Source organism: Triticum urartu, chromosome 6A (assembly GCF_056163025.1).
Source record: "Triticum urartu cultivar PI428250 chromosome 6A, HENAU_Tu73, whole genome shotgun sequence".
Taxonomy (NCBI): Eukaryota; Viridiplantae; Streptophyta; class Magnoliopsida; order Poales; family Poaceae; genus Triticum; species Triticum urartu.
The window spans coordinates 598,265,885-598,376,706 of record NC_141878.1 but is presented as its reverse complement, the minus strand read 5'-3'; the positions used below and the strand labels follow the sequence as shown (position 1 = coordinate 598,376,706).

Genomic DNA, 110,822 nt, shown 5'->3' with positions numbered 1-110,822 from the left:
CCCTAGTGCAGCGTGTTGCAACAATATAACGAACACCCCATCATCCCCTCCGCAGCATGGGCTGTCCTATTTCCCCTTCTCTCCTTTGTTCTTTCGCGTGATCACCACGAATGACTGACATGCATTATCATACATATATCGGATACAATATGTTGTACGCATAGCAAAACTCTTTCCAAAATAAGGGAACTCTTTCCATAACACATCAACAATTTTTAAAGCACATGACTATTCTTTTAAAATACAATACTAACATAAGTTTTTTTAAAGCATGAGTATTTTTTAATACATGAGCAATTTTTTCAAAAATACCTGAATTTTTTCAAATGTATGGACTCTTTTGTAAAAATGGACACTTTAATCCTGAAACACTCGAGTATTTTTAACATGAGTACTTTTACTACTCCTATTACATATGCATGTGCATTGTAACGGTAATAATTATGGCACTTTCCTATAACACAACAAATATGGCTTAAGGAAAAATGAATAGTACTGCTATTTTATTTATGACTCACATCAATTAGCATGGATGGCCAATGGCAGGTGGCGCCTTCCGTTCACCTTTTTCTTTGTTGTGCCGTGTGAAAGTCAAAAAGCACCACAACTCGCGGCTGCCCTTTCACCTTTCTTTGTTGTACTGCCTCCGTCTTGATGATTTATTAGTCTCTTTTGTATTATGTGTCAATTTTAACCTTAAATTTAACTAACAAAATATGAATGCATGTCATAAAAAATAATATGAGCAAAAACTATATTCAAATACGAATCTAACAATATTTTTTTTGTGACATACATTAATATTGTGATAGTGCATGACGAAAGTAGTAATCATGAGTGAGAGTGAGGAAACCGAGGTTGGAACAGCACGAGGAAGGTTCAGACTTGAGAGACGTGTCGTACTATTTCGTATTTGTCCCTCTCACATGGGCCGCCCTCTAAACGAGCCCACTCTGGCCCGTGAAAGTCTCCTGCCTGCTACTCCCTCCTTCCCAGGAAAGTACAGATTGTTGGGTGACATCGCTAATTAGAGAGTGCTCCTTGCAGAGGAGGTCATTCCCGCCTCTTGTTGGGTGACGTTTGTTTTATCTCTTGAATCATGTGTTCAAATTACGAACCATTTTCATCACTAGATTTTTTGTCGACATCTTTGAAGCTACATCCCATGTTAATAGAATTCGACGAACCTTTTTTCACGGGACAAACAAAAAAACGAAAAATAGAATAAAAGGAAAAATCATAAACTAAATAAAGAGAGATAGAAACCGGAAAAAATGGAACACAAAAGCACAATTGTGTTTTCCACTTTTTTCTGGGAAGCAGGCCTGTGTTTTTCACTTTTCGGGAACAACGGTTGTGCTTCTCGTGGAAACACAAGCTGTGCTTTTCCTTTTATTTTTGAAAGCACAGTTGTATTTTCCCTTTTCACAAAGCACAACCGTTCTTCTCGTGAAAGCATGGACTATACTTCTCACGAAAGCACAACTGTGCTTTTTGTGCTTCTCACGGAAAAGAACTACCTTATGGGAAAAAAACAATAAAGATTTTCCACCAAAACCTAGGGAAGCCTAGCAAAGCCAAAAAAAAACCCCAAAATGTTGCAAAAAAAAAACTAGTTCCAAAGATGCACTAGCACGCGACACATGCCTATAACTGGGCACACCAAGTGGCGTGCTCCCGGGCCACCAAAAGTGATAGTTGAGTTCCCCAAAAAGGGCACCCTCTAATTAGTCAGTTTTTTTTGTTTATTCCAAGGTTTTATGTTTTTTTTTCTTTTTCGTGTTCTTTATTTTTTCTTTGTTCCTTCACTGTTTTTCTTTGCTTTTTCATCGGTTTTCACTTATTTTTAAATAATTATTCAACATTTTTTCAAATGCTTGATTAACCTTTTTCTATACATGATTAAAAAAATCATCATTTTTTAATACATGGTCAAAAAAAATTCTATACACATTGAACATTTTCCAAATGCTTGCTTAACATAATTAAAACACTTATTCAATATTCTTTTAAACGATTGATTAAATTTTTGAAATACATGATCAAATTGATTCATACATATTTTATTTTTTATACCTTTTTCATTATTCGTGATAAAGATTGTCTCTATACACAACGGACATTTTTTAAATGCTTGGTCAACATTCTTTAAATGTTTTTTGTAGAGTGATTTTTGTAATGTATTTATTTAGAATATTTGGATGGACAAACAGAAGTAAAAAAAAGAAAGAAAAACATGAAAGAAACAGAAAAAACGAAGCTATTGTTTCCCTCGCGCCTGGGCCGGCCCTACTCGCGGCACCCAACCTTCAGCGAGGGTTCCTTTGTCTCGCTGAATGCGAGACATACGGCCGCTGTCAGTGTACTAGAATAGGGGTACCCTAGTATCCCGAACTTGTGCACGGGCAGTCGCAGCATCCCGTGGCAAGGCTTGCCGGGTGACCGCCAAGGTCCTCCGTGGTTTCCCTGGAGCCATTTAAGGAGACAAGACCCCGGCAAGCTCCTCTTGCCGGGAAGGCCAACTAAGGCACCTCAAGACCCCGGCAAGAGGAGCTTGCCGGGAAGGCCGCCCAAGGCATCTCAAGGAATTTGCCGCGGCGCATCACGCGTCCCGGCAAGGCCTGGTGAGCGACAAGCTCCCGGACGCGACAAGACAACGACCGCGGCAAGGCGCTTGCCGCGGCAAGCCACCACTCCGTGCCCGCGCTCCAGCACATCCACCAACGTGTCGCTCTGGGACCCTTCCCAGCGTACGTGGCGGGAGGCTGTGCAGCCAGCGGTGAGCGGTGGCAAGCGGCGCTGACAAGATTGCCGCCGTGGCGTCCCTGACGGTCCCTTTTACACTGTTTAGGCGACGCAGACGGGCATTTAAGGCCCTTGTCCCCTGCCGTCAGGGTTAGGTATGATACACTGTAGCAGGTGGCTGTACCAACCGCAGCACCTTTCCCTTTTTGCCCTTGTCTACGTTGCCACCTGTCGGTGACCCCTTGAGCATATAAAAGGAGGCCCGTGCGCAACATAGAAGGGGGTTAGCTAGTTCGAACATTCACGCTCGGTCTCGTTAGCTGTTGAAGTGTACTATAGCACTTCGCGCTCCCGAGCAAGAAATCAATACAAACCACAAAGCAGGAGTAGGGTTTTACGCATCCGTGCGGCCCGAACCTGGGTAAACTGCTCGCGTGCTTCGCCTCGATCCGCTCTTTGCACGACCTCCGCCCCCGCCGAACCGAAAGGGACTCGGTCCGCCGGTCCCATAGGTGTTCGTGGATTAATCCCCCGACATCTTTGGCGCGCCAGGTAGGGGTCGAACCTACGGCCTTCCGCTTAGGAAACGGAAGACCTCCCCGCGGCCGCGACAAGGATGACGACGACGACGACGAAGACATGGATGATGTTGAAACCAGTGAGCAGGAGTTCCAGAAAGCCACAGAGGTCTTGTGCGTTGACGGCGGTGCTTCTCTGCATACTTCGCACCGCCAACTCAAGCAGTGGGTGCGGGAAGTCAATGCAGCAGAACCACCTGTCGAGTCACGCAAGCTTCTGAAATGGTCCAGCACGCCTATCATCTTTGATATTGAGGATCACCCTGACCGCACAACTGAGGTCGGGTGCTTGCCGATGTTGGTTTCACCAACTATCCGCAACCTCAAGGTCACTAAGATGTTAGTTGACGGCGGGGCCGGCTTGAACCTGATCTCCTCCGCTGTACTCCAAAAACTCCAGATCCCTGACAGCGAGCTTGAAGAGACCGGCACATTCCAAGGAATCAACCCGGGAAGGAGCAAGCCGAAGGGGAAGGTCACGTTGCCAGTAACATTTGGCAGCGAGCTGAACTTCAGGACTGAGAGGGTCACTTTTGACGTTGCCGATATTCCATTGCCTTACAATGGGATAATTGGCCGTCCAGCACTCGCCAAGTTCATGGCAGCCTCTCACTACACATATAACATGCTCAAGATGCCAGGCCCGATAAGCGTCATCTCTGTCCCTGGCGACAAGAAGGATGCTCTTATCTGCGCCGACAAGATCTACCGGGAAGCCGCAGCCGCAACAGACCGCAAGTCACTTGCCGCTGAAGCTCCCGGGGGGAAGAAGAAGACCAAGTCCGGCAAGAGTTCTGATGCCCACTCCGGCAAGCGCACCTCCTCGGAGTGCTGCGCTGCCGTCGAGGACGCACCATTGAGCTCCACCGACAAGTGTAAGAAGACAATGATAGCCCCACCAGAGACGAAGAAGGTGTCCGCCAAGGAGGACGGCACTGGTGGTACCTTCACCATCAGTGCCACTTTCGACCCTAAATAGGAAAGCGCGCTCATTGCTTTCCTGCGGGCGAATGTCGACGTGTTTGCGTGGCAACCGTCTGACATCCCCGGTGTTCCCAGGAAAGTAATTGAGCACCACCTTGCCGTTTGTCCTCATGCGCGGCCCGTCAAGCAGAAAGTTAGGAAGCAAGCAGTGGAGCGCCAAGAGTTTATTGCAGAAGAGATCAAGAAGTTGGAAGCAGCAGGCCTTGTCAGAGGAGTGCTCCATCCCACGTGGTTGGCCAATCCTGTAGTCGTGCGCAAGGCAAACGGAAAATGGAGACTTTGTATCGATTTTACCAATGTTAACAAAGCTTGTCCCAAAGACCCATTTCCTTTGCCGCGCATTGACCAGATTGTTGACTCCACAGCCGGATGTGATTTGCTTTCATTTCTTGACGCATACTCAGGATACCATCAGATCTTCATGGCAGAAGAGGATGAGGAGAAGACCGCATTTATTACTCCATGTGGCACGTACTGTTTCGTACGGATGCCTTTTGGTTTAAAAAATGCTGGTTCAACATTTGCAAGAGTAGTCCATGTCGCTCTGGAGCCACAAATACACAGAAATGTGGAAGCCTACATGGATGACATAGTGGTCAAGAGCAAGGACAAGGCGACTCCGATTCAAGATTTAGACGAGACCTTTGCAAATCTGCGCAAGATCAGCCTCAAGCTCAACCCCGAGAAGTGTGTGTTTGGAGTCCCTTCCGGCAAGCTTCTCGGGTTCTTCGTGTCTCAGCGGGGAATTGAAGCCAATCCCGACAAGATCAAGGCCATTGAGCAGATTGAAGCACCAAAGCGCGTCAAGGATGTACAAAGACTTGCCGGTTGCGTGGCTGCTCTCAGCAGGTTTATCTCTAGGTCTGCTGAGCGCGCCCTGCCGTTTTTCAAATTATTGAAAAAGGCAGGTCCAATGAAATGGACTCCGGAAGCGGAGGCTGCGCTGCAAGACTTGAAGAGATACCTGTCCTCCCCTCCAATACTTGTTGCACCTAAGCCACAAGAGAAGTTGCTGCTGTACATAGCGGCAACCAATCAAGTGGTTAGTGCTGCGTTAGTAGCAGAGAGGGAGGCAGATGACGAGCCAGCAACCACGGCAAGCGCATCCAGCGACAAGCAAGGGGCTTCCCCGGCAAGCTCTGGTCCCGACAAAGATGGATCTGCGCAGATGCACGACGAGACACAGAAGAAAATGATGCAGCGCCCAGTTTACTTTGTCAGTTCCCTTCTGCAGGGGGCTAGGTCGAGGTACTCTGGCGTGCAGAAATTGCTTTTCGGCCTTCTCATGGCCTCGAGAAAGTTGCGCCATTACTTCCAAGCACATGAGATCACAATTGTCACTCGCTTTCCGCTGAAGAGGATACTACAGAATCCAGAAGCGACAGGCAGGATTGTTGAGTGGGCACTAGAACTGTCAAGCTTTGGCCTCAAGTTTGAGAGCACTTCAACTATCCAAAGCAGAGCATTGGCAGAATTCATAGCAGAATGGACGCCAACACCAGATGAAGAAATTTCAGAAACGAGCATCCCCATCAAGGAAGCAAGCAAAGAATGGCTGATGTACTTTGATGGTGCCTTTTCGCTGCAAGGCGCCGGCGCTGGTGTGCTGCTTTTCGCACCCAGAAATTTCAGAAACGAGCATCCCCATCAAGGAAGCAAGCAAAGAATGGCTGATGTACTTTGATGGTGCCTTTTCGCTGCAAGGTGCCGGCGCTGGTGTGCTGCTTGTCGCACCCACCGGAGAGCACCTCAAGTACGTAGTCCAGATGCACTTTCCCAAGGAGCAAGCAACAAACAATACTGCAGAGTATGAGGGATTGCTTGCCGGTCTTAGGATCGCGGCAGACCTTGGGATCAAGAAACTCATTGTCAGGGGTGACTCACAGCTTGTCGTCCGCCAAGTAAACAAGAGTTATCAGAGTCCGTTGATGGAAGCCTACGTCGACGAAGTGAGAAAGCTAGAAGAGCACTTTGACGGCCTACAAATGGAGCATGTTCCAAGAGCTCAGAACGCTATTGCTGATGGCCTATCAAAGTGCGCCGCACTTAAGTTACCTGTGGTACCAGGGATCTTTGTGCTCAAGCTGACTCAACCGTCCGTAACACCATCAACTGGACAGAGCAAGAAGAGGAAGTTGATTTCTGGTGACTATTTGCCGGCAGAGCTTCCCGAAGCCGTCGCCAAGAAGGTCCCTAAGATCAACGCCGAAGGCGCTGAGGAGCAGTCTGCTCCGGCAAGCCCCAGGGTTTGCTCCGTTGAAGCAGAAGCTCCCGATAAGTTTTGCTCCGGCAAGCTTGTCAGGGAACGTCAAGCTCCGGCAGAGACGCAGTTTGTCGCCGTAGAAGCGGATGTTCCCGCAGCAGCTGAGACCAACACCAAGAGCGCTGAGGAGCAAGATGCTCCGGCAAGCCCTAGGGTTTGTTCCGTTGAAGCAGAGGCTCCCGACAAGTTTTGCTCCGGCAAGCTTGTCGGGGAACGTCAAGCTCCGGCAGAGCCGCAGGTTCTTACCGTAGAAGCGGATGTTCCCGCAGCAGCAGATTTGCCTTTAGTCCTTGTTGTCGAGCCACAGGCTCCAGCATGGGCGCAGCAGATTGTCCGTTTCCTTCAGACAGGAAAACTTCCCAAGAGCAAGAAGAAGCGGAAAGAGTAGCCCGGCAGTCAAGTATGTACCAATTTGTCGACAAAACACTGTACAGAAGAAGACTCAACGGTGTGAAATTGAAGTGTATTCACCGGGAAGACGGACAAAAGCTGTTGGCAGAGATACATGAAGGCATATGTGGTCACCACATTGGCACAAGAGCACTTGTCGGCAAAGCGTTCCGGCAAGGTTTCTTTTGGCCGACAGCCCTCCAGGATGCAACTGCGCAAGTAACCAAGTGTGAAGCGTGCCAGTTCCATTCCAAGCAGATACACCAACCAGCTCAAGCTCTCCAGACAATCCCTTTATCCTGGCCATTTTCGGTCTGGGGGCTCGACATCCTCGGCCTCTTTCCCCGAGCAATCGGGGGCTTTGAGTACTTGTACGTTGCAATCGACAAGTTCACAAAGTGGCCGGAAGTGGAGCCAGTGAGGAAGGTGACAGCACAGTCAGCAGTCAAGTTCTTCAGGTCGATTGTTTGCCGCTTCGGGATCCTTAACAGGATAATCACCGACAACGGTACGCAATTCACGAGCCGCACCTTCATGCAATACGTCCAAGATCTTGGCGCCAAGGTCTGCTTCGCTTCTGTTGCTCACCCGAGAAGCAACGGTCAAGCGAAGAGGGAAAATGCTGAAGTGCTGCGCGGGCTCAAGACCAGGACTTTCGATAGGCTGCACAAGTGCGGGAAAAACTGGATCGAGGAGCTGCCGGTGGTTCTTTGGTCGATCAAAACGACGCAAAATCGAGCCACTGGCCAGACACCTTTCGCTCTAGTCTATGGAGCAGAGGCAGTTCTCCCCACGGAACTCGTATACGGGTCACCTCGAGTGCTCGCTTATGATGAGCTCGAGCAAGAGCAGCTGCGACAAGATGACGCGCCGCTCCTTGAGGAAGACCGTCTTCAGGCTGCTGTGCGAGCTGCTCGCTACCAGCAAGCTTTGCGCCGCTACCATAGCCGCAAAGTTAATGCCCGAAGTTTCGAGGAAGGAGACCTTGTTCTTCGGCGTGTTCAGTCCGTCAAGAATTCCAACAAGTTGACGCCGAAGTGAGAAGGCCCTTACCGGGTGAAACGAGTCACTAGGCCTGGCGCTGTCCGCCTTGAGACCGAAGATGGCTTTCCGGTGAGCAACTCCTGGAATATTGAGCATCTTCGTAAGTTTTACCCGTAAGGCGCGGTTGCCGGAACCTGTTTCGGCAACCACCTTTTGTACAAGTCTTGCCGCTGTTGCATGTAATCCTTTGTACAAAGCCGGGCGCAGACCCCGTGCATAAGTAAAGCTCATGTGCTCCGCACATTTTGTCATTTTCATGCTTTCTATTTTTTGCATGTGTTATCTGACATTTTGTGCAGCACCTACTCCCCGGTAAGCAGTAACGAGCCGCAAGGCTCCATATCTTTATTTTCTCTTCTTTCTTTTTTCCAAGGAAAGGAAGGTTCCCTCGCCCACAAGTTTGCCGGGGGGGAAAGGAGAAGATAATGGTATGGACCAGGCGTCGTTCAAGAAAGTTTCGCCTTGCCGGGAAGCAAACAACAGAAAAGCTAAGTTGCCAAAGTTTGAGCAATCGGATTTTTAAAATTTTTAAGTTATCTCCCTTGAACGACCGCACTTTGTATGGAAAACCTGTGCGCAGAGGAACCAACTCGTAGCTGGTTGCGCCCTTACTTTGTTTCGAGTCCGCTCAACAACTTAAGTGAGCTGCAACTAGTTGCGACAAGGTTTCTTGTCGGTAGCGGCACCGCCAGCAGGCTGCTGACGTCCCGCACTCAGCGCTCGCGGCTCAGGTGCCTGCACCGGCAAGTTCCCTAAAAGCGTAGGGTAAAAAGACATACAAAGGGAGGAATCAAGTAAAGGGAATAACATTGCAATCACTACCCAGAATAAAGTTATATTACAAAGATAGCTTGTCGCAGCTCTAATAGATTGTTTTCATAACATGACAAACAGCGACAAGGAAAGAAGAAATGGGCGGCCTAATCTACGCGATCGCCCTCGATCCTCTTGATCCCGCTCACCTTGTCCACAATGGGTGCGACAAGGGCCTTGAGCGCCTCCAGATCGGCATCCGGCGGCAGGGTCTTGAGGACGTTGGTGAAGTTGAGGCCCGGATTGCGGAAGGCCACCTTCACCAACACTTTCTGAAGAGCTCCCGCGCAGATCTTGCGTGACTCGTCGGCCAGCTGCTTCGGGATCCTCTCCCGGAGTCGCTGGAGGGCCGTCGCCACGCCCTTGAAGAACAAGACGAGCTTGGCGCTGGGTTGGAGGTTCTCGTCGGAGGGATACCCGAGATCCTCCATCCCCAGCTGCGCCAACTCCTTGTCAATATCTGTGGCGGCAACCACAAGACTCTCCGTCCAATGCTCCACAGTCTCCCTGAAGGCGTTTTGGGTGGCGGCAACACTCTCTAGCAGCGCCTTGTCGGCCTTGATCTCCTCCTTCAAAGCCGCCTCCTGCTTCTTGGCGCCATCCAGCGTCCTGGTCAAAGTGGTCAGCTTCGACTCAAGATTCGCGTTGGAGTCCTTGGCGGCGCTGAGCTCTTTGCCCTTCTCGGCAAGATCAGCTTCTAGCTGCGCCACCTTCGTCTCCAACTCCTTCTTGGCGGCCTCGGCGGCGGCGGCAGCGTCCTCTGCTTGCTTGAGGGCTCCGCCAAGTCTTTCCTCACGCGCGGCAAGCTCCTCCTCGTGGGCGTCAAGATTGACCTTCCGCTGCGCCAGCTCGCCCTCCTCCGCGGATAGCTTCACAGCGGCAAGCCGCTGTTGCTCTTCGACTTCAGCCTTCCCGAGGAGGAAGGCCTTCTGCGCTTCGGCAAGTTGCTCCCGCTCCTCCGCCAGGGATCGAAGGGCTTCCCGGTGGAAACCCCCGAGCTCTTCCGCACGCTTCTCGATATCTGCTCCCGCCTTCGCGACAAGCGCCTCGCGGGATTCCAGCTTGGCTTGCCGCGCGCGGTAGAGCGACATCAACTTCCGCAGCAGCCGCTCTTCTTCGGGCTCGTTGCTGCTGCCGCTTGGCGCGTCAACCAGCGTCAGCCCGGCGGAGGCGAGCACTTCCCCGTCGAAGATCTCTCCCTCGACTGGCGCCCTGGAGCTCGACGCCCAGGGGAGGTTGATGAAGACACCTTCGCCGACCTTCAAGTAGACGCCTGGCTGGGGCTCTCTGGAGCCTGGCGCTGCGGCAGCGGCGGACGGGTCGGCGGTCGGTGTAGCGCCTGACGCTCCTGCGGCCTCAGGGCCGTCAGTGCGATCGCCAGACCCCTCGCCAGCTGCTGCGGCGGCAGCCTTGGCGGCCTCTGCGCCGGCGGGACCGCCAGCACCGGCCGCTTCTTCGGCGGCGACCTCGGTCTCCATTGGCTCTGTAGCAGATGGGTCTGACAGCCGGAAAGGGGGGAAGAGTCAAGCGAAAATCCAACGAAAAGAAGATCAAAAGAAGAAGAACCCAAGGGAAGCCTTGAAGCAAGAGGAGTACCTGTGCCGGGGTTTGCAGTCGTGGTCTCCACCGTTGGGGGGCCGCTGGCGCTTTCCCTTGTCGGCGACCTCTCCCTTACCGGAAAGCCCTCCCTTGCCGGAGAATTCTCCCTTGTCGGGAGATTCTCCCTTGGCTCCTGGTGAGGCTGCTCTGCTCCTACACAAGTCAGCAGTCAAATATCAGCAAAAACAGAGTATCCATGCGCACCTCACAAGCGGAAAGCAAACCGTATACTTACGCTGGGGGCTGCTCTGGAGAAAAGTTGCCGGGTCCGGCAAGGTTGTCTCGGGTGTACCCCCCGCTGTCGCCGTGGGTTCATCCTCGATGATAATCACCGGAGCCTTGGCCCTCTTCGCTGCTCTCTGGGCCAGAGTCCTGAAAAGGAACAAGTTCAGGGAAAAGCAAATGAGATACAAGACAAACAGCAAGGATTGAAGAACAGCAAGAGAAGCTTACTCTTCTTCTTCTTCCTCGTCAGAGCTGAACGCGGAGAAGTCGAAGTCCGGCGCGCGCCCGGCGCGGGGAGGCGGAGGAGAAGCCTCCCTTGGCCGCTTGGCGGGAGCAGTGGCGGCGGTCTGAGACGACCCCGCTCCAGCTGTCGTCGCGGCATGAGAAGCGGCAGGAGCAGAAGCGGTGGTCCGGGAGGGCCACGCTCCAGTTGTCGTCGCAGCATGAGGCGCTCCCGCGGCAACGGTGTTTGCCGCGGTGGAGCGTGTCACGCGGCGCGGCGACTGTTGACCCGCTTGCCGCTCCGCTACGTCACCGGCCTTGCGGAGACGCCTTCTTGGCGGGGATGGAGGCTCTGCTTGCGGCGAGCTACCCGAAGACGAAGTAGAAGACGAGTTGATCTCCAGCGAGCCGCTCGTACCCTTGGCGGGCTCGCTCGACTCAACGTTCTGCCCGGCAAGCTCTTTCTTGCCGGCAGGCTCCTGTCGCTCGGCACGGCTTCCCGCCTCTACTGCATCTGCCTCCTCCACGGTGAATCCAAACTCGCCCGCGGCCGCGGCTGCCGCCGCCTCCTCCAGCCTAGTGGCGATAAGTGCCATCTCCGCATCGGTGGTGTCGCGGGTGAGGCCGTCCTTCTCGTCGGCGCGGATCGCCACTTCTACCAAGTCATTGAAGAACTGCCGCACGACGTCGTCTGCAGGCTCCTGCCAAGTTGGCACAATTCCATGCGAGTCGCACTCCGGCATCATTGCACGGATGCGGTCGAGCGAGGAATTGTTGCACAACGGAACGACGCCCCCCGGCAACCTGAAAACTTCGGGATGTTGGGGGTCATACTTGAAGGGCTCCTGCAGCATCGCGTTGAGCTCCAGAACTGTGAAGTTGTAGTTGAGGCCCGGCTGCAGCCTCATGATGTCCGCCGCGTTCTTGAACTCCCAAGTGGGTCTCCTCCGTTCCTGCAGGGGGGCAATGAGGCGGCGAAGAAAGTCCGCGCCAACAACGCCTACGGTAAGCCCGGCAAGCCTGAGGCGCAGGATCTTGGTGACGGCAATCTTCAGCCTGTCGTCTTCCGGGGCCACGTCACTCCAATCGCTGCCGCGAGCTACTGGGGTTTGGCGCCGGGTGGTGAATGGCTGCGGATTCTCCTCGTCAATCCAGCACCAATCTGCCCTCCACTCCTCCCACTTGCCGTGGAACTCTCCCTCCAGATAGGTTTCTTTCTTGCCGGCCCTCGAGATCCAGGCGATTCCGCCGGATAGAGGCTCTCCTCTCTCTACTCGGGGTATGAAGAAGTGGCGAAAGAGGGCTACGTTGGGATGGACTCCGACAAAGTTTTCGCAGAGATGTGCGAAAACTGCCATGGTCAGAACGGCATTGGGGGTGAAGTCAAGGAGGTGGAATCCATAGGTATTCATGATGTCACAGAAGAATTCAGAGAAAGGCGGGCAGAGCCCGCAGTAGAAGAACAAAGCGAAGAAGGGGTATCCATTTGGGGCCTTCTTCCAAGCGGCGGCGGGGAGTACCTTCGTGCGCGGATGCGCTCGCGTCTCCGCCGACCAAAAGAAGTAGTAGTTCTCCCTCAGCTCCTTCGCAGCAAGCTTGGGGGGGGGGGGGAACTGCGCGCTCCTTCCGCAGCGCCGCAAGCCGCTGCGCCTCGGTCGACTTCACGACCTTCCCCTTGTCGGCTTTTGGAGCCATGGCGGAAGCGTTGGGGGAGATTGATGGCGTTGGTGGCGCTGGTGGCAATGGGGGGCGGAGCGCTGCTCTCTTTCGGCTTTGGGAAGACGAGGGAGCGGCTGAGATTTCTGAGATTGGAAGCAGCAACGGGCGAATGTGCGAACTGCCCCTGTTTCCCCTGCTTATAAAGAGGGAGGGGGCGGACGTTCCGCATTTCCGAATAAAATAACCACCCACGATCCCTCCCACGACGCCGCATTCAACGCGTGTCGTTCGGGGAGGGCGCGGTGGATACGGAGTGAGATACGGCGTAACCTAGGCCGCGCGTGCCCGTGCCCTGTTTTGGGCCTGGCCCAACAGCGCTCGGCACCGTGTATGGCCCAGGCCCGGGGGCTCCTGTCGGTGTACTAGAATAGGGGTACCCTAGTATCCCGAACTTGTGCACGGGCAGTCGCAGCATCCCGTGGCAAGGCTTGCCGGGTGACCGCCAAGGTCCTCCGTGGTTTCCCTGGAGCCATTTAAGGAGACAAGACCGCGGCAAGAGGAGCTTGCCGGGAAGGCCAACTAAGGCACCTCAAGACCCCGGCAAGAGGAGCTTGCCGGGAAGGCCGCCCAAGGCATCTCAAGGAATTTGCCGCGGCGCGCCACGCGTCCCGGCAAGGCCCGGTGAGCGACAAGCTCCCGGACGCGACAAGACAACGACCGCGGCAAGGCGCTTGCCGCGGCAAGCCACCACTCCGTGCCCGCGCTCCAGCACATCCACCAATGTGTCGCTCTGGGACCCTTCCCAGCGTACGTGGCGGGAGGCTGTGCAGTCAGCGGTGAGCGGTGGCAAGCGGCGTTGACAAGATTGCCGCCGTGGCGTCCCTGACGGTCCCTTTTACACTGTTTAGGCGACGCAGACGGGCATTTAAGGCCCTTGTCCTCTGCCGTCAGGGTTAGGTATGATACACTGTAGCAGGTGGCTGTACCAACCGCAGCACCTTTCCCTTTTTGCCCTTGTCTACGTTGCCACCTGTCGGTGACCCCTTGAGCATATAAAAGGAGGCCCGTGCGCAACATAGAAGGGGGTTAGCTAGTTCGAACATTCACGCTCGGTCTCGTTAGCTGCTGAAGTGTACTGTAGCACTTCGCGCTCCCGAGCAAGAAATCAATACAAACCACAAAGCAGGAGTAGGGTTTTACGCATCCGTGCGGCCCGAACCTGGGTAAACTGCTCGCGTGCTTCGCCTCGATCCGCTCTTTGCACGACCTCCGCCCCCGCCGAATCGAAAGGGACTCGGTCCGCCGGTACCGTAGGTGTTCGTGGATTAGTCCCCCGACAGCCGCCCTCCCATCGAAGCCATTCCTTGACAAAAATTGTGTGTGTGCTGAAAATTGTGTGCGCTCCCACTGCTAAAGGGCTGCCGGCCAGATATCAGAATTTAAAATACTTTTCAGAAAAAATGAAGTTGTCTTTTAGGCCGAACCTGTCCTGCAAAATATGGGTGCGTTATGTGATATTGATTCATCGAAACGGTGAATAAGATCTCCCAAATTGTTCACTTTAACTTTATGTTTGCACACGGAAATACAAAATATAGGAAGACAAACTAATAGGAGTAATTAACTCATTACTCTTAAGACAAAAGTTATTTCAGATCACCTAAAAAACAAGTTACTCCCTCCGTAAAGTAATATAAGAGCGTTTAGATCACTAAAGTAGTGTTCTACGCCTAAAAGGCAGAGGGAGCATTTCAGATCGATCGAGAACTACATCTGAACCAATAACTATTGACCGAAGCTTGCGGACACACACTAGATTGCATCATATAATGAATAACCAAAGCTCTCCCGGACACACAACGCTACTAGGAGTAGTAGGCTACGTATTAGCTAGCTTAGCTTAGCAACACCCTGGACATGCACATAGTTGACAGTTGATGCTCTACAGAAAGCTGAAGCCCCCAAGCGCAGCCACGAAGACGAGAGGGAGGATGGACACCCAAAGGACCGTCTTCCCGACGGCGTGCCTCTCGCCCAGCTCGCCGGACACCCAGACGCCGACCAGCGCCTCCACAATCCCGAAGATCACCACCGCAATGAGCACGGCAAAGTAGAGGTAGAGAAGCCCCCTGCCATGGTGGAGGAAGATGTCCCCGGGCGCCTTGAACAGGAGGAGGCAGAGCGCCGCCGCGGCCTTGAGGACGCCGCAGGAGATGAGCGCCCGCGGGAGGTTCCTCCGGTCGGAGAAAGCACCGGAGATCATGCCCACAATGTCGCTGAGGATGGCCATGGTGATGAAGTAGTGTTGTGGTTTTGCTCGAGCTTTTTGGTCTTGCAGAATGGTACAAAGTTCGGCCTCCATGGCCTATCTATTTATAGAGAAGTGGCAACCATATAAGAGAAACCGAACGGCTGCTGGCAGCGCTATGAAAAAGAAAAAGACAGAGGATGGCATAGTCAGCAAGTCCTGGGTCCTCTGCTTCACGACCCTGGAAGCTGCCGCAGAATTTCGTCGTCAGCTGAAGGCCTGAAGCAACCCGAACCGAACGAACCTGATCGGTGCAGTCGCCGTCGCCGTCGCCCTCTGCCGTGCTGAGAACCTAAGCTTACTTGGTCCTTGAACCCCCAGCGTCTATGTTACCGGCCGGCCAGTCTCTTTAAGCAAGCCTAGTTTTTTCTCGAATACGCACGAATGTGCATACTATATTATAAAGAAGCCTAGTTCAAATATACGCATTCCAAAATGCAACATTGGTCTGTTATCTAAAATGTACTGCAGTCACATTTTACCCTGTTTATTACACCGGTTAAAAGGATTTGGAGAAACGATAATAATTTGCCCATACCCGTGCCTAATTACCATTCAACAAATAGCTTATGTAAAGAAACAAGATGTTCGGGTCGGGTTCGGATCGGATTCATGGGTTAAGTCAATGCGTCACGTCGCTGTCTTAATCTAAACGGCAGAAAGGGCAATTAGAGCGGGGTTTCCTTTCGGGTTCGGTTCGTGTTTGCCACTTTTCTGTTCGGGTTGGTCTGTATAAGCACAAGTGAACTTTTGGGTACATGCCTATCGGCAACAGCTATTATCTAAGCTCAATACTCTCTCAAACAACGCACTGTAGATACACAAGCCAATGAATTTGCTTGTCAGCATTTTTGGGCTTAATGCACAAACGAAACAGTAGCCCTCAAATGCACATTCAGTTTCCTAATACTAATTTTGGATTTTCATTTTTTTTAGTTCCCTTTACATACGGAAAGAGGTACCCAAAAATGTAGGCAACTGAGTATCCACTATCCGTCACTAATTCTCTACTGTGCAAGACAAAGAAAATGTTCAGTTTGAATGGAATAACAGTATAACATTATCACGAAAGGACATACTTCTCAAACTGACGAGGACTGATGACTGCCTTAAGTATGCATGCTTAGCATCCTACAGATAATAGTATGTCAGATAGGTCTGCATAATATTCTTCGGGTTCGGTTCGGATTCAAGTGGTGGAGCATCTCAGATGAAGGAAAGGTGCATTGACGAAAAGGACAATTGTGTCCACATGCCATGTGTGACAAAGCCACCAACCAAAGGTCAAGCAGTGCGTGGATGATACTTAATTAATCACCTCTGGAATCAAGGAGCAAACCCGATTGGCTTCCGTTCGGGTTCGAAACTCTGTGATAGTTTGCGAATGGTTTTTGTGCTTTGCTCTTATTATTCTTGAATTATGATGATGTTTGTGGTGCCTGAATCATTCTTGTGAATGGCTTTCGTGTTTTGCTCTTATTGCCTGAAATACTTCTGTCCTTCGATTGTGCAAGGCAGATGTGTGTGGATTCTGGAATTAGCTACAGCAGTAAATCCTTGCATATTTAGCAAAACCATCTTCGATAGTGCTTTGACTTTTGACCATTACTCCCGTTGGTTGGTTGCCTTTGATTCTCAGTTGTTTGCTCTGTTTTCAAACAGCTTAATGCAAATTGAAAATACATGAGTCCATACAACAGATTATATTCTTGACTCATGTATGTCTAGCTGTTTGAATCATTAAAGGAAGGGACACAATTTTGCAAAATCTCAGAGTTAATCATTTTGTATTATATTTTATTCTAAAGAATCCCAAAATATTAACTAGATTTCTCTAGTTGTTATCTGCTTCCCTAATAAAGGGACACAATGTCAGTGCTGCAGCAACCCGATCCGAAGTTCCAAACCGAACCCGAAAACTCACAGACAAAAGGCAAGGATGAAGATGCGTTTAGACAATGCATATCAGTTTTCATTTCCCAGGAGTTTGAGAAAGGGACACCCATTGCAATAGTTCTACGGTCAATGATAATGACTCATTCCTTTGAGAATTAATTTCTTTTTTTCTTCCATCCAAAATACTTTTGTTCCAAAGGAGACTTCACATCTTCAGACACTACTTCTACAATCAAATATGTGATGTTTTCAGGTTTGTAGGTTGCTCCTCTTTTTAAAGAAATCATGCCAGCCTAGGTCGGTGCTGCAGTCCCCGTCGTCTTCGCCCTCTGCCATGCTGAGAACCATATACTTCTTCCCCTGCCCTGCTAGCTGCTGTTTACTTAGTCCTTAACCCCTGATAGTATTTCAAAATATTGGCATTCCAAAATGCAACTTTGGTTTGTTCTCTAAAATGTACTACTATCACATAATTCACATTTTTTGTGGTACGTATCACATTTGAGCCTGCCTGTTTATCACATTGGTAAACAGGATTGGATTTTCCCCATTCTAGAAATTAATTTGCCCACACCCCTGCTTAGCACTCCAGAAATAACTTAATGTCAAGAAACGAGATGTTCGGTCAGATTCGAGGGTTAAGTCAATGCATCATGTCACTGTCTTAATCTAAACGGCAAAATGGGTAATTAGAGCCGGGATTGACCACATGGGGCTTCCTTTCGGGTTCGGTTCGTGTTTGCCACTCTTCTGTTCGGGTGGTCTGTTAAAGCACCTAAAGTTGTTTATAGGTCCCATACCTATCACGGTCAGCAGCTAATATCCAAGCTCAGTAGTATCTCAAACAAAGCCGTTTATCGTGCACCATAGGTACACAAGCAATTGGTTTGCTTCTCAGCATTCTTGGGCATAATGCACAATCCGAAGTAGCCATCAAATGCACGTTCATTTTCCTAATACCAATAATTTTTTATTTATTTCCAGTTACCAAAATACCAGGGAACTGAATATCCATCATTGTTCGGTTTAAACGAAATAACACTATGATAAAGGGCATTTCTGAAGCCGCCGCCGACTGATTGTAACCCTAGTATTAGAGTCATCAGTGACAGCATTTGTCAAGGTCTCTAATCATCATCAGCTTCGGGTTCGGTTCGGATTCAAGTGGTAGGGAATCACAGACCAAGGAAAAAGTGCATTGACGAAATGGACAAGATGTGTCCCCATGCCATATGTGACAAAAGCCATGCGTGCATGATACTTAATTAATTACTTTGGGAATCTAGCAAGGAGAGAACCCGATCGGTTCCGTTCGGGTTCAAAACTGTGTGATACTTTGTGAATGGTTTTTGTGTTTTGCTCCTATTATTCTTGGATCATGCTGTTTTTCGTGATGCCAGAATCATTCTTTGTGCTATTTCTTATGAATGGTTTTCCTGTTCTGCTCTTATTGCCTGAAATACTTCTATCCTTGGATTGTGCAAGGAAGATGTGTACGGATTCTGGAATTAGCTATGCCAGTAAATCCTTAAGTATTTAGCAAAACTAGTCTCAGTAGTTCTTTCACCACTGAATCACTACTCGTTGGTTGGTTGCCTCTGATTCTCAGTTGTTTGCTCTGTTTTCAAACAGCTCAATGGAAATTGAAAATACATGAGTCCAGAGAACTGATTGTATTCTTGACTCATGTATGTCTAGCTGTTTGAATCACTAAGGAAAAGCTCATGATTTTGCACATCTCAGTTAATAATTTTCTATTATATTATGTATATAACCCAAAAATATTTAGTAGATTTCTCTAGCCCTTGTATCTACTGTGTTCATCTTCTTACTGATTGTCTGATCTTCAGATAAATGTACTTGTCTAGCTACTTAGAAAAATCAACCAAGAGACATTTAAGTGATGAAGTGTCTTATTGCTTGATGATTTTCCTCAAAGGCGGTTGTGATAGTTAGATCAATTATTTCCACCGCGCATACCTTATTAGCTTTGTCCTGTTTGAGAAAAAAAACTGAGTCGAATTTTTGAAGAATGTTTCATTAATCCCTGTCAGTAGGGTCGTCAGTTGGCGTGTAAGTTGTAACACAACAAGTTCACATACACAACATATTACTAATGAGATCAAATGATAAATGTCACACAACATCACTGCACTGATTATTCTTGCACCAACTGTGCCAAGTCTGACATGCTAGCAAAATGATACATGTGACATTCATATACAGGATGTACTCGGATGCCACAGCCGGCTCAGCTAGCTAGCTAGTTCGCCTTCCTCAGGACGATGAAGCCACCAAACGCCGCCACGCAGATCAAAGGAAGGATGGACACACAGAGGACCGCCTTCCCCGCAGCGTGCCGGTCATCCAACCTCCCAGAAACCCAACATCCCACAGACGCCTCCATGAGCCCAAAGCCAGCAATGGCGACGAGGATGCCGTAGTAGAGGTAGTAGGCGCCCTTCCCGTGGTGGAGGAACACGCCTCCCGGCCCCTGGAAGAAGACGAGGCACAGCCCCGCAGCGGCCTTGAAGATCCCGCCGGAGATGAGGGCCTTGGGAAGGTTCTTCCTGTCGGAGCACGCCGCCGCGATGGACGCCAAGATGGTGAAGATGATGTCCATCAGTCCATGGCTGACCTTTCAGTGGAGCTGCGCATGGTGAGGCGGCACAACAGAGAGTGGTTCAGGTTGGGGCTTTGAGAGCTTGGAGAAGGGAAAGGCTTGCTTTGGCAGGTTCAGGTTGAGGAGCTATTTATAGTTTCATACACATGCACACCCGCACACGGCCAGTCTGAGTGGACGTTTCGCAGTGCTGTGAAGGCAGAGAAAGAGAGGGATGACGAGCCCAGCAAGATGGTCAATACTGCAGCAACCCGATCCGATCCGAAGTTCCGAAACCGAACCGAAAACCCGAAAGTTGACAGCCCTGTGAAGGCAAAGGCGTGTTTAGCCAACCATTCCCATCGATGCAATCCCACAACTTTCCCTGAAAGGCAAAGGAGTTTGAGAAATGGCAGAAGCCTGAAAACATCACCATATTTGGTTGTAGAAATATGTGATGTTTTCAAGCTTGCTGTTTACTCCTCTTTTAAAATAAAGGGTGTGTCTAAATTTTGATTTGAGTCTAGATTGAATCCTTTTGAGATGGTTTGTTGACATGTATGTGCTCTTTGTTTTTAATCCGCTTTGTGGAAAATTTCGTTGGCAGAGAAGCAACCCGAACCCAATGAACCCGATTGGCGTAGTCGCCCTCTGCTGTGCTCAGAACTGCCCAGCTACCTGCTGCTTACTTAGTCTTTGAACCCTCAACATCTCTGCTACCGTCCAGTTAGTATGGTTATGCAACATTTTGTTCTTTAAAATGTACTTCTATCACATTTGACCCTGTTTATCAATTATTATAGGTAAACAGTATTTTGGATTCTCCCATTCTGGAAACTAATTTTCCCACGCCCCTGTTTAGCACTCCACAAATAACTTAATTTAAGAAATGAGATGTTCGGGTCGGTTTCGGGTTGGATTCATGGGTTAAGTCAATGTGCCACATCATCGTCTTAATCTAGACGGCAAAATGGGCAATTAGAGCAGCGATTGACCATGCGGGGTTTCCTTTCGGGTTTGGTTCGTGTTGGCCACTCTTCTGTTCGGGTTGGTCTGTTAAATCACCTGTGAAGTTGTTCTAAGCCCCCATACTATCCAAAAAAACAAGGAACTGTAGATACCCAAGCCATGGATTTGCTTCTCAGCATTTTTGGGCTGAATGCACAAACAACAGTAGCTGTCAAATGCACGTTCAGTTTACTAGTAGTAATTTCAGAATTGTTTAAGTTCCCCTTGCACACAGAGTGAGCTACCCAAAAACTAGGCAACCGAGTATCCATCACTAATTCTCTACTGTACAAGACAAGGAAAATGTTCAGTTTGAATGAAATAACAGTATAATTAGCACGTCCTTCAGGAAAATATTCTCTACAAAAGGACATTTCTCAAATTGACGAAGATTGATGACTGCAGCGCTAAGTATACTTAGCATTCTACAGATAATTGATTAGTATGTCTCCAGCCGATAGGCCTGCATAATATTCTTCGGGTTCGGTTCGGATTCAAGTGGTGGGCATCACAGATGGAGGAAAGGTGCATTGACGAAAAGGACAAGCTGTGTCCCCATGCCATGTGTGACAAAGCCGTGCGTGCATGATACTTAATTAGTTGCCACTGGAATCAAGGAGCGAACCCGATCGGTTTCCACTCGGGTTCTAAGTTCTGTGATGGTTTGTGAATGGTTTTCATGTTTTGCTCTTATTGTTCTTGAATCATGATGATGTTTTTTTAATGGCAGAATCATTCATTGTGCTATTTCTTGTGAATGGTTTTCATGTTTTGCTCTTATTATTCTTGAATCATGATGATGTTTGTGATGCCAGTGTCATTATTTGTGCTATTTCTCGCGAATGGTATTCATGTTTTCTCTTATTGCCTGAAATACTTCTATCCTTCAATTGTGCAAGGAAGATGTGTGTGGATTATGGAATTAGCAAAACTAGTCTCTGATTATGGAATTGCTTTCACCATTGAATCACTACTTGTTGGTTGGTTGCCTCTGCTTGTCAGTTGTTTGCTCTGTTTTCAAACAGCTCAATGAAAATTGAAAATACATGAGTCCAGAGAACTGATTGTATTCTGGACTAATGTATGTATAGCTGCTTGGATCATTAAGGAAAGGGATATAAGTTTGCAAAATCTCAGTTAACCATTATCTATTCTAATTTGTATAATCAAGAAATATTAACTAGATTTCTTTAGTCCGTGAATTTACTGTGTAATTCTTCAATCAAGCTACTTAGATACAAGTCCTTCAATCTATTGTGTAATTCTTGATCTTCTCACTGTTTGTCCTGATCTTCAGAAAAAATGGACTTATCTAGCTACTTAGATAAATCAACCAAGAGACCATTTAATTCATAAGTGACTTCTTGTTTGATGTTTTTTCTTAAAATTGATAGTTCGATCAATTATTTTCTGCTGCTCATACGCTGATTAAAGATGATATAGTTAGTTTTGTCCTTCTTGAGAAAAGTTTTCGAGTTCAATGTTTGAAGAAGGATTCATTCATCCCTGTCAGTAGGGTCGTCACGTGGCGTGTAACATAATACTTCTTTCTTTGCTGATTATTTTAGCAATTGGTGGTAACTCAAAGTTCACATACACAACATAATACAAATGCGGTCAAATGTATATCTCACACAACACTACTGCCTGCCAAGTCTGATAGTCTAGCAAAAGAATGCAGAATTGATACAGCTAGCTAGCTATTTCACCTTCCTCAGGACGACAAAGTCCCCGAACGCCCACGCAGACAAGAGGAAGGATGGATACAACAGCAGTTTTGAGATTTTGGGCTCGGAGAATGATACAACAGCACCTTTGCAGCCACTTCAAGTGCTATTTATATTATGTACACATGGTCGATCTGAAGGGACATTAGCAGTGCTGGGAAGGCACGAGACCGCCTGGTCAATGCTGGGTCCCTGCTTCATGACGCAGCAACCCAACCCGAATGGAACCTGAGCGATGCAGTCGCCTTACACCGACAAACCAAATCTGTCGCCATCCGCACGCACGCAAACAACTGAATTTATCTATCTACTATGTTGATCCGAACCGAACCCGAACAGTTTAGTTGTTGTGGAGCCAAAGGCAAAGGATAGCGACCCATCTGGTTAATGCTAATTCCCCTGCTTAATGACACACTAACCCGAACCGAACCGAACCCGAATGGAGCTATAAAAAAAAGATAAAACATACTTACTGATGGCCGCTACTTTTGCTGAAGCATCTTTTCTCCCAAATCCGCAGCACCGGACAACCTGAACGTTGGCACTTGCAGTTAATCCAAACCTGATCCGAACGCCTGGCCTTCCCATGTGGCTCTGGACCACCACAAAGCCCTGCGATGTGCTTTTCCTTCTCCTACTGAAGAAGGTTGTATTTCTGTTCCATGTAAAATAAGAGACTGTTATTTTTGGAGTGTATCTTTACAGCAGCAGTGTTAGTTGGAACAACATGTACCGCTGTAAATGCAAGAAATTTTACAGAGTTTGTAGAGGAGCTCCACTATACATACCACTGAGGCATAGAATTTTTTTTGTTCTTTTGATGTCAACGACAAAGAACATCAACCAATTTCGCTGAGACAATTAATAGTCTTTTTGTTGTTTAAATGGTTAATGCTTGTTGAATTTTATAGTCGTGCTCTTTTCATTGTTTTATGCTTAGATTCTGACTTCTGAAAATGAATTATTTTGTGTTTTTACAAAATAATCTACTCCCTCTGATCCATATTAACCGTCGCAGGTTTAGTACAAAATTGTACTAAAAGTACTAAAGCTGCGACAATTAATTTGTATCGGAGGGAGCAGTTCATGTTCTAGTATGAGCAACACAGCTTTGAACTCCTCAGAACGTGCCATTGCCATTGCTCACACCCAGGTCAGATCAGAAAAGAAAACTACAACAATCAAAGACGGAACAACAAATATCATCCTGAATATATGACAGATGGAGATGAGAGTTCTGTGTACCAGTGGGTCGATCCTGATTTATTTTCTTTTCTTTTTCAAACCATTGTGCATCCTGTTTTTTTTCTCAACCACTGACCATCCTGATTTCTGAAGAAGTAAATGTGAATCCCATCTGTCCGGGCCTATGGATCTGGTCCGCCTACCATTTGTGCATGGCGTCGTCGAAAGAGAGTTTTTGGACTGGCTTCTTCTGGTCAACTTGTGAACGATCAGCAGAACACATGTATGGGAATGGAAAATAATCATCTTTCTGAGCTCACAACATCATATAAATAAATAAGAAACAATGAAACAGGCAGGTTTACCATCCAATGCTTTGGTTGATATGGCAGAGAGATAGTAGTAACTTGTACATGCATGGAAGCATGACTCCTGGTTTTGCTTTCTGAAATCCAAACAGGTTGAGACTAAAATTAAGATTAAGAGACACCGTAATCACCAACTTGACAGCATGATGATGTGATTTTGAAGGGAACTCAAATCTATGCATAGTCTAGAGCCAAGTGTTATATATCATAACAAAAGGAATATACATTTAGCTTCTCTTTTCTTTTCTTGAAAGTTGAAACACAGTTGGCCTGAGCGTACCATCCAATGATACAACTGCTTACAACTCCAATCCGATAAATGGCAGAAGAATACCTTACAAAGCAACCTGATAAATTGAGCTGCCAAAACAACAAATATTATGGTACAGAGGGAGTATCTTCTAATCCATGATTCCAACAAAAGGAAGAACCAATAGCATCCGGCACTACTAAAGCCTGAGAGGTATCAGGGACGTATCCGGGAAGAATCAGTATCGGATATGGTATCCGATACAGATACGCTAGTTGCTGGAAGTATCGGTTTCTTCTCGGTCATAGTCCTCATAAATTATGACATTTAGCTTGCTTGTTGCTAGCAATCTGCATTGTTTTGCCAACTCAACGCTGCAATAGTCGATTTCCAGTTCCACCAGCGAAGGTGGGAGTTCCTCCTTCAGAAGCCTTAATATGCTGCTACAGCTTCGGATCTTCAATATCTTGAGGGAAGGAAGGCTGTGCAGTCCTGCAGGAAGATGCACGAGGTACTCACAATCGCCAAACACTAGCTCTTGCAGGGACTTGTGGAGCAGAAGCGCGCTCTCTTGATCATCTGTTAGTCTCCTGGCCTTGCACTTCAAATTCTGAATTATTAGGCTCTGGAGACAGGTGAGCCCCTTGCAGATTGATGTGGTAAGGAGGGACAAGTCACTAATTATAAATAGATCTAGTTGAGATCCTAGGTGATAGCCCTTCCCTGATATACCACGAAAAATAGATTTTTTGCATACATTCAAATGCCTAAGTTTCACGAGGTGAAGGCCCTCTATTGCGATGATCCCTCCATAGTCTTCAATTCTCAAATCTTCCAGAGATGTGCAGGAATGCAGCTGTAGAGCATCCAATGGCTTAAGCTGAGTTTCCGAGCTGTGAGCTTTCTCGAACAGATCAAACACCCTAAGTGCACTGCACTTCCGGATCTCCAGTACCCTTAAACTAGAGACCAGATTCCCCAAGGAAGTGCAGGAACATCTCTCCAACCCGGACATGTTAACTAAAACTAGCTCCTCCACAGACGGAATCAGTACTTCTCTTACTCCCCACATGTTGGTTAACTTCAATGTTGTAAGGAATGGAAGGTTTTCCAGAGATAGAACTGCTTGCTTTTCTCTGCAATTCTCTAGACACACATTCTGCAAGGCAAGCAAAGTAGCATTATCCCGAACAGCAGAATTATCATACAAGTGAACTTGAGGCGAGCAGCTCCCCTGCTCACCATGACCATCGAGTTTTAGATATCTAAGATGTATAAGATTCACCAAACTATACCGGAATGAATGGAAATCAGCAGATGTTGGAGAAATTTGCAATACACGCAAATTATATGCCTTTTGGAAAACTTCTTCAAAGAAGGAAGGTTCATACTGCCCAATCAACACAAATGTCCTTAGTTTTGCCACTGATGTAAATATGCTCTGTATTATTTCTTCAAACTTTTCACGACAAGGTATGTTCCCAGTCTGACCATCCGTTACTATAGACAAATGATGTATGGTTGGCAATATTTCATTGTACTGCAGACCATCCATCGCTGCACACTCTGTTTCTGAAACTACCCTAGCCAAATCATGCATAAGAATAGACATAGCAAAGCAAGTTTGAGTATGGCCAGAAGGGAGTTGTTTTCTTTCAACTTGCTCGAAGAAACCCAGGTTTACCAAGTCACACAGATAGCGCCGCCCTTCTTCCTGTATCATACTTGAATGGTCACACTTCACAAATCCCTGTGAAATCCACATACGTACCAGCTCCTCAGCAAGAAAATGATAACCATAGGGGAATATAGAGCAATATGAGAAGCATTGCTGTAAATTGTAGGGCAGATGATCATAGCAAAGCTTCAAAGCAGACATGATGCCACTACTGAGTTGTAGAGATTTCCAGTCTTCGTTCTTCAGAATATTATTCCAGTGGTCAATGGTAAGATGCTCTCTTAACAGTGTCCCTGCAGTTTCTGCAGCTAATGGGTTTCCCTGTAACCTTTTTGCTATCTGCCGTCCAAGCTCACCCAGACTAACTTGCTCTTCATAGTTCTCATCACCAAACGCACACGCTTTAAACATTAGCCAGAAATCATCACTTTCCAAACCATCTAAGTTAATCGGTCCAGTTGTACCCCTCTTTTTGGCAACAGATGGTATTCTAGTTGTCACGAGTATCATGCTGCTCTTTGCATTGTTAGGCTTAAAAGGAGCCAGTAGTTGGTTCCACTGGCAATCACTTATGTCATCCCAAATATCATCCAAAATAAGCAAAACCCTCTTTGATTTAACACGATCCTTCAAAACTTCTGGAAACTTGGGAAACCTGCATTTCCCTTCATGTGCTCCCAGGGCAACAAAATCTAACATCTCTCTTGTGACTCTCGTTTCATCGAAACTGTTAGACACCCAGATCCATATTCGGAGGTCAAACTGACTCTCCAAATCTGGATCATTGTATACAAGTTGAGCCACAGTCGTCTTCCCAACTCCTGCAATGCCTACGATTGGCAGAACAGTCACCCCAGCATATGACTTGCGTTCTTTTATTTTTATTTTTTTATTTTTCGATCAGAGGGGCCACACGGCCCCCATTTTCATTACGAAAATGGAGTCACAGCATACGAATCAAGTTTCATACATACTTAACTTCTCTCGATGCCTAACACTTGCTGAGCCACAGCATACGTTCTTTTATCAACTCTAAGATTTGACTCTTCACCTCAGCTCTCCCATACACTTTCCCTTGAATAAGACTTGATGTCCTTCGGTGTGTGTCTGAGGTGGTTGTACCCCGGCAGCGATTTGGACCTGCATGAGACCTTGGCCCAAGCATCTTGAGAACCCGTCGCACGTTCCCTCGGATATCTCGCAGCTGACCAGTTATGTCTTGTATCCTTTTCGTAATTTGGTCCTTGCTCCAAGTGCCTGTGTTGATTGTCGTGGCACCTGTTGGATCCTCGCCCCTTCTCCTTTTTCTTCTGGATGAACTATCAGCAGTTACATTTTGAGTAGCGCCACCGGTGCTGGATTAAAAAATATGGAGTGGATACAAGACTTTTAGAATCACATTGGATTGTTTACTCAGATGTATAAAAACAGAGTCTTATAAATGTGCAAAGTCTTAAAAACAGAGTCTTAAACTTTGGCTATTTAGAGTCTTGTAAAGCATTTAGTTACCTTGAAGAAGTTGGCAGCTGGTTACTTGGTCCATCGAGTTCGTTGGGATGGTGCCAATGCAATGGGTCTGCACCAGAAGAAAACATCGACTCGAAATTGGTATGGTGGTGCTCGACAAGTTTTTTTGGAAGTGGAGTAGTAATTAACACAAACAGGTGGCGTGCAATTTACCTCCGTGGAGCTGGTGCTGTAGCCTGTAGCGGTCGAGCTCGTCGACCACGTCCTCGGCGGCGTAGAGCAGCTCCTTGAGGGCTGCGAGGGATCTGGCCACCGACCTGTTTCGGATATCAGACTTGGCGTTCACGGCGGAGACGACCCCGTCGACTTGCTCGACCTCGTCCCTGAGCCCCTCCACCTCGCTGCCGAGCCCTGCTTGCCGAATCCACCCGTCCAGCTTGCTGAGCCTGGGAAGGATGGTGTGCAGCAGCCATCGAATCGCCTCCTGAAGGGAACCGGTGTCTTGCACCGCCTCCATTCCGTCGGCAGATCCCGGTGGCGGCGGACGGCCAGGGGAGAAGCCGGGGGCGTAAGGGGGGAAGCACCAGCCCGCCTATATGGCTAGGGACAGAGTTTGATTTGCAGCTAGTACCGATGGCCGAGGGGTTCAGACCTTCAGCTAGTGAGCGGGCGAGCGAGGGGTTCAGAGGAGGAAGAAGTAGGTTTCAGACTGAATTTTTTGTTCTTCATTGGGCCTTTCCCTAAAATGACCTCCACTTGGGATGTTTTTTTTTTCTTAGGCCAAACACACTCTATTTCATTAGTTGGTAAGAATGTTCATGGGAATACATTGGAGATCAGTAGGCTGATGAAGCCAAAGATGGCGCCCTTCACCAAGTCCTAGAGCATGTTTAGCTCAGACTATATTACGTCTAGCACGGTGGTAGAGACCTCCTAGAGTGGGGCTACCAACCAGGGTTCAAATCCTGGTTTTTTAAAAAAAAGGGCCCCTCGCTGCATATAGTTGTGTTGTGCAAGCCAGCGTGTTCTAACCGAGGGGTTCTGAAGCGAGCGAGCAATGGGTTCAGAGGATGAAGAGAAGGTTTCAGACTGAATATTTTGTTCTTCAGCTAGTGACCTCCACTTGAGAGGGAGACTACTGTTTTTTTTAGGCTAAGAGGGAGACTTCTGGTGCACCAGTGCTCAGAGCTGGCCAAACGTGCCGGCCCGCCCCAACCCTAATCGGGCCTGGCACGACATGGTCTGCCGTGGCACGATTATTAGCCACTTCTGAATATTTTCAGATTGAATATTTTCTTCTTCTATAGGTCTTTCTCTAAGGAGATCTCCACTTGGGAAGTTTTTTTTCTTAGGCAAAACGCACTCTATTTTATTAGTAATTGGCAACAATGTTCATGGGAGTACATTGGAGATCAGGGGGTTGAAGAAGCCAAAGATGGAGCCCTTCACTAAGTCCTAGAGCATGTTTAGCGAGACTATATTATGAGCCTCTATATTTGACTCTCTCCCTTCAAAGATAAAGGAACACAAAGCAAACTCCCGAGCCGTTGCAACTATCTCTCGAGTTATGCTTCCATTTAGTCCATCCAAGCTTGATGTTTTGTACTACTTTCTTGCGGTCTGCTGCTATTACAATGTGGCTGAGAGAAAGATCTTTAGCTAAACATGTGCACTTCCGTCATAGGACGAGGATAGGGAGGCGAAGGACGAGGATAAGGACGAGATAGGGGATGAGCGACAACTGGTTGTTCGTCGTGATCCACAGGTTGGGGGTGTTCCCTCACAAGCGACGGCTGATGCGGACCATGAGGTGCAAGCGGCCGAGCAGGCGGGGGGGGGGGGGGGGGGGGGGGTGTCCATCTGTCACCACGACGTCAAAAGTGTGTTGTGTGAGCCTTCCCCAGGCATGTTGTTAGCTCGACTCTTACAAATTACTTGATTCTGCGCCTAGAATATTTTATCACATACAAAATGACTTGGCTTTCCATTGTAGAGGAGCTTCACTCATGTTGTAGACATGCTTCCGTCACACCCGTCGAGCATATCATTGACCTTCTATGTAAGTTACATTACCCTGGCTTGGTCACTTTGTCGAACAATACCACAGAAACAACCTGGTCATGGGAGCACTATAAACACGCAAATGATTAGATAGAAGACAGAGGGTGTATATGACTTTTGATCATTTTGTATTTTTTTCCTTGCCTACGCATAGCTTTGGTCGTATATGATTTTGCTAACACATGCCAAGAATCTTTTCCACGACATGCATTGTGAGGGTCGCATCTGGTGCGTTTTCTAAGAATCTTTTCCACGACATGCATTGTGAGGGTCGCATCTGGTGCGTGTGGTCAAGTGTCACGTGAAACAACTCAAGATAAAGTTTGAAAAAAGGAAGCCTGACAGAAGCATCTTACTCGTCAAGAGTACTTGAAGGCTACAGCAGGATCTCCAACCAGGTAATGTCGTAATGCATTTTATATGACACATAGCTCTAATTTTATATGATTTTGCTACTTGCCGGCGTGTTTTGCATGTGTACGTGTACGCGCGTATTGGTAATGACTATGTGCATCCTAACTATGCAGAGGCCAATGTGGGCTGATTGTGTTTATATCGTCTTGATGCTCCATTATAAACCAATAAATTCATCATTTATCAAAAAGAATTTATATTCCACTAAGTTTATTTTTTCAGAAATAAGAAACACTTTTTTATATGGAGATGAAACAAATTGGTCTTTAACTAACAAATAGTGTGCACATAATATAACTTTTGTTGAGCACCGAAATCATTCATAGTAGACCAGCTAAAATAATAGACTACTAGAAGAGTTGAGCGCGCTTTGTTGTACTGTTGGTGTTGTTGGGTTTCTTAAAAAACGCACTCTGTCTCAAAGTATAAGCTATATAACGTTTTTGAAAATTTGTAGAGAAATATATCAAAATCCATAATATCAAATCGGTATGATAGACTCATAATGAAATGAATTTCTATACTTTTTTGTTTAATAGGTATATAACGTTTTTGAAATGTCAAACTATTTAAGTTTGATCAAATGTGTGGAGAAATATATCAAAATTTATAATATCAAATCGGTATGATAGACTCATCATGAAATGAATTTTCATACTTTTTTGTTTAATATTGTGGATGTCGATATTTTTTGCTCTAAACTTGGTCAAATTTTAAAATTTTGATTTTCCAAAAAAACTATACCCTTTATATTTTAGAAGTTATGGAATATTTAATTTGGCGGGTGATGGAGACGATCGAGTGTATTTATTTTTATTTATAATGTGGTGATTTGATGGGACTTTCATAGTGTTGCATGTGTTATCCACTAACTAACATATATATTTAATTATTTATATGGGGAAATTTCCACGTTAGTGGCTGCATGTACTATATTGGTGCTACATTATCACATGGTTGCTTTCTTTTTTCTAGGTGTTGGTAGGGTGCACGAGATTAATATGTTTTTATAGATCGATTGCTACTGATTGATTTGAAAAATCATTGGTTCGGTCAAAATTCTAAACTACATCTAAAATTAAATACCTCAACTGAATGAAAGAGTTTTAAAATTAGATAACATACAGAATTAAAAGAATTGAATGTGAGAGCTCCTTGAAAAATTATTGACCCGTCAAAATCGAGTGACCCGATCCTAATTTGAAGACCCAATTAACTGTGAGGCCTTAAAAAATAGGAAGCATAGTGTATAGTATAAAATAATTGAACAAGAGAGCTTTAAGATTTTTTTTTGTGAGTACTTTAAGAAATTGTTGACCCAATCAAAATCGGATGATCCAATTCCAATTGAAAATCTCAATTGAACGTGAGCTCTTTAAAATTAGGAAGCTTAGTGTTATAGAGGATATGTGCATTTATATTAATACAAATTTCTTAGTGTTATGTACATTTTCTTGTACCAAGAAATTTCAGTGAAGAATGGTACACGCATTATTGATGTTGCTCGGGCATTTGCGCGGGCCCACTTTGCTACTTAGTTTAACAGTGAGAGCCGTCATTAGTTTGGCACTTGTGCGTAGGCTTTACAGCCATGACCCGATACGCTGACAACATGATAGGGTTAACAATTGTTATGCGCATCCGGACGGAGCCGGTGGAAAACCAACGCAGCACGCCGGTGATAGCAGTCACAGCCACCAACCCTCCAGGCTGGCAGTGCCCTCCCCATTTCGTTGTTGCTGCTTCCGCCGGGATCTGCTCATGGAGGCGGTGGAAGACACCATCCTAGAGGCCGCGATCGGGTGGCTCTCCGATACCATACTTGCAAACCTCCCAGCCGGCGGCAAGCTGGAGTTCGCCAAGCTGGCCTCGGCAACGACATTGGGAAGCTCAAGTCCGAGGTGGAGGAGGTGGAGATGGTGGTCTCTGTTGTGCAGGGGAGGGCGGCTAGTAACAAGCCTCTGACCAAATCCTTGGCTCAGGTCAAGGAGCTGCTCTATGACGCCGACGATGTGGTCCACGAACTCGACTGCTACAGGCTGCAGCAGGAGCTCGAGCCAGGTAATTTTTGTGATCCAATTATCTGCTCAATTGCTTGCTAATTGTTTTTTTCCTGGAGCACGACTAATTGCTTGCTAAATAACTGGTCCATTTTTTCTTCTGCCCGCCTTAGAGACGCTGCTCGAAACGGATGGACAAGGTGGAGCGCAGCAACTTGAGATTTCTAGAGAAAATGCTGTCAATGTACAGAGTAGCGGTAATAGCAGGTTACGGTCCGAGCTATGGAATCAATTTGAAATTACAGCGTTTCTTGAACAAAACGGAGGCCCTTCGCCTGCCAGAGCAAGATGTAAGCGCTGTCAAACAGAGCTTATGTGCGAAACCAAGAAAGGGACGTCAGTTTTGCGCAATCATCTCAACAGTAAAGCTTGTAGCAACAAACGTGGCCCTTCAAGGTACCTAAATTATTTAGTGCCTTTACACTGGCACATTTTTTAGAGTCTTCTTTCATACATCTGCTTTAAGTTTGCATTAAAGTTCTCACTGCCTTTTTTATATATCTATAACTTATTGCAGCACCACTGATGCTACTAGGATTCTTACACCTGTTGCGACTGGTAATTCGTCCAACAGAAAAAGGATGAGAACTGGTCAGGAATCAACACACATCACCGCAGCTAATCCAAACGGTTGGAACATGGATGCATTTTCTGAAAGGATACATGACATTAGTAGTCAGCTGCAAGGCAAATGAGAGGATATCTCAAGGCTTCTCAAGATACTTGCGTCAGACTCTGGTGGTTCAAGTTCAAATCACTTTCAGAGTACAATCTCAGATCCACGCCAAAGAACATCAAATCTTGTTCAAGGGAAAGTGTATGGGAGAGCTGCAGAGAAGAGATCCATCAAAAAGTTGATAAAAAAAACACAAATCAACTGCTGGTGTAACTGTTTTGCCTATTGTAGGCATCGGGGGAGTTGGGAAGACAGCTCTCGCTCAGCTTGTATACAATGATCCAGCTTTGAAAAGTCAATTTGATTATAAGATATGGATTTGGGTGTCTGACAACTTTGATGAAATGAGATTCACAAGAGAGATGTTAGATTACGTCTCCCAAGAAACACATGATGGTCTATGCAGCTTTCCCAAGCTTCAGGAGGTCTTGAAAGATCATATTAAATCAAAGAGGGTTTTACTAATCTTAGATGATGTATGGGAAGACATGGATGACTGCCGATGGAACAAATTGTTGGCTCCTTTCAAGTCTGATGGTGCAAATGGCAATATGATAATTTTGACAACTAGAAAACTGTCAATTGCAAAGAGTAGAGGTACAACTGGACCAATTAACTTAGTGCTTTGCGAAAAGACCATTTTTGGCAATTGTTTAAATCATGCGTGTTTGGTGATGAGAAGTATGAAGCACAAGCAAGTCTAACTGACTTAGGACAAGAAATATCACAAAAGTTAAAAGGAAATCCATTAGCAGCACAAACTGCTGGGGCACTATTAAGAGATCATCTTACTGTGGATCATTGGAGTAACACTTTGAAGAACGAAGCTTGGAAATCCCTGCAACACACTGGTGGCATCATGTTTTCTTTAAAGCTTTCCTATGATGAACTGCCCTACCCTATACGACAATGTTGCTCATATTGTTCTATATTCCCGTACGGTTATAAATTTCATGATCAGGAGCTAGTTCGCCTTTGGATTTCACAGGGATTTGTGAAGCATGATTATTCAAGTAATAGTTTGGAGGAGATGGGACATTGCTATCTGATTGACTTGGTGAACCTGGGATTGTTTGAGCAGATTGAAACAGAAGGATCCTCTTTTTGTAGTCAAACTTGCTATGTTATGTGTGATCTGATGCATGATTTCGCAAGGCTAGTTTCAAGAACTGAGTGTGCAGCTTTGGATGGTTTTCAATGCAATGATTTTTTTCCAACTGTACGTCATTTATCTATAGTCACCAGTTCTGTATACCGGAGGGATGATTATACTGGGAACATACCTCGTAATGAGAAGTTTGAATTTTTCTTGCAAAATATAGTCGCATCAGGGAGAAAGTTGAGGACATTCGTGTTAATTGGGGAGTATGATTCCTTTTTCTTCAAAGCATTCCAAAATGCATTCAAAAAAACACATAATTTGCGTCTGTTACAAATGTCCGCAACATCTGCTGATTTTAATTCCTTCCTGTGTAGCTTGGTAAATCCAACTCGTCTTCGGTATCTAAAACTTGAAGATGGTCACACTGAGCAGAAGGCTTTGCCTCATGTTTTGAGCAAGCTTTTCCATCTTCAAGTGTTGGATGTTGCTTTTTTTATATCATTGCATACGGTTCATCTGGAGGACCGCGGAGAACGGGTAATACTTCCATCTCTGGAAATGCTTCGATTTCTTAAAAGATTGAAGTTGCGCAACATGCAAAGAGTAAGAGAAGTATTGGTTCCATCATTGGAGGAGCTAGTTTTAGATGGAATGCCAGATTTACAAAGATGCTCCTATACTTCCGTGAAGGATATGAAGTCTACTTTAAGGGTGCTGGAGATCCAGAGTTGCCCTGCACTTGAGGTGTTTGATCTGTTTCAGAAAGGTGATAACTTCGAAATTGAGCATAAGCCATGGTTGCCCAGTCTAAAGAAATTCATCATGTGTGATTGTCCTCACTTGCAAATGCAGATCGCCCTTCCACTTTCATCCATATTTTCCGAACTACTAATTTACAAAGTTCCAACAATTATGACAATGGAGGGATCTTCCATGGAAACGTTCACAGTTAAAGGAGATATACTTCTGCGTGAGCCTTTTGGTGCGATGATGGCACTCGATGAAAAAACTTTTGGCATTCCATAATCTTAAGGATATCAAATACTTGGAGATATGGAATTGCAAAGGCCTAACATGTAATTTATTCAAAGGTTTAAGCCAGCTCATTTCTTTAAAGAGTTTGAAAATACAGTACTGCAGAGAACTTTTCTCTTCAAATTTTGTGCCAGAGCATGTGGATGAAGACATGATAACTTCAAATAATGCTGCTCTCCCGTCTCTTGAAAGTATTTGTATTAGAGATTGTGGAATAACAGGGAAGTGGCTATCTCTGATGCTGCGAAATTCACCGGCCCTGGAGGAATTGAATTTATATGACTGCCCACAGTTGAAACAGTTAAAGATAGAAGAGGAAGGAAATGTTCCATCGAAACTTATCTCAACTTCTGAGGCTTCATCATTAGGGTATCTAGATGTTGCATTGCGAAGCTCAGTTCGAGCATCATCAGGATATGTAGCTGATGCACGGCCAATCTCGGTTGTAGATGGAGTCGTGCACATTCGGTTGAATCTCAAAAAGATAACTATTCATGGATGCCCTCATCTAATATTTGACGGGAGTAGGGAACACTTTGCTGGATTTACCTCCCTTGAGGAGGAAGTAGAGGAAGACGGCCAAGAGAAGGGAAGATGTCTCGTCCCGCAATCACTTGAAAAACTTCATTGGTCTGATTATCCCCGAGAAACTCTACGGCCCTGCTTTGTGGGTAATCTCTCGTGCCTCAAAAAGTTAAAAGTAAACAACAAAAGTTTGAAATATCTACAGCTGGATTCATGTACGGCCTTGGAAAAGTTGGAAATTATATGTTGTGAACAGCTCGTCGCACTACAGTGCGTGCAATCGCTTGGAACCCTCAGGTCTTTGGTATCATTTGGAAACTTAAGATTGGAATCACTAGAGCTGCATTCCTTCACAATGCTGGAACGTTTGGAAATTTTGGGGTGTGATTCGCCCGTTGCACTAGAGGGATTGCAATCCCTCGTGAACCTCAAGCATTTGGTAATATTCGACGCCCCAACCGAGGGGATTTCCTTTACCGCACTGGAGAGTATTGAGCCAACTGAGGGGATTTCAAGTTATAGCCAAGAATTATTCCCTGCACTGGAAAGTCTCAACATCGATAGCTTATCTCCCCTTAACACGTCATTCTGCAAGGGCCTCACCTGCCTCCAAAGCCTAACGCTTGAGTTCTTATTGGATGCAACGCGACTAACAGATGAGCAAGAGAGAGCGCTTTTGCTCCTCAGGTCCCTGCAAGAGCTCTGTTTTCAAGTTTGTACGTGAAGGAAATGAAGGAAATATGCCCTAGAGGCAATAATAAAGTTATTATTTATTTCCTTATAATCATGATAAATGTTTATTATTCATGCTAGAATTGTATTAACCGGAAACATAATACATGTGTGAATACATAGACAAACAAAGTGTCACTAGTATGCCTCTACTTGACTAGCTCGTTAATCAAAGATGGTTATGTTTCCTGACCATGAACAATGAGTTGTTATTTGATTAACGAGGTCACATCATTAGTTGAATGATCTGATTGACATGACCCATTCCATTAGCTTAACACCCGATCGTTTAGTATGTTGCTATTGCTTTCTTCATGACTTATACATGTTCCTATGACTATGAGATTATGCAACTCCCGTTTGCCGGAGGAACACTTTGGGTGCTACCAAACGTCACAACGTAACTTGGTGATTATAAAGGAGCATTACAGGTGTCTCCAAAGGTAGATGTTGGGTTGGCGTATTTCGAGATTAGGATTTGTCACTCCGATTGTCGGAGAGGTATCTCTGGGCCCTCTCGGTAATACACATCACATAAGCCTTGCAAGCATTACAACTAATATGTTAGTTGTGAGATGATGTATTACGGAATGAGTAAAGAGACTTGCCGGTAACGAGATTGAACTAGGTATTGGATACCGACGATCGAATCTCGGGCAAGTAACATACCAATGACAAAGGGAACAACGTATGTTGTTATGCGGTCTGACCGATAAAGATCTTCGTAGAATATGTAGGAGCCAATATGGGCATCCAGGTCCCGCTATTGGTTATTGACCGGAGACATGTCTTGGTCATGTCTACATTGTTCTCGAACTGTAGGGTCCGCACGCTTAATGTTACGATGACAGTTATTATGAGTTTATGCATTTTGATGTACCGAAGGTTGTTCGGAGTCCCGGATGTGATCACGGACATGACGAGGAGTCTCAAAATGGTCGAGACATAAAGATTGATATATTGGAAGCCTATGTTTGGACATCGGAAGTGTTCCGGGTGAAATCGGGATTTTACCGGAGTACCGGGAGGTTACCGGAACCCCCCGGGAATCATATGGGCCTTAGTGGGCCTTAGTGGAAAGGTGAAAGGGCTACCCATAAGGGCTGCGTGCCTCCCCCCCCCCTCCCCTAGTCCTATTAGGACTAGGAGAGGTGGCCGGCCACCCCTCTCCCTCTTTCCCCCTTGGGAGTCCTATTTGGAATAGGATTGGGGGGGGGAGTCCTACTCCCGGTAGGAGTAGGACTCCTCCTGCGCCTCCATAGGGCTGGCCGCACCCCTCCTCCTTGGCTCCTTTATATACGGAGGCAGGGGGCACCTCTAGACACACAAGTTGATCATTGAGATCGTTCCTTAGCTGTGTGCGGTGCCCCTTGCCACCATATTCCACCTCGATCATATCGTTGTAGTGCTTAGGCGAAGCCCTGCGTCGGTAGAACATCAAGATCGTCACCACGCCGTCGTGCTGACGGAACTCCTCCCCGAAGCTTTGCTGGATCGGAGCCCGGGGATCGTCATCGAGCTGTATGTGTGCTAAGAACTCGGAGGTGCCGGAGTAACGGTGCTTAGATCGGTCGGATCGGGAAGAAGACGTACGACTACTTCCTCTATGTTGTGTCAACGCTTCCGTTGCGATCTACAAGGGTATGTAGATCAGACTCTCCCCCTCGTTGCTATGCATCACCATGATCTTGCGTGCACGTAGGAAAATTTTGAAATTACTACGTTCCCCAACAGTGGCATCCGAGCCTAGGTTTTATGGTTTGATGTTATTTGCACGAGTAGAACACAAGTGAGTTGTGGACGATACAAGTCATACTGCTTACCAGCATGTCATACTTTGGTTCGGCGGTATTGTTGGACGAGACGACCCGGACCAACCTTACGCGTACGCTTACGCGAGACCGGTTCCCTCGACGTGTTTGCACATAGATGGCTTGCGGGCGACTGTCTCTCCAACTTTAGTTGAACCGAGTGTGGCTACGCCCGGTCCTTGCGAAGGTTAAAACGGAGTCTATTTGACAAACTATCGTTGTGGTTTTGATGCGTAGGTGAGATTGGTTCTTACTTAAGCCCGTAGCAGCCACGTAAAACTTGCAACAACAAAGTAGAGGACGTCTAACTTGTTTTTGCAGGGCATGTTGTGATGTGATATGGTCAAGGCATGATGCTGAATTTTATTGTATGAGATGATCATGTTTTGTAACCGAGTTATCGGCAACTGGCAGGAGCCATATGGTTGTCGCTTTATTGTATGCAATGCAATCGCGATGTAATGCTTTACTTTATTACTAAACGGTAGTGATAGTCGTGGAAGCATAAGATTGGCGAGACGACAATGATGCTACGATGGAGATCAAGGTGTCGCGCCGGTGACGATGGTGATCATGACGGTGCTTCGGAGATGGAGATCACAAGCACAAGATGATGATGGCCATATCATATCACTTAAATTGATTGCATGTGATGTTTATCTTTTTATGCATCTTATCTTGCTTTGATTGACGGTAGCATTATAAGATGATCTCTCACTAAATTATCAAGAAGTGTTCTCCCTGAGTATGCACCGTTGCCAAAGTTCGTCGTGCCCAGACACCATGTGATGATCGGGTGTGATAAGCTCTACGTCCATCTACAACGGGTGCAAGCCAGTTTTGCACAAGCAGAATACTCGGGTTAAACTTGACGAGCCTAGCATATGCAGATATGGCCTCGGAACACGGAGACCGAAAGGTCGAGCGTGAATCATATAGTAGATATGATCAACATAAACGATGTTCACCATTGAAAACTACTCCATCTCACGTGATGATCGGTTATGGTTCAGTTGATTTGGATCACGTAATCACTTAGAAGATTAGAGGGATGTCTATCTAAGTGGGAGTTCTTAAGTAATATGATTAATTGAACTTAAATTTATCATGAACTTAGTACCTGATAGTATCTTGCTTGTTTATGTTGATTGTAGTAGATGGCTCGTGCTGTTGTTCCGTTGAATTTTAATGCGTTCCTTGAGAAAGCAAAGTTGAAAGATGATGGTAGCAATTACACGGACTGGGTCCGTAACTTGAGGATTATCCTCATTGCTGCACAGAAGAATTACGTCCTGGAAGCACCGCTGGGTGCCAGGCCTGCTGCTGGAGCAACACCAGATGTTATGAACGTCTGGCAGAGCAAAGCTGATGACTACTCGATAGTTCAGTGTGCCATGCTTTACGGCTTAGAATCGGGACTTCAACGACGTTTTGAACGTCATGGAGCATATGAGATGTTTCAGGAGTTGAAGTTAATATTTCAAGCAAATTCCCGGATTGAGAGATATGAAGTCTCCAATAAGTTCTATAGCTGCAAGATGGAAGAGAACAGTTCTGTCAGTGAGCATATACTCAAAATGTCTGGGTATAATAATCACTTGATTCAATTGGGAGTTAATCTTCCAGATGATTGTGTCATTGACAGAATTCTCCAATCACTGCCACCAAGCTACAAGAGCTTCGTGATGAACTATAATATGCAAGGGATGAACAAGACTATTCCCGAGCTCTTTGCAATGCTGAAAGCCACGGAGGTAGAAATCAAGAAGGAGCATCAAGTGTTGATGGTTAACAAGACCACTAGTTTCAAGAAAAAGGGCAAAGGGAAGAAGAAGGGTAACTTCAAGAAGAACGGCAAGCAAGTTGCTTCTCAGGAGAAGAAACCCAAGTCTGGACCTAAGCCTGAAACTGAGTGCTTCTACTGCAAGCAGACTGGTCACTGGAAGCGGAACTGCCCCAAGTATTTGGCGGATAAGAAGGATGGCAAGGTGAACAAAGGTATATGTGATATACATGTTATTGATGTGTACCTTACTAGAGCTCGCAGTAGCACCTGGGTATTTGATACTGGTTCTGTTGCTAATATTTGCAACTCGAAACAGGGACTACGGAATAAGCGGGCACTGGCAAAGGACAAGGTGACGATGCGCGTGGGAAACGGTTCCAAAGTCGATGTGATCGCGGTCGGCACGCTACCTCTACATCTACCTTCGGGATTAATATTAGACCTAAATAATTGTTATTTGGTGCCAGCGTTGAGCATGAACATTATATCTGGATCTTGTTTAATGCGAGACGGTTATTCATTTAAATCAGAGAATAATGGTTGTTCTATTTATATGAGTAATATATTTTATGGTCATGCACCCTTGAAGAGTGGTCTATTTTTATTGAATCTCGATAGTAGTAATACACATATTCATAATGTTGAAGCCAAAAGATGCAGAGTTGATAATGAAAGTGCAACTTATTTGTGGCACTGTCGTTTAGGTCATATCGGTGTAAAGCGCATGAAGAAACTCCATACTGATGGAATTTTGGAACCACTTGATTATGAATCACTTGGTACTTGCGAACCGTGCCTCACGGGCAAGATGACTAAAACACCGTTCTCCGGTACTATGGATAGAGCAACAGATTTGTTGGAAATCATACATACCGATGTATGTGGTCCGATGAATATTGAGGCTCGTGGCGGATATCGTTATTTTCTCACCTTCACAGATGATTTAAGCAGATATGGATATATCTACTTAATGAAACATAAGTCTGAAACATTTGAAAAGTTCAAAGAATTTCAGAGTGAAGTTGAAAATCATCGTAACAAGAAGATAAAGTTTCTACGATCTGATCGTGGAGGAGAATATTTGAGTTACGAGTTTGGTGTACATTTGAAAAACTGTGGAATAGTTTCGCAACTCACGCCACCCGGAACACCACAGCGTAATGGTGTGTCCGAACGTCGTAATCGTACTTTACTAGATATGGTGCGATCTATGATGTCTCTTACTGATTTACCGCTATCGTTTTGGGGTTATGCTCTAGAGACGGCTGCATTCACGTTAAATAGGGCACCATCAAAATCCGTTGAGACGACGCCTTATGAACTGTGGTTTGGCAAGAAACCAAAGTTGCCGTTTCTTAAAGTTTGGGGCTGCGATGCTTATGTGAAAAAGCTTCAACCTGATAAGCTCGAACCCAAATCGGAGAAATGTGTCTTCATAGGATACCCAAAGGAAACTGTTGGGTACACCTTCTATCACAGATCCGAAGGCAAGACATTCGTTGCTAAGTATGGATCCTTTCTAGAGAAGGAGTTTCTCTCGAAAGAAGTGAGTGGGAGGAAAGTAGAACTTGACGAGGTAAATGTACCTGCTCCCTTACTGGAAAGTAGTTCATCACAGAAAACTGTTTTAGTGACACCTACACCAGTTAGTGAGGAAGCTAATGATAATGATCATGAAACTTCAGATCAAGATACTACTGAACCTCGTAGATCAACCAGAGTAAGATCCGCACCAGAGTGGTACGGTAATCCTGTTCTGGAAGTCATGCTACTAGATCATGATGAACCTACGAACTATGAAGAAGCGATGGTGAGCCCAGATTCCGCAAAGTGGCTTGAAGCCATGAAATCTGAGATGGGATCCATGTATGAGAACAAAGTATGGACTTTGGTTGACTTGCCCGATGATCGGCAAGCAATTGAGAATAAATGGATCTTTAAGAAGAAGACTGACGCTGATGGTAATGTTACTGTCTACAAAGCTCGACTTGTCGCAAAAGGTTTTCGGCAAGTTCAAGGGATTGACTACGATGAGACCTTCTCACCCGTAGCGATGCTTAAGTCCGTCCGAATCATGTTAGCAATTGCCGCATTTTATGATTATGAAATTTGGCAGATGGATGTCAAAACTGCATTCCTGAATGGATTTCTGGAAGAAGAGTTGTATATGATGCAACCGGAAGGTTTTGTCGATCCAAAGGGAGCTAACAAAGTGTGCAAGCTCCAGCGATCCATTTATGGACTGGTGCAAGCCTCTCGGAGTTGGAATAAACGTTTTGATAGTGTGATCAAAGCATTTGGTTTTATACAGACTTTCGGAGAAGCCTGTATTTACAAGAAAGTGAGTGGGAGCTCTGTAGCATTTCTGATATTATATGTGGATGACATATTGCTGATTGGAAATGATATAGAATTTCTGGATAGCATAAAGGGATACTTGAATAAAAGTTTTTCAATGAAATACCTCGGTGAAGCTGCTTACATATTAGGCATTAAGATCTATAGAGATAGATCAAGACGCTTAATTGGACTTTCACAAAGCACATACCTTGACAAAATTTTGAAGAAGTTCAAAATGGATCAAGCAAAGAAAGGGTTCTTGCCTGTGTTACAAGGTGTGAAGTTGAGTAAGACTCAATGCTCGACCACTTCAGAAGATAGAGAGAATATGAAAGATGTTCCCTATGCATCAGCCATAGGATCTATCATGTATGCAATGTTGTGTACCAGACCTGATGTGTGCCTTGCTATAAGTCTAGCAGGGAGGTACCAAAGTAATCCAGGAGTGGATCACTGGACAGCGGTCAAGAACATCCTGAAATACCTGAAAAGGACTAAGGATATGCTTCTCGTATATGGAGGTGACAAAGAGCTCATCGTAAAAGGTTACGTTGATGCAAGCTTTGACACTGATCCGGACGATACTAAATCGCAAACCGGATACGTGTTTACATTAAACGGTGGAGCTATCAGTTGGTGCAGTTCTAAACAAAGCATTGTAGCGGGATCTACATGTGAAGCGGAGTACATAGCTGCTTCGGAAGCAGCAAATGGAGGAGTCTGGATGAAGGAGTTCATATCCGATCTAGGTGTCATACCTAGTGCATCGGGTCCAATGAAAATCTTTTGTGATAATACTGGTGCAATTGCCTTGGCAATGGAATCCAGATTTCACAAAAGAACCAAGCACATCAAGAGACGCTTCAATTCCATCCGGGACCTAGTCCAGGTGGGAGACATAGAGATTTGCAAGATACATACGGATCTGAATGTTGCAGACCCGTTGACTAAGCCTCTTCCACGAGCAAAACATGATCAGCACCAAGGCTCCATGGGTGTTAGAATCATTACTGTGTAATCTAGATTATTGACTCTAGTGCAAGTGGGAGACTGAAGGAAATATGCCCTAGAGGCAATAATAAAGTTATTATTTATTTCCTTATATCATGATAAATGTTTATTGTTCATGCTAGAATTGTATTAACCGGAAACATAATACATGTGTGAATACATAGACAAACAAAGTGTCACTAGTATGCCTCTACTTGACTAGCTCGTTAATCAAAGATGGTTATGTTTCCTGACCATGAACAATGAGTTGTTATTTGATTAACAAGGTCACATCATTAGTTGAATGATCTGATTGACATGACCCATTCCATTAGCTTAGCACCCGATCGTTTAGTATGTTGCTATTGCTTTCTTCATGACTTATACATGTTCCTATGACTATGAGATTATGCAAACCCCGTTTGCCGGAGGAACACTTTGGGTGCTACCAAACGTCACAACGTAACTGGGTGATTATAAAGGAGCATTACAGGTATCTCCAAAGGTAGATGTTGGGTTGGCGTATTTCGAGATTAGGATTTGTCACTCCGATTGTCGGAGAGGTATCTCTGGGCCCTCTCGGTAATACACATCACATAAGCCTTGCAAGCATTACAACTAATATGTTAGTTGTGAGATGATGTATTACGGAACGAGTAAAGAGACTTGCCGGTAACGAGATTGAACTAGGTATTGGATACCGACGATCGAATCTCGGGCAAGTAACATACCGATGACAAAGGGAACAACGTATGTTGTTATGCAGTCTGACCGATAAAGATCTTCGTAGAATATGTAGGAGCCAATATGGGCATCCAGGTCCCGCTATTGGTTATTGACCGGAGACGTGTCTCGGTCATGTCTACATTGTTCTCGAACTGTAGGGTCCGCACGCTTAACGTTACGATGACAGTTATTATGAGTTTATGCATTTTGATGTACCGAAGGTTGTTCGGAGTCCCGGATGTGATCACGGACATGACGAGGAGTCTCGAAATGGTCGAGACATAAAGATTGATATATTGGAAGCCTATGTTTGGACATCGGAAGTGTTCCGGGTGAAATCGGGATTTTACCGGAGTACCGGGAGGTTACCGGAACCCCCCGGGAATCATATGGGCCTTAGTGGGCCTCAGTGGAAAGGTGAAAGGGCTGCCCATAAGGGCTGCGTGCCTCCCCCCTCCCCTAGTCCTATTAGGACTAGGAGAGGTGGCCGGCCACCCCTCTCCCTCTTTCCCCCTTGGGAGTCCTATTTGGAATAGGATTGGGGGGGGGGAGTCCTGCTCCCGGTAGGAGTAGGACTCTTCCTGCGCCTCCATAGGGCTGGCCGCACCCCTCCCCCTTGGCTCCTTTATATACGGAGGCAGGGGGCACCTCTAGACACACAAGTTGATCATTGAGATCGTTCCTTAGCCGTGTGCGGTGCCCCTTGCCACCATATTCCACCTCGATCATATCGTTGTAGTGCTTAGGCGAAGCCCTGCGTCGGTAGAACATCAAGATCGTCACCACGCCGTCGTGCTGACGGAACTCCTCCCCGAAGCTTTGCTGGATCGGAGCCCGGGGATCGTCATCGAGCTGTACGTGTGCTAAGAACTCGGAGGTGCCGGAGTAACGGTGCTTAGATCGGTCGGATCGGGAAGAAGACGTACGACTACTTCCTCTACGTTGTGTCAACGCTTCCGTTGTGATCTACAAGGGTATGTAGATCAGACTCTCCCCCTCGTTGCTATGCATCACCATGGTCTTGCGTGCACGTAGGAAAATTTTGAAATTACTACGTTCCCCAATAGGAAATATGCCCTAGAGGCAATAATAAAGTTATTATTTATTTCCTTATATCATGATAAATGTTTATTGTTCATGCTAGAATTGTATTAACCGGAAACATAATACATGTGTGAATACATAGACAAACAAAGTGTCACTAGTATGCCTCTACTTGACTAGCTCGTTAATCAAAGATGGTTATGTTTCCTGACCATGAACAAGTGGTTGTTATTTGATTAACGGGATCACATCATTAAGTGAATGATCTGATTGACATGACCCATTCCATTAGCTTAACACCCGATCGTTTAGTATGTTGCTATTGCTTTCTTCATGACTTATACATGTTCCTATAACTATGAGATTATGCAACTCCCGTTTACCGGAGGAACACTTTGGGTGCTACCAAACGTCACAACGTAACTGGGTGATTATAAAGGAGTACTACAGGTGTCTCCAAAGGTACATGTTGGGTTGGCCTATTTCGAGATTAGGTTTTGTCACTCCGATTGTCGGAGAGGTATCTCTGGGCCCTCTCGGTAATGCACATCACTTAAGCCTTGCAAGCATTGCAACTAATGAGTTAGTTGCGGGATGATGTATTACAGAACGAGTAAAGAGACTTGCCGGTAACGAGATTGAACTAGGTATTTGGAATACCGACGATCGAATCTCGGGCAAGTAACGTACCGATGACAAAGGGAACAACGTATGTTGTTATGCGGTCTGACCGATAAAGATCTTCGTAGAATATGTAGGAGCCAATATGAGCATCCAGGTTCCGCTATTGGTTATTGACTGGAGACATGTCTCGGTCATGTCTACATTGTTCTCGAACCCGTAGGGTCCACACGCTTAAGGTTACGATGACAGTTATATTATGAGTTTATGCATTTTGATATACGGAAGTTTGTTCAGAGTCCCGGATGTGATCACGGACATGACGAGGAGTCTCAAAGTGGTCGAGACATAAAGATTGATATATTGGAAGCCTATATTTGGATACCGGTAGTGTTCCGGGTGAAATCGGGATTTTACCGGAGTACCGGGAGGTTACTGGAACCCCCCGGGAGCTATATGGGCCATGATGGGCCTTAGTGGAAAAGAGAAGAGGCAGCCCTACATGGGCCGCGCGCCCCTCCCCTCCCTTGGTCCGAATAGGACAAGGAGAGGGGGCCGGCCCCTCTCTCTCTCTTTTCCCCCCTCCGCGAATCCTATTCCAACTAGGATTGGGGGGAGGAATCCTACTCCGAGAGGGAGTAGGACTCTCCTGGCGCGCCCTCCTTGGCCGGACACCTCCCCCCTCTAGTCCTTTATATACGGAGGTAGGGGCACCCCCAGAAACACACAAGTTGATCCACGTGATCTATTCCTTAGCCGTGTGCGGTGCCCCCTTCCACCATAGTCCTCGATAATATTGTAGCGGAGTTTAGGCGAAGCCCTGCTGCAGTAGTACATCAAGATCGTCACCACGCCGTCGTGCTGACGGAACTCTTCCCCGACACTTTGCTGGATCGGAGTCCGGGGATCGTCATCGAGCTGAACGTGTGCTTGAACTCGGAGGTGTCGTAGTTTCGGTGCTTGATCGGTCGGATCGTGGAGACGTACGACTACATCAACCAAACGCTTCCGTTGTCGATCTACTAGGTATGTAGATCATACTCCCCCTCTCGTTGCTATGCATCACCATGATCTTGCGTGTGCGTAGGAATTTTTTTGAAATTACTACGAAACCCTACAGTGGTATCAGAGCCTAGGTTTTATATGTTGATGTTATATGCACGAGTAGAACACAAGTGAGTTATGGGCGATATAAGTCATACTGCTTACCAGCATGTCATACTTTGGTTCGGCGGTATTGTTGGATGAAGCGGCTCAGACCGACATTACGCGTACGCTTACGCGAGACCGGTTCTCCCAACGTGCTTTGCACAGAGGTGGATTGTGGGTGACAGTTTCTCCAACTTTAGTTGAACTGAGTGTGGCTACGCCCGGTCCTTGAGAAGGTTAAAACAGCACCAACTTGACAAACTATCGTTGTGGTTTTGATGCGTAGGTAAGATTGGTTCTTGCTTAAGCCCGTAGCAGCCACGTAAAACTTGCAACAACAAAGTAGATGACGTCTAACTTGTTTTTGCAGGGCATGTTGTGATGTGATATGGTCAAGACATGATGCTGATTTTTATTGTATGAGATGATCATGTTTTGTAACCGAGTTATCGGCAACTGGCAGGAGCCATATGGTTGTCGCTTTATTGTATGCAATGCAATCGCGCTATAATGCTTTACTTTATCACTAAACGGTAGCGATAGTCGTGGAAGCAAAAGCTCGGCGAGACGACAACGATGCTACGATGGAGATCAAGGTGTTGCGCCGGTGACGATGGTGATCATGACGGTGCTTCGGAGATGGAGATCACAAGCACAAGATGATGATGGCCATATCATATCACTTATATTGATTGCATGTGATGTTTATCTTTTATGCATCTTATCTTGCTTTGATTGACGGTAGCATTATAAGATGATCTCTCACTAAATTATCAAGTAGTGTTCTCCCTGAGTATGCACCGTTGCGAAAGTTCTTCGTGCTGAGACACCACGTGATGATCGGGTGTGATAGGTTCTACTTTCAAATACAACGGGTGCAAAACAGTTGCACACGCGGAATACTCAGGTTATACTTGACGAGCCAAGCATATACAGATATGGCCTCGGAACACGGAGACCGAAAGGTCGAGCGTGAATCATATAGTAGATATGATCAACATAATGATGTTCACCAATGAAACTACTCCATCTCACGTGATGATCGGACATGGTTTAGTTGATTTGGATCACGTAATCACTTAGAGGATTAGAGGGATGTCTATCTAAGTGGGAGTTCTTTAAGTAAATTAACTGAACTTAAATTTATCATGAAACTTAGTACCTGATAGTATCTTGCTTGTTTATGTTTGATTGTAGATAGATGGCTCGTGCTGTTGTTCCGTTGAATTTTAATGCGTTTCTTGAGAAAGCAAAGTTGAAAGATGATGATAGCAATTACACGGACTGGGTCCGTAACTTGAGGATTATCCTCATTGCTGCACAGAAGAATTACGTCCTGGAAGCACCGCTGGGTGCCAGGCCTGCTGCTGGAGCAACACTGGATGTTATGAACGTCTGGCAGAGCAAAGCTGATGACTACTCGATAGTTCAGTGTGCCATGCTTTACGGCTTAGAATCGGGACTTCAATGACGTTTTGAACGTCATGGAGCATATGAGATGTTTCAGGAGTTGAAGTTAATATTTCAAGTAAATGCCCGGATTGAGAGATATGAAGTCTCCAATAAGTTCTATAGCTGCAAGATGGAGGAGAACAGTTTTGTCAGTGAACATATACTCAAAATGTCTGGGTATAATAATCACTTGATTCAATTGGGAGTTAATCTTCCAGATGATTGCGTCATTGACAGAATTCTCCAATCGCTGCCACCAAGCTATAAGAGCTTCGTGATGAACTATAATATGCAAGGGATGAATAAGACTATTCCCGAGCTCTTCGCGATGCTGAAAGCTGCGGAGGTAGAAATCAAGGAGCATCAAGTGTTGATGGTCAACAAGACCACTAGTTTCAAGAAAAAGGGCAAAGGGAAGAAGAAGGGGAACTTCAAAAAGAACGGCAAGCAAGTTGCTACTCAAGAGAAGAAACCCAGACCTGGACCTAAGCCTGAAACTGAGTGCTTCTATTGCAAGCACACTGGTCACTGGAAGCGGAACTGCCCCAAGTATTTGGCGAATAAGAAGGATGGCAAGGTGAACAAAGGTATATGTGATATACATGTTATTGATGTGTACCTTACTAATGCTCGCAGTAGCACCTGGGTATTTGATACTGGTTCTGTTGCTAATATTTGCAACTCGAAACAGGGACTACGGATTAAGCGAAGATTGGCTAAGGACGAGGTGACGATGCGCGTGGGAAACGGTTCCAAAGTCGATGTGATCGCAGTCGGCACGCTACCTCTACATCTACCTTCGGGATTAATATTAGACCTAAATAATTGTTACACTGGTAGAAAAAGGGCCTATAGTCCCGGTTCGTAAGGGCCTTTAGTCCCGGTTCCGGAACCGGGACTAAAGTGTCGGTACTAATACCTCCCCCCTTTAGTCCCGGTTCAATCCAGAACCGGGACTAAAGGCCCTCCACGTGGGCAGTGCGCAGAGCCCAGTCAGGAGACCCTTTGGTCCCGGTTGGTGGCACCAACCGGGACCAACAGGCATCCACGCGTCAACACTTCTGTGGCTGGGGTTTTTGTTTTTTTTGAAAGGGGGGGGGGGTTGGGGGTTTTGCGGGGTTAATTTAGGTGTTTCATATATTGTGTTAGCTAGTTATAATTAATAGAGAGAAGTGTCCTCTCTTATGTCCGTGCTTGGTCGACGCTACGTACTATACATACGTATATAGAGAGGACTAGACACGCTAGCTAGCTAGTAAGCAAACGAAGGAAACAGAAGATCGTCATGAACATATATGCATATATACAGAGAGAAGTGATATCGACCACCTCTCCTTCTCCGAGAGATTGGTCGAACAACAAGTTCTCGTATATCTATCTGACACTACCGGCTACATATATACAATAATTATCTCTTACAAATATAATCATATGGACTCAGGGTCCACATAGAATTCTCCGTCTTCAGGGATCACGTGGTCAAGAAAGAATGCCACCAATTCCTCTTGAATTGCTCGCATGCGAGCTGGTGCTAGGAGTTCATCCCGCTTCCGAAACATCTAATTTGACGAAGGGGGTCAATACATATATATATATATATATATATATATATATATATATATATATAAATGAATGAAACTCAACACAAATGATGGTAATAAAATAAAATTGTGAATGTTGTTATTTACGTAATTCATATTGTTCGTTAGAGTACCCGCCCCGCTCACAGGTCGTGTGGCGGATGGACTCGCAGATGTAGTATCCACAGAAATCATTCCCTTGTTCCTTCCACAACCACTTTACAAGAAATAGAGGTCAATCAAACTGATAAGCAAGAATGCTAAATGGTATTGATGAAACTAGCGCTTGAATCACTAGGAGATGCGCGGAACAAGCTACTATAGTACTTACTTTCGGGTGTCTAAATTCCAGCTCCTTCGGCAGTCCCGGAACTGTTTTGGTGAATTTTCTCCAAACCCGGCCGGACAAAGAAAACAATTACTTGATATCAGGAAATGAACAAAGTTGCTGATATGGTGGATAATGATAGATTTAACTTACTTCTTGAGGATTTCAGTCATGTCCGCATACTCCTTGGGATCTTTTCGTTTAGAGTCCAAGACGGTTACTACTCCCTGCTCAAGCTTAATCTCTAGGAGAATATAGTGGTAACTGCACACACATGCATAACTCATCAATTACATTACTATAACCATGACTAATATATAAGGGAAACCGAATACGCACAAGACAGTAACACTCACCTGAAGTTGTAAGGAAAGAGTATTATATCTTTGTTTTGATTTATTACGAACGATTGTAGCAAGTTGGCCTCGGTAGCTGCGGCATGAAGTTTAACCTTGTTGGGGAACGTAGTAATTTCAAAATTTTCCTACGCACACGCAAGATCATGGTGATGCATAGCAACGAGGGGGAGAGTCTGATCTACATACCCTTGTAGATCGCAATGGAAGCGTTGACACAACGTAGAGGAAGTAGTCGTACGTCTTCTTCCCGATCCGACCGATCTAAGCACCGTTACTCCGGCACCTCCGAGTTCTTAGCACACGTATAGCTCGATGACGATCCCCGGGCTCCGATCCAGCAAAGCTTCGGGGAGGAGTTCCTTCAGCACGACGGCGTGGTGACGATCTTGATGTTCTACCGACGCAGGGCTTCGCCTAAGCACTACAACGATATGATCGAGGTGGAATATGGTGGCAAGGGGCACCGCACACGGCTAAGGAACGATTTCAATGATCAAATTGTGTGTCTAGAGGTGCCCCCTGGCTCCGTATATAAAGGAGCCAAGGGGGAGGGGTGCGGCCAGCCCTATGGAGGCGCAGGAGGAGTCCTACTCCTACCGGGAGTAGGACTCCCCCCCCAATCCTATTCCAAATAGGACTCCCAAGGGGGAAAGAGGGAGAGGGGTGGCCGGCCACCTCTCCTAGTCCTAATAGGACTAGGGGAGGGGGGAGGCGCGCAGCCCTTATGGGCAGCCCTTTCACCTTTCCACTAAGGCCCACTAAGGCCCATATGATTCCCGGGGGGTTCCGGTAACCTCCCGGTACTCCGGTAAAATCCCGATTTCACCCGGAACACTTCCGATGTCCAAACATAGGCTTCCAATATATCAATCTTTATGACTCGACCATTTCGAGACTCCTCGTCATGTCCGTGATCACATCCGGGACTCCGAACAACCTTCGGTACATCAAAATGCATAAACTCATAATAACTGTCATCGTAACGTTAAGCGTGCGGACCCTACGGTTCAAGAACAATGTAGACATGACCGAGACACGTCTCCGGTCAATAACCAATAGCGGGACCTGGATGCCCATATTGGCTCCTACATATTCTACGAAGATCTTTATCGGTCAGACCGCATAACAACATACGTTGTTCCCTTTGTCATCGGTATGTTACTTGCCCGAGATTCGATCGTCGGTATCCAATACCTAGTTCAATCTCGTTACCGGCAAGTCTCTTTACTCGTTCCGTAATACATCATCTCACAACTAACATATTAGTTGTAATTCTTGCAAGGCTTATGTGATGTGTATTACCGAGAGGGCCCAGAGATACCTCTCCGACAATCGGAGTGACAAATCCTAATCTCGAAATACGCCAACCCAACATCTACCTTTGGAGATACCTGTAATGCTCCTTTATAATCACCCAGTTACGTTGTGACGTTTGGTAGCACCCAAAGTGTTCCTCCGGCAAACGGGAGTTGCATAATCTCATAGTCATAGGAACATGTATAAGTCATGAAGAAAGCAATAGCAACATACTAAACGATCGGGTGCTAAGCTAATGGAATGGGTCATGTCAATCAGATCATTCAACTAATGATGTGACCTTGTTAATCAAATAACAACTCATTGTTCATGGTCAGGAAACATAACCATCTTTGATTAACGAGCTACTAGTGACACTTTGTTTGTCTATGTATTCACACATGTATTATGTTTCCAGTTAATACAATTCTAGCATGAATAATAAACATTTATCATGATTATAAGGAAATAAATAATAACTTTATTATTGCCTCTAGGGCATATTTCCTTCAGTCTCCCACTTGCACTAGAGTCAATAATCTAGATTACACTGTAATGATTCTAACACCCATGGAGCCTTGGTGCTGATCATGTTTTGCTCGTGGAAGAGGCTTAGTCAACGGGTCTGCAACATTCAGATCCTTATGTATCTTGCCAATCTCTATGTCTCCCACCTGGACTAGATCCCGGATGGAGTTGAAGCGTCTCTTGATGTGTTTGGTCCTTTTGTGAAATCTGGATTCCTTTGCCAAGGCAATTGCACCAGTATTGTCACAAAAGATTTTCATTGGACCCGATGCATTAGGTATGACACCAAGATCGGATATGAACTCCTTCATCCAGACTCCTTCGTTCGCTGCTTCCGAAGCAGCTATGTACTCCGCTTCACATGTAGATCCCGCTATGACGCTTTGCTTAGAACTGCACCAACTGACAGCTCCACCGTTTAATGTAAACGTGTATCCGGTTTGCGATTTAGAATCGTCCGGATCAGTGTCAAAGCTTGCATCAACGTAACCTTTTATGGTGAACTCTTTGTCACCTCCATATACGAGAAACATATCCTTAGTCCTTTTCAGGTATTTCAGGATGTTCTTGACCGCTGTCCAGTGATCCACTCCTGGATTACTTTGGTACCTCCCTGCTAAACTTATAGCAAGGCACACATCAGGTCTGGTACACAGCATTGCATACATGATAGATCCTATGGCTGATGCATAGGGAACATCTTTCATATTCTCTCTATCTTCTGCAGTGGTCGGGCATTGAGTCTTACTCAACTTCACACCTTGTAACACAGGCAAGAACCCTTTCTTTGCTTGATCCATTTTAAATTTCTTCAAAATTTTGTCAAGGTATGTGCTTTGTGAAAGTCCAATTAAGTGTCTTGATCTATCTCTATAGATCTTAATGCCTAATATGTAAGCAGCTTCACCGAGGTCTTTCATTGAAAAACTTTTATTCAAGTATCCCTTTATGCTATCCAGAAATTCTATATCATTTCCAATCAGCAATATGTCATCCACATATAATATCAGAAATGCTACAGAGCTCCCACTCACTTTCTTGTAAATACAGGCTTCTCCGAAAGTCTGTATAAAACCAAATGCTTTGATCACACTATCAAAACGTTTATTCCAACTCTGAGAGGCTTGCACCAGTCCATAAATGGATCGCTGGAGCTTGCACACTTTGTTAGCTCCCTTTGGATCGACAAAACCTTCCGGTTGCATCATATACAACTCTTCTTCCAGAAATCCATTCAGGAATGCAGTTTTGACATCCATCTGCCAAATTTCATAATCATAAAATGCGGCAATTGCTAACATGATTCGGACGGACCTAAGCATCGCTACGGGTGAGAAGGTCTCATCGTAGTCAATCCCTTGAACTTGCCGAAAACCTTTTGCGACAAGTCGAGCTTTGTAGACAGTAACATTACCATCAGCGTCAGTCTTCTTCTTAAAGATCCATTTATTCTCAATTGCTTGCCGATCATCGGGCAAGTCAACCAAAGTCCATACTTTGTTCTCATACATGGATCCCATCTCAGATTTCATGGCTTCAAGCCACTTTGCGGAATCTGGGCTCACCATCGCTTCTTCATAGTTCGTAGGTTCATCATGATCTAGTAGCATGACTTCCAGAACAGGATTACCGTACCACTCTGGTGCGGATCTTACTCTGGTTGATCTACGAGGTTCATTAGTATCTTGATCTGAAGTTTGATGATCATTATCATTAGCTTCCTCACTAACTGGTGTAGGTGTCACTGAAACAGTTTTCTGTGATGAACTACTTTCCAGTAAGGGAGCAGGTACAGTTACCTCATCAAGTTCTACTTTCCTCCCACTCACTTCTTTCGAGAGAAACTCCTTCTCTAGAAAGGATCCATACTTAGCAACGAATGTCTTGCCTTCGGATCTGTGATAGAAGGTGTACCCAACAGTTTCCTTTGGGTATCCTATGAAGACACATTTCTCCGATTTGGGTTCGAGCTTATCAAGTTGAAGCTTTTTCACATAAGCATCGCAGCCCCAAACTTTAAGAAACGGCAACTTTGGTTTCTTGCCAAACCACAGTTCATAAGGCGTCGTCTCAACGGATTTTGATGGTGCCCTATTTAACGTGAATGCAGCCGTCTCTAGAGCATAACCCCAAAACGATAGCGGTAAATCAGTAAGAGACATCATAGATCGCACCATATCTAGTAAAGTACGATTACGACGTTCGGACACACCATTACGCTGTGGTGTTCCGGGTGGCGTGAGTTGCGAAACTATTCCACAGTTTTTCAAATGTACACCAAACTCGTAACTCAAATATTCTCCTCCACGATCAGATCGTAGAAACTTTATCTTCTTGTTACGATGATTTTCAACTTCACTCTGAAATTCTTTGAACTTTTCAAATGTTTCAGACTTATGTTTCATTAAGTAGATATATCCATATCTGCTTAAATCATCTGTGAAGGTGAGAAAATAACGATATCCGCCACGAGCCTCAATATTCATCGGACCACATACATCGGTATGTATGATTTCCAACAAATCTGTTGCTCTCTCCATAGTACCGGAGAACGGTGTTTTAGTCATCTTGCCCGTGAGGCACGGTTCGCAAGTACCAAGTGATTCATAATCAAGTGGTTCCAAAAGTCCATCAGTATGGAGTTTCTTCATGCGCTTTACACCGATATGACCTAAACAACAGTGCCACAAATAAGTTGCACTTTCATTATCAACTCTGCATCTTTTGGCTTCAACATTATGAATATGTGTATTACTACTATCGAGATTCAATAAAAATAGACCACTCTTCAAGGGTGCATGACCATAAAAGATATTACTCATATAAATAGAACAACCATTATTCTCTGATTTAAATGAATAACCGTCTCGCACTAAACAAGATCCAGATATAATGTTCATGCTCAACGCTGGCACCAAATAACAATCATTTAGGTCTAATATTAATCCCGAAGGTAGATGTAGAGGTAGCGTGCCGACCGCGATCACATCGACTTTGGAACCGTTTCCCACGCGCATCGTCACCTCGTCCTTTGCCAGTGCCCGCTTATTCCGTAGTCCCTGTTTCGAGTTGCAAATATTAGCAACAAAACCAGTATCAAATACCCAGGTGCTACTGCGAGCTCTAGTAAGGTACACATCAATAACATGTATATCACATATACCTTTGTTCACCTTGCCATCCTTCTTATCCGCCAAATACTTGGGGCAGTTCCGCTTCCAGTGACCAGTCTGCTTGCAGTAGAAGCACTCAGTTTCAGGCTTAGGTCCAGACTTGGGTTTCTTCTCCTGAGAAGCAACTTACTTTCCGTTCTTCTTGAAGTTCCCCTTCTTCTTCCCTTTGCCCTTTTTCTTGAAACTAGTGGTCTTGTTAACCATCAACACTTGATGCTCCTTCTTGATTTCTACCTCCGCGGCTTTCAGCATTGCAAAGAGCTCAGGAATAGTCTTGTTCATCCCTTGCATATTATAGTTCATCACGAAGCTCTTGTAGCTTGGTGGTAGTGATTGGAGAATTCTGTCAATGACACAATCATCTGGAAGATTAACTCCCAATTGAATCAAGTGATTATTATACCCAGACATTTTGAGTATATGCTCACTGACAGAACTGTTCTCTTCCATCTTGCAGCTATAGAACTTATTGGAGACTTCATATCTCTCAATCCGGGCATTTGCTTGAAATATTAACTTCAACTCCTAAAACATCTCATATGCTCCATGACATTCAAAACGTCGTTGAAGTCCCGATTCTAAGCCGTAAAGCATGGCACACTGAACTATCGAGTAGTCATCAGCTTTGCTCTGCCAGACGTTCATAACATCTGGTGTTGCTCCAGCAGCAGGCCTGGCACCCAGCGGTGCTTCCAGGACGTAATTCTTCTGTGCAGCAATGAGGATAATCCTCAAGTTACGGACCCAGTCCGTGTAATTGCTACCATCATCTTTCAACTTTGCTTTCTCAAGGAACGCATTAAAATTCAACGGAACAACAGCACGAGCCATCTATCTACAATCAACATAAACAAGCAAGATACTATCAGGTACTAAGTTCATGATAAATTTAAGTTCAATTAATCATATTACTTAAGAACTCCCACTTAGATAGACATCCCTCTAATCTTCTAAGTGATTACGTGATCCAAATCAACTGAACCATAACCGATCATCACGTGAGATGGAGTAGTTTTCAATGGTGAACATCGTTTATGTTGATCATATCTACTATATGATTCACGCTCGACCTTTCGGTCTCCGTGTTCCGAGGCCATATCTGCATATGCTAGGCTCGTCAAGTTTAACCCGAGTATTCTGCTTGTGCAAAACTGGCTTGCACCCGTTGTAGATGGACGTAGAGCTTATCACACCCGATCATCACGTGGTGTCTGGGCACGACGAACTTTGGCAACGGTGCATACTCAGGGAGAACACTTCTTGATAATTTAGTGAGAGATCATCTTATAATGCTACCGTCAATCAAAGCAAGATAAGATGCATAAAAAGATAAACATCACATGTAATCAATTTAAGTGATATGATATGGCCATCATCATCTTGTGCTTGTGATCTCCATCTCCGAAGCACCGTCATGATCACCATCGTCACCGGCGCGACACCTTGATCTCCATCGTAGCATCATTGTCGTCTCGCCAATCTTATGCGTCCACGACTATCACTACCGTTTATTAATAAAGTAAAGCATTACATCGCGATTGCATTGCATACAATAAAGCGACAACCATATGGCTCCTGCCAGTTGCCGATAACTCGGTTACAAAACATGATCATCTCATACAATAAAATTCAGCATCATGCCTTGACCATATCACATCACAACATGCCCTGCAAAAACAAGTTAGACGTCCTCTACTTTGTTGTTGTAAGTTTTACGTGGCTGCTACGGGCTTAAGTAAGAACCAATCTCACCTACGCATCAAAACCACAACGATAGTTTGTCAAATACACTCCGTTTTAACCTTCGCAAGGACCGGGCGTAGCCACACTCGGTTCAACTAAAGTTGGAGAGACAGTCGCCCGCAAGCCATCTATGTGCAAAGCACGTCGAGGGAACCGGTCTCGCGTAAGCGTACGCGTCAGGTTGGTCCGGGTCGTCTCGTCCAACAATACCGCCGAACCAAAGTATGACATGCTGGTAGGTAGTATGACTTGTATCGTCCACAACTCACTTGTGTTCTACTCGTGCAAATAACATCAAACCATAAAACCTAGGCTCTGATACCACTATTGGGGAACGTAGTAATTTCAAAATTTTCCTACGCGCACGCAAGATCATGGTGATGCATAGCAACGAGGGGGAGAGTCTGATCTACATACCCTTGTAGATCGCAACGGAAGCGTTGACACAACGTAGAGGAAGTAGTCGTACGTCTTCTTCCCGATCCGACCGATCTAAGCACCGTTACTCCGGCACCTCCGAGTTCTTAGCACACGTACAGCTCGATGACGATCCCCGGGCTCCGATCCAGCAAAGCTTCAGGGAGGAGTTCCGTCAGCACGACGGCGTGGTGACGATCTTGATGTTCTACCGACGCAGGGCTTCGCCTAAGCACTACAACGATATGATCGAGGTGGAATATGGTGGCAAGGGGCACCGCACACGGCTAAGGAACGATCTCAATGATCAACTTGTGTGTCTAGAGGTGCCCCCTGCCTCCGTATATAAAGGAGCCAAGGGGGAGGGGTGCGGCCAGCCCTATGGAGGCGCAGGAGGAGTCCTACTCCTACCGGGAGTAGGACTCCCCCCCCCAATCCTATTCCAAATAGGACTCCCAAGGGGGAAAGAGGGAGAGGGGTGGCCGGCCACCTCTCCTAGTCCTAATAGGACTAGGGGAGGGGGGAGGCGCGCAGCCCTTATGGGCAGCCCTTTCACCTTTCCACTAAGGCCCACTAAGGCCCATATGATTCCCGGGGGGTTCCGGTAACCTCCCGGTACTCCGGTAAAATCCCGATTTCACCCGGAACACTTCCGATGTCCAAACATAGGCTTCCAATATATCAATCTTTATGTCTCAACCATTTCGAGACTCCTCGTCATGTCCGTGATCACATCCGGGACTCCGAACAACCTTCGGTACATCAAAATGCATAAACTCATAATAACTGTCATCGTAACGTTAAGCGTGCGGACCCTACGGTTCGAGAACAATGTAGACATGACCGAGACACGTCTACGGTCAATAACCAATAGCGGGACCTGGATGCCCATATTGGCTCCTACATATTCTACGAAGATCTTTATCGGTCAGACCGGATAACAACATACGTTGTTCCCTTTGTCATCGGTATGTTACTTGCCCGAGATTCGATCGTCGGTATCCAATACCTAGTTCAATCTCGTTACCGGCAAGTCTCTTTACTTGTTCCGTAATACATCATCTCATAACTAACATATTAGTTGTAAAGCTTGCAAGGCTTATGTGATGTGTATTACCGAGAGGGCCCAGAGATACCTCTCCGACAATCGGAGTGACAAATCCTAATCTGGAAATACGCCAACCCAACATCTACCTTTGGAGACACCTGTAATGCTCCTTTATAATCGCCCAGTTACGTTGTGACGTTTGGTAGCACCCAAAGTGTTCCTCCGGCAAACGGGAGTTGCATAATCTCATAGTCATAGGAACATGTATAAGTCATGAAGAAAGCAATAGCAACATACTAAACGATCGGGTGCTAAGCTAATGGAATGGGTCATGTCAATCAGATCATTCAACTAATGATGTGACCTCGTTAATTAAATTACAACTCATTGTTCATGGTCAGGAAACATAACCATCTTTGATTAACGAGCTAGTCAAGTAGAGGCATACTAGTGACACTTTGTTTGTCTATGTATTCACACATGTATTATGTTTCCGGTTAATACAATTCTAGCATGAATAATAAACATTTATCATGATTATAAGGAAATAAATAATAACTTTATTATTGCCTCTAGGGCATATTTCCTTCAAACCTCAGTTGCATCTATGAGATATGTGTTAATGAACCCAATATCACCGACTTGTCTTTTCTTCAATCCGGCGATCTTCAATCTGCATAATATAGTGAGGATGATTATAAATACATGCAATGAAAGAGCTAAGCTATATAGAGAAACTTAATGACAGAAGTAGTACTACTTACAGACAGTAGCAGGCGACCGTTGTTTTATCGAGGGCCAATTGATTGAAAAACTGATAGAACTCCTCAAATGGAACAGGCAACAGATCAATTCCAACGAGGTCATGCTCCGGTTTAACTCTCGCATACAAAGTACTCCTCCCCCCAGAGTCTCTGCAGATTTTCAAGTACCAATCATGCAATCTTCGCATCATCGTTGATAGAGATCTTTCATCTTTGACGAGAGGCTTCCCGTACTCGTATCTTTGTATCTGCAGCTCCATGGGTTCATAATGTACATCGCCGGGCAGGTAATCTGCAAGATTGCTATAACCGGGCACCATCCTCGGATCATTATCGACGTTGTGGCTAGGCACCTTGAGCGGGGGGCACGATTGCTTCGCTTGTTCGCCGAGCTGGGCAATTTGTTTCCCAGCTCATCGTTCTTTCAGCCTTTGATCACTGACAGTACTTCCCGACCGCTCCGCTTCGGCAAATTCCTTTCCAATAATGCGGTCATAGTTTCCTTTCGGCGGATCAGACTTCGGTGGTTTTGTCAGGGCAGCCAGAGTGCACTTCACTTTCACCCGATCTACCTTCTCCTCCGGAGGTGGATGTTTCTTTGCTTTCACCCCTTCAAAGAATTTCCTCACTTCTTCTCGCGCGATCTCGGCGTTCTCCTCCTGGGTCCTCTCATATGGTAACTTCTCTGGAGTCTTCAGAGAAGGACCGAATCTGTATGTCCGACCGCCTCTGGTTGTACTGCTAGACGCCGACCGAGCAGACGGAGCGGTTTTCTTCTTTACTTGCTTAAGAGGCGGAGGAGAAGGACTACGACGCGCCGGAGCAGCTGGAGCGGCGGCAGGTCTCTTCCGCCCTTGCTGACGAGGCGGAGAAGGAGGAGGCTGGCTGCTCGGGCGCGTCGGCACAGGCGGAGAAGGAGGCGGAGTGCCGCCACGTGCCGGAGAAGGAGCCGGCCGAGGGCCCTGATCGTCACTCGCCGGAGGAGGAGGCGGTGGAGGAGGCGGAGTGCCCTGACTCGTCGTCGTCGGAGGAGGAGGCGGAGGCGTCCAGTTCGAAAGGTTGATGAGCTCCTTCCGCCATAGGCATGGAGTCTTCAAAGCAGACCCCAGCCGAGTCTCCCCTTCACCGGTAGGGTGGTCAAGCTGGAGGTCCTCAAATCCCTCCGTTATCTCATCCACCATCACCCTAGCATATCCTTCTGGAATCGGCCGGCAGTGAAAAGTTGCACCGGGTTCAGTAGGATAAACAGAGCCAACAGCCGCCTTGACCTTCAAATTCATCCATTGCGTCATAAGGTGGCAATTTTGAGACTCCGTGATAGCATCCATGGGATAGCTGGCAGGAGCCGTCAAGGCATGCTCCGGCTGAAGCAGCTCGGTGGAAGCCACGCTGCTTCTGCGCTGAGATGGCGGGGTAGCTTCGGGGGAGGCTTCGGCAGTACGTTTGCTGTGATTTGCTTCTCGTTCCTCTATCGCGTCTACCCTTGCTTGCAGCGCCTGTATTTGGGTCTGCTGCACTTTTTTCCTCCTCTCATGGGATTTGTAACCGCCTGCGTCCGGAAACCCAACCTTCCAGGGAATGGAGCCTGGCGTGCCTCGTGTCCGTCCAGGGTGCTCAGGATTCCCGAGGGCCATTGTGAGCTCATCGTTCTCTCTGTCTAGAAAGAACGTCCCTTCCTGCGCTGCTTCGATATACTGCTTAAGCTTACTGACTGGTATGTCCATTTGATCATTTGTCCAAATGCACTTCCCTTTTACAGGGTCCAGTGTTCCGCCAGCCCCGAAGAACCAAGTCCGGCAATGGTCTGGCCAGTTAATTGTCTCTGGTTCGATCCCTTTATGAACCAGATCATTCTCAGTCTTGGACCACTTAGGTCGGGCTACGAGGTAGCCACCTGACCCCGTGCGATGGTGAAGCTTCTTCTTCGCAGCATTTTGCTTGTTTGTCGCCGACATCTTCTTACTCTTTTCTGATGTCTTGTGGGCCACAAATGCGGGCCAGTGATCTCTGATCTTCTCATATCTGCCCTTGAATTCTGGTGTCTCATTATTTTCGACAAACTTATTCAGCTCTTTCTTCCACCTCCTGAATAGTTCTGCCATCCTCTTCAGAGCAAAAGACTTGATTAATTTCTCTTTAACTGGGTTCTCTGGATTATCCTCAGGCGGTAGGGTGAAATTTGACTTCAGCTCAGTCCAAAGATCATTTTTCTGCATATCATTGACATAAGACACCTCAGGGTCTTCTGTAGCCGGCTTAAACCATTGCTGGATGCTTATCGGGATCTTGTCCCTAACCAGAACCCCGCACTGAGCAACAAATGAGCTCTTTGTCCGGAGGGGTTCAATAGGTTGGCCGTCGGGCGCGATTGCTATGATCTCAAACTTTTCATCCGAGCTCAACTTTTTCTTCGGGCCTCGTCTCTTTACCGAAGTTGTGCTCGATTCAGAGGGCTAGAAAAAAGAACAAAGACTTAATTAATATGTGTACATACCAAAACAATGAATGCATCAATCAGCTAGTCAGCATAGGCTTAACTAATATATATACCTGGCCGGACTCGGTTCGGTCACCGGAGCCGTCATCACGGTCTCCTTCTTGCACCGGCATTGGGTCACCGGAGCCGTCCTCATGTTCTTCTTCTTGCACCGGCATTAGGTCACCATAGCCAGCTTGTTCACCCTCTCCTTCCAGACCATCAGTTTCGTTGAGAAACAACGAGATGGCATCACTTCCTTCTGCGATTATGTCCCTCAACAACGCTTCTTTTGTTGCTTCGTCTAGGGCGGTGTCCATAGTTTCTACAAATATTTACAACATGGCAATTATTAATCAAACATGATAGATGGATATATTAGTGCCAAACGTAGAACTAGCTACCTAACCATAGTAAGCTATCGGGAGGGGGTATATATCGACAACGACGACACTACATCTATGTCCCTCGACGACCCTCGTTCCCGATAAAAAAAAGAGGAAGAAGAAGTAAAATAAGAGGAGAAGAAAGAATAGAGGAGAAGAACCCTCGACCCCTAGACGACCCTCTTCTTCCTCTCATGTTCGAGAGGATCGCCGAGGGGTCGGGAGGTTGCCTAGTGTCAAAGGATTCAACAAAACCATGTCTTCATCATTAGGCGAAAGTAACATGTGCATGATGGTACGAAGCTCTTCAAAGTTGTTCTGGAACGGAGTCCCAGATAGGATAATTCGCTTTTTGGTACAAAGTTCAGCAAGAGCCTTCCGAATATCGCTATTTGGAAGGCCTTTGCTGAATTCGTACCAAAAAGCGGATTATTCTATCCGGGACTCCATTCCAGAATAACTTTGCAGAACTTCGTACCAACATGCCCTGGTTACTTCCGGCTAATGATGAAGGCATGGATTTCTTCAATACTTTGACACTAGGAAACCTCTCTCGACCCCTCGGCGATCCTCGACCCCTCGAACCCTCGACGACCCTGGAACCCTTGACCCCTAGACGACCCTCTTCTTCCTCTCATGTTCGAGAGGATCGCCGAGGGGTCGGGAGGTTGCCTAGTGTCAAAGGATTCAACAAAACCATGTCTTCATCATTAGGCGAAAGTAACATGTGCATGATGGTACGAAGCTCTTCAAAGTTGTTCTGGAACGGAGTCCCAGATAGGATAATTCGCTTTTTGGTACAAAGTTCAGCAAGAGCCTTCCGAATATCGCTATTTGGAAGGCCTTTGCTGAATTCGTACCAAAAAGTGGATTATTCTATCCGGGACTCCATTCCAGAATAACTTTGCAGAACTTCATACCAACATGCCCTGGTTACTTCCGGCTAATGATGAAGGCATGGATTTCTTCAATACTTTGACACTAGGAAACCTCTCTCGACCCCTCGGCGATCCTCGACCCCTCGAACCCTCGACGACCCTGGAACCCTCGACCCCTAGACGACCCTCTTCTTCCTCTCATGTTCGAGAGGATCGCCAAGGGGTCGGGAGGTTGCCTAGTGTCAAAGGATTCAACAAAACCATGTCTTCATCATTTGGCGAAAGTAACATGTGCATGATGGTACGAAGCTCTTCAAAGTTGTTCTGGAACGGAGTCCCAGATAGGATAATTCGCTTTTTGGTACAAAGTTCAGCAAGAGCCTTCCGAATATCGCTATTTGGAAGGCCTTTGCTGAATTCGTACCAAAAAGCGGATTATTCTATCCGGGACTCCATTCCAGAATAACTTTGCAGAACTTCGTACCAATATGCCCTGGTTACTTCCGGCTAATGATGAAGGCATGGATTTCTTCAATACTTTGACACTAGGAAACCTCTCTCTACTTCCGGCTAATAAGAAGAAGAAGAAGAAGAAGAAAAGAAGAAAAAAAAAGAGGAGAAGAAGAAAGGAATAGTGGAGAAAAGACTCTTCTTTTTCTTCTTTTTTCTTCTTCTTATTTATTTCTCCTCTTCTTTTCGGTAGAGGAAACCCTAAATAGCTAGCAAGTATCGTGGGTGTGAGATACATGTGGCCTTCGGTGTCGGACACTACATCCACGTCCCACAAGTGACGTGGGCGTCGAAGCCCGCGCCACTTGTGGGATGTGGGTGTAGTGTCCGACACCGATGGTACATGTATCTCACACCGACGATACTTTCTATTTAGGGTTTCTCCTCTACCGCTCCTCGACCTCTCGACGACCCTCGTTCCCGATAAAATAAAGAGGAAGAAGAAGAAGAAAAAAGAAGAAAAGAAAGAATAGAGGAGAAGACTTCCTCTTCTTCCTCTCCTCTTCTTCTCCCTCTTCTTCCCCTTCTTCCTCGCCTCTCTCATGAATGTCCGACGTTCTCGACCCCCCCCCCATGTGTCGAAGAAAAAAAGAAGAAAAAAAAGAAGAGAAGAAGAAAGGAATAGAGGAGAAGAAGAGAAAATTAGAATATATATTCTAATTTTCTCTTCTTCTCCTCTATTCCTTTCTTCTTCTCCTCTTCCTTTTCTTCCTCTCCTCGTCTTCTCCTTCTTCTTCTCCTTCTTTCTCTACTTATTTTCCTTTTCCTTATTTTACTTTTTCCTCTCCACTAACATCATCATATATATGAAAAAATGCATATATGAAAAAAAAACATCATCATATATATCATCTATCATCTATGAACAAAAATATTCCTAGATACATAAAAAAATTCTACAAATGAAAATAACCTAAAAAATCATATGATCATCTATGAACAAAAAAACATCATTTGATCATCTATCATCTATGAACAAAAATTTCATCATTTGATCATCTATCATCTATGAACAAAAATATTCATCATTTGATCATCTATCATCTATAAACAAAAATATTCCTAGATACATAAAAAAATTCTACAAATGAAAATAACCTAAAAAAATCATATGATCATCTATGAACAAAAAAAACATCATTTGATCATCTATCATGCATCTATGAACAAAAAAATCATCATTTGATCTCTATCATCTATGAACAAAAATTTGCAAAGGGATGGCGCCGGCGGCCGGACCAAGCTAAGGAGAGGTCGGCGGCGAGGATGGCGTCGGGGCAGGGGCGCGGGCGACGGCGAGGGCGGGCCGGGGCGGCGCGCGGGCGACGACGACGGGGGCGGGCCGGGGCGGCGCGCGGGCGACGGCGACGGGGGCGGGCCGGGGCGGCCGCGTCGGGGCAGGGGCGGGCCGGGGCAGGGGCTCGGGCGACGGCGACGGCGCGGGCGACGGCGGGCACGGGCGAGGCGACGGCGACGGTGGGGCAGCCTGGCGGCGTCGGCGTCGGGGCGGCAACTGCGAGAGACGGGAGTGAAAATTTCCAAAGTCTGAACTTATATAGCAAAGCCTTTAGTCCCGGTTCGTGGCACAACCCGGGACTAAAGGTGGGCATTAGTCCCAGTTGGTGCCACCAACCGGGACCAAAGGCCAATTTTCGGCAGCCCAAAGGGCGGGAAGCGGCGGCCTTTGGTCCCGGTTGGTGGCACCAACCGGGACTAAAGGGGTGCAATGGTCACGGTTGGTGGCACGAACCATGACCAATGCACCCTTTAGTCCCGGTTGGTGCCACCAACCGGGACCAATGCCCTTGTGCTGCCCGTGCCCAAAAGTTTAGTCCCACATCGCTAGCGGAAGGGCGCCGGCACTGGTTTATAAGCCCTGCTGTGCCTCTCCATTCGAGCTCCTCTCTAATGCAGGCTTTCGGGCCTAAACTTGCTACTGCCTGTGGGCCTATTGGGCCTCTGCGGGCCTGAATCCTGGCCCATGTAGGGTTTCTAGTCGTATTCAGGCCGTGGAGGCCCAGTAGGTGGCATTTTTTTTGGTTTTTTCTTTTTTATTTCTACATTTTTTTTGTTTTTTGTTTTTTTATTTCTACTTAAAACTAAATACTTACAGTTTTTTAGTGATTTCTTTTTGCTTTTAGGTCACAAAAATTATAAACTTTCTGTTAGTGCCATTAGTTTTAAATTTTGAATAGTTTAAATTTGAATTTTAAAAAATTTGTGTGAATCACTAGTTTATGAATAACTTTACTATAAAAATAGAATTTTTTTTCTATTTATTTTTTATTTATACTTACAACTAAATACTTATAGTTTTTTAGTGATTTCTTTTTGATTTTAGGTCACAAAAATTATAAACTTTCTGTTAGTGCCATTAGTTTTAAAATTTTGAATAGTTTAAATTGGAATTTTATAAAATTTGTGTGAATCACTAGTTTATGAATAACTTTACTATAAAAGTAGAAATATTTTTCTATTTATTTTTTATTTATACTTACAACTAAATACTTATAGTTTTTTAGTGATTTCTTTTTGATTTTAGGTCACAAAAATTATAAACTTTCTGTTAGTGCCATTAGTTTTAAAATTTTGAATAGTTTAAATTGGAATTTTATAAAATTTGTGTGAATCACTAGTTTATGAATAACTTTACTATAAAAATAGAAATTTTTTTTCTTCATTGCTATTTAATTTTTATTTATACTTACAATTAAATATTTATAGTTTGATTTTAGGTCACAAAAATTATATTCTTTTTGCTATTGAAGAATATTATAGTTTTATTTTAGTTGATCATAACATAATATTTTAATTGATTGTTTTTATTTTCGTAAAAGTTTTGTAGTTCATTCTGTTTGCTATTAATTCATTCTTTGAGCTAAATGACTCTGAAATTGGAAAGCATTTCAAAATGAACTCTGAAAAGGTTGAAAGTTGGCATGGTATCATCATTTCACCCACATAGCATGTTCCAAAAAGTAGAGAGGGTTACGACAAAAACTTGATGCACTTCGTGTACAAAATGGACAATCACTTTCGAAGTATCAAAGTTTCGAACCATAAGACATGAAAGCATTTCAAATGAACTCTGAAAAATTTGAAAGTTGGGATGGTATCATAATTTCACCCACATAGCATTTGCTTATTGCGGGAGAAAGTCTTCACTTTTTCTTCGCTTGTGTCATTTGCTTATTGCGCCGTAACCATGGATAATCTTCATTGTTTATCAGGATGCTTGGGTCAGCCTTGACATTGAAGGGAGGAATTTCATGAAACTTTTCATAATCTTCAGACATGTCTGTCTTGCCGTCCACTCCCAGGATGTCCCTTTTTCCTGAAAGAACTATGTGGCGCTTTGGCTCATCGTATGATGTATTCGCTTCCTTATCTTTTCTTTTTCTCGGTTTGGTAGACATGTCCTTCACATAGATAAACTGTGCCACATCATTGGCTAGGACGAACGGTTCGTCAGTGTACCCAAGATTTTTCAGATCCACTGTTGTCATTCCGTATTGTGGGTCTACCTGTACCCCGCCGCCTAACAGATTGACCCATTTGCACTTAAACAAAGGGACCTTAAAATCAGGTCCGTAGTCAAGTTCCCATATGTCCACTATGTAACCATAATATGTGTCCTTTCCGCTCTCGGTTGCTGCATCAAAGCGGACACCGCTGTTTTGGTTGGTGCTCTTTTGATCTTGGGCGATCATGTAAAATGTATTCCCATTTATCTCGTATCCTTTGTAAGTCAATACAGTCAAAGATGGTCCCCTGGACAACAAGTACAACTCATCACAAACAGTGTTGTCACCTCTGAGACATGTTTCCAACCAACTGCTGAAAGTCCTGATGTGTTCACATGTAATCCAGTCGTCGCACTGCTCCGGGTGTTTGGAGCGCAGACTGTTCTTGTGTTCATCGACATACGGGGTCACCAAGTTAGAGTTCTGTAGAACTATGTAGTGTGCTTGAGACCAAGAATATCCGTCCCTGCATATTATTGAGTCTCTTCCAAGAGTGCCTTTTCCAGTCAGTCTCCCCTCATACCGCGATTTAGGGAGACCTATCTTGTTAAGGCCAGGAATGAAGTCAACACAAAACCCGATAACATCCTCTGTTTGATGGCCCATGGAGATGCTTCCTTCTGGCCTAGCGCGGTTATGGACATATTTCTTTAGGACTCCCATGAACCTCTCAAAGGGGAACATATTGTGTAGAAATACGGGCCCCAGGATGACAATCTCGTCGACTAGATGAACTAGGACGTGCGTCATGATATTGAAGAAGGATGGTGGGAACACCAGCTCGAAACTGACAAGACATTGCGCCACATCACTCCTTAGCCTTGGTACGATTTCTGGATCGATCACCTTCTGAGAGATTGCATTGAGGAATGCACATAGCTTCACAATGGCTAATCGGACGTTTTCCGGTAGAAGCCCCCTCAATGCAACCGGAAGCAGTTGCGTCATAATCACGTGGCAGTCATGAGACTTTAGGTTCTGAAACTTTTTCTCTGGCATATTTATTATTCCCTTTATATTCGACGAGAAGCCAGTCGTGACCTTCATACTGAGTAGGCATTCAAAGAAGATTTCTTTCTCTTCTTTTGTAAGAGCGTAGCTGGCAGGACCTTTATACTGCTTCGGAGGCATGTCGTCTTTTTCGTGCAAATGTTGCAGGTCCTCTCGTGCCTCAGGTGTATCTTTTGTCTTCCCATACACGCCCAAGAAGCCTAGCAGGTTCACGCAAAGGTTCTTCGTCACGTGCATCACGTCGATTGAGGAGCGGACCTCTAGGTCTTTCCAGTAGGGTAGGTCCCAAAATATAGATTTCTTCTTCCACATGGGTGCGTGTCCCTCAGTGTCATACGGAACAGCTAGTCCACCGGGACCCTTTCCAAAGATTACGTAGTGTAAATCATTGACCATAGCAAGCACGTGATCACCGGTGCGCATGGCGGGCTTCTTCCGGTGGTCTGCCTCGCCTTTGAAATGCTTGCCTTTCTTTCGACATTGATGGTTGGTCGGAAGAAATCGACGATGGCCCAGGTACACATTCTTCCTGCATTTGTCCAGGTATATACTTTCAGTGTCATCTAAACAGTGCGTGCATGCGTGGTATCCTTTGTTTGTCTGTCCTGAAAGGTTACTGAGAGCGGGCCAATCGTTGATGGTCACGAACAGCAACGCCTTAAGGTTAAATTCCTCCTGTCTGTGCTCATCCCACGTACGTACACCGTTTCCATTCCACAGCTGTAAAAGTTCTTCAACTAATGGCCTTAGGTACACATCAATTTCGTTGCCGGGTTGCTTAGGGCCTTGGATGAGAACTGGCATCATAATGAACTTCCGCTTCATGCACATCCAAGGAGGAAGTTTATACATACATAGAGTCACGGGCCAGGTGCTGTGATTGCTGCTCTGCTCCCCGAAAGGATTAATGCCATCCGCGCTTAAAGCAAACCATACATTCCTTGGGTCCTTTGCAAACTCATCCCAGTACTTTCTCTCGATTTTTCTCCACTGCGACCCGTCAGCGGGTGCTCTCAACTTCCCATCTTTCTTTCGGTTCTCACTGTGCCATCGCATCAACTTGGCATGCTCTTCGTTTCTGAACAGACGTTTCAACCGTGGTATTATAGGAGCATACCACATCACCTTCGCAGGAACCCTCTTCCTGAGGGGCTCGCCGTCAACATCACCAGGGTCATCTCGTCTGATCTTATACCGCAACGCACCGCATACCGGGCATGTATTCAGATCCTTGTATGCACCGCGGTAGAGGATGCAGTCATTAGGGCATGCATGTATCTTCTCCACCTCCAATCCTAGAGGGCATACGACCTTCTTTGCTGTGTATGTACTGTCGGGCAATTCGTTATCCTTTGGAAGCTTCTTCTTCAATATTTTCAGTAGCTTCTCAAATCCTTTGTCAGCCACAGCATTCTCTGCCTTCCACTGCAGCAATTCCAGTACGGTACCGAGCTTTGTGTTGCCATCTTCGCAATTGGGGTATAACCCTTTTTTGTGATCCTCTAACATGCGATCGAACTTTAGCTTCTCCTTTTGACTAATGCATTGCGTCCTTGCATCGACAATGACCCGGCGGAGATCATCATCATCGGGCACATCGTCTGGTTCCTCTTGATCTTCAGCAGCTTCACCCGTGGCAGCATCATTGGGCACATCGTCTGGTTCCTCTTGATCTTCACCAGCTCCCCCCGTTGCAGCATCACCGTATTCAGGGGGCACATAGTTGTCATCGTACTCTTCTTCTTCGCCGTCTTCCATCATAACCCCTATTTCTCCGTGCCTCGTCCAAACATTATAGTGTGGCATGAAACCCTTGTAAAGCAGGTGGGAGTGAAGGATTTTCCGGTTAGAGTAAGACCTCGTATTCCCACATTCAGTGCATGGACAACACATAAAACCATTCTGCTTGTTTACCTCAGCCGCATCGAGAAACTCATGCACGCCCTTAATATACTCGCGGGTGTGTCTGTCACCGTACATCCATTGCCGGTTCATCTGCGTGCATTATATATAATTAAGTGTCCAAATTAATAGAAGTGTACAAATCTCGAGGAAAATGGAGCTTGGAGGTCGAGCTTCGAGAGGAGAAAGCTTAAGTAGTGTGGCTCGGGCATTCCATCGAACACCTCATGTGCATAGGAGGTGAGCTAGAGCACCACAAAGCCCTCTCCCCCTCGGCCAGAAAAAATAGAGCACTGTGCTCTGCTCTTGCGCGAGGGGGTATATATAGGCACCTCATTGGTCCCGGTTGGTGGCATGAACCGGGACTAAAGGGGAGCCTTTGGTCCCGGTTCAAGCCACCAACCGGGACCAATGGTGGTGGGCCAGGAGCGAGGCCCATTGGTCCCGATTCATCCCACCAACCGGGACCAAAAGGTCCAGATGAACCGGGACCAATGGCCCACGTGGCCCGGCCGGCCCCCTGGGCTCATGAACCGGGACCAATGCCCACATTGGTCCCGGTTCTACACTGAACCGGGACTAATGGGCTGAGCCGGCCTGGACCATAGCCCTGTTTTCTACTAGTGTTATTTGGTGCCAGCGTTAAGCATGAACATTATATCTGGATCTTGTTTGATGCGAGACGGTTATTCATTTAAATCAGAGAATAATGGTTGTTCTATTTATATGAGTAATATCTTTTATGGTCATGCACCCTTGAAGAGTGGTCTATTCTTGTTGAATCTCGATAGTAGTAACACACATATTCATAATGTTGAAGCCAAAAGATGCAGAGTTGATAATGATAGTGCAACTTATTTGTGGCACTGCCGTTTAGGTCATATCGGTGTAAAGCGCATGAAGAAACTCCATACTGATGGACTTTTGGAACCACTTGATTATGAATCACTTGGTACTTGCGAACCGTGCCTCATGGGCAAGATGACCAAAACACCGTTCTCCGGTTCTATGGAGAGAGCAACAGATTTGTTGGAAATCATACATACAGATGTATGTGGTCCGATGAATATTGAGGCTCGTGGCGGATATCGTTATTTTCACACCTTCACAGATGATTTGAGCAGATATGGGTATATCTACTTAATGAAACATAAGTCTGAAACATTTGAAAAGTTCAAAGAATTTCAGAGTGAAGTTGAAAATCATCGTAACAAGAAAATAAAGTTTCTACGATCTGATCGTGGAGGAGAATATTTGAGTTACGAGTTTGGTGTACATTTGAAAAATTGTGGAATAGTTTCGCAACTCACGCCACCCGGAACACCACAGCGTAATGGTGTGTCCGAACATCGTAATCGTACTTTACAAATATGGTGCGATCTATGATGTCTCTTAGTGATTTACCGCTATCGTTTTGGGGATACGCTCTAGAGACGGCCGCATTCACGTTAAATAGGGCACCATCAAAATCCGTTGAGACGACGCCTTATGAACTATGGTTTGGCAAGAAACCAAAGTTGTCGTTTCTAAAAGTTTGGGGCTGCGATGCTTATGTGAAAAAGCTTCAACCTGATAAGCTCGAACCCAAATCGGAGAAATGTGTCTTCATAGGATATCCAAAGGAAACTATTGGATACACCTTCTATCACAGATCCGAAGGCAAGACTTTTGTTGCTAAGTTCGGAAACTTTCTACAGAAGGAGTTTCTCTCGAAAGAAGTGAGTGGGAGGAAAGTAGAACTTGACGAGGTAACTGTACCTGCTCCCTTATTGGAAAGTAGTACATCACAGAAAACTGTTTCTGTGACACCTACACCAGTTAGTGAGGAAGCTAATGATAATGATCATGAAACTTCAGAACAAGATACTACTGAACCTCGTAGATCAACCAGAGTAAGATCCGCACCAGAGTGGTATGGTAATCCCGTTCTGGAAATCATGCTACTAGATCATGATGAACCTACGAACTATGAAGAAGCAATGGTGAGCCCAGATTCCGCAAAGTGGCTTGAAGCCATGAAATCTGAGATGGGATCCATGTATGAGAACAAAGTATGGACTTTGGTTGACTTGCCCGATGATCGGCGAGCAATTGAGAATAAATGGATCTTCAAGAAGAAGACTGACGCTGACGGTAATGTTACTATCTACAAAGCTCGACTTGTCGCAAAAGGTTTTCGGCAAGTTCAAGGGATTGACTACGATGAGGCCTTCTCACCCGTAGCGATGCTTAAGTCTGTCTGAATCATGTTAGCAATTGCCGCATTTTATGATTATGAAATTTGGCAGATGGATGTCAAAACTGCATTCCTGAATGGATTTTTGGAAGAAGAGTTGTATATGATGCAACCAGAAGGTTTTGTCAATCCAACGGGAGCTAACAAAGTGTGCAAGCTCCAGCGATCCATTTATGGACTGGTGCAAGCCTCTCGGAGTTGGAATAAACGTTTTGATAGTGTGATCAAAGCATTTGGTTTTATACAGACTTTTGGAGAAGCCTGTATTTACAAGAAAGTGAGTGGGAGCTCTGTAGCATTTCTGATATTATATGTGGATGACATATTACTAATTGGAAATGATGTAGAATTTCTGGATAGCATAAAGGGATACTTGAATAAGAGTTTTTCAATGAAAGACCTCGGTGAAGCTGCTTACATATTAGGCATTAAGATCTATAGAGATAGATCAAGACGCTTAATTGGACTTTCACAGACCACATACCTTGACAAAGTTTTGAAGAAGTTCAAAATGGATCAAGCAAAGAAAGGGTTCTTGCCTGTGTTACAAGGTGTGAGGTTGAGTAAGACTCAATGCCCGACCACTGCAGAAGATAGAGAGAATATGAAAGATGTTCCCCATGCATCAGCCATAGGATCTATCATGTATGCAATGTTGTGTACCAGACCTGATGTGTGCCTTGCTATAAGTCTAGCAGGGAGGTACCAAAGTAATCCAGGAGTGGATCACTGGACAGCGGTCAAGAACATCCTGAAATACCTGAAAAGGACTAAGGATATGCTTCTCGTATATGGAGGTGACAAAGAGCTCATCGTAAAAGGTTACGTTGATGCAAGCTTTGACACTGATCCGGACGATACTAAATCGCAAACCGGATACGTGTTTACATTAAACGGTGGAGCTATCAGTTGGTGCAGTTCTAAACAAAGCATTGTAGCGGGATCTACATGTGAAGCGGAGTACATAGCTGCTTCGGAAGCAGCAAATGGAGGAGTCTGGATGAAGGAGTTCATATCCGATCTAGGTGTCATACCTAGTGCATCGGGTCCAATGAAAATCTTTTGTGATAATACTGGTGCAATTGCCTTGGCAATGGAATCCAGATTTCACAAAAGAACCAAGCACATCAAGAGACGCTTCAATTCCATCCGGGACCTAGTCCAGGTGGGAGACATAGAGATTTGCAAGATACATACGGATCTGAATGTTGCAGACCCGTTGACTAAGCCTCTTCCACGAGCAAAACATGATCAGCACCAAGGCTCCATGGGTGTTAGAATCATTACTGTGTAATCTAGATTATTGACTCTAGTGCAAGTGGGAGACTGAAGGAAATATGCCCTAGAGGCAATAATAAAGTTATTATTTATTTCCTTATATCATGATAAATGTTTATTGTTCATGCTAGAATTGTATTAACCGGAAACATAATACATGTGTGAATACATAGACAAACAAAGTGTCACTAGTATGCCTCTACTTGACTAGCTCGTTAATCAAAGATGGTTATGTTTCCTGACCATGAACAATGAGTTGTTATTTGATTAACAAGGTCACATCATTAGTTGAATGATCTGATTGACATGACCCATTCCATTAGCTTAGCACCCGATCGTTTAGTATGTTGCTATTGCTTTCTTCATGACTTATACATGTTCCTATGACTATGAGATTATGCAAACCCCGTTTGCCGGAGGAACACTTTGGGTGCTACCAAACGTCACAACGTAACTGGGTGATTATAAAGGAGCATTACAGGTATCTCCAAAGGTAGATGTTGGGTTGGCGTATTTCGAGATTAGGATTTGTCACTCCGATTGTCGGAGAGGTATCTCTGGGCCCTCTCGGTAATGCACATCACTTAAGCCTTGCAAGCATTGCAACTAATGAGTTAGTTGCGGGATGATGTATTACAGAACGAGTAAAGAGACTTGCTGGTAACGAGATTGAACTAGGTATTTGGAATACCGACGATCGAATCTCGGGCAAGTAACGTACCGATGACAAAGGGAACAACGTATGTTGTTATGCAGTCTGACCGATAAAGATCTTCGTAGAATATGTAGGAGCCAATATGAGCATCCAGATTCCGCTATTGGTTATTGACCGGAGACATGTCTCGGTCATGTCTACATTGTTCTCGAACCCGTAGGGTCCGCACGCTTAAGGTTACGATGACAGTTATATTATGAGTTTATGAATTTTGATGTACCGAAGTTTGTTCGGAGTCCCGGATGTGATCACGGACATGACGAGGAGTCTCGAAATGGTCGAGACATAAAGATTGATATATTGGAAGCCTATGTTTGGATACCGGAAGTGTTCCGGGTGAAATCGGGATTTTACCGGAGTACCGGGAGGTTAACGGAACCCCCCGGGAGCTATATGGGCCATGATGGGCCTTAGTGCAAAAGAGAAGAGGCAGCCCTACATGGGCCGCGCGCCCCTCCCCTCCCTTGGTCCGAATAGGACAAGGAGAGGGGGCCGGCCCCTCTCTCTCTTTTCCCCCCTCCGCGAATCCTATTCCAACTAGGATTGGGGGGAGGAATCCTACTCCCAGAGGGAGTAGGACTCTCCTGGCGCGCCCTCCTTGGTCGGCCGTCTCCCCCCCTCTAGTCCTTTATATACGAAGGCAGGGGCACCCCAGAAACACACAAGTTGATCCACGTGATCTATTCCTTAGCCGTGTGCGGTGCCCCCTTCCACCATAGTCCTCGATAATATTGTAGCGGAGTTTAGGCGAAGCCCTGCTGCAGTAGTACATCAAGATCGTCACCACGCCGTCGTGCTGACGGAACTCTTCGCCGACACTTTGCTGGATCGGATTCCGGGGATCGTCATCGAGCTGAACGTGTGCTAGAACTCGGAGGTGCCGTAGTTTCGGTGCTTGATCAGTCGGATCGTGGAGACGTACGACTACATCAACCAAACGCTTCCGTTGTCGATCTACTAGGTATGTAGATCATACTCCCCCTCTCATTGCTATGCATCACCATGATCTTGCGTGTGCGTAGGAAAATTTTTGAAATTACTACGAAACCCTACAATACGCATCTCGTACATCTTCCCGCTGGGCTGCGTGGCCTCCCTTCACTCAAGACGTTGAAGATCATAAATTGTAAACACATCTCAGGGCTTCTGAAGGGGGACCTCCCACCTTCGCTAGAAAAGCTAGTAATCAGCGGTTGCAACGTCAAGCTATCAGAAGGATGCAAATCGCTTGCAACAAGCAAGCTAGAGGTTAAAATTGATGGGAACTATGTGGACTGATCGCTGAGTATCTTTCTAAGGTATACTTCTACCATACATGCCCAGTTTTTTTTTGGACTAAACACCAAAATTGTACGGGGCCGCAGCCTCTCCAGGCCGCCCTCCCCCGCATTAGCCAGGCAGCTCTCCAGGGACGAGATGACTCCTCCTGCATCGCCACCTCTGTCGCCGCCCACGGTGCTTCCGATGTCTCCACGATCCAAGCGAAGTGAGGCGGCGGCCGCTGCTCAGCTACGAACCCCGTCAAGCCCGGCGCTCATCACCATTTGCTCTCCGACAACGCTGATGCGGCCTCTCATCGACCTGTCGCCCACGCGCCCACCAGGATTTGAGGCGTCCCCCACCCCGCCACTTCTCTGCAGCATGCCCTGCAATGAAGAGGAGTTGCTTGTTGCCCAGACAGCTATTCCTGGAGGGCTGGAGACGCTCTTCCTGCCTGGACGTGAGGCCCTGCTGCCAACTCCTGCTGCTTCCCCGCCCGCGGTCCCCGCGGCTCGCCGGAAAACTCTGGCTGGTGTTGCCATCAGCACAAGTGGCGGCCTCTCCCTTAGGCGCACCAGTGCTCGCATCAAGGCCGGTGGACGCGCTACAAAAGCGCCGGTGGCCAAGCAAGCTGAGATCCTGGTTTGTCGCAGCCTTGGCATTGTCAAGAACGGCAAGGATGTTACAGGGGCTGTGCTGGAGGCTCTAGAAGAGCGATTCAAAGATCAACTTCCCACTGATGTGCTTGAAGCGATGAGAGCCCTGTTCAAGCTCGATGATGCTTTGTTCAACAACATTGAGGAGGCTCTTATCGACCGTGCTGGGGATGCTGGACTGGATCATGTTGAGGGAGGGGCCCCTGTGGATGCTTGAGGGGCCAAGCCATGCATGCTGATTCTGTAGTTTGTGTTAGTTTCCAATGTTTGAAAAAGTTCCAAGGGCGGCTGCTGCTCCTGTGCACAGCTGGGTGTCTTCTATGTACTTGTTCATGACTACCACTAGGTCATGTAGTCGTTCCAGAGTTGGTTGGTGTGGAGTTGACTTTAAGTTATGCTTATGTATTGGCATGTTGAGCCTTTGTATCACCTCTTGTTCAAGGGTTAGACTGTTTCCTTATGATTGAACAGCAAATAAATGTGTTGAGTTGGAACGTAAGGGGCCTCAACTGCCCAGACCGCCGTGCCGCCGTCCACGAGACCGTCGCGGCTTCCTCCTGTCAAATAGTATGCCTACAAGAAACAAAGCTTGAAAATGCTGATATATTCACGGCAAGTTTCCTTGGTGGGCATAGGCTTCGCAATTTTGCTCCGCGACCATCTATTGGTACCCGGGGTGGGATCCTCATGCTCTGGGATGATGACCATGTTGCTGTAACTGATGTGGTGATCACCACCTTCTGCCTTTCAGCGACAATACACATCAAGCACTCCGATGTCAGCTACCGAATCACCGTTGTGTACGGGCCAACATCCTCCTCCCTCAAGGAGGATTTCTTCACGGAGCTGATTAGTCATAAGCCGCCGTGTGGGGAGCTCTAGCTAGCTCTTGGTGATTTCAACCAAATCTACCGCTCGAGGGATAAAAATAAGCGAAATGTCAACAGAAGACGAATCACCAGATTTCAGACAACATTACAGAGTTGTCATCTTAAAGAGATCCACCTTCAAAACAGACGCTTCACTTGGTCAAATGAGCGATCAAACCCGACATTATGCAAGCTGGACTCTTTCTTTTGCAACGCGGAGTGGGACATCCAGTTCGGCACGCATATTCTCCATGCGCTGTCCTCGTCGCTCTCTGACCACTGCCCGCTTTTGCTTGCTGATGACAAAGGACCACGGAGGCCTCGTGCCTTCAAATTTGAAAATTTTTGGGCCGCCCTTCCAGGATTCCAGGATGTTGTTTCAGAGGCTTGGAATGAACAGACTGTGCACACTGAGCCCTTCCATGTGTTGCACCACAAATTGAAAATAACTGGAGATCGCCTCTCTGCCTGGAGTAAGGGGTTGTTCTCTAGGGAAAAGTTACTCCACCATGCGGCTCTTCTCGTCATCCTGCGTCTGGACATTGCACAGGAGTCCAGGCAGCTCTCTACCATGGAGGCGGACCTTCGGTCCAGGCTCAAAAGGAGAATCATTGGGTTTGCGGTGCTTGAGCGTGCTCGCAAAAAGCAATGTGCTAGGCTATGCCACCTCAGAGAAGGGGACGCAAATACCAAATTTTTTCATCGGCGGGTCAATGCCAGGAGGAGAAAGAATCACATTCATCGGCTCAAACACAATCACGGCTGGGTCACAGATCATGAGCAAAAGGAGCAACTCGTACATGCGCACTTTTCTAGCGTCATGGAAAAGGGGGAGGCGAGATCCATAGACTTTAATTGGGAGGAGCTCGATTTGGAGACCCACAATTTGGCTTGCCTCGGGGACCCCATAACCGAGGATGAGGTGCGGGGCGCCATTAACCAAATGCCTGGGGACAAGGCTCCCGGGCCGGATGGGTTTACCGGTCTCTTCTTTAAAAAATGTTGGAGTACCATCAAGGTGGACGTCATGAGGGTGGTCTCCTCCTTTGCCAATCTGCGCACAACTGGCCTTCATTGGCTCAACACTGCAAATGCTGTGCTCCTCTCGAAAAAAGAGGGGGCCGAGGATATTTCTGACTATCACCCTATTAGTCTTATTCACGCCATTGCAAAGATTATTGCGAAAATATTGGCAATCCGCCTGGCCCCCCATATGCATAAGCTCATCTCAAATGCCCAGAGTGCCTTCATAAAGACGAGAAGTATCCATGACAATTTCATGTATGTTCGCAATCTTGCGCGACGCCTCCACATGCGGAAAACTCCGTCCCTCCTGTTCAAGCTCGATATTCGGAAGGCTTTTGACTCTTTCAAATGGGAGTATATCTTGGACCTTCTTCAGAGGCTTGGGTTCCCGCCCATGTTTCGCAACTGGATCGCCGCCCTATTGTGCTCCTCGTCCTCGCGCATCCTTTTGAATGGTGTGCCAAGCAAGCCCATCCCTCATGGCCGCGGCTTCAGACAAGGGGACCCGGTCTCCCCCTTGCTATTTGTCATTGCCATGGACCCACTGCACAAGATTCTTGAGCTAGCATCGAGAAAAGGGCTCTTTCACAAGATCCGTGGGCGTGGCGTGGCTGTTAGGACTTCCCTATACGCAGATGATGCAGCAGTCTTTATGGCCCCAATCAAGAAAGACATTGACAACCTAGCCACCATTCTGCATCTTTTCGGCAATGTCACCAGCCTTGTCGCAAACTTCCAGAAGAGCTCAGTGGTTCCCATTCGGTGCGGACAACTCAACCTGACATGCATCCTTCAGGCCCTTCCTGCATCACGGGCTTCGTTTCCAATGAAATACTTGGGGCTTCCTCTCTTGGTGTGGAAGCTTAGAAAGGTCGATTACCAGTACCTAGAGGACAAAGCGGCCGCTAAGTTGACCACTTGGGATGGCCAAAATATCACTGCCATTGGTCGGTGTGCCCTTGTGAAGTCGGTGCTGTCTTCGCAGCTCGTCTTCTCCATCACGCCACTCATTGTGCCAACGTCCACTCTACACAACATAAACAAGCTCGAAAGAGCCTTTCTCTGGGAGGGCACGGACAAGACCACAGGTGCAAAATGCAAGGTGAATTGGGATGCGGTGTGCCGGCCAAAGGATCTTGGTGTCCTTGGCATACTTAACACGGAGAAATTTGCTCGGGCTCTTCGCTTGCGCTGGTTATGGTTTGAATGGAAAGAGCCCACCAAGCTTTGGGTGGGTATGGGAAACCCGTGCAACACGATGGACTACTCCTTGTTTTATGCCTCCACGTCAATCTTTGTTGGAAATGGAGCAAGGACGCCTTTTTGGGATGCGCCATGGGTGAATGACCGCAAGCCTAGGGACATTGCACCACTAATTTACGAGGCGTCCACGAGGAAAAATTGGAAGGTGCGCGAAGCTCTCAGCAACGATGCGTGGGTCTCGAGAATACGCATCCCAGACTCTTTTTCGCTGAATCACTTACGTCAGTTTGTCACCCTCTGGACAACGCTTCGTGGCTTCCATCTCGAGGAGGATGCCGAAGATGATATTGTATGGAAGCACACCGCTAGCGGGCAATACACGGCCGAGTCGGCATACAAAGTGCAATTCCTTGGCACAATCAAATCCCCTATGGAGCACACTGTGTGGAGGGCTTGGGCTCCCCCCAAAGTCAAGTTCTTCGCTTGGCTGGCTATTCAAAACAGAATTTGGACGGCAGACAGATTGGAGAAGCGCGGATGGCCAAACTGTGGCCTTTGTACACTCTGCAAGCAGGAGCAAGAATCTGTTGACCACCTTTTCTACAAATGCCGCTTCTCTATCCGCCTATGGGGATTAGTCAAGGACTGGCTGCAACTGGTGAGCATTGATACTTCCTCATGGCACCTCTCAGGCAACATCGAAGAGTGGTGGCTGGGCCTCTCCGACACATCTATCCCCAACAGGAAGGCGATGGCCTCGCTCACCATGCTAGTCGCCTGGACCATTTGGAACGAGAGGAATGCGCGAGTGTTCCGTCAGAAGAGTGCTCCGCCGACGGTTCTACTCGCCAACATTAAGAAGGAGGCCACGCTTTGGGTATCAGCGGGTGCAAGCAAGTTGGGATACTTGATGACGCGAGAGTAGTTGGTCACCTTTATTTCGGGTGTTGCGGCGCTGTCAGTGTTGTAACACGAACATAAACTCTATTCCTCTTATTTAATGAATGAGGCAAATCTTTTGCCTCTCTTCAAAAAAAAATCGTACAATTATATGCTACTGGAGGGATTGACGAGGCCATCCCTGTCCTGGATCACCTATTACATTAGTTATTATATTTGGGGTTTTTTATGAATAGTTATTATATTTGGTTGGGAGGGAAAATGCTTAACGTATTTTTCTTGTGATATGAACAGGTTCGGTTTCACTTCAGAACCCCATCCTCACGCGGTCATGATAACGGTGAAGATAGATGAATGCTGGGAGGTCAGTTGATAATCAGAACCTCGTACCCATGTGGCCATCTTGATTTTGACGTCTCGATAATCAGTACCTCTCTTCTCCAGTTGCTGGGATTTCAGAAAACAAACTGGGGATTTATGCTGCCATGTCGGAAAAGCCTACCTACTATCCTCCTGCCATATCTGAAATCTGAAATCTGAAATCTGAAATCTTCAACAGGTAAACCTGCTTTTTTCGTCTCTGTTTATTATTCACCACATGTTCTGAACTAACAACAAGATGGTTATTTTCAGTGCCTTGACTGCATTCAGAAGACAGATCCTGGGATGCTGGGACAGGAATTTGATAGTCAGACCAGACCAATATGCTATGATTGATCGAACTTGTATCTCCCTCCGTCAGAAATTTGGGATAGCCTTGCCAGAGGACGTGCATTCTGAACCTGTATCCTCCGTCGGGAGTTTTCATGCTCCGTTTCATGCTCAGGGTTCAGGCAAGGAAAGCAACCTGCCGGCATGCTCACCGGTAATACAAATAACCCCATTTTGAAGGCGCAATGGATGAGCTATGTCGACACACTGCTTGCTTGACCGTTTTATGAACCTTCTATGTCAGTGAGGAGTCTCAACTTGTTGGCCTATTGTCAGCACATTTGTTTGTATTCTGGTATTGACGGTGGTTTGTCGTCCCAAGTTTTCAGTTCTTGTGTACTTGTTTATTTCTTTTTCCTTGTTTTGACCTTGGGCAGTAACTCTGTAACTGAACATCACTTCTGTGAATGGTGATCTAGCTTGTCAGTACTTGTATGACTTCCTGAAGCTTATCCATGAACCAGCCAGAAGATGGATTTTCAGCAGCATGGTCAGTGGCAAAGGCGCATTTCTTGTCAACCTTATTTTTTCGCCAAATGCCGTTCTTGAATCTCATCAACTTCTTAGATGTTGTGTCACCATTTCAGAAGAATGCTTCCCTTATGTTGAGTTGCACATGCACTTGACAGTTTAGCTGACAAGGCATGTTTTTCGAAAGTTCTTGCGACATTGCCCATTCAGCAGTTGTTTCATGATGCCATTGCTCTGAAACATTTAGAGATGCTATTAATTTAACACTACAAAGTTCAGTGTGGTAATACTACTGAAACAGCGTAGGAACTAACCTGTCAAAGAAACTCAACATAGAACGGCAAGTTGGCCGGGCCAATTTGCAGAGAGACAAAGGTACATATTTCGCCTCGGAATAACTCCGAGGAGCTTCTCGCCAATGCATCCTTCATCGCTCACATGACTCATTAGTCCCGAAAAATTCCGCGCTAAAGCTGAGCAGATCTTATTCTTCCCCAGCACTCATGCCTCTCTTATCGGATGAGTACAACACAATAATTTACCAATTCGCACTATGGCACTACCAGCTTTGCAGTTCACCATTAGCAAGGTTAATTTTATTCTTCCAGATAGTACTAACATTTAACATCGGATTAACGTCATAAGTAATCGACGTGACTACAACTTCCCTCCTTTTCTCATCCACCAACCTTTGCTAGAGTACATACATGCTTATACATAGTACTCCCTCCGATACAAAACAAGTGTCGTGGCTTTAGTTCATATTTGAACTAAAGCTAAACTAAAGCCACGACATTTTTTTTTTTGGATCAGATGGAGTACAGCTTAGTTAAGAGTACAGGTTACAAGCGAAATGGAAACATCCTCTTCCTGGGAAACGGAGCAGAAAGGATAACCCAACGACACCATCTGAACATTCGGAGGAGAAGCATCGCTTTGGTTCATCACATCCATCAGTACCGGTGCACTAGCAGTCGGATGACGGAATGAAACACTAATTAACAGCAATTAAAACTTGGCATTCTGCCATGCTGCAAACCTGTGCCTAGAAACCGGATGACAAATCCCATGCTCACACCTGCCAAGACTCCACCTGAATTTAGTAATTCACCTGATGATAGCTTTGATAGTGGAGTAATTGACAAAGCACAGCACAATGGCACGACACATTATTCAGAAATGATCCGTGTCACACTCATAACTAGCAACTAGCTTGTAACGACATCATTGGTATATAAGTTTCACCTTGCCTAGCACTACTAATACAGACACTTGATTAGAGAGGATCCACGAAGGTGGATGCATGAAGCAGCCTAAGTTGCAATTTCAAAGAAGTATGTATGCATTGTGCCTGCCGAAGAGCTAATTTCTGCACTGAACCTTCATGATGCCTGATCCAGCTTCTGCAGCTTCGCCTTGGCCATATCAAGTTGCTCTGAATAAGAATTAGAGAGAGGGGGAATATTGTTACCACCATGGAGCACACAGAAAAGAAAAGCAAAAAAACACCGCCACTTCCAACAATGACAACAAAAAGCGATGATATCATACTCTGTTGGGATGCCACGGCGGATTTGATGTCCTTGCGGAAGAAGATGTTGCAGGTCTTCTGGTACGCGGCCTGCAGAGGATAGCAGCGAGAGTCAGTCAGACAGGTGGTAAGTGGTCAGTTGTTACTAACTAGAGTACCATTATCAAGCCATCACCAATTGACCATCGCCTGGACTTGACCAAATTCATGCAGAAATTTAGGGAGATACTTACCCTGGATGGAGGCAGGTTGTTGAGCTCGCCGATGGCCACTTGGTGCGCTCTTACCTGAACCGAACAACACACGCATGCGGGTTGTATTATCTTTTACTGTCCTCGAACAAATCGAAAGGACTGCATCAAGGTAGAGAAACATGTAGCCCTAATACCTCCTTCATAAGCTCCATCTTCTTCATGTCCACCTCCTTCGCCGCCTCAGCCATGTCTCGCCGGTGCCGGACTTGGAGCTCTGCTTCAGCTCCAGACCTCCAGTACACCTCAGTCAGGCAAATCAGCAGCAGCTACGGATGCCTAAACGAACGAAACGAATCTGGTTCATACGGAACGAGAAGGACTCTTAAATTAGCGCTGAAACCCGCCGCCGCAAAAATCGAATCTAGTGGGATTCCAAAGCCACTTCACCCCCCAGCGAACCCACGGCCGATCCAGAAGCGAGCGAGGCCCGCCCGGCTGCGGCTACGAGAAGGGAGAGGGGCGGGAGATGGAGAGGGTTCTAGAGAGGGAGAGGAAGACCTGACGGGGTGGCGTGGCGGCGGAGACGGGAGGGCGGAGGACGGCGGCGGCGCGGCGACCGGGGAAACAAGGGATGGGACCAAAGAGACCGTGAGAGCGGAGGACGACGGTGCGTGTCGCCGCTGACTAACGGCCCATATACTCCCAAACCTGACCAGATGACCCGGCCTGGTCTAAACGGGCCAGGCAAGGCACAGCCCTTTCGGTTTTTGGATTTTTAGATGTTTGTTTTTTCGGGTTTTCGGTTTTCTACTGATCTTTCTTAGCTTTTCGACAAAAAAATTTCAAAAATCAAACTGTGGGAAAAAACACGTTTTCTTATTTTTTCTTCCGTGAGAGGCATGGCCGTGCTTCTCGGAAACGAAAAAAATGCACTTTCTTTTTTTTTTCCTTCCGCGAGAGTGATGGTTTTGTTTTTGCGAGAGGCACGGTTTTGCTTTCGTAAGAGGCACACATTCGCTTCCGCGAGAAGCACGGTTCGTGCCTCTTGGAAACTGTTTTTGAAAGGGAGAAAAAAACGTCCGCCTGGTGTGGTTTTTTCTTTCGGTTTTTTCATGAAAAAAAGTTTTTAAAAATCTATCAACATGGGATCTGATTTTGCAGATCTAGACGTGAGGAATTCAACGGTGAAAATGATTTCAGATTTGGACGCATAGTTTAAAAGATAAAACGTTTTGAATAAACGAATTTATGGAAAAATGAAAAACTACCAGATTACGACAAGTGACGTACATACAGTACTTCATTTGTCACAACCTAGGAAGATGAAAGTGATCTTTGAAAGAAGTACTCCTCAATTAGCGATTTCGAACGGGCTGGCTCATAGCATGTTTATCCCCTGATTTTGGGCTGTTTTAGGGGCTAATATGTATTTAAATTTATTTTAAAAAAAGAAAAGTAAATGGGTCGTGCCGTACCCAGCCTCCAAGCCCAGGCACAACCCTAGGTAGGCTATGTTCTCGAAATCACTAATTAAGTACTCCTTTCAAACATCACTCTCACCTCCTCAGTTTGCGACTAGTGGCGCATTACATGCGCGCCACTTGTCGTAACCTGGGAGTTTCCCTTTTTCGTACATCCGTTTATTCAAACATTTTATCTCTTAAATCGTGCGTTCAAATCTCGAACAGTTTTCACCATTGGGTTCCTCGCGTCGAGATCTTCAAAAGTAGATTCCATGTTGATACGTTTTGACGAACTATTTTTTCACGAAAAAAACCAGACAAAAAAATCGGACGGAAAAATTGAATAGGGAGCATGTTTTTTCCCTTTTCAAAAAAGGCACGCTCGTGCCTCTCTTGATAGTACCACCGTGCCTCTCGTGGAAGAAAAAAAAAACAGAAAACACATTTTTCGTGCCCCTCACGAAAGCACAACCATGCCTCTCGCGAGAGCACAATCATGCCTCACGCGGAAGCAAAATCGTGTCGTGACGGAAGGAAAAAAACAGAAAACGTGTTTTTTTCATTTTCAAGAGGCACGGCCATGCTCCTCGCGAAAACACAACCGTGCCTCTCGCGGAAGGAAAAAAAGCGCATTTTTCGTGCCCCTCGTGAAAGCACAACCGTGCCTCTCGCGAAAGCACAACCATGCCTCTCGCGGAAGCAAAATCGTGTCGTGGTGGAAGGAAAAAACAGAAAACGCATTTTTTTCCATTTTCGAGAGGCACGGCCGTGCTCCTCGCGAAAACACAACCGTGCCTCTCACGGAAGGAACAAATACAGAAAACGTGTACCCTAAATCGTGCCTCTAGCGAAAGAAAAAAAAACAAAAAACACGTTTCTGTTTCCGAGAGGCACGGCCGTGCCTCTCATGAAAGCATAACCGTGCCTCTCACGGAAGTATAACCGTGCCTCTCACGGAAGCAAAATCGTGCCTCTCATAAAGAAAAAAAAAGTGCCCCAAAAGCTAAGGAGGACCGGTGAAAAAACAAAAAATAAAAAAACATGAAAAAAATCGTTTAAAAAGCCGAAAACGCGTGTGTAAAATAAAAAGAATAAAATCTGATAGGAGCGTCCAGAGCGCGACACGTGACTTAGCCCACTCTCAAATGATCGATGGGAGGCTCCCGAAAAAGCGCTCGAAGGAGGACAGGTGAAAAACCAAAAAAAATGAAAAAAAAACGTTTAGAAAACCGAAAACACGTGCGTAAAATAAAAGGAATAAAATCTGATAGGAGCGTCCAGAGTGTGACACGTGACTTAGCCCACTCTCGAATAATCATTGGAAGGCTTCCAAAGAAGCGCTCGTCAACTAGTTGTTCTCCCATATTCTGAAATGACCCAATTATAAAACCTGTCGGGCTGTGGAAAGACACCACAGCCGGGCACGTGGGCTATCGGGCAAGCACACCAAATCAACCCATTTGGCCACCTTTGTATACAGCCTGGCCTAAATTCCTACAACCCTTAGGGGTGCTAACGCAGTAATCAAGGAGCCTAAAAAATTAAAGAAATCAAGGCCATGCAGAATGAGACGAAGCATATTAATTACTGCCATGAACGAAGGGAGGTTAACATACTCCCTTGGTCTCGGTTTAGAGGGCGTGCGCATAGATCTAGGTTATTCATTTGACTAACTAAATATGAGTAATATGACACCAAAAATATGAATTCTTAAGCGGATGTAGTTTCTAAACATATATATTTTATCACATATAATACATATATAGCTAATTAAATTCTTCACCTAAAACGACGTGCATTCCCTGTAAACCGAGACGAAAGGAGTAGCTAAGAATGCTCTTACTTTTATGGCTCCTAGATTCATCGGATTATGTAAAACTTTCTGTTGAGATTTAATAAAGTCAGGCATTTCCCTCAAAAACAAGAACAGAAAAAAAACTACCATACAGAGCGCCTCCCAGCGATTGAGGCACCTGGATTGCGCTAGCGGACTCCTTCGTCCGCTCTAGTGTACTAGGAGGCTGTTCTGTTCACAACCTGAGAAACTTGCCTGAAAAATAAGCGCCGACATGACATGCACTGATTGCTCTACCTGAGTCAAGCCTCAATTTTGGTGGCCTGGCTCCCACTAATTACGTGCCGGAAATGCTCGTGGCAGGCTGGTCGAATTGTGCCGAGGCACCAACCAAACAAGGTGCAGGCAGTTGTCCGGCTCCGGGTCAAGCACATTTCTCTCAGGGCAGCAACCAAACAGCCCCTAGGCTTGCGTGTTGGTTGACCATTGAGTTTCTAGAAAAACGACTTTTGCAAATTTATAAAAACTTCATGCGTTTGAAAAAATTAAATGAATCAAAAAATGTTCACTAATTTTTAAAAATCGAAAGTAAAAAATGATCCAGAATTCTCTCAAAGTTTGCTGATTTGAAAAACATGAATTAATTTCAAAAAAGTTCATAAATTTAAAAAATGTTCATGAATTGGAGAAAATAGTCAAGAATTAGGAAAAAATGTAAATAAAATGGAATAAAATCCGTCATAGAAAACCAAAAGAAAAGCCATCCAAAACCGATGGGGAAAAACCTACATGGGCTGCCCATATAGAGCTTAACGTAGGGGGGTGTGAGAGCACTATCTACGGTTAATAAATTAAACATTGTGGCGAATTCATAAAGCTTCGCGAGATTGGCTCAAAAAAATCTGCGGTTAACTGTCAAATACTTTTTTTAGGAGGGGCTTTGTCTCGCTCGCAGCGAGCAAGAGCTCCTGGTCGACACCTATTGGCATCAAATGGACATGCTACGGTTGAAGTGAGGTTCAAAGGGCTGACCAATAACGTGCCAACCTAAGGGTGTGTTCTGAAACTACCCAGCTTCTCCAAAACTTCCTAGATTCAGCTTCTACACTATAATTTGCCAGGCAACACTAGGTAGTGGTTATTTTTGGTTTATTCGTTTTTCTTTGATTTTTTGCTGTTTCCTACATTCCATAAATACTCCAAAATGAATGTGTATTTTGAAAAATATTTAACACATACTAAAAATGGTTAATGTATTTGAAAATGTTCAACGCATGTTTTAAAAATATTCACCATATTTTAAAAAACTTCCTCGTATATTAAAATGTTCACCATGTACTTGAAAATATTAACTGTATTTATGTTTAAAAAGTTCTCCATGTGATAAAACATTTCAACGTGTTTTATAAAAATATGAATATTTTCATGTATTAAAATAATTTTCTTCATGTTTTGAAAATGGCCATTGTTTATTAAAAAAGAAACAGCAAAAAAATTAAGAAAGGACTGGAAGGAAAAACCAAAAACTAGCAAAAGGGAAACAAAATGCACAGCAAAATAACTGAAAAAAAAGAGCCTAGAATGACACCACAAACGAAACAGCATGAAAAAAATGAAACACAGGCCACAATAGAAAGAAAAAAAACATTGCAGCAATGCAACTAATGAAATAGTAGGAAAAAAACAACAATGGCAAACCGAAAAGAATCTCCAGCAGGTTCCCTCAAAAAAGAAAAAGAAAAAGAAATAGGATTTGCCAATGCGAGCATCCCTCTCCTCAAGTGACGAGCTATTGGGCTGGACCAGTACCGCGTTGCTTCATTTGATTGTTAGTTGCTTTCTCTGATTTTCCTTTTTTGTTCTTTTGTATTATTATTTATATTTTGAAATACACTAAATATATTTTATTAGCTATTTTTTAAATGGTCATCGTGAATTTTAAAAATGTTTATGCAGTGTAAAATAATGTTCACACAACTTCTAGAAAATGTTCATGCAGTTATATTATTAGGGTATATATTGTTTGCATGATCCCCATTATTATGCAATTACTTCAACTCCTCTTAATAGTATGGTTATCCTATGACTCCCCAAAAAAAACCTTCGAGTCTTCGGAAGAATCATCACCCATTTTCTTTTTGAAGTGGGGGTCAACCAACTCCATATAAACTCATCGAGAGACCAATGTCCTGAGATAAACTTAATAACCAACACTGGTCTCACTAACCACATTATCATCAACACCAAAATATCATTAGGAACTAAATGCACTTACAATTTTGTATGTGCTTTGTTATTAAAATTGATCTCATTTCAATATCAAACTCAATTCAGACACAACTTGCCCAACATAGTATTGAACCAACATGAACATGTAAACCACATTTGATCACAGCTAAAGCATCATGCCAGCTATTAGATCTCCTCATAAAAATATTATATACTATATTCTATTTGTGTGTGGCTATTATACCAGAAACCACTCTTGGGATATTTGTAAAATTGTATGCTTTATATATCTATCTCGAGATATTTAAGAATATTAAAATATGCACCATAAGGCACATACATACACTATAATTTGACGCAAATTTCATATAATAATCGATGACAATATGAGATTTCATTCATTTCTATTTTTAGGGTTTAAGGGAATCAACTTAAATTTTAAGAGAAATTATTTGGAAAAAAACTTTGTGGCTACATGATACAATTTACATTTAGTATGGTGCGTGTGTGGTGTATCTTTCAATGGTAGATGTTATAAATTCATATCAAAACATGTTATTATTAATTGTGGCTATATACAATATAATAGTTAACTTTATAATTTTCTATAATAAATCAAAGTAAGTAGGAAAGTTTAGTACAAATATTATATGTTTTAACTCGCTTTGAGCCTAAAGTTTGGACCGTCGTTGTAGATACGATGCCAACATATTGATTCCATTCATCACAAACTTTCATACTGGGTGTTTGCAATGCAATGAAAAATGAACAGAGTGCAACTTTGGGTGATATGCAATGCGATGAAACTTTGCCAACAATACACCATTTGCCTATAGTAACTAATTTTGTATATCGGAGGGATGATCAGACTAGGAATATACCTCGTAGTGAGAAATTTAAATTCTTTTTGCAAAATGTAGTCGCATCAGTAAGAAAGTTGAGGACATTCATGTTAATGGGGGAATATGACTCCTTTTTCTTCAAACCATTCCAAGATGTCTTTAAACAAGAACATAATCTACGTCTACTGCAAATGTCTTCAGTATCTCCTAATTTCAATTCCTTTATGTGTATCTTGGCAAATCGTACACATCTTCGGTATCTAAAAATTCAGGATGGTCCTACTGGCTTTGCCATATGTCCTGATTAGGTTTTTTCTATCTTCAAGTATTGGATGTTGGTTTCTGTAAGTCATTACATATGGTTCATCTAGAGGATTGCGAAGAATGGAGAATACTTCCGTCTCTGGAAATGCTTCGGTCTCTTAAAAGATTGAAGTTGAGCAACATGTAGAGAGTAGGAGAAATCATGGTTCCGTCATTGGAACAGCTGGTTTAGATGGAATGCCAGATTTATGGAGATGTTCATGTACTTCTGTGGGGGAGATGAAGTCTAGTTTAAGTGTGTTGGAGATTTGGAGTTTCTCAGCACTTGAGGTGTTTGATCTATTTCAAAAAGGTTGTAACTACGAAATTGAACATAAGTCATGGTTTCCCAGCCCTAGCCAACTCATTATGGTCGGTTGTCCTCGTTTGCAAGTACAGAACCCCCTCCGCCTTTAGCCACATATTCTAAACTAATAAGATTGGTGTTTCAACAATTGTGTCAACGGGGGGATCTTCCATGGAAACATTAAAGCTTTATGGATATGGACTTCCGAGTGAGATGATGGCACTTGATGAAAAAATGTTAGCGTTTAATAATATTGAGGATATAAAATACTTGGAGATATTGTTGTGCAAAAGCATGATATCTATTTCATTCATAGGTTTAAGTCAGCTCATCTCTTTAAAGAGTTTGAAAATAGAGTACTGCAAGAACTTTTCTCATCACATGTTGTGCGAGAGCAGACCCATGAAAACATGATAACTGCAAATGTGGCTGCTCTTGAAAGTCTTTGTATTAGTGATTGTTGAATAATAGGAAGTGGCTATCTCTTATTTTTGACATTGATACGCCCTGAATGAATTGACTTTATATGACTGCCCGCAGTTGAAACAGCTAAAGATAGAAGAGGAAGGAAAGGTTCAATCAAACTTTATCTCAGCTTCCGAGGCTTCGTCATCTTGATATGTAGATGGTGCATGGCCAAGCTCAGATGTAGACGGAGTTGTGCACATCCCGTTGAATATCAGAAAGATAACCATTGGTAAATGCCCTCATCTAATATTTGAAGGGACTAGGGAAGACTTGGTTGGATTTATCTCCCTTGATGAAGATGCCCAAGAGAAGGGAAGATGTCTCCTCCTGTAATCACTTGATCAACTTGTTTGGATTGATTATCCCCAAAAAAACACTGTGACCCTGTTTTGTGGGGAATCTCACGCGCAAAAAATTAGAAGTGGTTGAAGGAAGTTTGGAATACCTACAGATGGATTCATGTACGACGTTAAAAGAACTGGAAATTGAAAATTGCCATTTGTCGTCCCTATAGAGGGCATATGATCGCTTGGATCCCTTCGGTCTTTGGTATTATTTGTGAACTCAAGCATGGAATCTCTACAACTTCATGGTGCATGACGCTGGAATGTTTGGAAATTCATTACCGCGGTTCGCTCGTCTCACTAGAGGGCTTGCGATCCCTCCTGAACCTTAAGCATTTGGAAATACTCGGTTCCCCTGCCTTGGGTTCCCTTACCTCATCGGAGAGTTATGGGCCAATTGACGGAATTTCAAGCCACAACTATGAGTTATTCCACGCACTGGAAAGTCTCGAGGTCCATGACCTGTCTCCCCTTAACACATCATTCTGCAAGGGCCTCGCATGCCTCCGAAGCCTAACACTTACTTTGCCAGATGAAATGAGACTAACAGATGAACAAGAGAGAGCTCTTCTGCTCCTTAGGTCCCTACAAGAGCTCCATTTTAAGGATTGTGGACTCGTAGATCTTCGAGCGCGGTTGTGCGTCCACCCTTCTCTCAAGACGTTGAAGATCATAGATTGTAATCTCATTGCAGGGCTTCCGAAGGAGGGCCTCCCACCTTCACTGAAAAACTGGAGATCTACGACTACATCGTCAAGTTATCAAAACAATGCAGATCTCTTGCAACAGTGAAGCTAGAGGTCAAAATTGATGGGATCTATGTGGTTGCTTGCTCAATATCTTTATATGGTATACTTCTACCATATATGCCCAGTTTTTATTTTTGGTTAAACACAAAATTGTACAATTATATGCTATTGGAGAGAATCCCTGTCCTGGGTCACCTGTTGCGGTACTTATATTTAAAGGGAGGGAAAACTTCTTAACACATTTTTCTTGTGATATCAACAGGTTTGGTTTCGGTTCAGAACCTTATTCTCGTGTAGTCATGATAACGGTGTCGTACAATCATAATCTCAACATTTGTTCTCTTATGTATTTCGGAAATCAAACTGGGGATTTATGGTGTGGGAAAGGCCTAGTGTTTTCTCTATCATATCAAAAACTTAAAGCTTCACGAGGTAAATCATGTCTTTCTTATGTTCATATATTATTCATCTCATGTTTTTTAGGTCCTTGACTGGATGCAAAAGTTAGGTCCACAGATGTTGGGTGACCGATTTGATAATCAGGCCACGTCACATGGCCCCACCAGCAGACATCAAATTTGAATTTAGGCATTTACCTTGAACCCGTCTAATTTGACTTTTCCAGTGAGACGACTTTCTCCCGCCCGATCTTTCTTTTCCGACGAGAAGACTTTCTGTTCATCTACATTCCATTTTTAGACTTGGGGACATAACCCATCTGCTTTTACCACATTGTTGCACTGAATGTCTGCCACATGCATGGTAGTTCCTATAATTGTAAAACTATTACGGTTAGTGCCTGGCTTAAGATGACCAAATTGAACCCTATTCATTTGAGCAACTTTTGTATCATTTGTTTGCATTGTGTTTTTGTGATGGGCATGTTGATGCTTGGAGCGTATTGGGTTATGAGTTCACATAGTCGGCTGGTCACACAAACAACATATCTGGTCGTACTTATTCCCTCTGTAAACAAATATAAGAGCATTAAGATCACTAAAGTAGTGTTCCAAATGCTCTTACATCAGTTTACAGATGGGGTAATATTGAAGTACTTAGGGCATCCTTGTTTCCCTACAGAACTTATGATTCAAGAAAGGGAAAATTGCTAAGCTATTTGTTTCTCTCTTATGGGTATGCAACATTGCATGTGTTTGATTTTGCTTCAGGGCCTCACCCACACGTGGTCATCCCTGATTATAAAAGATCAAACACTCCAATTTCATCATATGTGTACTTTGTTGTGATGTTGCTTTATTTATAAAGCGGGACGAAAACCTTTTTCGAGAGAGATTTTTCATAGTCTCTTGGGTGCACAAGTTGATTTTTTTTTACAGGATTATACATATTGACATGCAAGGGAGGACGAAAGCCAAACTGAAATGCTACCGTGCGGCAATTTCAGAAAACGTTGATGTGGCGACCATTTCAGAAAAAAACATTGAAGTGGCACTAAATTCAGAAATTCAGTTGTGGCACAAAATTATAGCTCCTCGCCCCACGCCTAGTATACCTTCTCCACATCAGGGTCGCCTGTGTACGCTTTCCATCATCACCTGTAACATGTAGGCTATTTCTACGATATTTACATTAATGTGGCAATATCGTGACTTCAGGCATCAAGTCGTGACGTGCAGGCCACTTAAGATTACAACATATAACCATCTCATACATAAACTCATTATCATGACGAAGGCTATACCATATCATATGCATACTCTGCAAAACCAAGATAGACATCCTCTAATCAGTTTTAGCAAATTCTAGTTGTGCGGTTAACCAATTTTAACAAATAATACTAGATACATATGTCTATACAATTAAGGCAATATTCTTGATGCTAGATTAAGTTTTGGGGTGTGTGAGGGAAGAGACTTAATTACAAATCTATAGCCCCACACTAAACTTCATCTAATACGTGTGACCCCTAGAAGACTATCCATCTTCGGCACCCTCTTCTGTACGCGATGGTTCACTATTCTTGACTATGATGAAGCCTAAGAAACTATTAGCAGATCATCGACAGCCAAAGCCGATCGATTGTCAGAACCTTGTAACAAAGCTACATCGTATTGTCGATGAACTGAAACAAAGCAACACTCGTGGGAAGAAAAACAAGAACATCAAACCCTCACATCCAGATGTGATCTAAATCGCAACCTACACCTACTCATATGACTTCTCATGATGCCACTGTTGGGAAACATAGTAGAAAACAAAAAAACGTGCCAACGCACACCCAAGATCAATATGAAGATGCGTAACGGGTTGGGATCACGATCTTTACCGTTTCCGAGTTGCAAGGATAGAAGAATGTGTTGGTGTAGATCGTATTTGGAGTCCCTCGAATCGTCGATGAACGATCCCTTGAACTGTCCATGAATAGTCCCTCTAACCGAAGACCGAAAGCATGGTCCCTCTACTTGGTTGGAAGTATGCAGCCTTCACGGTCCGGAGAATTAGAGGGAGGAGATCAGAACCACACTGGGCTTCTAATTATGAGGATTACAGAAACTAGACCTAGCTCTAATTAGTCAAGTAGGACCAACTAGAACTAGAGGAGGCTCCAAAACTTGTATATCCCAATAAAGCAAAAAAAACCTAGTCTATATAGGTTAGAGGAGAGGGAGGGGGCAGCCACCAAGGAGGGAAAGTCCCTCCTTGGGGCGTCGGCCAATGGGGGGAAATTCCTCCTCCCCTAGTCCAATTCGGAATTCCCCTTCCATAAGGGGGGCGCCTCCTCCACTTGGGCCAAGTTGCCCCAAGTTTCCTTCTCTTGTTTGGCCTTTTCAGGCCCGTTTGTATTAAATTAAATATAAAATTGTTCTAAATATTTTTAGACTCTTTTATATATACTTTAAGAGCCCCGAAAACATTTTCCGCCTATATATTAATTATCGGTAATACCCAGCATTACCTGATACTCTTCGAAACCCTTTCGGTGACCCCGAAACGATTTTGGATCCTCTCAAAATTAATCTAAATATTTATGAAACAATTCCACAAATATATTCTCATCACCCCTCGCCCTACTAACACTCAGTAGATCGTGATTCCCTTAAGCTTGTGATCCAGTAGGTTTGATAACTCACAAACATGAACAAAACCCTTTCGTTCGATGACCGGTAGAGGAACAGTGGACTTCCATATTGACCCCTATGAGCACACAAACACTACTAGGGAAAACCCTAGTTGTAGCGCGGGTTTTTATGCTATCAGCAATGCGGGTAGCCACGCTACTACTACGGTGCTACAGCTAACAGTTAGTAGTAGCGCCGTCTAGACCCGCACTATTACTATTGACTATATCAGTAGCGCTTTTCTGGAACACGCTACTATTAAATAGCTGTAGCGCTTTTCTGTCCTTGCACTGCTGCTGTATCTTTCATCATTTTTTCCTATTTCCTACCCCGTTTCAATAAACTGCAATTTCACGTATGGTCATACAGTAGTCATACAATATCATAAAGCATTATAGGTACTCATATATGGTCACATGCATCCTCACATGAATATAGCATATATGATAAGCAGTACTAGGTAGTCTTACAGCCACACATATATAGCAGTTCTACTAGGTATATATAGTCATACAACCACACACACATATGTAGTTCTAGATGATATCGACGACAATCATCATCCTCAAGCCTGGGCGGTGGGTGTTCCTGATAGTAATTAGGATGGCCTGTCCAACACGAAGATTCTTGCCAACGAGGAAGCTCTTCCACCCAACCGAGCTTAAGTGTGTGCGACCGTCCGTGTCCATGCCGTAAGTACAGGTGGTGATGGAGCCCCTTGTGGTAAGGCGTATTCCAGCTGAGCCTTATTCATCAGGCTCGATACCTGATAACCCACAAGTATAGGGATCGCAACAGTTTTCGAGGGTAGAGTATTCAACCCAAATTTATAGATTCGACACAAGGGGGGCCAAAGAATATTTGAAGGTATTAGCAGCTGAGTTGTCAATTCAACCACACCTGGAGATTAATTATCTGCAGCAAGGTGATCAGTAGTAAGGTAGTATGATAGTTTTTATAGTAGTAACAGCAGCAATGGTAACAGTAACAGTGATAGCAGTAATTTTGTAGCAAGTGTAACAGTGATGATAACAGTAGTAACTTAGCAAGAACAATATAAGATAAATTCATAGGCATTGGATCAGTGACTTGTTGGATGATATTCATCATGAGACAGTTATAACCTAGGGTGATACGGCACTAGCTCCAGTTCGTCAATATAATGTAGGCATGTATTCCGTAAATAGTCATACGTGCTTATGGAAAGAACTTGCATGACATCTTTTGTCCTACCCTCCCGTGGTAGCGGGGTCCATATTGGAAACTAAGGGATATTAAGGCCTCCTTTTAATAGAGAACCGGAACAAAGCATTAACACATAGTGAATACATGAACTCCTCAAACTATGGTCATCACCGAGAGTGGTCCCGACTATTGTCACTCCGGGGTTGCCGGATCATAACACGTAGTAGGTGACTATAACTTGCAAGATCAAATCTAGAACATGGATATAATTGTGATAACATAAACGGTTCAGATCTAAGTTCATGGCACCCGGGCCCAAAGTGACAAGCATTAAGCATAGAAAAGTTATAGCAACATCAATCTTAAAACATAGTGGATACTAGGGATCAAGCCCTAACAAAACTAACTCGATTACATGATGAACCTCATTCAACTCATCACCGACCAACGAGCCTACGAAGGAATTACTCACTCCCGGTGGGGAGCATCATGGAATTAGCGATGGAGAAGGGTTGGTGATGATGAAGAACGAAGATCCCCCTCTCCGGAGCCCCAAACGGACTCCAGATCTGGTCTCCCGATGAAGAATAGGGGGTGACGACGGCTCCGTCTCATGGATCATGATAATTCTTTCTCCCTGCTTTTTTTCCTGGAAAAATAGGATTTTATAGCGTCGGTTTCAGGGTCTGCGGGGCCACCCACCTGGGCGCGCCAGGAGAGGGCGGCGCGCCCTGGTGGGTTGTGCCCACCCAGGTGCCGGCGGAAAAAATCACATCCTGGGGGTCTGTTGGGGGCGCGAGTGGAGATGCTCTAAGGTGCAGGCCCTCTGATACGTCTCCAGTGTATCTATAATTTTTGATTGTTCCATGCTATATTATATTCTGTTTTGGACATTAATGGGCTTTATTATACACTTTTATACTATTTTTGGGACTAACCTATTAACCGGAGGCCCAACCCAGAATTGCTGTTTTTTGCCTATTTCAGAGTTTCGCAGAAAAAGAATATCAAACGGAGTCCAAACGGAATGAAACCTTCGGGAACGTGATTTTTGGAACGAACGTGATCCAGAGGACTTGGACCCTACGTCAAGACATCAACCAGGAAGGCATGAGGTAGGGGGCGCGCCCTCCACCCTCGTGGGCCCCAATTTGCTCCACCGACGTACTTCTTCCTCCTATATATACCTACGTACCCCCAAACTATCAGAGACGGAGCCAAAAACCTAATTCCACCACCGCAACCTTCTGTACCCATGAGATCCCATCTTGGGGCCTTTTCCAGAGCTCCGTCGGAGGGGGAATCGATCTCGGAGGGCTTCTACATCAACATCGTAGCCTCTCCGATGATGTGTGAGTAGTTTACCTCAGACCTTCGGGTCCATAGTTATTAGCTAGATGGCTTCTTCTCTCTTTTTGGATCTCAATACAATGTTCTTCCCCTCTCTCGTGGAGATCTATTTGATGTAATCTTCTTTTGCGGTGTGTTTGTTGAGACCGATGAATTGTGGGTTTATGATCAAGATTATCTATGAACAATATTTGAATCTTCTTTGAATTCTTTTATGTATGATTGGTTATCTTTGCAAGTCTCTTTGAATTATCAGTTTGGTTTGGCCTACTAGATTGATCTTTCTTGCAATGGGAGAAGTGCTTAGCTTTGGGTTCAATCTTGCGGTGTCCTTTCCTAGTGACAGTAGGGGCAGCAAGGCACGTATTGTATTGTTGCCATCGAGGATAACAAGATGGGGTTTATATCATATTGCATGAGTTTATCCCTCTACATCATGTCATCTTATTTAAAGCGTTGCTCTGTTCTTTTGAACTTAATACTCTAGATGCATGCTGGATAGCGGTCGATGTGTGGAGTAATAGTAGTAGATGCAGGCAGGAGTCGCTCTACTTGTCTCGGACGTGATTCCTATATACATAATCATACCTAGATATTCTCATAACTATGCTTAATTCTGTCAATTGCTCAACAGTAATTTGTTCACCCACCGTAATACTTATGCTCTCGAGAGAAGCCACTAGTGAAACCTATGGCCCCAGGGTCTATTTTCCATCATAATTAATCTCCCGACAACAAGCTATTTCTGTCGCCGTTTTTATTTTGCTTTCTTTACTTTGCATATTTATCATAAAAATAACAAAAATATTATATTATCATATCTAACAGATCTCACTCTCGTAAGTGACCGTGAAGGGATTGACAACCCCTTTATTGCGTTGGTTGCGAGGATTTATTTGTTTGTGTAGGTGCGAGGGACTCATGCGTGGCTGATACGTCTCCAACGTATCTATAATTTTTTATTGCTCCATGCTATATTATCTACTGTTTTGGACTATATTGGGCTTTATTTTCCACTTTTATATTACTTTTGGGACTAACCTATTAACCGGAGGCCCAGCCTAGAATTGCTGTTTTTTTTGCCTATTTCAGTGTTTCAAAGAAACGGAATATCAAACGGAGTCCAAACGGAATGAAACCTTCAGGAACGTGATTTTCTCATCAGATATGATCTAGGAGACTTGGACCCTCCATCAAGAAAGCCACGAGGCGGTCACGAGGGTGGAGGGCGCCCCCCCTAGGGCGCGCCCACCTGCCTCGTGGGCCCCTCGAAGCTCCACTGACGTACTCCTTCCTCCTATATATACCTACGTACCCCCAAACGATCAGATACGAAGCCAAAAACCTAATTCCACCGCCACAACCTTCTGTACCCACGAGATCCCATCTTGGGGCATGTTCCGGAGCTCCGCCGGAAGGGGAATCCACCACGGAGGGCTTTTACATCATCACCATAGCCCCTCCGATGAAGTGTGAGTAGTTTACCTCAGACCTTCGAGTCCATAATTAGTAGCTAGATGGCTTCTTCTCTCTTTTTTGATCTCAATACAATGTTCTCCCCCTCTCTCGTGGAGATCTATTCGATGTAATCTTCTTTTTGCGGTGTGTTTGTTGAGACCGATGAATTGTGGGTTTATGATCAAGATTATCTATGAGCAATATTTGAATCTTCTCTGAATTTTTTTATGTATGATTGGTTATCTTTGCAAGTCTCTTCGAATTATCAGTTTGGTTTGGCCTACTAGATTGGTTTTTCTTGCAATGGGAGAAGTGCTTAGCTTTGGGTTCAATCTTGTGGTGTCCTTTCCCAGTGACAGAAGGGGCAGCAAGGCACATATTGTATTGTTGCCATCAAGGATAACAAGATGTTTTTTTATCATATTGCATGAATTTATCCCTCTACATCATGTCATCTTGCTTAAGGCGTTACTCTGTTTTCATTAACTTAATACTCTAGATGCATGCTGGCTAGCGGTCGATGAGTGGAGTAATAGTAGTAGATGCAGGCAGGAGTCGGTCTACTTATCTCGGACGTGATGCCTATATACATGATCATACCTAGATATTCTCATAACTATGCTCAATTCTGTCAATTGCTCAACAGTAATTTGTTCACCCACCGTAGAAATACGTATGCTCTTGAGAGAAGCCACTAGTGAAACCTATGGCCCCCAGGTTTATTCTCATCATATAAATCTCCAATCACTTTATTATTGCTTTGCTTTTTACTTTGCCTTTTCTTTTACTTTGCATCTTTATATCAAAAATATCAAAAATATAATCTATCATCTCTATCAGATCTCACTCCCGTAAGTGACCGTGAAGGGCTTGACAACCCCTAATCGTGTTGGTTGTGTTGAGCTATTTTTTTTGTGTAGGTATGAGGGACTCACGCGTAGCCTCCTACTGGATTGATACCTTGGTTCTCAAAAACTGAGGGAAATACTTACTCTACTCTGCTGCATCACCCTTTCCTCTTCAAGGAAATCCAACGCAGTGCTCAAGAGGTAGCAGGAAGATTTCTGGCGCCTTTGCTGGGGAGTCTACGCAAAAGTCAACATACCAAGTACCCATCACAATTCCTCATCTCTCTAATTACATTATTCGCCATTTGCCTCTCGTTTTTCTCTCCCCCACTTCACCCTTGCCGTTTTATTCGCCCTCTCTTTTCCGTTTGCCTTTTTCTCGCTTGCTTGTCGTTATGTCTGAAATTGGGGAATTTTTTGCCGATATGGACAATAATAATAACATGGAAAATTCTGATGCTCCGACTAAAGAACCCCCTACCTTGCATACAAAAAGATTTCGAATTGGTAGTGGTAATATTATTGGAAAAGGAGTTATTCAAGATTTCTTTACTTGTGCCGGTGCTTTGCCTTCTATGGGCAGTTCTATTCTCCATAGAACTAGTAGTCTTGCGGACGCTATTGCCATGCTTATCGTTGAACTTGAAAGGCAATTTATGCATATGCATCCTTCCATACAAAGGATTTTCCTAGAATTTTCTAATATCGAGCATTCCTCTGTTAAGCGTGCCGCTACAATCTTTTTGGCTCATGAATTCAGATTTATAATAAAAGAGGCCAAAGAAATATTTGCGCATTATAGGGTGGATGCTGGCCGTCCTCCCATAGAATCTATCCTCTTTGATCAAGAAGAAATAATGCATTTTCAATCTATTGACTATGTTGCTTTCAATGAAAATCTTAGAAAAAAGGTGCCTACCAATATTTTAATTGATAGAATCTCTAAACTTAATGATGATTTGGCTATTCGAAATAATGAGCTAGGATACTCTCTTGAGTATAGGCTCACAAGGTTCTGTCAAAAGAATGCTTATAATGATGAATTGGTTGTGCAATACGAAGGGCCGAAAGAGGAACCTATACCTCCTAAAATTGATCCTGGGGATTTTTGCCCTATTAAATTTAGCCCTTTTGATTACTTTTGCTTGCCTCAAAGAAAACTTGCTGCTGAACGTAGGGAGTATGAAATGAGTTTCACCGATCTATCTTATTACTACGGCACTACCTAGATCTATCCTTGCTTTTATGCCTAGCTAGGGGCGTTAAACGATAGCGCTTGTTGGGAGGCATCCCAATTTTATTTTAGTTTTTTTGTTTTTGTTTCTATTTAGGAATAAATAATCCATCTACCTTCTGTTTAGATGTGGTTTTACCATTTAATTAGTGTTTGTGCCAAGTTAAATCTATAGGATCTTCTTGGATGATTATTATTTGATCTTGCTGTAATTTCCAAAAACTTTCTGTTCACGAAAACAATTGTTAAAAATCACCAGAACGTGATAAAATACTGATTCCAATTGCTGCTGATCAATAAACAAATTTTCTAGGACTTCCTATTTTGGCTGATTTTTGGAGTTCCAGAAATTTGCGTTAGTTACAGATTACTACAGACTGTTCTGTTTTTGACAGATTCTGTTTTTCGTGTGTTGTTTGCTTATTTTGATGAATCTATGGCTAGTAAAATAGTTTATAATCCATAGAGAAGTTGGAATACAGTAGGTTTAACACCAATATAAATAAAGAATGAGTTAATTACAGTACCTTGAAGTGGTATTTTTTTTCTTTCGCTAACGGAGCTCACGAGATTTCTATTGAGTTGTGTGTTGTGAAGTTTTCAAGTTTTGGGTGAAATCTTTTGATGGATTATGGAACAAGGAGTGGCAAGAGCCTAAGCTTGGGGATGCCCATGGCACCCCCAATATAATCCAAGGACACCAAAAAGTCAAAGCTTGAGGATGCCCCCGGAAGGCATCCCCTCTTTCGTCTACTTCCATCGGTAATTTTACTTGGAGCTATATTTTTATTCACCACATGATATGTGTTTTGCTTGGAGCATCTTGTATGATTTGAGTCTTTGATTTTTAGTTTACCACAATAATCCTTTCTATACATACCTTTTGAGAGAGCCATACATGAATTGGAATTTGTTAGAATACTCTATATGCTTCACTTATATCTTTTGAGCTTTATAGTTTTGCTCTAGTGCTTCACTTAGATCTTTTAGAGCACGGTGATGGATTTGTTTTATAGAAACTATTGATCTCTCATGCTTCACTTAGATTATTTTTAGAGTCTTAAATAGCATGGTAATTTGCTTAATAATAATAATAAGCTTGGTATTCAAGATTTGTAAAACTTTCTTTTGAGTGCGCTGAATACTAAGAAAAGTTTGATGCTTGATAATTGTTTTGAGATATGGAGGTGATAATATCAAAGTCGTGCTAGTTGAGTAGTTGTGAATTTTAGAAATGCTTGTGTTGAAGTTTGCAAGTCCCATAGCATGCACGTATGGTAAACGTTATGTAACAAATTTGAAACATGAGGTGTTATTTGATTGTCCTCATTATGAGTGGCGGTCGGGGACGAGCGATGGTCTTTTCCTACCAATCTATCCCCCTAGGAGCATGCGCGTAGTACTTTGTTTTTTGATGGCTTGTAGATTTTTGCAATAAGTATATGAGTTCTTTATGACTAATGTTGAGTCCATGGATTATACGCACTCTCACCCTTCCATCATTGCTAGCCTCTTCGGTACCATGCATTGCCCTTTCTCACATTGAGAGTTGGTGCAAACTTCGCCGGTGCATCCAAACCCCGTGATATGATACGCTCTTTCACACATAAACCTCCTTATATCTTCCTCAAAACAGCCACCATACCTACCTATTATGGCATTTCCATAGCCATTCCGTGATATATTGCCATGCAACTTTCCACCATACCGTTCTTCATGACACATTCATCATTGTCATATTGCTTAGCATGATCATGTAGTTGACATAGTATTTGTGGCAAAGCCACCGTTCATAATTCTTTCATACATGTCACTCTTGATTCATTGCATATCCCGGTACACCGCCGGAGGCATTCATATAGAGTCATACTTTGTTCTAGTATCGAGTTGTAATCATTGAGTTGTAAATAAATAGAAGTGTGATGATCATCATTTTCTAGAGCATTGTCCCAAGTGAGGTAAAATAAAAAAATAAAAAAAGGAAAAGGCCATAAAAAAGAGAAGGCCCAAAAAAAAGAAAAAAAAGAAAAGAGAAAAAGAGAGAAGGGACAATGTTACTATCCTTTGCCACACTTGTGCTTCAAAGTAGGACCATAATCTTCATGATAGAGAGTCTCTTGCTTTGTCATTTTCATTTACTAGTGGGAATCTTTCATTATAGAACTTGGCTTGTATATTCCAACAATGGGCTTCCTCAAATGCCCTAGGTCTTCGTGAGCAAGCAAGTTGGATGCACACCCACTTAGTTTCTTTTGTTGAGCTTTCATACATTTATAGCTCTAGTGCATCCGTTGCATGGCAATCCCTACTCCTTGCATTAATATCAATCGACGGGCATCTCCATAGCTCATTGATTAGCCTCGTTGATGTGAGATCTTCTCCTTTTTGTCTTCTCCACATAACCCCCATCATCATATTCTATTCCACCCATAGTGTTATATCCATGGCTCACGCTCATGTATTGCGTGAAGGTTTATAAGTTTGAGATTACTAAAGTATGAAACAATTGCTTGGCTTGTCATCGGGGTTGTGCATGATGAGAGCACTCTTGTGTGACAAAAATGGAGCATGACTAAACTATATGATTTTGTAGGGATGAGCTTTCTTTGGCCATGTTATTTTGAGAGGACATAATTGCTTAGTTAGTATGCTTGAAGTATTATTTATTTTATGTCAATATGAACTTTTGTCTTGAACCTTTCGGATCTGAATATTCATACCACAATTAAGAAGATTTACATTGAAATTATGCCAAGTAGCACTCCGCATCAAAAATTCTCTTTTTATCATTTACCTACTCGAGGACGAGCAGGAATTAAGCTTGGGGATGCCTGATACGTCTCCAACGTATCTATAATTTTTGATTGCTCCATGCTATATTATCTACTGTTTTGGACTATATTGGGCTTTATTTTCCACTTTTATATTACTTTTGGGACTAACCTATTAACCGGAGGCCAGGCCCAGAATTGCTGTTTTTTGCCTATTTCAGTGTTTCGAAGAAACGGAATATCAAACGGAGTCCAAACGGAATGAAACCTTCGGGAACGTGATTTTCTCATCAGATATGATCCAGGAGAATTGGACCCTCCGTCAATAAAGCCACGAGGCGGTCACGAGGGTGGAGGGCGCCCCCCCTAGGGCGCCCCCCTGCCTCGTGGGCCCCTCGAAGCTCCACCAACGTATTCCTTCTTCCTATATATACCTACGTACCCCCAAACGATCAGATACAGGGCCAAAAACCTAATTCCACCACCGGAACCTTATGTACCCACGAGATCCCATCTTGGGGCCTGTTCCGGAGCTCCGCCGGAAGGGGAATCCACCACGGAGGGCTTCTACATCATCACCATTGTAAGTGCGTCTAGTGCCACCCCTAGTTGGTTTTGGAGTATTGACGACAAACCTGGTTGATGGACTAATGTGTTTACCTACCGGAGACGACCCCTAAAAATGTATGAAGACATTGAAGACAGTGGTGGTATATGAAGATATTCACATTGAAGACTATGACATGAGAAGACATTGAGTGAAGACTATGGAGTGCAAAGACATAGTTGTTTTGTTGTATCCTTTTCTTCTTTGTTGAGTCATAGGAACCACCGTACTGTTAAGTGGGGTCCACGTGAACAAAGTCAGAGTGACTGAAGTGATGCTCAACCAAAATCCTATGTCTTCGAGCGAAGACAATGAGAGCAAATCTTATCCAGAGCTAGATGAGTCAGCTTTACTTGCAGCCCAAGTAAAGTTGCTGTGTGTGTTTGAAATCTGACAGTTGGAACACGTGTTAGTTCCTTAGTGACCCAGGGTCATTTCGAACAAATCAGGTTGGGTCGCCTAGTGGCTATAAATAGCCCACCCCCTACACCATAAATTGGTTGGCTGCTCAGAGTAAGTGCACGGCTTTTGTCGTTTGAGAGCAACCCACCTCCGAAGCTTTTGAGAGAGAGAAATCCTTGCGAGGACAAAGCCCAAACACCCAGAGCCAAAGAGTGTTAGGCATCACTGAAGTCTTTCTGTCCGCGTGACCTGAAGACTTGTTACACTTGAGGACTGTGAATCCTCCAGCCGGTTAGGCGTCGCGTTCTGAGCATCCAAGAGTCATTGTGGATCGCCGGTGAACGAAGTCTGTGAAGGTTTGGAAGTCTACCTTGAAGACTTACCAGAGTGATTGGGCGAGGACTGGGTGTCCTTAGCTCAAGGGGAATAAGGTGAAGACGAGGTCTTCTGAGTTGAATCTCAGCCTCCCTAACCAGACATACAGTTGTCATAGCAACTGGAACTGGTCAAACAAATCCTGTGTCCTCTCCAAGTGACTGGTTCTATCCTCTCCCTCTCTTTACTTACAGTTTGTCTTTGTGAAGTCATTGCCTGTTTGCTTTACCTATTTGTCTTCACTGTTTGACTACTATCGTTGTTTGGCTTCATACCATCTTCCATCATGATCCTTACTACCTAGCTGTTATTAGTTTTCGTGCTTTCACTTCATTGCATACTTGACTATGGCTTGCTTAGTGTAGTTTACCTTCCGCTGCATATCAATAGGGTCATTTCTATTGTTTGTCTTCGAAACTTTCATGTTTTGAAGACTTTCATAAAAATCGCCTATTCACCTCCCCTCTAGTCGATAACTAGCACTTTCAATTGGTATCAGAGCAAGGTACTCCCTTGTTCTGTGTGATTCGGTTTAACCACCTGGAGTTTTAGCTATGTCGGCTGCAAGAATAATCAAAGTCTCCGCTGCTTTCCCCGTCTTCGATGGAACTGAATATCCCTATTGGAAGAATAAGATGCGCATGCATCTTGAAGCCATTGATGTGGACCTCTGGTATGTCGTCAAGAATGGCGTTCCCAAGACTGGTGAAGGTGTCACCCCTGCTGATGTCAAGAAGTTCATTCAACTGGATTCTACTGCCAAGAACATCATCTGTGGTCATCTGACCAAAGGACAGTATGGCCGTGTGAGTGCTCTGGAAACGTCGGAGCTAGTCTGGGACTGGCTCTCCAAGGTCAACAAAGGCATCTCAACCCAGAGAGATCAAAGGATCAGTGTTCTTCGCAACCTCTTCAACTGCTTCAAGAGAAACAACAATGAAAATTTCCAGCTCACGTTTGATCGCCTCACTGACATCACAAATGAGCTTCGTGCTCTCGGCGCCACTGAGATTACCAAGCATGAAATCGTCAAGACACTACTGAGATCACTTGACAGCTCCTTTGACACCCTTGCCCTCATGATACAAGAACGCCCTGACTTCAAGACACTCGATCCGTCTGATATACTTGAGAGGCTCAACACACATGAGTTCCAGCTATCTGAGAAAAGAGATATCTATGGTCCCAACTATGGCTGAACTCGCGCTTTGAAGGCAAAAGCTGTTTCCTCATTTGAAGAAGAATCTGACTGCAGTTCTGATGATCCTGAAGACATTGGAAAGGAACTTTCTATGCTTGTGAAGAAGTTCCAGAAGTTCACTAAGAAGAAGGGCTTCAGAAAGTCTTCACGATCCAGCTTAAGAAATGATGAAGCTTCCACTCATGACTATAAGAAGAGAACATGTCACAAGTGCAAGAAACCTGGACATTATATCTCTGAGTGTCCATAGTGGGACAATGAGAAGAAGAAGAAGAAGAAGAGCAAGGAATATGATTCTGATGAGAAGAATAAGAAGAAATCTTCAAAGTCTTCTTCCAAGTCCTCATCCAAGTCTTCATCTCATAAGAAGAGCTCATCTGGCAAGGCTCGTGCTTTTGTTGGCAAGGAGATGGATTCAGAGGAGGAGTCTGCTTCTGAGGAGGCGGAGGTGGAGTCTGAGGAGGAGTCCGACCCCGGCGTTGCAAGTATGGCTCTAGCCACAGCCTACGTTGCCAAGTCCATCTTCAACACTAAAGACAATGACTCCCTCACCAACGCTGAAGCTAATGACAAGGACGACTCTGCTCCCACCTACTGCTTCATGGCACGTGGTGCCAAGGTAAAATCACGCGATGCTTACTTTCAAACATCAAGTGAAGATGACTCTGATTGTGAATCCAAACCCAGCTACAAAACACTTGCTAAAATTGCAACTGAACAACAAAAGGCTATGGAACATACTCAAAAACTATTAGACAAAAGCGATGACCTGTTGGACGCTGAAATGACCCGTTCACAGTCCTTAGTTGAAGACATAAAAAATCTTCATGCTAAGTACCAAGAACTTGAAAGTCGTCATGAAACGCTCTCAACCACTCATGAAAAGCTCTCCTATGATTATCTTCAAAGGAAGCAAGAGCTTGAGAAATTGAGAGCGGCTCATGAAGATCTTCAAAAAGAGAATGAGTCACTTCACGCTCAACAGATCAGTCCCGCTCAGGATGGATTTGAACCACCATGTCTAAAATGCCTTGAACGTGACAACACTACCTCTGTTGCTGAATGTTCTACTGCTGCTACTGTTGCATTGTCTTCAACTACTGATGTGGTAACTAACCCCTCTGCCGAGGATACCACTACCATTGCTGATGAAAATGCTAGGTTGAAGACACTGCTTGAAACAGGGATGTACAAAAGTCTGAAAGGGCATCAGACACTGTGCGATGTCCTCAAAAAGCAGATTCTGAACCGAAACCCTAGGAAAGAGGGTGTTGGGTTCGAGAGGAAAATGAATGTTGATGGTTCCTACTGGAAGCCTGAGCAGTACCCCAAAACCACATGGGTTGCTGCAAAGGAACCTTCAGTGGACCCATCTACCTTATCGGGCTTTACCTGTGCTAACCCTATTATCATTGATGAATCCTTTGATGCAAACTATAAACTGTTTAAAAATCAGAATGGTGAAGTGTTTGCCAGGTATATTGGTACTAACTGCAGGAATGGGCCACCTATGAAGAAGATCTGGGTTCCCAAAAGTTGTCTTGAGAATCTTCGAGTGAATGTCATCATGACACCACCTGGGAAGAAGACAAACCCCAGGCCTAAGGCTTCATATGGCCCAAAGGCTTCATACAGACAAAGGACTCACCCGAGTCACCCTAACGCCAATGTTTTGCAGGGAAACCATACTCAGACTTATGAATATGAGCGTGTGTCTTCAAACCGCTATGTTCATAGAACTAAGAACTTTTCTGCTTATTCATATGAGTATCGTTCTTCTCCTGCAAGGCTATTTGCTAGGGCTCCAAAGCTGAAGTTCTCAGATGCTGCACTTAGACTCATTGCTTCTAAGCCACCCCTGAAGATGTGGGTGGTTAAGAAGAATTAACTTTCTTTTGCAGGGAAAGATCTCCAGCCAGAAATCAAAGGCATCTGATGCTATTGCTGGGGACCTAAAACATCTTGTAGGGCGCAAGATCAAATGCCCAAATGGTCTCACTATGTATTTTGTTCCTGAATCGTTTGCCATTCATCCTATCAGTCCTAATCTTGATCTGAGCTTCAATAATCCTCTTGCCCGTCAAATGTTTATGCTTCACACATCTCTTGGTGAGGCCTATCCCCCTGACTGTACTGTAGGGTATGACACCTCATGCTTCAGAATGGATTATGGATAGCGGATGCACTAATCATATGACTGGTGATCGAAGTCTTCTCGTGGACTCAACTTTACGTTCACCTGACAAGAGTCACATCACATTTGCTGACACTGGTAAAAGCAAGGTATTGGGTCTAGGTAGAGTTGCAATCTCAAGGGATCAACACATGGATAAAGTGATGCTTGTTGAATCCCTTGGTTTCAACTTAATGTCTGTCTCAATGCTTTGTGACCTGAACATGATTGTGATATTTGGAAAATATCGTTGCCTTGTACTAATGGAATCTGACAAGTCTCTAGTCTTTGAAGGGTACCAGAAAGATGATCTATACATGGTAGATTTCTCAGCAGGTCCACAGCTTGCCGTATGTCTTCTTGCAAAAGCTTCAGAGTGCTGGCTCTGGAATCGGAGGCTAGGGCATGCTGGCATGAGAAACTTACACACTATCGCAAAGAAGGCATCGAGGGTGTCAAGTTCAAGAAGGATCATTTGTGCGGTGCCTGCGAAGCTGGAAAGATGACTAGGGCCAAGCATCCCTCGAAGACAATCATGACGACATCTCAACCCTTCGAGCTGCTACACATGGACTTATTTGGCCCTACTCACTACTCTACCCTCACAACAACTGCTTGTCTCTATGGCTTCGTCATTGTTGATGATTACTCAAGATATACGTGGGTGCACATAGTTCTCTACAAGACTGAAGTGCAGGATGTCTTCAGACGCTTCGCCAACCGTGCCATGAACAACTATGGCGTCAAGATCAAGCATATCAGAAGTGACAACGGCACTGAGTTCAAAAACACCGGCCTTGATCTTTATCTGGACACAATGGGAATCACTCATGAGTTCTCAGCTCCGTACACACCTCAGTAGAATGGCATCGTGGAGCGCAAGAACAAAACCCTCATTGAGATGGCTCGAACGATGCTCGATGAATACAAGACACCAAGAAAGTTCTGGCCTGAAGCTATTGATACTGCATGCCATGTCATCAACCGTGTTTATCTTCATAAGCTTCTAAAGAAAACTTACTATGAACTCCTCACTGGCAAGAAGCCAAATGTTAGTTACTTCAGGGTATCTGGAGCTAGGTGTTGGATCAAGGATCCACATCACAAATCAAAATTTGCACCGAAAGCACATGAAGGTTTTATGCTCGGTTAGGAAAGGACTCGCACTCATACAGAGTCTTCAACCTCTTTCTCTATAAAGTGGTTGAAACTGTGGATGTGCGGTTCGATGAGACTAACGGCTCACAAAGAGAGAAACTGCCAAATATGCTAGACGAAGCTCCACCCAGTGAATCTATCAAGCTAATGGGAACTGGTGAAATCATGCCGTCTGAAGCACAGCCTGAAGAGGAACTCATTATTTCTGCACCTAATCAACCTGAAGACAATGCTCAGCCTGAAGACAATCCTCCCAACGATGACAATGATCAGCAAGAACAAAATCTTCGTCCAGTCCATCCGCGTGTTGCAAATGAAGTACAGATTGAGAAGATAATTGATAGCATAAATGCACCTGGCCCACTTACTCGTTCTAGAGAACACAGCTAGCAAATTTCTGTGGGCACTTTGCTTTTGTATCAATATCTGAACCCAAGAAAGTTGCTGAAGCCTTTATGGAACCTGAATGGATTCAAGCTATGCAAGCAAAGCTTCAACAGTTCAAGCTGAACAATGTCTGGGAACTGGTCAAGCGACCTGACCCTCGCAAGCACAACATAATAGGCACAAAATGGATATATCGCAACAACCAAGATGAGCATGGTCAAGTTGTTAGAAACAAGGCTTGACTTGTTGCTCAAGGATATACTCAAGTTGAAGGGATTGACTTCGATGAAACATTTGCTCCTGTGGCTAGGCTTGAAGCTATTCGCATACTGCTAGCCTATGCTAACCATCACAACATCTTGCTATATCAAATGGTTGTAAAGAGTGCATTCCTCAATGGCAAGATTGAAGAAGAAGTATATGTTGCACAACCTCCTGGTTTTGAAGATCCAAAACATCCTGATATGGTGTACAAGCTAAACAAAGCGCTGTATGGCCTCAAACAAGCTCCTCACGCTTGGTATGACACGCTCAAAGACTTCCTGAAGAGCAAAGGCTTCAAACCTGGTTCCCTAGATCCCACACTCTTCACGAAGACATATGATGGTGAACTGTTTGTGTGCCAAATATATGTGGATGACATTATCTTCGGCTGCACCAACCAGAAATACAGTGATGAGTTTGGACACATGATGCAAGAGCAATATCAGATGTCCATGATGGGTGAGCTGAAGTTCTTCCTTGGTCTTCAAATTCGTCAGCAAAGAAATGGCATCTTCATATCTCAATAGAAATACCTCAAAGATTGCCTGAAGAAGTTTGGAATGCAAGACTGCAAAGGTTACACGACGCCAATGCCAACAAAAAGTCATCTGGGTCCTGACCCCAATGGTAAAGAGTTTGATCAAAAGGTATACCGCTCCATGATTGGTTCTTTACTTTATCTATGTGCATCTAGGCCAGATATTATGCTTAGTGTTTGCATGTGTGCTCGATTCCAAGCGGCACCAAAGGAATCGCATCACTTAGCTATGAAGCGAATTCTTCGATATTTGGCTTACACCCCAACATTAGGATTATGGTATCCAAAGGGCTCAGAGTTTGATCCGGTTGGATTCTCGGATGTTGATTATGCTGGTGACAAGGTGGATCGCAAGTCTACATCAAGCACATGTCACTTTCTGGGACGATCACTTGTCTGTTGGTCTTCAAAGAAGCAGAATTGTGTATCACTCTCCACTGCTGAATCTGAATACATTGCTGCTGGATCTTGCTGCGCTCAGCTTTTGTGGATGAAGCAAACTCTCAAGGACTATGGCATCCATCTAAAACAAGTACCACTCTACTGCGACAACGAAAGTGCCATCAAGATTGCCAACAACCCAGTTCAGCACTAGAAGACAAAGCACATTGAAATACGTCATCACTTTCTCAGAGATCATGTCATGAAGGAAGATATTGATATCATACACGTCAACACTGAAGAGCAACTGGCAGATATCTTCACAAAGCCCTTGGATGAGAAAAGGTTTTGCAAGTTGCGGTGTGAGCTAAATATCTTGGAATCCTCAAATGTCCTGTGATC

General features: G+C 44.8%; 5 protein-coding genes and 1 pseudogene across 6 annotated transcripts; 3 read left to right on the top strand and 3 right to left on the bottom strand.

Moving 5' to 3' along the window:
• Positions 1 to 14,431: 14,431 nt before the first annotated feature.
• On the bottom strand, positions 14,432 to 14,884 carry LOC147967012 (uncharacterized). The gene has a single exon (XM_087531012.1). It carries the CDS (start codon positions 14,882 to 14,884, stop codon positions 14,465 to 14,467), a length of 420 nt encoding a protein of 139 aa, XP_087387138.1. The 3' UTR covers positions 14,432 to 14,464.
• An 8,986-nt stretch (positions 14,885 to 23,870) lies between these two features.
• LOC147967011 (uncharacterized) lies at positions 23,871 to 27,714 on the bottom strand. The gene is made up of 6 exons (XM_087529235.1): positions 27,225 to 27,714; positions 27,054 to 27,120; positions 26,562 to 26,899; positions 25,873 to 26,416; positions 25,638 to 25,730; positions 23,871 to 25,449 (listed from the first exon to the last, which is right to left on the bottom strand). Exons 1-6 carry the CDS (start codon positions 27,526 to 27,528, stop codon positions 24,138 to 24,140), a joined length of 2,658 nt encoding a protein of 885 aa, XP_087385361.1. The 5' UTR covers positions 27,529 to 27,714; the 3' UTR covers positions 23,871 to 24,137.
• Positions 27,715 to 31,247: 3,533 nt separating this feature from the next.
• On the top strand, positions 31,248 to 74,965 carry LOC125515592 (uncharacterized). Its single transcript, XM_087529234.1, is given in 8 exon segments — positions 31,248 to 31,335; positions 31,338 to 31,547; positions 31,660 to 31,942; positions 32,064 to 32,406; positions 32,408 to 32,834; positions 32,837 to 34,335; positions 34,337 to 35,603; positions 74,748 to 74,965. Coding segments are annotated over 8 exon segments (4,335 nt in total).
• A 138-nt stretch (positions 74,966 to 75,103) lies between these two features.
• On the top strand, positions 75,104 to 79,626 carry LOC147967010 (uncharacterized). The gene is made up of 3 exons (XM_087531011.1): positions 75,104 to 75,790; positions 76,075 to 76,469; positions 76,620 to 79,626. Exons 1-3 carry the CDS (start codon positions 75,104 to 75,106, stop codon positions 79,624 to 79,626), a joined length of 4,089 nt encoding a protein of 1,362 aa, XP_087387137.1.
• A 2,255-nt stretch (positions 79,627 to 81,881) lies between these two features.
• On the bottom strand, positions 81,882 to 83,215 carry LOC125513126 (uncharacterized). 2 transcript variants are annotated; one of them, XM_048678170.2, is made up of 5 exons: positions 83,067 to 83,215; positions 82,703 to 82,844; positions 82,548 to 82,601; positions 82,335 to 82,404; positions 81,882 to 82,218 (listed from the first exon to the last, which is right to left on the bottom strand). In XM_048678170.2, exons 2-5 carry the CDS (start codon positions 82,754 to 82,756, stop codon positions 82,166 to 82,168), a joined length of 231 nt encoding a protein of 76 aa, XP_048534127.2. In that variant the 5' UTR covers positions 82,757 to 82,844; positions 83,067 to 83,215; the 3' UTR covers positions 81,882 to 82,165. The 2 variants fall into 2 exon arrangements, with proteins under 2 accessions (XP_048534127.2, XP_048534126.2); XM_048678169.2 differs by having other exon boundaries at positions 82,703 to 82,863; positions 83,067 to 83,213.
• Positions 83,216 to 87,807: 4,592 nt separating this feature from the next.
• On the top strand, positions 87,808 to 91,305 carry LOC147967009 (uncharacterized; annotated as a pseudogene).
• The last annotated feature ends 19,517 nt before the right edge of the window (positions 91,306 to 110,822 follow it).

Bases quoted from the DNA above. Each gene is read 5' to 3' on its own strand.
- LOC147967012 (XM_087531012.1), bottom strand. From the start codon at position 14,884: ATGGAGGCCGAACTTTGTACCATTCTGCAAGACCAAAAAGCTCGAGCA.
- LOC147967011 (XM_087529235.1), bottom strand. From the start codon at position 27,528: ATGGAGGCGGTGCAAGACACCGGTTCCCTTCAGGAGGCGATTCGATGG. The intron at 27,121-27,224 runs GTAAATTGCACG...CTTCTGGTGCAG, and splicing joins ACAGCACCAGCTCCACGGAG to ACCCATTGCATTGGCACCAT. The intron at 25,450-25,637 runs GTACGTATGTGG...TGATTTGGCTAG, and splicing joins ATTTTCTTGCTGAGGAGCTG to GGTAGTTTCAGAAACAGAGT.
- LOC147967010 (XM_087531011.1), top strand. From the start codon at position 75,104: ATGACTCCTCCTGCATCGCCACCTCTGTCGCCGCCCACGGTGCTTCCG. The intron at 75,791-76,074 runs GTTGAGGGAGGG...ATGATTGAACAG, and splicing joins GGGATGCTGGACTGGATCAT to CAAATAAATGTGTTGAGTTG. The intron at 76,470-76,619 runs GTGTGGGGAGCT...CCTTCAAAACAG, and splicing joins CTGATTAGTCATAAGCCGCC to ACGCTTCACTTGGTCAAATG.
- LOC125513126 (XM_048678170.2), bottom strand. From the start codon at position 82,756: ATGGCTGAGGCGGCGAAGGAGGTGGACATGAAGAAGATGGAGCTTATG. The intron at 82,602-82,702 runs GTATTAGGGCTA...TGTTCGGTTCAG, and splicing joins AGATGGAGCTTATGAAGGAG to GTAAGAGCGCACCAAGTGGC. The intron at 82,405-82,547 runs GTAAGTATCTCC...TATCCTCTGCAG, and splicing joins ACAACCTGCCTCCATCCAGG to GCCGCGTACCAGAAGACCTG.